Source organism: Saccopteryx bilineata, chromosome 6, assembly GCF_036850765.1.
Source record: "Saccopteryx bilineata isolate mSacBil1 chromosome 6, mSacBil1_pri_phased_curated, whole genome shotgun sequence".
Taxonomy (NCBI): Eukaryota; Metazoa; Chordata; class Mammalia; order Chiroptera; family Emballonuridae; genus Saccopteryx; species Saccopteryx bilineata.
This window is the reverse complement of record NC_089495.1, coordinates 194,067,867-194,195,380: the sequence shown is the minus strand read 5'-3', so window position 1 is coordinate 194,195,380 and position 127,514 is coordinate 194,067,867. Positions and strand designations below refer to the sequence as shown.

General features: G+C 46.8%; 3 protein-coding genes across 4 annotated transcripts; all 3 read right to left on the bottom strand.

The window, feature by feature from the left end:
* Positions 1-39,399: 39,399 nt before the first annotated feature.
* Positions 39,400-44,309, bottom strand: OCSTAMP (osteoclast stimulatory transmembrane protein). Its single transcript, XM_066238043.1, has 3 exons — positions 44,266-44,309; positions 41,451-42,441; positions 39,400-39,756 (listed from the first exon to the last, which is right to left on the bottom strand). Exons 1-3 carry the CDS (start codon positions 44,307-44,309, stop codon positions 39,400-39,402), a joined length of 1,392 nt encoding a protein of 463 aa, XP_066094140.1.
* Positions 44,310-49,695: 5,386 nt separating this feature from the next.
* Positions 49,696-108,498, bottom strand: SLC13A3 (solute carrier family 13 member 3). Of its 2 annotated transcripts, XM_066235922.1 has the most exons (15): positions 108,333-108,498; positions 86,427-86,692; positions 83,811-83,974; positions 80,954-81,001; positions 76,383-76,449; positions 74,249-74,314; positions 73,072-73,257; positions 70,796-70,921; positions 68,039-68,137; positions 66,974-67,078; positions 64,535-64,632; positions 62,136-62,248; positions 55,733-55,894; positions 53,218-53,355; positions 49,696-51,497 (listed from the first exon to the last, which is right to left on the bottom strand). In XM_066235922.1, the coding sequence occupies exons 1-15, from the start codon at positions 108,441-108,443 to the stop codon at positions 51,318-51,320; spliced, it is 1,929 nt and encodes a 642-aa protein (XP_066092019.1). In that variant the 5' UTR covers positions 108,444-108,498; the 3' UTR covers positions 49,696-51,317. The 2 variants fall into 2 exon arrangements, with proteins under 2 accessions (XP_066092019.1, XP_066092020.1); XM_066235923.1 differs by lacking the exon at positions 80,954-81,001.
* Positions 108,499-121,587: 13,089 nt separating this feature from the next.
* TP53RK (TP53 regulating kinase) lies at positions 121,588-125,001 on the bottom strand. Its single transcript, XM_066236920.1, has 2 exons — positions 124,627-125,001; positions 121,588-122,690 (listed from the first exon to the last, which is right to left on the bottom strand). The coding sequence occupies exons 1-2, from the start codon at positions 124,877-124,879 to the stop codon at positions 122,212-122,214; spliced, it is 732 nt and encodes a 243-aa protein (XP_066093017.1). The 5' UTR covers positions 124,880-125,001; the 3' UTR covers positions 121,588-122,211.
* Positions 125,002-127,514: the final 2,513 nt, after the last annotated feature.

The window sequence follows — 127,514 nt, the reverse complement described above, 5'->3', positions numbered from 1 at the left end:
AACACCTGACTCATAGGAATCCCAGGACCTCCTGCGGGAGAGGCTGCACCTGCCCACATGAGTGTTCCTTGGGCTCACTGCTGTGGAACTCAGAAAGCTGAGTGGGCATGAACAAATGTATTGAATCCCCTCTTCCCTAGAAAATGCCAGCTGAGGAGAAGAGAGCAGAGGGAGTCCTTCTGGAACCAATGACTTACCAGCTAGAGTGCCGCTGATCCAGAAGCATGAAGACAGCTGGGCTGTCCCTTACTCAGCAAAGGGACTCTGCTGTAGGTCCCCAGCAGCTGAGCGTGAGTCCAGAGATCCAGTAGAGAAAATGCCGGGTGCCCAAGGGGACCCAGAAGTGAGAAGAGAAATAACTGGCATATCCCAGAGAACAGCAAGTACAAACCTATTGGAGGAGAGAGAGGTCAGCCTGAGCGGAAATCGATGACGAAAACTACACCTAAGGAGCTCCAAGCACGGTGTGCACACTCACTCACTACCACACACACATTCCGGATTGAAGGAAAATCTCACGTTCAGGCTAAAATACTCAGGAGATGGAGGGAGAGGATGGTCATTGTTGAAACCTGACCTGGAATACCAAATGGAGAGATACAGCAAGACACAAATAAAAAATTCAGAGATGGAGGCCCTGGCTAGGTGGCTCAATCGATGGAGCATTGTCCTGGGGCACCAAGGTGGCAGGTTCAATCCCCGGTCAGGGCACATACAAAAGCAACCACTGAACACACAACGAAGTGGAACAATGAACTGCTGTTTCTCTCTCTCTCTCAAATCAATGGGAAAACATTTTTTAAATTCAAAGAGATGGAAATTATGAGAAGTGAAATAAAAGAGGTTCAAGGGAATGATGCAGGTGACCAAATCCTTGTATATTTGAATTACTCAGTATTGGAGTTTTTATTATTACTATTACTACAATGATGGAAATTCATGAAATGGAGAAACTGTAAGTCAAGCAAAAATTAAACAAAATAGTGGAGCCCTCGCCAGTTTGCTCAGTGGTAGAGCATCGGCCTGGCGTGCAGGAGTCCTGGGTTCGATTCCCTGCCAGGGCACACAGGAGAAGCGCCCATCTGTTTCTCCACCCCTCCCTCTCTCCTTCCTCTCTGTCTCTCTCTTCCCCTCCCGCAGCCGAGGCTCCATTGGAGCAAAGTTGGCCCAGGCGCTGAGGATGGCTCCATGGCCTCTGCTTCAGGCGCTAGAATGGCTCTGGCTGCAACAGAGCCACACCCCAGATGGGCAGAGCATCGCCCCCTGGTGGGCATGCTGGGTGGATCCCAGTCAGGCACATGTGGGAGTCTGTCTGACTGCCTCCCCGCTTCTCACTTCGGTAAAATACAAAAAAAAAAAAAAAAAATAGTGCAGGAAATTTTCCCTGAAATTTTTTCAGTAAAGTCTCAATCTGAAGATCTGAAGGGTTCACTGAGTTTCAAACAGCAGTTACAAACTATAATACTCACCTTTAGGCATGTTCTGTAAAAAAGGACTGAACTCTAAGTGTAAATATAAATAGTATAAATATAAATCAGCTATTTTTCCATGTATAAGACAGACTTTTCTTCCGAAAAATGTGGGGTCTAAAAACTGGATGCGTCTTATACAGTGGTTGTGGAAGTGTGGCGTTTCAAACGCCATAAATGGAACTGAGGACGAGGTGATATATGAAGACAGTGATGAGGAGTTGTATGAATTTTATGATGACTAGAACTTGAGTTCAATAACTTTATGCAATACAATTTTTTTTTCAAATTTCAGGCCCCAAAATTAAGGTGTGTCTTACATGTGGGAGCATCTTATTCATGGGGAAATACGGTATATATAGTTAGAGACCTCCGTCAGCTTCCAGAGAGGGGAAAATAAGGCACTTATAAAGACAAACAGTGCGGCTGGCCTTGGACTACTTCTCTGTGACACTGGGAGCAAACACGGATTTTCCATCTGCAGCACAGGAAGCAAACGATGATGTGAGAACTACACACATCAGGTACTACAGACTTCTGAGAGAAAAGGAGAGAAATCTTGGGGGAAAGGCTGATAATATGGGACTCTAAGTACTGAAGGCTCTCAGTCTGGCACTCGGGGAGATGGGGAATAAAAGCATTTAAATCTTTGTGGGGGTTGGGAACGCAGAGATGTAAAAGTATTATAAATGGATCATCTTAATATGGAGAAGTAGATGGTATTTTTATATAATGGGAGATGATATCATTGTGATTATGTATTTTATTCTGCATATTAAAAAGGAAAGGTAAATGCTATTCTATAGAACACCCAGATCTGAAAGAAAAAGAAAGAGGTAATAAAGGACTGTGTATCAAGCCAGCCAAAAGAAAAAGAAAAAGAAAGAAAAAAGGAGAAATAACAAAGAAAAGGAAATCGTAAGCCTGGACTACAATGGAAGGAATAAAATAGAGTGTATCCATTTTATACTAATCTCAGATGGGCTGAATTGTCTTTTTAAAACCCAAAGTCTGTTAAACAGGATTAAAGAACGAAACCCAGGCATCTGCTGTCGTTAGGAATACTGTACTGGATTAGTAAGAATTGCCTGCCACAGAAACCTGAATCACAGAGGTTTGGACACAGGAAATATATTTCTCCTTGTGTGACAAGAGGTAAGTAGGTAGGTGGCACAGAACTGGGCAGCTGCCCAGAAAAGCTCTCTCTACTGTCCCTCCTAGAGTCTCTTCCCCCTTAGCACCTCCTGGGCACAGGGGCTTTCTTTGTGGTTGACCCCAACCCTCCTTCCCGAGGGATCTGAGCCCTCCCTGGTACCATGCCATTCTCAGTATGAGGTCACGATGGACACCCATGTCCACTTATCATCAAAACCAGGCAACACATCCTTATACCACGCTCAGGCTTCGTCCCCCTCGGTCGACTGGTCACGAGGGGCCCCTCTTCCCCCGCATTCAGCCAATGGTGTAAGCCAGGGGTCCCCAAACTTTTTTCACAGGGGGCCAGTTCACTGTCCCTCAGACCATTGGAGGGCCAGACTATAAAAAAAACTATGAACAAATCCCTATGCACACTGCATACATCTTATTTTAAAGTAAAAAAACAAAACGGGAACAAATACAATATTTAAAATAAAGAACAAGTAAGTTTAAGTCAACAAACTGACCAGTATTTCAATGGGAACTATGCTCCTCTCGCTGACCACCAATGAAAGAAGTGCCCCTTCCGAAGTGCGGCGGGGGCCAGATAAATGGCCTCAGGGGGCCGCATGCAGCCCACAGGCCATAGTTTGGGGACCCCTGGTGTACGCAGAGGGAGAGGCAACAAGAAGTGGATGGAATGGGGTCTGGATGCTTGTTTATGCCGCGTCCTGACATCCGGTCCTCCGCTGCTCAGTCCCGGATGTACCACTTCCATCCTGGCACGCTGCTGGGTCCACGCGACTGATGCGTTGATTGATTTGACAGAATCCAACTCACGGTGGATAGTTCAGGCTGCATGGCTATTCGTTCTCCTGTGGTCAGGTGCTCCATGCCTACCCGGGCCAAGCAGCACACACTTTACAGAAAGGTGTGTGATTCTCTGCAGCAGAGGACACACCCTGGCTCTAGAACCCACTGAGACTCGACCTAAACAACACGGAGCATCTTACCTCTAGCCCACGGGGCCGCTCAGTCATACGGCCCAGGCTTGGGGGCCATGTGCACTGCAGCTCAGACCAGCTGCTGCGCCCTCTCCTGCTCTGGGCCCCTCTCAAAGATGGAAGCCTTCATTCCACCCCGGAGTTAGATCGCCATGCTATTCCCAGGTCTGAAACCTGCTGCCTCCAGGATCCAGAGACGTCTCCCCAGCATGGTGGTCCCTTCCGCGTGGCGGGAGACGGACGATGAAACAGTCCCCCCTCCGCTGGAGGCGATGGCCCAGCAAGCTTCTGGGAAATGTCACTTCCTTGGCAGATTCTTCAGCTCACCCTCTGGACCACTTGTGTCTTACCAAGGCCTTGGTGTTCTGGCCACTTCACCCAGGCTGGTCAGCATAGGTCGTCAGCAGAGGGGGCCCGTGTGACGTTCTGTGGATGCCAGCCGGTCCCGCCGTCCTCAGGCCACTATCACAGAGGAGGCCGGAGTCCACACAGTCCTGGGCCGAGACTGCCGCGTGTGACTGCCCAGTCCCCGAGCGAGGGCTGCTTCGGGTCCTTCCCTGCCTGGCACGGGTGGACCAGGACAGTTAGCCAGACCGGGGGCTCCGTGACTGCCGATCGGCTCGTGCACAGACACCAGGATCGGCTCGTGCACAGACACCAGGATCGGCTCGTGCACAGACACCACGTCTGACCCGGCGGCCGTGTGGAGGCCACTGTTTGGTTGTTCATGCTGGTTCATGGTCATCCTCCGAGTACGTCTGGGTTTTGCAGTGGGCAGGCTATAAATTAAGTGAGATGTGATGGGGACTCCCACCCAGCATCACTTAGGGTTTTAAGGGTGGCACTAGTTTCTGCCATGCCTCCTGGGGTGTGATATTATCCTTACTTTTACTCTTGGCTGGATGGAGGAGAAGTGCTGTTTCAGAGGTTCCCACTGGCCTTCCTCCATCTGCTAGCTCCAAACCCGCAGGTCAAGGAATCAATGCGGGAGCCGCACCAGTTACCACTGTGACTATCCTAGCTGGGACTGGAGAAGTGGCCACGGGGTTGGCTGACGGGCCCAGTGGACCCAACTGCAAGCCAGACTGAAGCCAGGACTTTCCTGACACTCATATGTCCTCAATAGGGCGGCCATGATGATGCTCTGGGTCTCTGGGTGTCCCTGCCAGCGTGGGTCCCGTGCCCATAGTTCTTAAAAAGCCTGTGCGGTTTCCTGTCCCCAGCGTAGGTTATCTGTCATGGCCTTCCAGGGTCCTGGGGAGCCAGCCTCTTCTTCATTCGGTGTGTCTGTAATCCCAAAACTGGCTCAGACCTGGAAACCGAGTAAGGGGTTGTGACTTTCTGAGGGATGACCGTCCACCTGACCGGGAACGTTGAATTGTGGGAAACACGTAGTGTAGGAGAGACGCAGGGTCACATTGCTACGTGAGTATGCACAGAAAAAGATGAGAAGGAAACGCAGACGATGTGAGGCATCCTTGCCTCTAGGCGGTAAGTACGGCAGTTTTGGGGGTGGCTTTAACGTTCTTCTCGGTACTGTTCCGTGTTCTCCGCATTTCTTTACCACAGCAGGTGTGCTCTTCCACGCAGAGGTGAGGTGCGTGTGCATGTGTGTGTGTGCTTCCTCTGGAGGGAGGGTGCGGAAAATCCTGTTGGCATAGTTGGATGTGGTTGTCAATTCCTTACTCTCCAGAGGGCGGGTGGGGGTAGCCGGCATCACTTCAGAAGTCTCCCCTGCGGGCTCCTTTTGAACCAAGGTGGCCCCTCCCAGACACACGGGAGAGGGGTCCCATTGCCTGGGGAAACGGACTTTAACCAGCTCCTTTGTTATAAAGAGGAACACAGGACCCAGTCATTTTATTCCCAGGTATTTACTCGAGAGAAATGAAAACATGTCCGTTCAAAAACCTGGACGTGAATATACATAGTGGCTTTATTCATGATAACCTCAAACTGAACACAACCCACACATCCATTAACAAGTGAATAAATGGACACACTGTGGTATGTCCTTACACAGGAATACTACTCAGCCGCAGAAAGGAATAGACTGTGGAAACACCTAACATCCTGGATGAATCTAAAAATAACTGCACTGAGCGAAGGAAGCCAGAAATGAGAGCACAGAGCGTTAGATTCCAATTCTGTGACAGTCTCTAGAAAATGCACACTGATCCTCAGTGACACAGGGCAGTCCAGTGGTTGCTTAGGGACGAAGAGGAGGGAAATGGGATGGAGTCAGTATGAAGGTGCACAGGAAGCCCTGGCCGGTTGGCTCAGCGGTAGAGCATCGGCCAGGCGTGCGGGGGACCCAGGTTCGATTCCCGGCCAGGGCACACAGGAGAAGCGCCCATTTGCTTCTCCACCCCCACCCCCTCCTTCCTCTCTGTCTCTCTCTTCCCCTCCCGCAGCCAAGGCTCCATTGGAGCAAAGATGGCCCAGGCGCTGGGGATGGCTCCTTGGCCTCTGCCCCAGGCTCTAGAGTGGCTCTGGTTGCCGCGGAGCAACGCCCCGGAGGGACAGAGCATCCCCCCCTGGTGGGCAGAGCGTCGCCCCTGGTGGGCGTGCCGGGTGGATCCCGGTCGGGCGCATGCGGGAGTCTGTCTGACTGTCTCTTCTCGTTTCTAGCTTCAGAAAAATACAAAAAAAATACAAAAAAAAGAAAAAGCGTTTTAAAAATAAACAACAACAAAAAAAGAAGGTGCACAGGAAACTTGTGGGGATGATTAGAGGGAAACACTGGATTTTAGGTTTAAGTTAAAGCAACACCCTGCTTGCGGGGAGACTTTCTAAATACTTTTTCCTAATTGCTTCCCTCCCCATAACATTTTAATACCATAGGTATACTGTATATCTGTTTATGTACTGTGGTACTTTGAGGGCCATAAAACACTGTAATATCTAAGTTTTTTTTGGGGGGGGGCCCACTACCAATTTTCACCCTCTTAGATCCAATATTGCCCCTATTGAGAATGCATGCCTGTTCCATAAGAAAAAAAATTAAAGCAGGCAAGGAAATAGTGGTATTATAATTAACATGATCTGATCTGACTCTTTGACGGAAACATAATAACACACATAACTATGAAAAATGTTTGACCAGCACTGTGCATTACTGTGGATTAATGGAGATGGGTGGCTGAAATGAGAAGGGCGTTTTTGGAAGGCAGGAAGCTTTCAGAGCAAAGTGGTGGAGTTTTTCATAGGCAACTAGTGCCCTCTGCTGGCCATTTTGGGAAACTACCTCAATAAGTTAAACGTAGCCCATTCATTGACCTATCTCTCCTGCATCTGTAATGTGCGTTGATGAGCACTAGGCTTGGGTTTGAGGCTCAGCAAGGTTTAATAACCGAGTCAAAACCACACAGTGATAAATGGCAAAGCTGGCATTCAAAGTCAGATTTGTCCAAATCCAAATCTTATTTTCTTCCCTCTAGAGATCAAGGTTCATTTACTTATCTATAGATGTCAGTTGCTCCAGCATCATTTATTGAAACATATTCTTCCTTCATTATGCTTTTGTACTTTTGTAAAAAAAAAAAAAAAAAAATCAGTTGGTAATATTTGTGTGGGTCTTTTTCTGGGTTCTCTAGTATGTTCCACTGATCGTGTGTCTATCTACCCATTAATACCACACAGTCTTGATTATTGCAGTTTTATAATAAACCTTCAAATCAGCAAATTGACCCACTTTATTCTTTGTTTTCAAAATTGGTTAGGCTCTTCTAGTCTCTTTCTCTTTCCATATAAACTTTAGAATTATCTTGCCTATATTTACAAAAAAAGGATCCTGCATGAACTTGATAGGAATTGCATTAAATCTAGATACCAATAATACAGGCAGAACTGACATCTTTATTGTTTTGAGTTTTCCAATCCAGGAACAGGGTGTGTTGATCTATTTTTTTTTTTTAGATCTTATTTGATCAGCATTGTGTGGTTTTCAGCATGCAAGTTCCGTACAGGTTTTGTTAGATTTCCATCTAATTATATAATTTTTGAGCCACTTAAAATGCTATTGTATTTTAAATATTGGTACTCATTTGTTCATTGCTGGTATACAGAAATAGAATTGAATTTTGTATGTTTACCTAGTATCTTTAGATCTTGTTGAACTCACTTGTTAATTCTAGGAGGAGGTTTCTCTTTCTGTTTTTTATTTTCTTTTTGTAGATTATATGGAATTTTTCTACTCAATCATCACGTCACTTACAAATAGGACAGTTTTATTCCTTCTTTTCTGATGCATATGCTTTTATTTTGTTTACTTGCCTTATCGCACTGGTCAGAACTTCCAGCACTGTGCTGGATATGAGAGGTGACATCCCATATCCTTGCCTTGTTCCCGATCTTAGGGGAGAAGCACTCTGTCTTTCACCATTTAGAATAATGTTAGCTGTAGGATTTTATAGACATTCTTTATCAAGTTCCCCTCTATTCCTATTTTTCTGAAAGTTTTTTTTTCATGAATTGCAAATAACTCTGGTCAATTTACTTTTTTTCATTGGTTGATATGATTATGGGATAGCAACCAAAGATCATTTCTTTTTCAGCTTGAATTCAAATACTGAACCAGCCTCACATCCTTGCAGTGACTGACCCCCATGATATATACTTCTTTTTATACATTCATGTCTTTTCTTATAACAAGTAATTCTATTTGCTAATTTTTTTGTTAAGTATTAGTATGTCTATAGTCATGAAAAATATTTATATATTCTTTACACTATTTAAAAATATTTTTGGTTTTGGTATCATTGCATACTAGCTTTATAATATTGGGAAGTGTTTGTTTTCTTGTTTTTCTGGGAGAAAGCAGGTAGAACTGGTGTTATTTCTCCTTTAAACATTTGTTAGAATTCTGAAGTGAAATCTGGGCCTGCAGATTTCCTTTTGTGGGAATTTTACGTTAGTATACTGTGATAAGTTTTGAAAATACAACACTTATTAAAAAGCTATACAGAGAGATACATTCAAAAACACTACATGTAAATAAAATGGAATTCTAAAACTGTTCAACTAATCCACAGGAAGGCAGGATAAAGAAAACAGAAATTTAGAAAACAATAACCAACAGAAACTAACAAAAAATAAAGTGGCAGACTTAAAATCCACATTAAATATAAATGGTCTAAAAACACCCATTAAAAGACAGAGATTGACATTGTGCATTTAAAAACATGACCCGACTATATGTTGTTAATAAGAAACTCATTTTGAATAAAAATTATACAGGCAGGTTCAAAGTAAAAGAGTGGGAAAAGATATAATGGAAAATATAAATCAGAAGAAAGCAGTAGTGAAATCAAATCGGAAAAGTGGGTTAAAAATGACCTCTGCAGAACTAACGATGGAGCCGGAGAGATCTGGTTTCAATGCCAGCGTCTGCTACTTGGCTTCCCTGGTAACTATAGTAATTTCAAGAAACATCGATAAGCCTTGTTTTCCTCATCTTTAAAATGGACATGGAAAGAGAACTTACCTCATAGGCCTGTTTTAAAGAGTAAATGTGATCTGGCATAAAGATCCACCTTTACATCAGTGCTTGTCGTATTAACAAAATCCTATTAGAAGCCATTACTACAACAACAGCTGCTACTGCTACTGCTACAAAAGGCACTTTGTTAGGTTCTCTTAATTAAATAGATCAATGAGCCCTGGTATCTTCTGCAAGGTCAGTATCATTGCCTTATTTAAAAAACAACAAAATAATTTTAATAAATAGAAAAGAACTCAGAATATAATGCTCAGAAAAGTGAAATAAGTCCTCCAACATCAAAAAGTATCTGTAAGTTCTGGGATTAAATCCCAGACCTACTTCCCCTCAAATTTCATGCTTTTCTAATATATCACACTATCTAAAACCTAGGTGCATACTTTTAGCGACTTTGAATTCCTCAGTTTTCAGCCCGATGAAATGCCCTTCCTGACCCCAGGAAGTAAACAGTGAATTAAAATGGACTCCTGCTTTCTAGGCCTGGGACTTTTGGTGTCTCTTTGGAGTTTGAGGCCAAGCTGCATTCCTGCAGCTCTAGGATGGCTCGTGGACTCTCCAGCCTGTTCTTGTTTTTAGGGACCCTGGTTTGACCAGAACCGGGTTGGAGATTCCGGGACCAGTGGGTGCCATGAGAGACAGAGACTGGTTACCAGGGTGAAGGTTCCATCCTTAGATGTGCTTGGGACCCAGATACCAGCTCCACCTGAATACAATGGTTTTTACGCATTAGAAGGAAATTTCAGGAATAAAAATCCAAAAGGAGGGCACACACTGAAATGAGATGACTTACCGGTGCTCTGGGAAAAGGCAGGGAGCAAGGCTGGAAGCAATTCTTATTTATTTATTCATTTTAGAGGAGAGAGAGAGAGAGAGAGAGAGAAGAGGGGAGGAGCAGGAAGCTTCAACTCCCATATGTGCCTTGACCGGGCAAGCCCAGGGTTTTGAACCGACAACCTCAGCATTCCAGGTCAACGCTTTATCCACTGCGCCACCACAGGTCAGGCACGGAAGCAATTCTTGATCCTCCTGTTGAGTGTGCAAAACTTGCAGCATTAACCTCTGCAGAGATAGTCAGGACTGTGGGATGGTAGGAGGTTTGGGGGCAACTGAGCCGAGGGGGCTGGAAGTGGATAGAATCCATAGGAGAAGTCCTACTTCAGGGTGTCTGCAAGGAAGGGCACAGTCTAAGCAGAGGGGTGTCATCGGGTCCAGGTGAGAAAATTCAATCTCTTAAAGATACACACTGTGCTTTTTCTTTTATTCGCCACTTTTTCTTTTCCAGATCATCACCTTTGGCCTCTAAGGACGGACCGACTGCCTTGTACATTGACATACAAAGTTCAGACTGATAATACTGGAAAACATTATAGTTGTGATGAACTGACTCTTCCTCCACAATTCATGTTGAAATTCTAAATCTCAATGTGATAGTATTAGGCGGTGGGGCTTTTGGGAGGCCCTTAGCTCATGAGGGTGGAGTTCTCGTGAATAGGATTAGTGCTCTATTACTCTCTCTCTGAAGGTAAGCCCCTTCTGGCTCTGGCTGGGTAGCTAAGTTGGTTGCAGCATCATCCCAATACTCCAAGGTTGGGAGCTCAAGCCGCAGTGAGGGCACATACAAAAATCAACCAATGAACACATAAATAAATGGAACAAAAGCAATGTTTCTCTCTGTCTCTCCCTTCCTCTCTAAAATCAATCATAAAAAATAAATGTAAACCCCTTCTTCTTCCACAGATGTAATTGCTATCCTAAATTGTCATTAATTCTCCACTTGTTTCTTTTTCTTTGTAGTTTTACTTCTTATACACATACCCCTAAACAATACACTGCTGAATTCTTTGTTCTTGAACTTTATATAAATGTAATGACATGGTATCTATATTTTCAATCTTGATGTGTTTAGCTGGGATTAACTCATTTTCACTGGTGTATATTATTCCCACCATATCTCCATACTGACATTTTATTTACCAAGGCTATCATTAAGGACATTTATTGCTTTCTGTCTTTTTATTTTTTTTTAATTATTACAAAAATGCCTGTAACGTTGCAATGAAAATTTTGGCGATGTGTGTGGTGGCAGATGTACAAGACTCTCTGGGGTGGCGCTTCTCTGTGATGGAGCCAGGAGACTTATGGGAAACGGAGTCCTGAATCTGATGGATTCCCGGGAGCAGAGCACCGAGACCTGGTCCTTCGCAGCTCCTTCTGCGCATGTGCAGTTCTTCCTCATTGTTCGCCGGCTCCCGTGTTAGCCTCGCCCGCAGACAAACGTGGAGCATCCCCGTGGACGCGTCGCTCAGTGACCGGATCCTGCACGAAGGATGTGCGCTACAGGTGAGAACTTAGGTTTGGAGGGTCGTTTTGTCAGGTTTGGGGTACGTTTGTGCCCATGGTTGATGGAAGCAAAATCCTGTGCCAATTCCACGCTGACTGAGACCCCACACTTGTCCCCCAGCCCGCTCCGCATTTGCCCCTAAAGAAAGCCAAGCGACAGAGCCGGCTGCTCACCAGCAGATTCCACGAAGGGGATAAACCAGAGGCTTCCCGGTCAGAATCCAGGGCGCTAAGAAAAGGCATCCAAATGTTAAAGGGCTGTTTCCAGAAGCTCCTCGAATTTGCATATGCCCTGGCCAACCCGTTCATTAGCGAGTCAAATCCACCACCCCAGAGAAGAGGACTCCTGTAACAGTCGTTACATGCCTGCCGTCTAAGGGCAGGCGTGGGTCTGCCGGTGCAGCAGGCTGATTGAAGAGGACGAGTTTGAATTAAGATGGATGGGTTCAAGTTCTACCTCTGCCACTGAGTCTCCATTGACAGAATGAGGAGCCTCCAACACTCAGTTTCTCCACCAGCAAAATGAAGTTATTTCTAAGGTTGTGTCTCAAGGTTGATCTGGGCATTGAATATGGTAGGTAGCACCTGTAAAGCACTCAGTGCAGGTCCTGACATTCACCAAGGACCTGGGAAATGCTCATTGCCGTTCTTACTGTTCTTCTCATTAAGTATATTATTTGTTCTTAAAGACCTCCTGTAAAATCGGTGTTAATAATCCCGTTTAACCAAGAAGTAAGCCAAGACCCTGGAGGCCAGTAATTGAAAGAGCTGGGTGCAAACCTCAAACAGTTTTATTTGCAAGGCCCGTGAGGGTTTTGTTCAGCAGCACACCCTTCTCAGCACCCAGCAGAGTGGCATGTCCCTAAGAGGCACAACAGGGAACCTGGAATGTATTGTATGAGCACTGAGTCCTCTCTGGAAGCCCGTGGAGATTTCTTGGTATCTGTTCAGAACCCTTGGGTTACTGCATAATTGAGGCTTCTAGACTCTTCCTTCATTGTCCATCTGCCCCGAGCCCTCAGCAGTACAGACCCATAAGTCCCCTTTTCTGACACTGGCTCTCTGGCATGCATCAGAGCCACCTGGAGAGCTTGTTAAAACCCAGCAGCTGCCTGCCCCCCTCCCCAGAGTTTCTGGTTCAGCAGGCCTGGGGAGGGGCCCGAGAATTTGCATTTCTATCAAGTTCCCTGGTGCTGCGGATGCCACTGGCCTGGGGACCAACCTTGCAGTGATAACTGTTGTAGGGGGTGGTGAATTCCAAGAGACAATGGACCTGGGCTGAAGACTACAGTTATTTGAATTTACCCCTCCAGCCAGGCCCATCCCTGACCACCCGTCTTGTGAGGAAAGAAGGTGGGTGCACCATGGGCAGGACTCCCACCGGGGAGACCCCCACTCTCCCCAGGAACACCTACTTCCGCTGCAAGGCAGAGATCTGAGACACAAGCAGGCTCCGTGTTTGCTTGCTCAAAAGCAATTCCTGATCCTTCTGCCCTGAGTAACATGACCGCGCCCGCTGGCCAGAGGCTGTGAAGAACTGTCGGTCAGTGAAGGTGAGGGTCAGCTTTCAAAAGAGAGAGTAAGCTGGACTGCGCATGGTCGGCACTTGCAGGCTTCCTGGGAAGAGGAAATCCTGAGGGAGTCATCAGCATAGGGTTAAGTACAAGGTTTCTGAGACAGAGTGCCAGGGTTCAAAGCCTGGCTCTACTGTATTACTTTAACTTTCTCCCCCTCAACTCCCTTTGTAAAATAGGAGCAATAATAATACCTACATCTTTATTTTTAAGAATAAATGGGGTTAATGTATGAAAAGTACTTAGAATAATACCATTACAGAGTAAGCACTGTACAACTTTTGTCAGTATCATTAACCTTATTATACCTGGATTATTATCTCAAGGAGCACCAGGGTCCCCTGACTCTGGATCCCAAGCCACTGTTAGGTCCACCGTGTCCAAGTTAAGTTAAAACAAGTTACTTAATAAAAGGTCCTTTGGAGACACTGAAACCAAAAGAGAACAAATCCCTTTCCTTAAAAAAAAAAAAGGGTTTCATTAAAGGACAGCTATTCCGGTTGTCAGAAGTTCCTACGAGTTCTTGAACCTCAAGGAGTTAAAAATATAAGTAGAAAAGTGAGTGAGCAGATCTCCATCAGATTTTTGTTGTTGGATCACCTTTTACATTTTTTTTTTTTTTTTTTTGCATTTTTCTGAAGCTGGAAACAGGGAGAGACAGTCAGACAGACTCCCGCATGCGCCCGACCGGGATCCACCCGGCACGCCCACCAGGGGCGACGCTCTGCCCACCAGGGGGCGATGCTCTGCCCATCCTGGGCATCGCCATGTTGCGACCCTCCTGGGTGTCGCCATGTTGCGACCAGAGCCACTCTAGAGCCTGGGGCAGAGGCCACAGAGCCATCCCCAGCGCCCGGGCCATCTCTGCTCCAGTGGAGCCTTGGCTGCGGGAGGGGACGAGAGAGACAGAGAGGAAAGCGCGGCGGAGGGGTGGAGAAGCAAATGGGCGCTTCTCCTATGTGCCCTGGCCGGGAATCGAACCCGGGTCCTCCGCACGCTAGGCCGACGCTCTACCGCTGAGCCAACCGGCCAGGGCACCTTTTACATTTTTTTTTTTTTTTTTTTTTTTTTTTTTTTTTTTTTTTTTTTTTTCATTTTTTCTGAAGCTGGAAACAGGGAGAGACAGTCAGACAGACTCCCGCATGCGCCCGACCGGGATCCACCCGGCCCGCCCACCAGGGGCGGTGCTCTGCCCCCCAGGGGGCGATGCTCTGCCCATCCTGGGCGTCGCCATATTGCGACCAGAGCCACTCTAGTGCCTGAGGCAGAGGCCACAGAGCCATGCCCAGCACCCGGGCCATCTCTGCTCCAATGGAGCCTTGGCTGCGGGAGGGGAAGAGAGAGACAGAGAGGAAAGCGCGGCGGAGGGGTGGAGAAGCAAATGGGCGCTTCTCCTGTGTGCCCTGGCCGGGAATCGAACCCGGGTCCTCCGCACGCTAGGCCGACGCTCTACCGCTGAGCCAACCGGCCAGGGCACCTTTTACATTTTTAATGGAAATATTCAAAACTTACAAAAGTAAAAAAATAATTTTCATAAACTTGTCACAGCTTCAGCAGTTTCAATATATGGACCGTTTTATTTCATCTGTACTCTTGCCCCAATGTGTGTGTGTGTGTGCGCACGCACGCACACACACACACACACCTCCCTGTCTACCTTCCCCTACTGGATTATTTTAAAGTAAATTCCAGACATCAAAACATTCAGAATGTAATATGTAATAATGGATCGAAGGTGTGGTGTGTTGTCCTTGCTCTGCTATGATTGGTTTAATTGGGTCTTTCTTCGTTGGACTTTGCCTTGTTTTATATTTGTCTGCTACTGAATCGAAGGACCAACAAGAAAAATATTTATCCAATGAAAAGCTTGCTTCTCTTCGCCCCTCATGGTCAGGTCGGGGTTATCAGAGTCCCCTGGGCATACCTGCCCTTTCTGAGGGGTTGGAGACATTCTCCCACGGTACGGCTCTTTGTCAGCTAATATGTGTGGACTTCTAGGCAAGTGCCATGAGGACCTTCAAGAGAGACTATCGTTCTCACGATATCTTTTCTCCTTTTCTTTCTCCAGTTCTGCCTTCACGGTTCTCTAAACTAGCGGCCCCGCCCTACTTTTGGTGAATTAGCTGATCGGGTGCCCAAAATCATCTCTACTTATGTTGGGAGCCCTTGATTCCTCCCATAACCCCCAGGATCTGAACCTGGCTCCACATACAACCAGTGTCACTTTAGAGTCAAAGCTACCTTGAGAAGGACAGATGTATATCAACTGCACCTATGAAAACATAAACATTTAACTAAATTACCAGGAAATACAGACCAGCAATACAGTGAAATACTAATAATACCCCCACTAGCAGCAAATTTTCTCCCAGGAACGCAAACATCTCCAAACGGGATTTCAAACGTGATACACTAAAACTGTAGGTATAACAGATATAACGGCAAATACGCATGGAACAAAGAAAGATTTGATCTAAGGAGAGCGCGCATAAGCTCCTCTCCCAGGAATGACCATATTCTGTGATACTTTTATCAAAACGGGACCCTAAAAGTTCAATGTGTTGCTTTGCTCTTTACATGACTCATGTGGTTAATCACCTTCTTACTCCTTTTACCTTTCCGTTCTGAAAATGTTCAAATTCCAGGAATGATTCATTCTGAATGAACAACTAGAAACGGTTTACTAGACTTGCCAGTCGTTAATATTTTGCCACCTTTGTACTCTCTGTTCCCCTCTCTCTCACTCCCTCTCTCCCCCTCCCTTCTCCCTCATCATTGGAGAGTAGATTGCACACATGAACTGTCACCCCTAAAATTAGCATCTATTTCCTAAGAACAAGAGTACTCTTTCACATAACCACAACACAATGATCAAATTCAAGAAATTGAACACGGAGAAAATATTATCAATTATATAGACTGTATTCAAATTTCAACCATATCCACAATAATATCGCTTATAACATTTTTTTTTCTGGTCTAGGATCCAATTCAGAGTCATTCATTACACCTTATTGTCCTATCATTTAGACCTCCTTAATATAGTTCCTCAGCCACTGTTCTTTTTTTATTTTTTACGATATTGGTAATTTTAAAGAGGACAGACTGATTATTTTAAAGAATATTCCTTCATTTGGGTTAATCTGGTGGTTTCCTCACAGTTAGATTCAGGTTACATATTTATTGGCATAATATAAGGGATATTATGTTCTCAGTAGATCACACCAGGTCAGTTTCATATACATGGTGTCACTATATCAACTGTTTCCCTTATGCCAATGATAGTAACAAGAAATTAGTTCCATTCACAGTAGCATTCAGTATCTAGAACTAGGTTAACAAAAACTGGGCAGAACTCACACAAAAGAAACTACTACACTCTACTGTGTGACATTAAAGATGTGAATGGAGACAGGTACTGTTTTCCTAAACAGCAAGGCTCAACATTCTTTAAGAAAATTCCAATCAAAATCTCAATAAGTTCAGTGATGTGACTTCTTTCTTTATTTTTTGTTTTATTTTATTTTACTTAATGGAACATATCTAAATTTCATCTGGAAGAACAAAAAACCATAGGATAACAGCCAGGACTTAAAAATCAAAATACTTCCTATAAGACATGAATATGGCCTGACCAGGCGGTGGCGCAGTGGATAGAACGTTGGACTGGGATGTGGAAGGACCCAGGTTCGAGACCCTGAGGTCGCCAGCTTGAGTGTGGGCTCATCTGGCTTGAGCAAAAAGCTCACCAGCTTGGACCCAGGGTCCTTGGCTCCAGCAAGGGGTTACTCAGTCTGCTGAAGGCCCACGGTCAAGGCACATATGAGAAAGCAATCAATGAACAACTAAGAAGTCGCAACGCGCAATGAAAAATTAATGATTGATGCTTCTCATCTCTCCATTCCTGTCTGTCTGTCCCTGTCTATCCCTCTCTCTGTCTCTGTAGAAAAAAAAAAAAGACATGAATATGTATAATGTTAATATAATATTCAAAAGATTGCATCTGGCTCCTTAGAAAAGCAGGTACAAACCCAAGAATTCATAAGAATGTAGAGTATGATGAAGAGAAAATTTCCAAGTGGGGTGAGGGGAGAAATCATGTTAGGAAACTAGAGGCCGTGGGTGGAAAGGGGAAGAGTATATCTCTCGTTCCTACACGTTATAACACAGAAATTTCATGTAGATTCTTGATTTAACATTTTACCAGTAAACCACCAAGTACCTAGATAAAACATAAAAATAATTTTCTCATTTGGTCTCCACGTAGGGACGGGAAGCTGTCAAACCATAAAAGAAGTGACTGCCAAACTGTACTCTAGAAAAATTTTAAATCTTGCTTTCAGGGAAAAAAATCCAGTGAAAAACACGTGGAAATCTATTGGTTAAGTATATGAAAGAAATGGTTTATTGACCTCATTTAATTATCTCTTACACATTTATAAGAAGATCACACTACCATAAAAATAATCTATGGATATGAAGGGGAAAGTAATAAAAGAAAAAATGCAAATGAGGAATAAATATGTGAGAGCAACCCGTAAGCTACGCATAAAAAATGCAAATGTTTTTTGGCCTTTACCATTGGCAAAAAATTATAAAGAAAAATGGTATCCAGGGTGGGCATAAGTTTGGGAAGTGTTCATTCTCATAAATTTCTATTTGGAATATAATTTAGAAGACAATTTGCAGGCCACTCTGCCAAGATTTAAAAGGAGAATGCACTGGAATGTAGCAATTCTATTATTAGAAATATGACCTAAGAAAATAATGGTCCAAAGATACATATACAAGTACATTTCTTACAGTTTATATTAACAACACATTGTCAAAAATATAAATGTAAAAGGAAAAAGAAAAATATAGCTTGTAGAAATCCAAAAGGTGGAGTATTAAGTAACCATTAATAATTATAATGCAGACATATATCAATTAACATAGTGGGGAGTTCGCAATATATTTTCATATAAAATGCTCTTTACACAAGAATGGAAGGCATCGTTATTTTTTGTAAAAAATCATACATGTCTCCTAAGGGTATGAAAACAAATGTAAAAACCAAATGCAAGAACAAAACTGAATCAAAAAAATTTAAAATTACTTTGTTTTCATATATAACGATAGCACAGTCTATGCAAAGACTTTGTTTGTAAAGACCTGGAAGAATTCAAAACCTGCATCATTCACTGCTAATATCCCCATAAAAATGGACGTATCATAGGCCAGGTACATTCTTGGAGAGCATAAACTACATCTATTGTGGAATGTATCTGCTCTAATGCTGCCTTTCTTATTTCCTCAGCTTCAGCTCTGATGTTGTATTGAGCACTTCTCCACTAAATTAGCTGCATCGTGCATTATGGTGCGTGTTTCCGTGTCTTTGTGATATATTATAACATCTCATTTCTACTTCAAAGTAATTGGTCTTCATGAATTTTTAAGTCCCCTAAGAGCACTACTATTTAATAAATATTTGGATGAGACTGGCATAGTAATTAAAATATATTAAAATTTAGTAACAGTTAATATTAAAATAGCTGCCCAAGTTCCAAAGTCATTCAAAATATTCTAAAGCATTAGTAACAGTGCTTAGTCAAGAACACTAACAATCCTGGGCTTGACTTTCAGATGGGCACATATTAGCTCATCTGCTAAAGTAATATAGCCAAACCTTGATAACACACACACAAAGGTCACAGTAAGTGCACTCTTGACTACTCTAAGTTCCGTGGTTCCTTACAATTTTTGGAAATTTCAGAAAACTTGTAGTACTTCGAAATTTGCACCTAAGACACTTAACACTAACAATATATGTGATCCTAGACAAGTCATTTACTCATTCTACCCTAATTTCATTGCTATTTCAACCAAGGAGTAAGACTTAGGTAACTTGCAAAGTGCACTCTAGTACTGCCTTTCAGTTCTTCTATAGCTAAGAGGAAAACCTCTTTTTCACCCTGGCCAGAGATATGGGGGAAATATCAGTCCAGCATGGTGATATATGGGACCAGCCCAGAATCTGGAAAGCAGCAGCAGAAAATAGAATTGGTGTGTAGTTTAGGGAAGAGTTGGTGAGGTTGGTGAGCTATTCTTCCAACACCAAATTTTCAAACACCCTACAATGAAGTCCATTGCCCTGCAGAACCTGCCCCACACCTGCCCGCTTTGCCTCGGCTCACCTCTCCCTGCTCAGGGTTTGCCTACAGCTTCTACTGTCACACAGTTTTTGATGGTTCGTGGATGGTTCGCTTTGTTCACTATAAGCTGGAGAGTCAAGAACTGCTTCAGGCCAAGCTGCCTAGGGCGTAGTTCTTCCACGGATTCTTTTACTCTGCTGTAAAAGGTCTCAGGTTAGGGAGGGCGCCCTCTAAGGTACTCTGAGAACTACGTATTCTCCTTCCTTCTCTTGAGCTTGTATTCTCCTTCCTTCTCTTGAGCTTGTGTCCCTGTGAATCTGGGACCTGGGCCTGGGAGTCAGATGAACTTAATGTAGAACTTCTAACTTGAGTCCCAAACTAAACCTCAGACTGGGCTATGAACTCTAAACAGCTGCTGAGGACAGAGCCAGGCTAGCGAGGTAAGGAGAGGCTCAGAATCCTCACTGCCTGGCCTTGGAAAGGCAATCACCACAAAGAAAGGTTCATTCAATATTTTCTCCACAACTATTTGGCACAGGGGTTACATCTATGTTAAGGATAAAATGATGCAGGTACATTTTTATTTTAGGCATAATCATATATTAAAAAGATAAAATTTGTAGTAAAGTATGTTTGAATCTCAGCAATTCCATCCATTAGCTATATGACCTTCACTTCACCTCTATGGGCCTTACTTTACTTATTTATTAAAATAAGGATTTTTTTTTTTCTGAAGCCGGAAACGGGGAGAGACAGTCAGACAGACTCCCGCATGCGCCCGACTGGGATCCACCCGGCACGCCCACCAGGGGGCGACGCTCTGCCCACCAGGGGGCGATGCTCTGCCCATCCAGGGCGTCGCTCTGTTGCGACCAGAGCCACTCTAGCACCTGCGGCAGAGGTCGAGGAGCCATTCCCAGCACCCGGGCCATCTTTGCTCCAATGGAGCCTCTGCTGCGAGAGGGGAAGAGAGAAAAAGAGAGGAAGGAGAGGGGGAGGAGTGGAGAAGCAGATGGGCGCTTCTCCTGTGTACCCTGGCCGGGAATCAAACCCGGCACTCGAACCCGGGACTTCTGCACGCCAGGCCGACGCTCTACCACTGAGCCAACCGGCCAGGGCCAAAATAAGGATTTAAGCCCTAACTTGTGAAAGCTGAAATGCCTAAACAAAGAGGCTTGTAACGAGAATACTAGCATTGATTGGATGCTCATATGCCTTTTAAGTATGTGGCAATGTGCATGGAATTACCTGGGAACCCTGTTGAAAGGCAGGGTGTTTTTAAATTCAGCTAATGTGGGTGGGGCCCAACATTCTGCATTTTTAGAAATTCCTGGTGATGCCCATACTGCTGGTCCCCCATCACATTTTGAGCAGCAAGGTTCTAACGCTCTTCCTTCTTACCAGTTAATCCTCAGAACAGCACCTTCATGTTTTGAAAGAGTAAACTGAGAATTATACACATTAAATATCTCATTCAAGGTAAGATCCACCTCAGAGGCAGATCTGGGATTTGAAGCCAAGCATCTTTGTTTTGTTTCCATAAACCACACAGCACTGATCATCATTATCCTGGTCCTTAACAGGGAAACTTAGAAAAATTTTAAAAATCAGTAAAAATGGAAGTTATGAAAACTGAGAATTCTGAACTTGCAAAGTACTATTACTGAAGGAAGTATTTCATTAGAAAAGTTCAATATCTCATATAAACAAAATCCAAAATGAAAGAGGAGAAATCGCCACGGACACCGTAGATATACAAAGAATTATTGTAGAATACTATGAAAAACTTTATGCCACTAAATTCAACAACGTAGAAGAAATGGATAAATTCCTAGAACAATACAACCTTCTTAGACTGAGTCAAGAAAAAGCAGAAAGCCTAAGCAGACCTATAGTAGAGAAGATCTTAATGAATCCATAAGTGACTTTGGATAGAGCTTATGCTTGAATGTACAACAAAGACTTTAAACCGTAAGGCAAAGCCATGTGATGGTTGTAGGATGGCATTCAGTCACATCTCACACTTATCTTGGAATGAGAAAACTCACACAGTTGAGAAACCATACAAACATGATAGGTATGCAAAGGCCTTTAGGCATTCGTTATCATTTACTATTCCCCAAAACATTCATGCATTAGAGCAGCTCACTGGATGTAATGAGTGTGGAAATACTTTCACCAGAACTTCAAAGTTCATGCAACGTCAGAAAAAACACACAGGTGCACAACTACACAGATGTGATACATGGCACAAGGCCTTTAATTTTTACTCATTCTTTATTAGACACCAACGAGTTCATGCTGGAGAGAAACCCGTTCAATGTGATGAATGTGGAAAGGCCTTTAGCCGAGAGGCGAGCCTGAGATGACACAACAGAATTCAGACTCCAGGGAAACGATACCTTTGACAGTGTTTCAAAGCTTACTGGACACTGAAGAACTCATACTGAACCAACAGTATACAAATGAGCTAAATGTGAAAAATGCGTTAGGCTGCCCTAACAATTTAGTAAACATCAGAGAACTCATACTGAAGAGAAATCCTTCGAATGTGATCTACGTGGAATGGTCTTTAGCCAAAAAGAAATCCTGAAATAGCATTAAAAACTCACACCAGAGAGAAAGTTTTCATTGTCCCGTGTGTGGACATGATTTTAGCAGTAACTATGATGTTGTCCAGCATTAAAAAACTCAGACTGGGCCCTGGCCAGTTGGCTCAGTGGTAGAGCATCAGCCTGGTGTGCAGGGGACCCGGGTTTGATTCCCGGCCAGGGCACACAGGAGAAGCGCCCATTTGCTTCTCCACCCCCCCCCCTCCTTCCTCTCTGTCTCTCTCTTCCCCTCCCGCAGCCAGGGCTCCATTGGAGCAAAGATGGCCCGGGTGCTGGGGATGGTTCCTTGGCCTCTCTGCCCCAGGTGCTAGAGTGGCTCTGGTCACGGCAGAGCGACGCCCCCGGAGGGGCAGAGCATCGCCCCCTGGTGGGCAGAGCATCGCCCCTGGTGGGCGTGCCGGGTGGATCCCGGTCGGGCGCATGCGGGAGTCTGTCTGACTGTCTCTCCCAGTTTCCAGCTTCAGAAAAATACAAAAAAAAAAAAAAAAAAAAAAAACCCACAAGAAAAAAAGAAAAGAAAAAAAAAACCTCAGACTGGAGAAAAGCCATATGGCTGGACCTGGGATGACAGCATCTAATCTTAGCTGTCATAAAAGGACCCATTCAGAAGGGAAACCCTTTGTAATCACTGTAAATAAAAAAATTAAAAAATAACTTTTAAAAGAAGGTCATAACTTGTTCAATATCAGAAAACTCAAAGAAAGGGAACTTTTGAAGCTAATGGCAATAAGGGACAGGTCTCTGGGTATCACCTCTTCTTCACTAAACACCAGAAAATTCATCCAGAGGGACCCTGTCTATAGCTAAATGTCTCCCCATAATGATTATAACATTCAGTTTTTCTTCATCAAAATTCATAACGTATGAAAAAATTAAAATAAAACCAATGCATAAAATTTCAGAACTTAGTTGGCAAGGAACCAGGATGATATGATGACGGGTCTGTGTTCTACTTCCCTTTGTGTGTGTCCATGATCTTGGAGCAATCCACCAAAACAGGAATGTTCAGCCTAGGATCTGACATAAACCAAGCCTTGCCTTTATGATACTGAGAGTAGAAAGCTAAGAAGAAGAATGAAATAAAAATATTTTATTTTACTTAGATTCATTATTTATTGGACTAGATATATCATAAATTAGATCATAAATAAACTTTTTAAAACAAATAAAGGCAATATGTTAAACGTTGAAAAGATTCTGTGTGGAAAACTGTACCTGCAATAACAGGTAGACATAAATCAGTGATGTGAACTCTGTAATTCTGAAATTAAAACTACTGAAGAAAAGTCCTATGTGGAGTCAAAAAAAGGTGATTGATTTGCTCCTTAATTTTGAAACAAATACTTAAAGAGTGATTGGTGATGGGTATTGACATATATAATATAAATGAACATGTTGGGAGTTACAAAAATGCTTCTGCGTTTTTGTTTTTGTTTTTTTTTGTCTGGGTGGCTATAACATCTGTGACATCTGGCCTCATGGAATTACCATTAGTTTTCTTAGATACATTCAGAGAAAAATCATGATGTTGACCTATTGCAACATCGCGTTGTTAGAACTCCATTCAAAACATGGCAATGTTTTACTTAAAAGTCTCAATACTTCTTAATGGCTTAATAAATACAGTAAATACAAATCTTTCTAGTATCTGCTACCTAGAAGATTTCCAATACAAAGTCAGAACCTATCACACGTTACTGGGTAAAGTATTTCAATCACCAGTGACAAAGTTCCTCTGTCCAGCTCAAGTTTAACAAGTTTCTTGGGTCTGATCCCAATGCATAGACGATTTTGGGACTATGACTCTTAATCACTCTTTCTTATCTGTCACTCTTCTCTCAGATATTATGAAGTGTTTTACAAAGAAAATTTGTTTTTTTTTATTCCCAGATGAGCCTCACATGTAATTTGCTCGTATCCTAAAGAGTACATATGTTTCTCCAAGTTCAAGTTGATGCAGATGTTCAGTTCCTCTGCTTATACCAGACCCATTCCACTTTGATTGAATCCAAGTGGCAGGAGCTGAAACTGTGACTTCACTTGGCTGAAAAATAACTGGAATTATATTTGAGAAATAGCTGAGAAAATAGAAATGAGATCATAAACACGGTCATGAAAATAGAGACATTGCTGGCCTCAGGGAGCTCATAAATTCCTAAGTTAATGAGACAAAGGAAAGATTTAAAACTCACAATGCATCAAACCTCCTTCACCATCTCTCTTTGGGTCCCAACACCCAAGGCTAACGCAAATTTAATGGCATATATGTAATGATGGTCCAAGATGACTCCCACCAGTCCATCACTCCAATACTTGACTCCAAATGACAGAAAAGAAAATGGAAAAAGTACAAAAAACTGAATACAAGACTAAAGAAACTTTTTCTGAAAAGCTGGCATTCCAAATAGGCCATCACTAGACTTGTTAGAATAAAAGGTCCCTCATTTTAAAAAGCCAAAACTAATATTCTTCTTCCATCCATACATAGTGCCATGTTCACTTGGGGCTTTCACAAGCTGTAAGCCAATCACTGGTTCTGGATTAACTTTTGCATTTAATTGTTTAAGAAGTAAAGAAACAAAAAGGCATCCATTGTGAAATTTTGGCCCTTTAAACACATCTTGATCAAAGAACTCCAGGTAAATTCATTTTATGTTAGATTTTTCAAATTTTTAATATATGCCTTTATAACTAATTTGTTACATCTAATTACAGTACAATCAAATGACAGGCATGAATGATTTTTTATATTTATCTTGGAACATCTGAATATTATAGCATTATACACATATGCAATTTCCTTTAAACTTTTTTGTCCTTAAATCCTTTAAACTAGATACCCATGGTCACCTTTTTGAGGAGCTATTAAGCTATTATCCAATAAAATTGTTCTAGTGGGAAAAGTTGGCCCAAGATTTTGGAAGAATGGATTTCAGATTCTAGTTTCAGTACAAAGAATTGGGGACCTGCACCATGTCACCTAACCTGTCTGTCCCAACACTTCATCTACAAGTAACATCACATAGTAGTGTTCTTCCTTCCAAGCCACAGGACCAAGAGCATATTATGAGATTTGAAAAAACCTATAGAGAAATAGCCCTCCAGGTTGCTGGGAGAATTCTCAGAATCAACTTCAACTTTTCCTTGTTCTCCAACTCGGGCATCTGGCCCATCGCTGTAACTCCTTAAGTCAGAGTTTACAACATTGGTTTGATCATCTCCATTCCCACTGCCTCTGCCCTAGTCCCTGCCCCGTCCTCTACATCCTGGACATTTGTAAGAATCACAGCCTTCACACTTTATCTAAGCAGTTCCTGCATTTCATTCTCTCCAATTCCCTTCAGGAGCTGTTATAACCTTTAGCATAGTTCACACACTACTTTCACCTGGGCTGTTTCCTCTTCTTTTGCAGAAACTCAGATCGCAAACTCAGGCAGCCCCACACGATCTATCGGGGTCTTCGACCCTGCATTTTCAACCTCATCTCCACCTTCACTGTCTCTTTAAGTCTTCCATGAGAGAAAGACTTTTCCTCTCGTTTCCTTTTGGAATATGTACACATCTCACACTGATAAACAGAGTTACGAGGAACATGCATTTACTTGTGACATGAGCTCCCATTTTACCTACTGTAGTAAAATGCAGTTCGATCACTTCCGGGGACAATGCCATCCAACTCAGGAGCCGCTGGTCTAGAAGAGACTCCTGACATTGTCAGGTGGTTGAGAAATTAAACTCCCAGATTTCAAATTTCACATGTGCTCTCCGGCAGCCCTCTCCTCTCACGTGCTGGCTCCCCATCCTCCCATTCGGCCTCAGAATGGAGTGTTCCCTTCATGAAGCCTAAGCAAGATGCGAAGGCACAGGGGACGGTGACTCAGGCCCGGGCGGGCGCTGTCCACTGGGTCCGGCTGGCCTCTGCCTGGGCAGCTCACCCGGCGTGGGCTTGGGCTTTGGCGCCTGTCCTGCTACAGCATCAGGTCACCCTGGCCCTTTGGGCACTGGCGAACCTCTGGCCCTGCCATCCCTCCTTCGTGGCTCTGGTCCTGACATCCACGTCCTATGTGTCCACCTCACGCTAACCCCGGCCGGTCCCAGTCTCGGCACCCGCTCCCCACATTCCCACACGCGGAGTGGCTTAAACCAGAACAAATGTATCGCCTTCCAGGCTGGAGGTAAGGATTCCAACATGCGTTTGGAGGGGCTAAAAACCGACGGCAGGGCTGAATGCCTCCCGGAGGCGCCAGGGAGAACCTGTCCCTGGCCTTTTCCAGCTTCCCTTCCTCGGCCTTGCGCCCCTTTTCACCACCTGAGGCCTGGCCTCCCTCTTAGAGGGACCCTTTTGATGACATCAGGCCCACCCGGACAATTCAGGACAAACACCCCCCCACCCCCGTCTCAGGATCCTTCACTTACATCTGCAAAGGCCCTTTTGTCATGTAAAGTAACAGAGTCACAGGTTCTGGGGATTAGGACACGGGCCTCTTTGGGGGGTCATTATTCTGCAGGCCACACATTTCCATCATTCCAGCCCCTTGAGCTGAGCCCCAGGTGCTGGGTCCTCCCACGTCACTGATGAGCCGAGCTGTGGAAAAGTGCGGGTGCTCTTTTACACCATCGCCCGGCCCAGAGCACCAAACTGCCTCGCCTCCACGCAGCTGCTCGTGTGGCTGAGGGCACCACGTGAGACCTCACTGCAAGGACTCGGTAGTGCAGGATGCCACCACTCTCTGGGCCTGTATCATATGACCTCAGGAATAAAGGGCGCTCAGGAATTTTCAGGGCAGTCCCGGATTCCCTAATCCTTCCTGCTCCCAGCGTGCTCGGGACCCCAGGGCCCAGAGCCTGCAGGCAGGAACTGGCTTGATTGGGAAACGAGCAGATCCTGCGTGCGATGAGCGGGGCTCCACATAAGCAGGCTGGGCTGCGCGCTGGGCTCGCTGGCAAGCTGGGGCTGAGCTCCACGAGGGTGAGTTCCTGCTCTGTTCCGCCGGGGAGAGGAGGCGATGGTTTTCAGGGCAGATCCGGGAAGCAGAGTCGCACACCTCGGCCTGTGGGGGGAGGTTCCCTGTACTGGAGATCCCAACTGCTGCAACAACGCCTCTGGGCTCCCTGCCGGCTCCGGAGAAGAGGGGAGCCTGCAGGGGAGGCTGGGAGGCTGCTGCGTGTCCCTGGTTTCTCCTGTGTGTGTGCTGGAGGGGGTGGTGACGTGACGTGACGTGGGGTGGGGGTGGAAGGTCGGGGCGCCTTGTCTCAGGTGCTTCTGCCCTCAATTTTAAGGTGTGACTTCTGAAAGTCGGCTTTCTTCTGAGAACAGAAGCAGGAGGAGGAGAAAATGGCTCTTTCGTTTCTAAGGGTGATGGCGCAGGTGAATCACTTACTTATGATTTTCTGCCTAAAGTACTAATTTACAGGGTTTAAAAATGGTTTCCTCTTTTGGGCTGTACAGGAGAGTCTGACCCAGGCCTCTGTCCTGGCTCCTGGGGTTTGCTGGCACACTGTGGCAGTCTGTAGAAGTGTCACCCTATCCCTGCCTCATCTTCACATGGCTTCTCCTCATATAGCTGTCCCTCTAAGCTGTCTATTTTATGTCTCAATTGCCCCTTTAATAAGTTATATAGGATTAAGGCCCACCTTAATAACCTCATTTTAACTTGGTTACTTCTATAAGAAAAAAGAAAACCCTATTTTCAAGTAGGGGCACATTCTGAGATACTGGGGGTTAGAAATTTAATGTACCTTTCTTTCAGGGACTATTCAATACAAATTTATCAAAACATGTTATTTCTTCCGAAAGAGGGAAGGCACTGGTCATTGCATTTTTTTTTTCAGGTCTAAATTGGTAAGTTTATCTCTGCCTTCGTTTGTGAAGGATTTCTGCTGTGGGTGTAGAACTCTAGGTTTGTGGCCTCAGCTGAATGCCCCGTCATCCCACTTGCCCCGCTGGCTGGGCTGGAGTCCTGCTTTCTCACCAGCCCTACATGACCTCCAAAAACCGTGTTTGACTAGGTATGCCAACAGCTGACCCCCCAAGTCGGGCCCTACGCAGGCACAGTTCCCATGTCAGCCACGGACCCGAGGGAATTTCTCATACAGATGTTTAGGGCTCTTCTGTAGCCCCCTGCCTCCAAATCCCAGCTGTGTTGGAAGGATGCTCCAAACTCCAACATCCTCTCCCTCCATACAGCAGGACTACTGCTCTCTGTTGGGTCCCACACCCCCACGCTGTGTCTCTAGAAATGCCATCCAGGATGACGTGTACTTCTATTTTGTCAAGGGTCACAGCCCAAACCAGGCTGCTTCCCAGTGCATAAATACAGCGACTACTATGTTCATCTAGCTTTTTTAGTGCTTTCACAGTGAGAGGGTAACTCAGAGCAATTTCTCCATTATCGCTGGAACCAAAGGTGGCTGTCCCTTCATTGGAGGTACAGTTCAAATGTACTTAATTTTTGAAGGCATCCCTTGATGCTGCAGCCTATGTAGTCCCAGTCTTTATCAACCGACACTGTATGGAAGTTAACAAGTGATTGTATTAATTGGGGTTCTCCAGAGAAACAGCATACACACACACGTACACGATTTATTGTAAGAAATTGACTCACATAATTATGGAGGCTGAGAAATCCCAAGATCTGTCATCAACAAGCTAGAGACCCAGGAGAGATGAGGGTGCAGTTCTAGCCCAAGTCGGAAAGGCTAAGAGCCAATGGTGTAAGTTCCGGTCTGAAGCCTGGCGGGCTTGAGACTCAAGAAGAGTGATGTTTCATTTCCAGTCTGAAGGCAGGACAAGGCTGATGGCCCAGCCCAAGCAGCCAGGCAGGAGGAGTTCCCTTGTCATTTCACGAGTTTAGAGGCCTTCAGTCATAAGCCCACGGATAATGGTAGCTTCAGCCCCATAATGCTTCAGCCAAGCACATACACTGAATGTGTGTTTCTTTAGCTGTTACATTGTTTATGAGGATAGGTAACTTTGCCTCCCCAAAGTCTATGAGGACAAAGTATATTTTTTTACAGTTTCCTCTTTCCATTATAGCTTCTGGCAACACATTCTAACATATCCTTATATTCCATTTCCCTCCCAATTATGCCCAACTTGAGACGTAGCTAGGAAGCAGGCACACATATAAAGTATAAACTGTTATTTCAGGAGTCAGTGAAACTTAGAGATGTGGCTGTGGTCTTTTCCCCGGACCAGTGGGCCCATCTGAGCCCCGAAGAGAGAGAACTGTACAAGGATGTGATGCTGGATAACTGTGATTACCTCGTGTCTCTGGGTAAGGAGCTCTTTCCCAGTTAGTGTCCCAGGACCCGTGCTGGAATTCCTCCTTCGGGGTGAATGATCTGCCAAGCCCCTGAGAATGCCTACCTGAGTTCCAACTCAGTACTCCTCGGGAAAGGACTGGAGCTGTGGGATGTCAGGAAAGGGCGCTTTTGTCTTGTGATGACTCTAGGTTTATATTTCCTGTCTTCCAAACCATCACTCCTTCCTTCAGAACGGTACATCTCAGGCCACTGTGTGTCTAAGAAACACTGGGGAACCGTTACAGTGTAGATGGTCTTTCTTTTTTTTTTTTTTAAACCAAAAACAGTGCTTTGGAGGTTCCTGAGAGATTTTGAGGTGAGAGTCATTATCTCCAAAAGTGTGGGTCTAACTTCTGTAAGAACCACAGCATGGCCAAGCTCACTTATTTTCCCTAGGACACTGGACGTACAAGGCAGAAGTGATATCCTCCTGGAAGCAAGGGAAATCGCTCAGCCTGTTGGAGAGAGAGGTGACAAGGCCTCCGTGCCCAGGTAACTGACAAGCGCCAAGCACAGCTCCCACGCCCGCTGGTCGGAGTAACCAACCTCCTGGACCCCTGAGGTGACAGGAGAGGTGCCCCCCCAATAGGCCTATAAAAAAAATCTTATTTTTACCCTGCATTCATCCCTCTCCCTCTCCCCCTTTTGTTATGCCTCCCATCTGAGGACACTAAATAATATGCTGGTAAATTTTTAGAATTTATATTAACCACATGAAGGGACAGAAGTATGCATAGCAAAATCGGTCAGATAATTTATCAGTGATTAGAATGAATGAGCAGGTTAGCTCAGAAAAGTGGCATGAAAACCCTTTTTTTTTTTTACCCCCCCAAGAAAGAGTTACGACATTTTTCACTGGCTACGTGTTGATCACTTAACTATTCTTATACACAATTTGGAGAACATTTCTCTCTCCTTCCTCACCCCCACAAACTCCTGCTTCTCATACTGCCCCTCTAGTGTCCCCAGGCACTGAACTCTTCTCTCCTCTCACCATAAATTGATGTTTGTTGTTTGATGTCTAGTTTTAATTTTATTTTTCTCGTATTGTTTTCCTATTAGCATGCCAGCCAGTACTGGCGAATTACCATGCCCTTAGTGACTCTGTGAATACCTTCAGGCAAAGCTCTCACCATGCCAAGGATCCAAAACTTCGAACTTCTGCCCAGCCTCACGAATGCGATGAATGCGGCATAGCTTTCAGTGACATCTCACAGCTTATAGGACATCAGAGAATTCACAGGGTAGTGAAAACTCACAGAGGTGATGGACACACAAAGGCCTTTAGGCATCGCTCATCCTTTACAACACTCCAAAGAATTTATATTCTAGATCAACCCTTTGAATGTAACCAATGTGGCAAAACCTTTCACAGAGCCTCAAAGTTTGTTCAACATCAGACCATGCACAATGAACCGAAACCATACAGATGTGATGTGTGTCAGAAGGCCTTTAGGTTTCTCTCATCCTTTAATACACATCAAAAGTTTCATGTCGGCAAGAAACCCAACTTGACTCGGCATCAAGAAATTCACACTCAAAAGAAGGCCTTTGCCTGTAAATTTTGTGCTAGGGTCTTTCCCGGTTTCTCAGAAAGAAATCAACACCAAAAGAGTCATATTAGAAAGAGATACTACACATGTCATTACTGCAAAAAGGACTTCAATCCATACTCAAGACTCATCATACATCAACGAGTTCATACTGAAGAGAGACCCTACAAATGTGGTGATTGTGAAAAATCCTTTAAAAGTATCTCAAATCTTAATAAACATCAAAAAATCCATACTGGAGAGAAGTCCTTTTCATGTAATGAATGTAAAAAAACCTTCCACCAGCTCATAGATCTTAATCGCCATCAACAAATCCATACCGGAGAGAAACTTTATATATGTAGTAATTGTAAAAAGACCTTTGTCCGTTTCTCAGATCTAACTCGACACCAAAGAACTCATACGGGAGAAAGGCCTTACCACTGTAATGTTTGTGAAAAAGCCTTCAGACATCATTCAAACCTTATTAAACATCGAAAACTTCATTCTGAAGAGAGGCCCTTTAAATGTAATGAATGTGAAAAGGCCTTTCGCTATTGCTCAGAGCTTAATAGACATAAAAAAATTCATACTAAAGAAAAACCCTATAAATGTAATGAATGTCAAAAGGTTTTTAACAATGATTCAAATCTCAATAGACACAAGAAAATCCATACTGGAGAGAAACCCTTTGTATGTAATCAATGTGGAAAAGCTTTCAGCATAAAGTCAAAACTTGCTCGACATCAAAAAACTCATGATAAAAAGAAACCCTAAAAATATACAGAAGACAGAAAAGGGCATTTATAAATCACTAAAAAAAAAATTCCCCTTTTACTAGAAATTGGGAACTTAAATCAGAGGTCGATGTGGAAATGTTTCTAATCAAATCCCAATTCTTCTGCATGAATTCATCCTATATGGAAAATTTTAGAAATATAAGTACATACATGTTGAAGAAACAGAGATGTGTGATCAGAAATGTACTTTCTACATTGTATTGACTTGATTCTTTGAGCAAAAGTGGCTAAACATATTCAACCAAAACTTGAAATTGGATAAGGCAGTTCCTATTATGAGAAGTAGGTTAAGAGGCAGCTGGACGGGGGTAGTGAAAAGAATGTGTTCATTTTGTGGTCTGTTCATAATCTCTTTTTATGAATAAAATCACACTTTTAATAGAGGTAGCTCTCTAAAGTTGTAAACTTGCATAGGGGAAGGATGCAACCCTAATCTAAGCATAAGTCAGGAAAACAGCTATCTCTTTGGAATTAGAAAGAATTAGAACAATTAGAAGAAACTTTGCCAGTGAATAATGAAAAATAAAAAAGATGTCTGTGATCCAAAAAATCTAAAGTATAAAGAGTTAAGAGGGTAGACAAGAGAAATCCAAAGGTCAGGGGGTTGGTGGGTGATAAGATGGTTTCTACGGACTTTTCTCTCCAAATAGCACCATTCTTAGATGTATCTGGAGAATCAAGAGTTGGGAAACTATAATTCTAGGACTTAGATTCAAGACATGGAGACTTTATTACTTGTAGTGTTGTCTTTTTTGTAATAAATTGATTTCCTGCATGTTTTAATTTTTCTTTTATTTTTTGAGAGGAGAGAGAGAGAGAGAGAGGGAGAGAGAGGAGATAGAGAAGGGGGGAGGAGCAGGAAGCATCAACTCCCATATGTGCCTTGACCAGGCAAGCCCAGGGTTTTGAACCGGCGACCTCAGCATTTCCAGGTTGACGCTTTATCCACTGTGCCACCACAGGTCAGGCCTGTATGTTTTAATAAATGCTAAATGTTCCAGTAGATGCTATCACTAGTGTATAGTATTGAATACACTCAGGCCTCATGTCAGAAACCTAATCCCACTTTCCTGAATCTGTTCCCATAATCACGGGGGGCAGCTTAGCCCTGTTTAGGCAAGTAGGATGGCCATAGTCTTAAGGACTTTTAAGTCTTAAATTTCTTTAGAAAAAAAAAAATTTCTTTAGGATTGGCCACAATCCATAGAACGTGACTGAAAAACAATATTCAGTTTCTTCTTGGAGTGTGTGTGTGTGTGTGGGGGGGGGGTTATTCTCATCTTTCTGCTTTCTCTGTTTCCCCAGCTATTCCAGTGGCTGCCACAGAGCTAAATTGTTGTACAATCCCCAGATGTGGCCCCTCGTTTGCTTTCATCTTTAAGACAAGGTGTATATATGGCTCCCTTTTTGTAAATAATAGATACATTATATGTTTCAAATTATACATAAGTTGAAAATGGCAACTGAAGTTAAGTTTAAAAATGAGTACAAAAAATGTTATCAATACAACTATGGACATGGAAATGGTTATTGGGATAAAAAAATAAAATTATGCACTAGATATCTTACTCCTAATTTTGGTCCTTAAAATACTGGGTGGGTGAGGAGAAAATTTAAAAGAAACTGTTTCATGGCCCTGGCCAGTTGGCTCAGTGGTAGAGCATCGGCCCGGTGTGTGGATGTCCCAGGTTCGATTCCTGGCCAGGGCACACAGGAGAAGCGCCCATCGGCTTCTTTACCCCTCCCCCTCTCATTTCCCTCTTTTTCTCTCTTCTCCTCGCTTCTTGCAGCCATGGCTCAATTGGAGTGCATTGGCCCCAGACACTGAGGATGACTCTATGGCCTCCACTTCAGGTGCTAAAAATAATTGGCTCTGGTTGCAACGGAGCAAGGGCCCCAGATGGGCAGAGCATCACCCCCTAGTGGGCTTGCCGGGTGGATCCCAGTTGGAGCGCATGTGAGAGTCTGTCTCTGCCTCCCTTCCTCTCACTAAATAAAAAAAAAAAAAAGGAAAGAAACTGTTTCATGTGTTTCAAATGTATTAAGACTTTCCGCTATGGCTCCTATAAGGGTCAAACTGCTAATTCTAAAGTCTATATTATAAGGAAACAAGAAAAGAAAGCTTAATAGAACAGTCTAGTATTCCAAAGTTAACACCAGCAGACTCAATAGAAAATTATATCCCAATAAAAGACTCCTAACATATATTCCTTTTTCTTTATCTGTTGCCATGTTTCCTAGGGGCTATCACTAATTCTAAGCAAGTGAGGTTTCTAAATGTGCTCCAGTACAGGTGGTAATACCGACCTCACAGCCTGGTTAAGAGGACTGAGATCTCTAAAAACCTTGGCAACCTTGATAGCAGGGGATACTTATCAAAGGTGTATTATATTCTGGGCTTGATCTTCACAGGTGCCATCTCATTCTTCAGAACAACCCTATGAAGCACATATTATTCCTATGCTCCTCTGACAGATAAGGAAACAGGATTAGTCTAAATGCGCCCAGGGATGCTGTGCAACCGTTTTGTGGCAGGTGCTAATTTGAACCCAAACATGAAGCTCTTAAAACTTCATCAATGCTGCACACACTTCCCACCCTCAAATCCTTCACTAAAATCTTTTCCAGTCCGACCTACACCCTGGCTGTTCCCTTCCATTTCAGCTCACATCTTTCTTCTAATAAAGACTTAGTATAAGATAACTAATATAATGAGGATATTTAACTCTCATAATACATATTTGTTCCCTTCCCTGCTGCTCTCCAGTACTTTTCAAATCAGCCCACAGGCTGCATGCAGATCCATGTGCATCCGTACAACTTCTGGAATCAGATGTTAGCTATGTGGCTGTACAAACCTTTCACCTTCACAGAGCACCCCGTTCAAGCAAAGAAAGAGCACAGAGCAAGTGCCACAAGGGATGCGTGGGGAGCCCGTGCCCATCCTCTGCGGACAGAGGCCAGCTCCGTCCAGCCCCACCCTTCCCTGCGACCCCGAGGGCGCAAAGCTCCCCGCAAGCCCTTCCTCTAATTTGTGGGAGCACCCGCTTCGAATTCACTTCGCACCAGGTGACGTGACGGTGAAGTGAGGGTGTCACCGGGCTGCAGTACCCACCCCGGCGAGAGCTTAGAGAGAGGAAAGGTGCGCCCAGGTAGAGAACCAAAGTGCGCACGCGCAGACGAGGCTTCCCAGCGCTCTTCCCAAGAGTCCCCAAAACGCGCTGGATGCCTCTCCCGACTACATTGCCCATAAGGCACCTCGGCGGCGCCCCTTGCTGAGGGATTCTTAGTAGAGCTTCTGCTTTAATTGTGGGATTTGGTTGATTGCTATGAACCATTAATACAAAAAGAAAAGTTGCCTATTAACTTCACCGAAGTCTATAGAGGAGAAACGAAGATTACAGACTAGTAAATGTCCACCAAAATGCTAATGATCCCCCAAATCTTGGTCGATGCTCTATCCACTGTGCCACCTAAGGCTGGATTGATCCCCCAAATCTTTACGTTTCTCCGAAACCTAGCTTAGACACTTTAGGCATTTTTACATAACATGATAGGATGGCATGGTATATTGTGTCCTGCCTTCTCCTCCTTGCATTTTTTTTTTCAGCCAGAAAGGGAAGAGAATGAAAATCTAAATAGAAAATTATAGAACTGAAGTTATTATAGTTCCTTTGCGTTGAATGAAAAGTACAGAGTTAATATATACGTCTTTGCATTCTCATTACTAAATAGATCGCGGTCCTTGATTGTAGTTCTCTTATCATCTAAGAGTATCTTACTTTTAAAAAACATGGCTTCTGCTGACATTTTATTAACTGGCAGCTTCTTTCGAAAGAAATTTAAAGAGTAGTAGAACACTAACTTTAAAAATATATACATTTCTCAATATGTGCTTCTCAACATACCAGTTACATTCACATACTTTTATAAGAATGTTCATTGAAGCATGATTTACAATAGAAAAAGAGGAAACAACCTAAATCAACGCACATTGGTCGGGAATAACTAGGTAAGTTGTGGTGCGTGCACGCAAAGGAATGCTGTGCAGGCACTGAGAATGAATAAGGTTGTTTATATGTTATAATAGAAATGCCCATGATATACTCCTACATGAAATAATATGAAAGGCAAACAAATGTATAAAGCATAATTCTGTCTTTTCCATATACATGATTAGATAAAGATAGGCACATTTAAATACAAATGACCACATAAATTTGGATAAAATTTAGAAACATATGCTCCCAAATTATGTAGGAGGAAGAAACACTTCTGTTTGCGCAGCTATATAATTTTCTTTCTATAAAGAGGTGAAATGTATGGTTTTTCCATTTTGTGTATGAAAGATATACAGAATGAAAGAGGACTAGAAAATCATTCTAAGCCTATTAATTGAATTTGAATTTCAAATGTGCGTCTGTAAAGAGATAGATTAGAATAAACACACACACAGATCTTCCCTGAGATAAGCACAGAAGAAAAGATTAAAATTTAAAAATATTAAATATTTATTACTTACAGGTATGGCTTTATAGGAAAATTTTATCTCTAATGTTACGCATTTTTCTTTTAAAACATTTTCTTAGTGTTTCAGTAACTTCTATCTCTGCTCAAATCATCCCTTCGGCTCTCTTGCCATAAGCATTCATTTGCTAGGGTTGCGCAGAAAAGGTACCAGACACGGGGTGGGCTTAAACAACAGAAATGTATTGTCTCACAGTTCTGGAGGCCAGAAGCCTGAAGTCAGGGTGTCAGCAAGGTTGGTTGTTTCTAAGTCTTATTAAGGAACTCTGTTCCAAACCTCTCTTCTAGCTTCTTGGAGCCTCAGGAGTTCCTTGGCTTAAAGATGGCATTCTTCCACAGTGCCTTCCTTTTTTATGTGTCTGTTTCTGTGTCCAAATTCTTCCATCCTCTTTGCTTGGGGGGACACAACCATATAAGATTAAGGTCCACCCAAAGGACCTCATCTTAACTTGGTCATCTGCAAAGATCTTTTAGGAGGACATAACACTATTGAAGAATTTTACTGACAGCTCTATTAGAATAAAACTATGACCTCATGTTTGCTTTGCTATGTGTACGGACAGCTCTCTTCAGAGTTATATGGGCCAGAGGACATCAGCGGGTCTTGGAAGAGGAGAAATCCTTGCACCAAATCTGTGGCCGACTGAGTGGCTTCATGCTGATTCCAGTATATAGGTGGCTCTCCAATAAACATTTGTTGAAAGAATAGTTTAAGAAGCAAAGGGCAATACACACAAGAATGAGTAGGAAAACAGGGAAAGTGACACAGGGGGGATGGGGTCTGAGTTCTATAGCTTTCCGGAGCTGCCACTTCCATGGCTCAATCCTGTCCAGCACAGAGCTCAGGGACTGGTCCCCAGGGATGATGAATTAGTCAGGATAGTGTAGGGGAGGAAGTGGGCGGAAAGGAGAGGGACAGGGGAGAGGAGAAGAGAGGAGAAAAGGCAGGATGGAGGGGAGGCTGGGAAAGAGGAAGAAAAGAACCTATCAAGGCAGTCCAGCAGATACTGAGTCATGCAGTTTCCACTGTGGCCAATAGATGACAGTATTAGCAGTCGGGTGAGTGAATGGTATTGCCCAGGGTGAACTTTGGTGCCTGGGGATAAGGCTCTGGGTCAGCTTATCTGTGGTGGACATCTGTTGTTGGTTTTGTATTATGTTGTTTTTTTCCCTGATAACAGCATTTCAGTTTTCCTTTGGGGAACAAGCCCACATATACCTGCATAGACTGAGTTGCATAGCTCCAGAGGACCCATCCATTTAGACTGCTGAGTGGTGCCCACTACAACTGAGCAGTGCCCAACCTATACAGCTGCCAATGTCAGCCATTGAGTGATGGTCCTATACGTTCTCCATCCTACTTCTGGCCTAGGTGCTGCTGATCCTTCCTGACATGGGTGCTACGAAGCAACAGCCCATTAATTCCTGCTACGTGGAGGCTGTTATGCCTCAGAACCCAGTGGGGACTGTGACCATGGGAAAGGGGCCAGCGACCAGGCTGGGGCTATGGCTGCAGATAATGGAATGTGACCTCTGCCTAATAACGGCCCAGAACAAATATCCTGACCTCTCTCTCCCCTCCCACTTTGGACAGCCTGTCAGTGCCTCCCATTGACTGAGTCCAGCCAACAGTCAGAGGGCAAGGGAGCTGTTGGGGACCGAAAAGCCAACAGGGTTTTTGCAGTTTAGATTTTGAGGGGACAGAGGTGTGGGGAACTGGCTGTAAGCTGACAGTCTGCCCAACCCCCCACCTCACTTGTTCTGTGTAGTTACGAAAGGCTGTTAAGCTGTGGTGCTGGATTGTTTACACTACCCACCCCCCCATGTTCCCCGGAAAGACTGGAGGCAAGTTTCTTCTATCCTTTGTTTTGTGTGAAGTTAAGATGTTATGTATGGTGGGGGTTTTCTGCGCTTTGTAAAAATTCTTGGGTTGCCTTGGAAATGTGATCAGAGATCTCTGATCTAATGCTAATGGCCTCACTTTGCCCTACAAATAAAGCAAGAAATAGGTGTGGAGCACGATCTGTTTTTGCCAGCAGCAATTGCAGAGCCCTCTCGACCCCGTCCTTTCTTTCTTTCTTTTTTTTCTTTCTTTTTTTTTCTTTTTTACAGAGACAGAGAGAGAGTCAGAGGGATAGACAGGGACAGACAGACAGGAATGGAGACAGATGAGAAGCATCAATCATTAGTTTTTCATTTGCGTGTTGCGGCTTCTTAGTTGTTCATTGATTGCTTTCTCATATGTGCCTTGACTGCAGGCCTTCAGCAAACTGAGTAACCCCTTGCTGGAGCCAGTGACCCTGGGTCCAAGCTGGTGAGTTTTTGCTCAAGCCAGATGAGGCCGCGCTCAAGCTGGCGACCTTGGGGTCTTGAACCTAGGTCCTTCCACATCCCAGTCCAACGCTCTATCCACTGCGCCACTGCCTGGTCAGGCCCATCCTTTATTTCTTTACACTTGTTTTCTTAATTCTGTGCCATTCTCACTCAGGACCTGGAATTACTAGCTGTGCTGGTTTGTGGCAGGGAGCCAGGGTGTTACAATCCACAGACACACAGAGGTCAGACCTCTATGAGAGAGAGCAGGAGGAAGAAGGGAAGTGAATGATCTGGAGGGAAAAACAGGGGGTGCGAAGCCCACAGAGTAAGGATGAGATTTATAATAACTTCGATGCGAGAGAGTTGCCACAGGTTAACCAGTTCAATTTGAATTTCAGATAAACAAACCAATATGGGCATAGCCTAAATATATTTATTATAAGGACAGTGTGTCCCAAGGACATTCAACCCATCTTGGTTGTTTATCTAAAATTCAGATTGAACCTGGTGTCCTGTATTTCCATTTGCTAAACCTGACAACCTTAAATGGGAAGTCCCTAAAGGAACTGGAAGCAAAGGAATAACCTAATCTCATTTAGGATTTAATAAATACATTTATTTATAAAGTCAAGACAATTTTAGATTACTATCAATCAGTTCAGAGGATTCAGAGGCATATAAATAAGTTCTGGGAGCATTTAGACACATCCATGATGTGAAGTCTCCCCCTGGCGAGGGGAAGCAGTTGATGTCATGAGAGGCTTGGTGACCCCACCTGGCCCGGAGGGGCCCTGAGCCGTCTCTGCATCTCCTTGCTGTCCCCTTGGCATAGTCCTTTTTTGTTTATGGAGGCTTTCCATGCCCAATATTTCATTCTGTCCTTACCACATTGCCGTGTGGAACGTAGCTCACATCACTGTCATTATGCAGCTGTAGAAACTGAGGCTCAGAGAGGCGTAGCAACCTCCTCAAGGTGACACAGGGAGGCAGCAGAATGGCCAAGGTTACAGCTTGGGTCTGTGCGACTTCAAAGGTCTTCCCACCCCACCCCTCCACCGCCATCTCCAGGGCTTTCTGTTCTTCCAAGGGTCGGCTATGCAGTAGGCCTGTCTGTCCATGCTGGGTGCTTGCTGGCGGGTCCGTGTGTCGGGATCAGGAAGGAGTCCGCAGGGGCAGCTGCTGGCCTCGGTTCCTGTCGTATCTCCGCTGGAGCCGGGCCTGGAGGTGGCGGACCCTCCTCGCCTCCTGGGCCGTGAAGAAGGAAGCAGCGATGGTGTGCCGCAGCCTGCGGGCGTAGGTCTCCAGGAGGACCGTGGAACAAGCCACGAGCTGCAGGATGCCAGCGGCCAGGGGGGCGGCGGTGTGGGGGCGCTGGGCGGGCAGCAGCGGGCAGCGCGGGGAGGTGAAGCGGAGCTCCCACCGGACGGAGTTGTGGACCGAGAGGAAGGGACTCTCCAGCGGCGGCTGGTTGAAGAGGAAGGGGACAAAGCCCATGACGGTGTACGCAGCCTTCGTAAAGGAGAAAAAGGCCAAGTCAACCGATAGAACTCTAGCCACTCCCTGCCCCCTACCACTTGGGGCCTGCGGGGTAGGGTCAACTTTCTCTGCCCTTATCTGTAAAATGGGCACAGAAATAACCCTTGCCTTTTGGGGTTTGAGGAGGATGGTATGAGATCAAGAGTCTGAAACAGGCTTCTTTTTTTTTTTTTTTTTTTGCCAAATAAAAAGCACAGTACAAATGTTGTTTTTGTTACTCTTCAAAGAATATATTTTTTATTATTATTACTTTCATTTAGAGGAAAGTTATGGGGCAGTAACTCTTTGTTGAGCCCTTAGCGAATGAATTCTTGAGTTGTCTTTTCCATCAAATAAGCACAACTCTATGACGTCCACTCTAGCATGAGCCTCATTTAAAAGATCGGAAACCTAAGGCCATGCAGTTACATGTCCCAGGGGACAGTCCCAGCCAGGGTGGGTCCCCATATCCTGTTCATAAGCATCAAGCTCTACAATTTCCGTGAGTTAGATGGAGCGAGGGAGAATGGCATCTACAGAGGCAGAGAGGTCAGAGGTTAACCCTTTGAACTTGGGAAACAGATTTCTTGGGTTGGATCCTGGTTTTGCCCAGAGCCAATCTCTCCATTTGGTATAGTACTGGGTCCCGCAATACTTTTATGAAAATGTTTTATTTTCTTTTAAAAATCAGGATTTAAAAATGAACTTTTAAGTTGAATATGTTCCATTGTATAATATTAATATGTTTGTGTTTATCTCAAGGACATCATTAATATTTCAATGGAGGAAGGAGTTCACGAATGTGAACGTGCCTAGGGCCAGCAAAGGTCGCGATGCAACCCTGGTTCTGCCACTCATGGGTTGGATGAGTTTGGGCACGTTCCCTAACTTCTCTGAGCCTCTGTGTCTTCATCAGCAAAATGGCCAAAGAAGAGACTGAAAACCCCAAATCTTGATGAGACAGTAAATATCTAAGAGTAAATAGATAGCAAATATTTTAAATATAACTATTAAAATAACAAGTATTTTGGACTTCGCTGGCCATACAGTCTCTGCTGCCACTGTGCAAATCTGCCTTTTGGAGAGCAGCCACGAGCAATACATCAGCAAGTTGCACAGCTGTGTTCCAATAAAACCTAATTTACAGAAACTGGAAGCTGACAGGATTTGGCGTGTGGGTCGTAGCTGGTGGACTCCTGATTCTAGACCCTTCCCCTAGCCCTCCTCCAATCTGATATCCACAGATGTGAGCTATTCATAATAGCCAGTATTTATTAAACATCTTTTATCAGTCATGGTGCTTACTAGGTACTTCTAGACATTAGCATGTTTTAAAGCTCACAATAACCTTGACTGGGAAGAAGGTTATTGCCAGTTTGTATGAGTGAGGAAAAGGGGGTTGGGACATGCTGCCATGTGTGAAAAAAGTGGCCTTGGGGAAGGAAAATTATTTTAATATCTCTGGGTGTCAGTACCGTCACCATCAGTAGGAAGCGTAAACAGAACCCACTGTCCCGGGTTGTAGTGGGAACTAAGTAAGTTCACTGCGGATGCCCCAGGGTCCCCTAACCTATCCCAGGCTATGATTTGAAGGTTAAGTCAAATTCAGTTGCACCAAGAACTTAGCAGACCCTGCCCCTTCCCTCAAGGAAATGACACTCTGCCCATCTTGGAGTCACCACACTTACATCATACTTGACCATGAGCGTGATGGGCACAGCAGGCAGCTTCTGAGCCCAGTCCACAGCCGCCTGTGCCAGGAGGAAGGCCACGTAGTCTGTGGCCACTGCCACAGCTGTGGCCACCAGGAGCAGGGTGAGCAGCCCCAGCCTTAGTAGACAGCTCAGCAGCTCCCCCTGGGACAGCCTTGGCCAAGTCGCCCGGAGCAGCCAGGCTGGTGGGGAGGCCAGCAGGTATGTGGCTCGATCCTCCTCCAGCCGCTGAGCCAACTGCCGTGTAGCATAGATATTATCAAACTGCAGGTCAGTCAGGTAGCAATGGAGATACCGGGCTGAGTTCACCAGGAGGCCCAGCACAAAGAGCCCTGTAACCACCCTCTGGGCCCCCAGTGCTGCTGCCAGGGCCAGGGACTCCAAGCCAGAGAAGTCTTCCAGGACCTGCTGAGTGATCTTGAGCATGTGAAGCCGGAAGACAGAGCCATTGCCCTGGGCCTGGAGTGTCAGGCCTTGACCAGTGGAACTCAGAGCTCTGGACGCTGCGTGCAGCTGGTGGGTGGTGTTGAGCAAGCTCTCCAGGGAGCCCTCAGTGACACACCTCAGCACCTGTCCGGCTGCACCCACATTGGCCAAGACGTTGGGCACCACAGTGACAGCCAAGGTGGCAGTGCTCCAGGACAGAAGCAGGCGGCGGCCCTGCTCTGTGCCCAGGGTGGGCACACTGAGTGCAAACAGGCAGCGAGCTGGAGGCACCAATCCCAGGCCCAGGAAGACCAGGAGGCCGCAGATAGTGGCCACCATGGCTGAAGGTCCCAGAGGATACAGCAGCGAGGACACCAGCCAGTGGTGGGCCAGACCTGCAGCAGAGACAGCCAGGGAACCACACAGGAGGAGCTGGATCAACAGCTGGCCACAGTTGGCTGGGACAGGCTGAGAGAAGGCAACCCAGGCAGCCTGCAGGGGGACAAGGGCCTTGCAAAGCCCCAAGTGCCAGAATCTCCACCTGTACACAAGGAAATTGGGGAACCTCTGTCAGGAGGGTGGGGCTTGAATATCTGCCCAATGTCCTTACCCCATGGACCCTTCACCTGCTAACAAGCTCTACCCCATTAGCCACAGGAGTGGTCACTCTTCCCAGGTGAGCCAATCAGAGTAACCCACCTCAAACTCCACATGACCCAAGCTGAACCAATCAGAGCCTTCCCTGGGATTATTCTCACTGGAATTGTCAGGGAAGGGCTCAATTTCCATTCAGTTCCTGAGGATGCAAGGATAGATGTCTGGGCTGCTTGTCACAAAATTCCAATTTTGTGAGGGTAACTGTCTCAAGGGAATGAAAGAGGCATGAAAAGAGAAACAGATGAAAGGGAGATTTAGAGAGAAATAAAGACACTGTTTCACTGTTGGCTCACCATGTGACACTGAGCATTCCTTCTTTAATGGACCTCAGTGTCTCCGCTATAATTTGGGGTAATAAGGGAAGTGGAGAGTGGATAAGCTGACCTCTGAGAAACTTTTCTAGTCTATTTTCCTTGTATTTATTTATTCAACAAATATTGATTGAGGAACTACTATGTGCCAGTCATTGGAGAAACAGGAGTGAATAAATAGACAAGAATCCTTGTCCTTCCAGAGCTTACACTAAAGGGCGGAGGAATTGTAAGATGATTCTGGATACCTTTTGTTGGAAGAGCCAACAAGATTGACAGACTGACTGGCTGTGGGTGTGAAAGAAAATGACCATGAGGTTTGGTGGCCTGGGCAATTGGAGGCCATTTATTCTTAATAGCAGGTAGGAAGGCAGAGGAAATGGGTACACATGATGGTGAAGGAACAGGCAAAGTGTGGGCAATTATATAGAAATATCATCTGATAGACACATAACACAGCAATGGTTAAAGGCATGACTCGACTGCCTGTGTTCAAATTCCCACATCACCACTCCCCATCTGTGTGATCTTAGCCAGGCTTCTTAACCTCTCTGTGCCTCAGGTTTCTTATCTGTAAAATGGTGCAAAAAAGGGTAATATCTCAGAAGGTCATTTTGTGTCTGGCAAATTGTATCATGTCAGCTATTATCTGTTACTAGAGTAGCCACCTGTCAGAAACTTGGTCTCTTTTGATCACTGATATGTCCCAAGTGCCTAGAATAGTGTCTGGCATGTAGTAGGGGCCCTAAATATTTGTTGATTGGGACATGTTGGCCTCTACTTGCTCAAGAAGCAAGGTCAGCAGGATGGGGAGGACGCTGGGAAAGGCGATGAAAGCTTGAGATAAAGGAGAAGGTAGAGCACAGTTGCGCAGGAAAGTAGGAAACAAAATGGAGGAGGGAAATGAAAGACATGCCTGGTGGCATGGAGGACCCGCTTGAGGTTAAAGATAATGAACTATGTATGGCCTTCCAGCCCCTGGAGGCAGTTTCATTTGTGACTAAACCCCTCCTACTGTATAATTAGTATTCAAAGCCTGGTAGCTGTGAAAATACTATAAATAATATTGGAATGGAAAGCCAGTTCTAAGGCATATTGGGTGCCAAGGACGGTGGTAAGTGTAGTCAGTAAGGATTTTAGTTGCCATTTATTGACTGTCTACTCTGAGCCAAGCCCTAAGTGGGCATTTTCTCATTCCATTCTCACAGCAGTCTTGTAGACACTGTTATTGCTCTCATTTTACAGGTGGGGAAACTGAGGCTCAAAGAGGTGAGGATTTACCCAAAGTCATGCAGTCAGGGGGTAGCAGAGCTTGAAACCTAGACTCATCCCCAGGTGCCTAACCACTGACTGTTTTCTTGCCTGTGGCCCCCAGCGTCCAAGGTCTACAAACCTACCAGGTCCCGACGAGGTGCTCAGCTCTCCCCCAGAGGGTCCTCATGGCTCCTGAATAGCAGTGGAGCGGGCCCGGTGGCCCTTGGAAGCAGTGGAGCCAGCCCGGTGGCAGGTGGAGAGGAAGTGGGGGAAATTCCTCTAGGACTTGGGAAACCTTGGTACTTCTGCTTTTCTGCCCTTAGTTCAGTCTTCCTGGTCGCATTGTACCGCCCTGCCAGGACCCACCTCCCAGGGGATTGGACAAGCTCTTCGGGCAGACAGGAGTGGGTAGAAGGTGTGGGAGGAGAGAAAGAGCCTTTGCCAAGCAACATCTCTAGTCCTGATATCAGGAAAGTAGAATTAGTCCCATTTCACAGAGCAGGAAACTGAGGCTCAGGGAGGCCATTCAGCTCATCAGTGGTAGTGCAAAAACTAGGCCTCTGCTCAGCTTCCTCTTTCCCTCCTCCTCCTCCACAGTTATGTGTCCCAGAAGCAGCCTGATCCCACCTCTTAGAGGATGGGGACAACTGGACTCCAACCATCAGCAGCTCTGGTCTTTCTCTCTGGCTCCCTTCCTGTCTTTAGCTTGATGGGGACCTGGCTTCAAAGCACTGCTCTGTCCTTCCTTAGCTGTGTGACCTTGAGCGAGCGGTTGACATCTCTCTCAGTCTGTTTCCTCCTCTTAAAAGCAAGTCATGATGATAATAGTTAACACTTACTGAGCACTCGCTACGCATCAGACACACTTGTGAACAGTTTCTATTCGAATTCATTGAAACCCTTACACCCAACAACCCTTTGTGGTAGGGACTGTGATTGTTTCCATTCTTCAGTTCGGAACACTGAGACGCAGAGAGTTGAGCCCCATAACCAAGCCACCCCGCTAGTCAGACTTGGAGCCACGATTTATATCCAGTATTCCTGCTCCACAGTCAACTGCTCAGCCACTGCTCTCTGCTGGTGTGGAGGGAAGGAGTCACCAGACCCACGAGCACCTTCTGACACTTCTGACACTGCGAACAGCAGGCACCCAGTAAATGTGCCTTCCCTGTAAGCACTTGGCTGCAGTCATTATCCTACAGGTGCGCCTCCGGGCTGTTCCTTCCCAGCATCTCTGTGCCCCGTCTCCGCCTGTAGGCCTGCCTCCTCCGGGAGGCCTCAGTTGAGCCCCCAGGTCCCCACCCTGCAGGATGGGCCAGTTAGGGGACACTTAGGTAGCATTCTAAACTCCCTGTCATTATCCCTTATCAGGACATTTTACCTGGGTCACTTGCTCAGGCTTGAAGGAGGATGTCCTGCGGTCCAGAGAGGATAAGTGACACAATTGAATGAGACACCTGAGGCCCTCAGAGAACCTAATGCTCTTCCCAGGTCACAAGCCCCTCCAGGAAGGCAGGCTAGGTGCCCCGTGGGCCAGGAGCAGCGAATGCACGTGCCCGCGGGGCCGGCCAGCCAAGGTCAGGAGCACAGCCATCCGGATGGAAACAGCAGTGCCCAGCCACGTGTGGCCCCTTCACAGAGGGCAGCCTCTAGTCCGCTCCCGCTGAGGGTTGGAGCCCCCTGAAAATGAGGCCCCTTCACAGAGGGCAGCCTCTAGTCCGCTCCCGCTGAGGGTTGGAGCCCCCTGAAAATGAGGCCCCTTCACAGAGGGCAGCCTCTAGTCCGCTCCCGCTGAGGGTTGGAGCCCCCTGAAAATGAGGCCCCTTCACAGAGGGCAGCCTCTAGTCCGCTCCCGCTGAGGGTTGGAGCCCCCTGAAAATGAGGCCCCTTCACAGAGGGCAGCTTCTAGTCCGCTCCAGCTGAGGGTTGGAGACCCCTGAAAATGAGGCCTCTTCACAGAGGGCAGCTTTTAGTCCGCTCCCGCTGAGGGTTGGAGACCCTTGAAAATGAGACCCCTTCACAGAGGGCGCCTCTAGTCCGCTCCCGCTGAGGGTTGGAGCCCCTTGAAAATGAGGCCCCACATCACCAAATTTTCCATGCACTGTGTGTGCTGTAAAATCTTGGGCAACACCTTATCCCTCCCTGAACTTGCGTGGGCTCTGCTATAATAAGAATACTAGCACCTATTTGTTGGAGTCGCTTGAGGATTTGATGAAATAATGTAGGCAGAGTGCCCAGTGCACCATAAAGAAATGCTCCAGCCTGCTCCCTCTCACCTGGGCTGGTGGCTGTGCCTGAGTGTGCCCCCAGGTTGCTCAGACCTGATTGCACAGGCCTCTGATGCCCACAGGGCAAGACCCCTGACAAGTCCCATCACATAGGAAACTTCAGGGCACTGTGCTAGTCAGACAGGAGCAGTCCTGGAAGGCACCAGCCTTTGCCCAGTTTCTGCCCTGGCAGAAGGGAGCTGATTGGTTAAGGCCCATGTTGGCCATTTCCTGAAGGCCTCTGATGGCTGTGTGAGATTTGGGAGGATGGGGGTATAGCTAAGGGAGAGAGAATGAGTGGAAGATATTTTTGTCTTTTCTCAGCGTACGTAGGCAGTCACTTCTGCCTGTCTAAGGCTGGCTTGAGTCCAAGGCCCACCACATCCGGAAGGGGCTTCTGATTCACCAAAACAGAATCAACTTGATTGAGGGGAATTTCTGGGTAGAGGATTCAGAGCCATAAGACAGGACAGGAAGAGGAAGTGGTAAGCCCTCAGATCTAGAATCAGAATCAGAGGTGTCTACAACATGAGACTCACTGAATTCTACAGCCTGTGGGTGTAAATGTTGCTTCCCTGCAGTTGGTTTGAGAACATGGAGAGGTGGCTAAAATAAAACCTTCCCAAATAGACAGTGCTGTCCAATAGAAACAGAATGGAAGCCATCTATATATAATTTAAAATTTCCTAGCAGCCATTTAAAAAATGAAGTTGATTGTAACAAAATATTTTACTCAACCTAATATAGCCAAAACAGTACCCCTTAAACACTTCATCAATGTAAATTATTAACAGGATATGTTACTTTCACTTTTCTTGTTATTGAAATCTGGTGTGTGTTTTATAGTTATAGCCTACCTTGATTCTAACCAGCCACATTTCAGTCGCAAGTGGCTACTGTACTATCCAAGGCAGATGGTAGACCACTTTCATCACCTCAGAAAGTTCTATTGTGAGTGCTGCTCTAGGTCTTCAGAACCTGTGACCAGTGAAGCTAAAATGGACCTCCTTCCAGATCACGTTGCTCAGAAGTCATAGATTCAAATGCTTTCAGAAGCCAGGAAAATGACAGAGTCAAAGGAAGAAAGTCAGTGGGAGACATTAAAGAGTGGTGGGGACTGTGGCGCACAAGAGGTACCCCCTCCACTTTAAGTTTTCCCTTCCAACAGTTGTTGCCAAATACCAATGAGGTCCCATATTGCCAGATCTTCTGGTATTTTCTTTTCTAAGAGAAGCATAAATCCAGTTTTTAAGGTGAAATCTCCTGTATTAGACATTAATAATAAATTAATCTGGCCCTGGCCGGTTGGCTCAGTGGTAGAGCGTTGGCCTGGTGTGCGGAAGTCCCAGGTTCGATTCCCGGCCAGGGCACACAGGAGAGGCGCCCATCTGCTTCTCCACCCCTCCCCCTCTCCTTCCTCTCTGTCTTTCTCTTCCTCTCCCGTAGCTGAGGCTCCATTGGAGCAAAAGATAGCCCGGGCGCTGAGGATGGCTCCTTGGCCTCTGCCCCAGGCGCTAGAGTGGCTCTGGTCGCAACAGAGCGAAGCCCCGATGGGCAGAGCATCGCCCCCTGGTGGGCGTGCCGGGTGGATCCCGGTCGGGCGCATGCAGTAGTCTGTCTGACTGCCTCATACAAAAAAATAAAAAATAAAATAAATAAAAATAAAATAATAATAAATTAATCGTTCAAAACTCATGGAGGAGAAGGTGGGGAAACCTGTGTGTAGACTGAAAGCGGGCCTGGGTACCACTTGTTTGCAAGCTCTGATAGGGTCGAAACCCACCATGCTCCATTTTCTTGGTTTGCCCCTCCAGACCCAGTCCTCACGCTTCCCCTCCCTGCCTTGTGCCACCAGAGGTGGACCTGGGCGGGCTGCTGCGAAGGACTCCCTTGAATTATCGCTTTTGTTCGTTTTATCTGTCACTTTGATCAGGACCAGCTAGTTGGTCAAGCATGATTCTGGATGTTTCAGTGAGGGGGACTTTGACCAATAGACTATGTCAGAATTGATGTTCTTGGACTCCAAGCCCAGGCAGGAGCCTTGTCGCTTCTGCTTTTACCCTTCTAGAAGCCAGCTGCTGTGTAGAGAGGCCCAGATCAGACTCTTGGAGAAGCCACATGACCCTGGAGGGTCCACAGCCACAGTGGGTGTTCCAACTCCAGCCAAACTTCCAGCTGAGTGGCCCCGGCCACATCATGCAGAGCAGAGACTAACCCATCCACGGAGAGCTCTGTCCGAATGCAAAAATGTGGGCCAATAAATTGTCGCATTTCAAAGCCTTGATTTTGTGGGATGATCTGCTATGCAGCCACAGGGAACTAAGACAAATGTTTTTGTTTTATTGTCTCTTCTGACCTTTGAGTGCTCCTCATATAGTCCAGACATAAGTCCCTGGTATATTTCCAATGACTCTGCACCACCCTTGCTGTCCCCCATCCTCCCACACCACCATGAGCACATGGGTGACTCCTTCCGGTCTCATTCCAGTGCCACCTCCTCAGAGAAGTCCTCCCTAACTACTCAGAGTGAAGTTGCCTCTGAGCCCGTTAGTCACACCGGCCAGTTTCATTTTCTTCTTAAGCCTGTATCATGACTTAGAATCATTTTACTTGTTTACTTGCCTACTGCCGGTCTCCTGAGCTAGAATGTAAATTCCATGTGGGTGGGGCCAGTGCATGAGCACATACTATTGTTCAACGGATAAATAAAAGAATGAGTGAGCAAAGAAATGAACCAAACAGACCCCAGATCCAAGGGTGAAAGGGTGAGATTGCTTTCTCATAAATTCTGGTATAGATTCATGTAGCGAATGTTTCCTGAGCACCTACTATGTGCTCAGAAACTGTTCTAGGCGCTGGCGTAATTGCACTGAACAAAATAAAGTTTGCATTCTCACGAGTTTATATTTTAGAGAGAGAAATTTAACAAATAACAAAATAAATAATGCAATGTCCTGACTAAATAATAATAAAACTATCGCAGCATAAGGAGATGAAGAATAAGAGGATATTTTAGATCAGATGGTCAGAGGGGCTTCACTGAGGAGGTGACATTTGAGCAGAGACTTGAATAAAGTGAGGAAACAAGCATTTATTTGGGAGCAAAGTGTTCTAAGCAGAGGGAACAGCACATGCAAAGGCCCTGAGGCAGAAGAGTTTGCGTGTGTGGCTAGAGTAGAGAAGAGAAAGGAAGGCAGTAGGAAAGTGAGGTCAGGAAGGTCAGTTCTGTGGAATTCCCAGCTCAGGAATTTGGGGCTTTGAAGCTCTTTCATGTCCATATAGGCAAAAAATTCTCCGGAGCTAGTGTTGATTAACATTATTTATTTTATAGCATTTTCAATCAGAAGTGTTTGAAATCATGATTCATCTGGTTTTAAGTCCCATGGGTTTCTCTGTGAATGAATTTCTCTCCTCCACTATCCCACTGGAGCACATCCCCCCTTAACCCATTCCACCCCCCTGGGGCTGTAACTGTGACTAAGTACTGAAATTCTACTCAAATAGGAAGGAGGTGGGACTCATCCTCCAACTCAGAGAGCCTCTCCTCGCTCCTCCCCCTGCTTCCGGGGGACCATCCGTGACTCACTCCTGCTGTACTGAGGATGAGCCTGGTCTCTGGGAACTGCCTCCCCAGCTGCTGCTGCTGCTCAGGGCACCTCCTCCCTCAGAGGTGCAGGAGGGGAGAGGTGAGGCTTTGGGGCCTCCTGGGTGGGGCCTTTTCTGCTGCTATGCTAACCAACCCTGGGCCGCTTGCTTGTTTCACAGACCCTCCCTGAGCATCCGCTGGGCCCAGTGCTGTGCTGCTCACTGGAGATGCTCAGCTGCCTCTGCTCGAAACCAGGAGTGACCAAATCTCCTAGGAGAGTACCCGCCAGCCACTGGCTCACAGGAAGTCTCAGGGTGCCCGTCTGTGGAAGAGGTTTGTGACACTTTGCCTGCCTGGGACATTTTACCGTGGCCCTTTATAAGCCACAGGTTATCTTTTTACTTTTCTCTCGCCCCTGAAAAATAGGGCCTTGCTCATCAAACACACTTACCACGTGGGGCAGGGTTGGGAATGACAGTCAGTATGGAACAAGCAGTAGCTGTCAGCCACAGAGGCCTCTGTGGGCCACGGGAGGGAGGGTCCTGGCTGGAGGAACCATGAGTCACCTGATAGAGGGCCGGGCCCAGGCTTGGCCCAACTCTGGAATTATGGCCAAACCGAATCAGATTAAACAGGAGAATCCAAAAGGCTTGGGTAGAATGTCAGCAGGGGTTTCTAGAACTCCCCTGGCGTGCTTGGGAGCCCAGAGAAGCAGTCGGGGCCCTTTGCACAGTCTCCGTGCCCTCAGGAAGTCATCTGTCCCTCCCCCTATCATCAGGGATTGCAAACTCCCCTGGCTGCTGGGTATCAGCAGGGGAAATACTCAAACAACCGGTGCAGAACGGGCACCAACGGAACGGAACGTGCGCCAGCTGTGGACAGCTGGGACACACAGACTGGCACAGGGCCGCCCAACTGCCTCTGCAAGGAGGCGAGGTGGTCTTTCCAGAACGCACCCTAAAGCAGTCAGCGGGGAACGTTAGCCATGCCCGTAGGGATGGACAGCTCCCCATCCCAACTGTTCGAGACAAGTGCCATTCTAGACTTGCTTATTGCCGCTGAGATCGGGCTCTCGCCTCCTAGCCACGTTCCAGCTCAGAGAGAAAGGAGCTTGTTTCTCAGGTGGCCGATCTGGGGACTGTGTGGGCCCTGAACAGCATGAGAGAGGAGAAGGCGTCCTGGGTGATGAGCTGGTTGGCCCAAGCGGACCCCTGGATGTCACCCTTGCTCACAGCATACTGGATCACAGAGAATTGCTTGACCGTCCTGTCTGATCCTCACAGCAGGTGCTGGTAAAAGCCTTCTGAGCGGGCCCAACCCACAGAGAGCCCCTGAGGAGGACTCAGAGGGTCCGTAAGGTGTTGTTGGTGACCAATGTGGATGGCACTGCTGTGTTGTTGGCTGAGTGGCTGTGGGCCCAGTCCGGGAAGGTGCCCAGCTGGAAGATGGCCTTTGCCCAAGTATTGATGGCCAGGTTGAGCAGCAGGATGCCTATCAGGTTCATCAGGAAGCCTGTCCGCATCTGAAACAGAGCGCAGACGTGAGGTCCGTATATAGACAGAAAAACCACAAAGTCATTCACCCAAACCCGGCTCGGGCAGTGCCCAAGACCCTTCCATCTTTACACTACCCCAGGCTGTGCCTTGGAGAGTTGCAAACATCTTCATTCATTGAGTGACTTCTAGGCGCCAGTCACTGGGCCATGCAGCTGTTATAGGACCATCTAACCCTGACAACCACCCTCCAAGGGTATAGAAGAGGAAAATGAGGCTCAGAGAAGCTGGTTTAGCCAAGGCCACACAGCTTGAAAATAATCTGATCTGATCATTAAACAACCTCCCACATTAGCCTCCCCCCACCCCACCCCCCACCCCACACATGGTGCATGTCCAGTTAAGGCTATACTTGTTCATTGGGAAAATTTTTTCTTCCGGAAATTTTTACCCCTTTATATAGCCGGGAGGAGCTGAGCACGAGCCCCCTCCCAGGGCTGACCTCTCGTACTGTGCGGTCCAAACTTGGTGAGAAAGTTACTCCCTTTCCAATTGCTGTTTGAGTTACTCCCTCAAAGGGAAGGTCTGCCTGAGGTGCCGGGGTGCCCTTCACGCTTCGCTCCTCTCCCCAGTTTAGACTCACCTTCAGTGGTCTGCAATCTTGGTTTTTCATTTATACACATCTTGGTAACTTTTCTTCCTAAATACTCTTAAGTTGTTTGTTTTTTTTAAAATGTGAGTTGGTTTAGTAAAATTGTCAAATGAATATGACCACTATCTTCATGGAAAAGGTGTACACCGTGAAGGGAGGTGGCCACAAGGTAAGTTTGGGAACTGGCTTGTGCTGGCCTGCCTCTGTCCTAGGGGGCCTGAAAGCCCCTGGCAGGTTTGGAGGATTGGAAGGAGGCTGACCAAAGTTTTGGGGGAGCTGGGAGGAGGGCTAGGTCTTCCTTTGCCAGGGTCCTGGGAGCCTGGCTCAAAATGCCTGCTTAGTCCCTGCTTAGTTACTCAATTCCGTAGGTAACGAGCACCTGCGTGGCCCACTGTCTGCTCTGTGATCTCTTTCCACCTGTCACTGTGCTTCCCACCACTCATCCCGCTGGGTCCCTGAGCCTGGAAGCCAGCATCACGGACTGGTAAGCAGACCCCCCCCCCCCGGTTGTACCAGCTTGGGAAGAGTTATTTGCATTCTGAGTGTCCAGTATACAAAAGCCCCAGGCAGGTGTGGTGAGGGGGGGGGGGGGGGGGGAGAGGCAGCAGGAGGCGGAGGAAGGAGGGAAGGGGCGGGCTTAGCAGGGAGAGGGAACCCACTGCCCGATGGCTGAGCCCTGCTGAAAGCTGGGAGTCCCCCCCCACTGCCACAACCCTGGGCTCCTGTCTCACTCCCCAGCTGGCCGGGCACTAAGTCCCACCGTTCAGTCCCAGGGGACCGCTGCTCCTCTCTCCTAACGATTCTGTGCACAGAGCCGTAGGCCAGGCAAGCAATGAGAGAGAGCAGTGCTCGGAGAGAGGGGAAAGTCCCTTGTCCCTGAAGCGAACTTCAGAAAGTAGTCATTTAAGCGGTTTCCTGACAACGTCTGAGCATAGAGTGTTTGCTAGAATGTGTCTTCCTGGTCCCACTCGGGATGACCCATGCAGAAACTGGGTGGGGGTGGAGCCAGGGAGAGCAGGAGTCTTGCCTAAAGGCCTTGCCCGCCACCCAGTGTCCACCCGCCTCTCTGGGCTCTGCTAGAAAATGCCCAAACTCACCATGTCTTTGACCAGCAAGTGTCCGGAGGAGAAGGCAATCGAGTTGGGGGGCGTCGAGACTGGGAGCATGAAGGCGAAGGAGGAGCCCACCGTGGCGGGGACCATCAGATACAGGGGGTTCACTTTCAGGTGCAGGGACTGGGCCCAGGAGCGGGTGGCCAGACCGAGACAGAGAGACACGGAGAGAAACCACAAGAGGCAAAGACGGTTGGAGAGAGAGCGACAGGGAGACAGAGGGAGAGACAGAAAGAGCGACAAAGACACGTGGGCGGAGAAAGGAGCGGGAGAGCGAGCCATAGAAATGGGTGAGAAGGCAGATTGAGAGGCAAGGAGCCATGCAACCAGGAGCACAGATGCACAGGAGAGAGAGAATCGCACAGAAATAGAGAAGAGAGCCAGACCAAGGGGGAGATGAAGAGAGCATTCTCCAGGTTAGTGATGTTCCCGGGCCACACTGCAGGAGCTTCAGGGAGGAGGGGCTGGGGAAGTCTATCTAGGACACCCCTTCTTCAACTTGAGTGTGCGTGAGAATCACCTGGGGGCCTGTTAAAGCTCAGATGGCTGGTCCCCGGGGACTGCACCCAGACTTGCTGATTCACTGGGCCTGGGGTGGCCCTGAGAACCTGCATTTCTAGCAAGTTCCCAGGTGATGCAGAGGCTCTAAGATAATAGGCCCCCTGCCTGGTCCTTTTCTCAGGCAAACAGTCCAAACAGCTGGGCCCTGGGCACCTTTGGGGGGGGGAGGTGGCTCCCTGGATGTCAGGGACACGGGGAATTCCAGATAGCACATTTCCACATTTCTAAGATGGTGAATCAAACGTGCCTGTGGGTTAGCCTCAGTCAGCAGGCCACCGGTTTGTCACCTCTCTCCAGCGACATAGTCACCTGCAATTCACGCTGATTGCTTCTCCAGCATTTTAAGACAGGGCATTTGGGGCCCTTCTAGGGACTATTTTGCAACCCAGAACATATACATTTTCTCAGAATGCACTAAAATCACCCCTTTATGTTGTAAAATGCTTCAATTTCGATGATCAGCAGCATTTAGAAGACTGTGCCCTGTGCTGGTGCCTCCTCCAGCAAGAGCAGCCCCTGCAGAGTGGGCTGGCTCCGTGGTCCCTCCTCCACCCCACTCTGTCGCCCCTCCACCCCACCCTGTCGCCCCTCCATCTCTCTCAGTTGCCAGGTCCCTCAGATCCTGGGGCAGGGTGTGGTTAAACCCCATCACCTTTAGCAAGGGGAGGGGGCGAGGGTAAAAATGGCACACATTCACTTTGGAGGACAGTTTACCCGTATCTAACAAAACCGTAAATGTACAGGCTCTCGGACCCAGGGATCTCAATTCTGCGAGTATATCCAGCTGTCATCCAAGGTGCAGAGACAGGGAAAGTCTGCAGCTTCGCTGGATAAGAGCAAAGCCCAGAAACAGGGGGCTTAAACACATGGGTAACTATGGATTCATAATGGAATATTCTCCAGCCCTTGGAAAAAGAGTCCAGTGGATCTTTGTGTATGCAGAAAACAGCCTGATCTCTATTATAATTGATGCCCAAATAAGCAAACAAAAACAAAGTGTTTCTGTTGGTGTACAAAGCATCTACTTGTAACATTGATTTAACTCGATGGATTTTTAGATCGAATGGAAGTGATAAGATGGTTTGGTCTTCTTCAGTCTGTTCAAATGGAAAACTCCAGTTAATCAGTTTTGAAATTCTTCGTATAAGTAAAAACTCTTCTTGAATGGTTACGTGTAGTTCTTTGCCTATGATCCTGGATTCTTTTAGCTATTTGCATGTTTATTTACATGGGAGGTTGAGTTATGATATTTTCCCCCTCTTCTCCCCTTGTTCACTTTTGGTTTGGGGGTTTTTGCTAATCTTACACCTGGATCAGATGGCTTTCTCTAACATTCTGGGCTCTGAAACGTTTGAGTAAGTGGAGGACTATCTGTTCCTTGAAGGTTCTCACCCTCACCGAACCAGCTTTCCCGGGCGGGTGACCTAAAGCAATGGTTCTCAGCTCAGGTATGGGTTTGTCCCTCCAGGGGACATCTGGCAATGTCTGAACACATCCTGGATGGTCATGCTGTAGAGGGGGTGCTGCTGGTATCTTGTGGGTAGCGGTGAGGTGCTGGGACCAGTCCCCACCAGGGACCTCAAGTGTCCTGGCCTTACAGGGAGGCTAGAGCTGGGCTCCCGCTGGAATTTCTCCTGCGGTTATCTGGCTGCTCAGATTTTCTACTTCCGCTTAATCCAAATTTGGTCATTTATATTTTCCTAGAAAACTTTCCAATGGAGAGAATATGGTCACCTTTTAAATACTCCATTCATGCAATTTTTGAAGGAATGAAAACAGTATTTTTTTTAAAGTCGGGGTTCTGACACTTTCATGCATTTTGGAAGGGAGCCGTGACCAACAGAACTCCCGGAGGGAGTTCCCGCGAGCAGGGGAGAGATTTCTGACCTGTGTTGTTGAGGGGACAGGTGCACCCCCCCCCACCCCGAGGGACCCTCACCAGTTCTGACAGGACAGGCAGGAAGATGATGATTGTGGCCGTGTTGCTGGCAAACTCGGTGAAGAAGATGATGACCGTGGTGACGATCAGGATCGCCAGGGCGGGAGGCACATTTTCCAGGGGGTGCAGCTGGTCACTGATCCACCGAGACAGCCCCGACTGCTGCAGAGGGAGCAGGCAAGGGGCATCTCTTCACTCCGCAGCCCCGCCCAACAGCCCCCTCCCCCGAGGGCTGGGCCACGGTTGGGGTCAACCACAGCGAGGACAGTAATACCCCTTCATAGAGGGGGAGTCTGAGGTTCAGAGTGGGTAAGTGACATGCCCAAGGTCACATATTTGAGCCTGGACTTGAATCAGCTTCTCTGCTTCTTTTTTTTTTTTTTTTTTTTTTAAACTGGTGGGCCATAATTTTTTTTTTAATTTTTTTTTTATATTTTATTTATTAATTTTTAGAGAGAGAGGAGAGAGAGAGAGAGAAGGGGAGGGAGGAGCAGGAAGCATCAACTCCCATATGTGCCTTGACCGGGCAAGCCCAAGGTTTCGAACCGGCAACCTCAGTGTTCCAGGTCGACGCTTTATCCCACTGCGCCACCACAGGTCAGGTGAAAAAGCTTAGTTTTTATTTATTTATTCATTTTTATTCATTTTAGAGAGGAGAGGGAGAGACAGAGAGAGAGAGACAGGAGAGACAGAGAGAAGGGGGGAGGAGCTGGAAGCATCAACTTCCATATGTGCCTTGACCAGGCAAACCCAGGGTTTCGAACCGGCAACCTCAGCATTTCTAGGTCAATGCTTTATCCACTGCGCCACCACAGGTCAGGCCAGCTTCTCTGCTTCTTGAGCTCTTCTCTATTCATATGCTACAGCCCAGGGCTCAAAGCTTGAATCCTCAAATGATCCATTTGGTTCTCCAAATATCCCATTTGGTTCTAGCATCCCTAAGCTCTAACTTGAGTGGGAGAGGGGGATTGGACCCTCCATGATAAGTCTCCCCATTCCTCCAAGGACAGTTATTAATTAAAATGATATTAACACATGTATTGTACAAAACAATCTTATAATTATTATATATTAATATGCATCAGATGTATAATATATACAAGATAAACTCTATGTCATATATCATATAAAGCATGTATCAGGTATATATTAAATACAACACTTAATATGATTAGAAACAATAAAGATATGATCTGTAAAAAGGACGCTTATTACAACGATAACACAAATATTAACATGTTAACATTGCATTATTATTCATTATCATAACAATCACCATCACTGTGGCTCTCTAGGGTGACAGTCACCTCATTACCTCCCTGGGTCCTCAACTATCCCGTAAGGTAGATATTCGTCCCTGTTACAGAGGAGCAATCCGAGCCTGCCACAGTTTCTGTGGCACCCACAGTCCCCAGAAGTAATGACCAAGATGTATTTCACACTTAGGGCCGTGTACTTCGGTAAGCTAATCTGCTTCTGCAGAACTCCCTGTCCCTTAGGTACCTTCCTTTGGATACACCAGTCTGACACTGCTCCTCTTACTGAAGAGCTGGCCAGAGCCCGACAGGACAGAAAGGACCTGTCCTCCCAGGCTCCAGGCTCCACCCTGCCGTCAATGCTGCAGAATTCTCTTCACGCTCTTTCCTCTGATTTTTCCAGGAGTTACTCTATTTACAAGGACGTATGTAATATGCATCCACTCCCCCAGCTACTCCCTCTTGCCTTCAAATTGTGTTCGATTCTGCCCCCTGGTGGTGCCATGCGGCAATAGCTCAAAAAATCCACAAGGTCTTGTCCTGCAGGTCATTTTTGTTTTGCTTTTTGGGTTTTTTTCTTAACAAAGCCTTAGACTTAGGTGTTGACTGAAGACAGAGTTGGGTTAGTCCCCTAACGTTTAGAATCAGGTGTATGTTTCCCAAAGCCCTTTTATCATCCCAGTATTATCTGGCACTAACACTTTGGTTTATCAAAGAAACTTTATACATTTCTTTTACGTTCAATAGAAAATTTACTGTTTATCCAGAACTTAAAATTCCATAATGGATTCCAGAACACGGCATACTATTTTTCAATAAATAAAAAAAAATACCCTTGTTACTATAATTTGACCTTAAAGTTACCTTCAATGAATAAATAATAAAAAAAAGGCCCTGGACGGTTGGCTCAGCGGTAGAGCGTCGGCCTGGTGTGCAGGGGACCCGGGTTTGATTCCCAGCCAGGGCACATAGGAGAAGTGCCCATTTGCTTCTCCACCCCCCTCCTTCCTCTCTGTCTCTCTCTTCCCCTCCCGCAGCCAAAGCTCCATTGGAGCAAAGATGGCCCGGGTGCTGGGGATGGCTCCTTGGCCTCTGCCCCAGGCGCTAGAGTGGCTCTGGTCATGGCAGAGCGACGCCCCAGAGGGGCAGAGCATCGACCCCTGGTGGGCAGAGCGTTGCCCCTGGTGGGCGTGCCGGGTGGATCCCGGTCGGGCGCATGCGGGAGTCTGTCTGACTGTCTCTCCCCGTTTCCAGCTTCAGAAAAATACAAAAAATAGAAAAAATAATAATAAATGCTTGAAGATATTTTTCCCTAGAAGAGATCTTGTAGAGTGAAGGGGTTTCTTTTACATCCGTACTAGATGTGTGTCTGATAGCCTAGAAATTACAACACGTGGCCGAGTCAAGGCTCCAGCACCCGCTGCCCCCTGCCCTGGCCCAGGGAACCCTTCAAGGAAAAAAATGGGGGCACTGGTTTTTTCCAGAGGGCACAGCTTTGGCAAAGGGACTGGCAGCCGTGTGGGCAATTAAACAGAGAGGCTGGGGAGAGGGAATATTAATGAATCGGATGAATGAGAAGCCAAAAACATCCCCGTAGCTGGACTTCTGGGTGACAGGCTGCCAGCCAATGTCCCAGCTGCCACTCGTGCCCCTGGCTCAACTTCCATGGCCACCGGGAGGTCTGGCGGCTTCGAGAGAGAGAGGAGAACCCCCAAATGCCTAGGGTTAGGGGACAATAAAGGGCTTCACCTGCCCACTCCCATTTTCTTAAGAATCATAAGCTCTGTTTCCCGGAAACACATAGCTCCACAGTGTCCCGGGAACTCTGAGATCAGCAATAGGTAAGGTCAGAGGCGGTATGGCCAGAGGGTGAGGAGGAAGGATGCTAGAGTCAGACTAAGCATGTTCTCCATCTTAGTCCTTTCTGGCTGGGTCATCCTGGTCAAGTAACTTAACCTCTCTGTGCTTTGATTTCCATATCTGTAAATGGGGATAACAGTACCTGCCCCAGATGGTTATTATTGGGAGAAAAAGAGCTCATCTCTCAAGCATTTAGTCAAGTTCTTGGACTCCTGGTACGTGCTTCGTAGCATCCAGTCATGAGATGCCAGAGGTGGCGGAATGCTCAGAATTCGCCCAGTGCGGTGGTTGTCAAATCGTGTTCCTTACAACCCTCGAAGGGGCCACGAGGTGCCTGAGGCCACGAGACAGGGTAGGAGAGGGAGGCTGAGCTGGAAGGATGACACTCCCTCAGCCTCCCCCTTCCCACTTCAGCCAGGCCCTCTTCTACATCGCTTTGGTCACAGCAAGGTCACATCTCACAAGGAGGGTGTTATGGTAGAAGTTAAATGTTGAAAGTTAAAATCTCAATAGAGAACACCCTTGCAAATCTCTTACAAGACTCATAAAACATCATATGATTTTATTATTATTATTATTGTTTACTCTGTGCTGGGCACTCTTTTAAGTATTTTGCTAATATTAACTTATTTAATCTTCATGACAACCCATGAGGTATGTAGTAGAACTCTCTCCATTTTACGGTTGAAGAAACGGGGGCACCAAGAAGTTGTGCTTTGTCTAATGAAGGGAGGTGACATGCTCCAGGATTGGAATTCTGTGTTACAGTCTGGTTCTTAATCATTCCTTTAGCTACTCTGCCACTTAAAATAACAACCACGATAATAGTAGATCTCAGATCTCCAGCAGGAAGGATGAGGAAGAAGACACACGTGCCTACTTGCCAGCAGGGTTTGCTCCACTGCAATTTAACACTGAGCTTCCATAACTTCACCGTATCCGTAGACAAGGTCGTTGCGGTGGCGATGAAAGGAGCAATGCACGAAGGTGCAGAATAAGGCCAGTTTTTTTATCCATGAGACAGTAAGATTGTCATAAGAACAAAGTAGTGAAGGCGATCATGGCCCCTGGTTTCAGCACCTGGCATGCATCAGCCCTCTGCTGGGCACTTTCCACCATCTATCTATTCTGTCATCAGTCCTCATAACAGCCATCCAGCAGGTCGTGCCCAGCTAGTATGGATGCAGTGAGCATAGGACACGATGGAAAAGACAGATAGGAGTCTTGCCTGCACAGAGCTTATGTTCTAGTAAGAGAGACGCCAGTAAATAAATGAACAGGATCATTTGAGGGGTAGGTGGAGGATGAACAGAATGAGAAGAGGAGAGTGACCGTGTAGGGGGGGAGGCATCTTTAGACTTGTTTCCTGGGGGGGTCCTTTCTGTATTGGTGACCTCGGAGCTGAGGCCTGAAGAGTTAGGACTCAGAGATCCCAGGAAAGGGCATTTGGCAGAGAAAAAGCAGTTCAAAGGTCCTGGGGTGCAAATGAATCTAGTGTGGCCGAGGAATGCTGAGGGGTCCGTGGGACTGGAGGGGAGCCCATGAGAGGAGAGAGATAGGAGCTGACGGGGCCTGTGTGCTAAGCCAGCGGAAGCCTGCAGACTAGAGTCTAACTATATGAGGAGCCATGGGCAGTTCCGAAGCAGGAGAGAACTGATGGGAACACTAAGAGTGTGTAAGCAAGTTGCCCAGGCTCAGACTAAGCCCTGGGATCTGATTCCAGCCCTTCGGAACCAGCACGTGGGAGTCCACACATTTAGACTCACCCTGGGCACCATCCCAGGACCTCTAAGCCCCAGGAGGCCACTGTGGCCTGGCAAGGGCTCTGGACAGGGCCTAGGAAGCAGGATGTGCCACAAGCATTCTGGCTTCTCTGGGACAGTCTGCGCTGCCTAGGGAAGGGATAGGACCAGCTGGCGCTGGGGGAAGGGGCAGCTGCCACACAAAGCTCTCGTTGAGCAGAAACCCCAGCCTGCTGCCCGGGGCTGGGCCAGGAGCCAGACTGGCCTCCCAGCATGCTCAGCGGTCCTGCAGCCCAGCCGCCACCGAGGGACAGGCTTTGCCCACCATGCTCTGAGCTCAGAGAAGCCTCTGGGGTGAGGGATCTCCCCTCCACCTCCTGCCTCAGGGTCAGGCTAGGTGCATCTCAGTAAAGCACCATTTCCACAGAGTTGCTCAGGGCCAGAGCTCTGTGTCATCCTTTGTTCTGAATTCCCCCCTGCCCCAACCCTGATACCCAATTATGTAAGCTATGCACTAAGTTCTCCACACATATGACTCATTCGTTAATTGAAACAACTCTACGAGATGGGGTCCATTAGTAGTCCTATTTTGCAGATGAGGAAACTGAGGCACACAGCTAACGAAGTAGAAGATCTGTGACTCCGACCCACGTGGCCTGGTTTCACAGCCCATATTTCCTACCGTTGTATTGATTGCATGGTCCTCCTAAGACCTGGACAACATGTCACTTCCTCTGGGAAGCCTTCCTGAATACACCTCCAGTAGGAGGTAGTCGTGAGAAGAATCAGACAGTCACTGGTTCAAATCCCAGCTCTGCTACCTATGAGCTGTGTTACCTAGAGTCAGTCACTTCACCTCTCTGGTCTTTGGGATTCTTAAAATGAAGACAACAGTACTTTTGCTCATCCATGCTTTCTTTGGCTTTTTCTGAAATCTGTACCATGGTAACTGTGCTATTTATTGGGGAAAAAATTAATACAATAAAAATATAGTTCACAAAAAAGAGCAGCTGTGTAGAGAACCTAAATGTGTCACCCAAATGGCCTTCCATGAAGGCCCTGTTGTCCCAGTACCGAGAGTGTGGGCAGCAGATGGCCTTCACTGTCAGCCCCTGATCCAAGGGTTGCCTTGTCCAAGGTCACGCCTGCTCCCGGAGTGGCTCACGTCCACAGACGGTGGAGGGTGCCGCGGTATGCAGACCTGACCCTCTTGGGCCAGCTGGGATGTGTCTGGAGGGCCATCTCAGCTCGGAGCTCTCTGTGGGGCTGCTGCAGGCTTTGCGGGGTCTGCCTCACAGCGAGCACAATATGGCGGTGGTGGTGTTCTTGCTCATAGAACCCTCGAGTCATGATGTTATTAGCACTAGTAATAGTAACGTGTTCGTCGCGAGCCCATGGAGGGTCCAGACCACACCTCATTCTCCCCTCTCTCTGCAGCCCCAGGCCCGGGGATGGGAACTGTGATGATCCCCACTGGCAAATGAGGCGGTGTCTGCTGGGCGGACCTGCCCACACTGCCCGGGCCTGCAGCCCCTGCCGTCTTACCTCACAGCCTTTGGCCATGGCGAAGCCCCCTCCCAGGAGAAGGATGGTGTTCCAGGGGATGGTGTCCTGGGCCTTCTTCCATGTCAGCAGGGGCTCTATCTCTGTGTTGGGAGCTGTGCAGAGAGAAGACATTCATCCTGAGGAGCAGACACCAGTCCCTGCAGCCCTGTCTAGCTGTGTGTGTGTGTGTGTGTGTGTGTGTGTGTGTGTGTGTGTGTGTGTGTGTGTGTGTGTGTATTTATATATATATATATATAAATAAAAGGAATAACCCAGACCAACCAGATTCTTACTCTCAGAAGCATCAGTGGGAAGTAAAGAGAACTGGGCAATCAGAAGCCACACCCAGTGTCTGATTTTAGAGCTTTAGGGAAAAAATCCACAGCATCAAGGTGTGGGGTGGGGCATCAGTTCTACTCAGAATGAAAGTAGCTTTCACGGCTCACCCCCTCTGCCCCCCTCCCCCCAGCCTGAGACACTCTAGGAAACAGCCCTCTTTATAGGCATTTGAATTTGCAAACCCCATCCTGCAGAACTAGTAAAGCCAGAGGCGAGGAGTGTCCAAGGGACTTGCTCATTTTTAAGAGGGAAAACAAGGCCCAGAGAATACAGGAACTCACCCCACAAAATAGTAACAGAGCTGGGGTATCAGGCACCTAGCTCAAGGTGCCCTTCCCACAGCCCCAGCGAGAGGAAGCTCTGGATCTCCTGAGCCCACTCCCAGGCGACAGAACCATGGAGGGGACCCAATGAGGAGCAGCCAGTCCACGGGCTGGCCAGGGTTCTTTGAGGCCGGGAGGGGGCCTGGTGGGGAAGAGCTGCCCAAGTAAGAACTGGAGGTACTGATGTACGTCACAACACGGCTTAAACACGCCTGTCGGTTAAAGCAGCCAGTGACAAAGGATCACATACATGACCATGGTTATATTTCTATAAGGCATCTAGAATAGACACCTCCATATAGAAAGCAGACTGGTGGTTGGCTGTCTGGGGGCTTGGCAGGAGGGGCATGAGCGACTGCTAATGAACCAGGGTGTCTTCATCGGGTGATGAAAATGTTCTAACTGATTGTGTTGATGACTGTACGACTCTGTGACTATACTGAAGACTGTTGAATTGTTAAATGGGTGATTTGTACAGTATATAAATTACAGCTCAATGCAACTGTTTATTTATATATATATATATATATATATATATATATATATATATATATATATATATATATAAAAGGAATAACCCAGACCAACCAGATTCTTACTCTCAGAAGCATCAGTGGGAAGTAAAGAGAACTGGGCAAACAGAAGTGATAATTGAAGGTGACAGAATGGACAGAGAGGCTGCATGACATAGGAGGGGCATTAGCGGCTGAGGTTCTGTGGGGAAACAGAGGCTGGGGAAGTGGAAATAGTAAGAAAGCAGAAATTATGAGAAAATAGACACTAGGAAGAACCCGAGGGCCAGCTGTGCTGCAGTAACTGTTGGGGGGATGATTTAAAACCCCTCTTGATCCTTACATTGGACTCCCCACATTCCAACCCCCATCCTCCAAAATTGGAACTATCTTTTGCAGTACTCCATTTTTTTTTTCAACAGTGGAAAATAGTTAGATGATGACCCCTATTTCCTGACCCCTGGTCCAGAGCTCACCCCACTCCCCAGACAGAGATGGGGCAGGCTCAGCCTGTCACAGGCTGGCTCCTGCTGGAAATCCAGTGGGGTCACAAATCGGCACCCTGAAGGTCAAGGCCAGCCTGAAGACAGTCTGGTCTGAAGGGCTCAGTGATTCTTTCACGCGGAGCGGCAATGCTTTCTGGCAGTCTCGCCTCCCTCCCCACCACTTCTCATTCACTGAAACTCAGCCTGGGACGTCCATGTCCGGCCCCTTAGGCAACTGAGTTGCAAGTCCAGGGGTGACAAAGTTTTTTCTGTCAAAGACCAGAAAGTAAACATTTTGGGCTTTGTGGGCCAAGAGACAAAATCGAGGCTATTGCGTAGTAGGTACTTACATAACTAAAGAAAATAAAGGTCCACAAACTTCTTATTGAAGAAATTAAGGACTTTATTTATGGACATTGAAATTTGAATTTCATGTGATATTCCTGTGCCATGACATATTTTTCTCTTGATTCTTTTCAACTACTTAAAAATATGAAAGCCGCTCCTAGCTCATGGGGACCATACGACACAGCCAGCCGGCTGGATTGGGCCCGTGGACTGTCGCTGCTGACCCCATCCTGGACAGTCACCCTGGCAGCCCAAAGGCCCAGGGAAAGGGGAAGCAGCAGGAAGGCTTGTGGCTCATACGATAGGGCTCTCGGGTCCCAGGCCACCGATTGCCATGCTACAGGCCCCAGAACCCACTGAGCTCACGGAGACCCCAGCTGTAACCACCTTACCTTTCAAATCACACCACCACTTGAGAGACGGTCTTTGGGATGGGAAGAAGAACAAGATGGTGACAACGGCCACGCCGGTGACAGCATCAGAAGTAAACCTACAATGAAAGACAAGGCCCCAAAGCATGTGACCCTGGGCATCTCAGCAGGCCAAGGTTTGGCGGGTTTACAAATGAGGATTTGTGGGAGGGCATCAGCTGTGCGAAGGGGCCTGCCTGGTCAGAGGCCTCTGGATTCTGTCTGGCGCTGAACTCAGCATGAATGCAACCGCCCATGGATGCAAAAGCCCTTTATCCGCAGCTCGCTGGGGCTTTGAGATTCTTGAAGCCAAATGACTATTTTTCCTCCCAACTCTAGGACCCTAAGCAAAGGGACTTGACTACAGAGGAAGAATTCTAGTTTGTGGAAGCTCCATGGAACACAATAGTGGGTGAGTTCTGGTAATAGCCTTGTATTTGTTCAGCTTCTGTTTGCATTCCTCCTGGGACGGGCAGCTTACTACATGCATATGGAGTTCATGCACATCAGCACAGCCCAGATGGAGGCAGCCTTATAGCCCCTCAAAACCTAAACACCACCTTTCAGGGATCCATTAGGTATCCCATAGAGATGTTAAGCTCACAGAAGCCTGGAGCAGGCATCTTCCATTTCAGATGAGGAATCCAAGGCTCAGAAGAGCAGAAGCAACTTACTCAAGGCCAGACCATGGTCCGTGGAAGAAACTGGCATTGAACCCAGATTCTTCCAGCTCCGACTTCAATGAGCCTCAGAGCCAACTACTAACAAAAGCATGTTTAGCCCACAGATTTGGGGAGAATAGTATTCAAATGGCCAAGGAACTGGAAAAGATGGTCAAGATGACTATATTAGAGAAATATAAGTCAAAGCACCAAGGGGGTAGCATTCTGTTTGTGCCTCTGCAAAAAGGCAGGCAAACTTGAAAAGGGCAGTAATATCGAATGAGGACCTTGGGAAACATAAGGGTGGTGGGAAAATAAGTATTTAACCTTCTAGAGGGCAGCAGGCAACAGGTTTCAATACTTGACATGTGAATACCCCTTGAACTCATTATTGTGCTTCTAGGAATTCATCCTCAGGAAATAACCGGACTCTTGTGCATGGGTTATATACAGGGATGTTCATTATTGGTGAGTGAAGAAAATAGACGTCATGCACGAAAGCAGCCATAGACCGCCCGTCAATGAGTAGGTGTGGCTCCAGTCCAGCAGAACTTTATTTGTAGACCCTGACATTTTAATTTCATGTAACTTTCATGTGCTACAGGACACAGTTTGGGGCAATATTATTTAGTTTACAGTTGTTCGTATGGAAAATAATAATTCATAAATAATAATACAAGAATAAACTCTGTGTTTCAGGTCCTCTTACAACTGTAAACTTACTTTTGCCCCACCCTGTATTGTCTTTTGATTTTCCCTAGCCATTATAAAGCGTAAAAACCATTCAAACACAAGGGGTGGGTAGATTTGACCCATGAGAACTAGTTTCCTGATCTTCATCTAGATGGTGTTATAGCTCTTACCTGTTCTCTCTAGCTGTATTCTTGCCCCCGCTCCATTCTCTAGTAAATGTAATTACTGTTTTACTGGGTTCTTCCCATGAGCAATTCTAATTGCCTGACCTGTGTTATCTCATCTGTCCTCAAGACAAGCCAGTGAGAAGCCCTATGCTGATACCGTTTACAGATGGGGACACTGAGGCACAGAGAGGTTTAAGTAACTTAAAACCCTCCAACAGCTTTCCATTGCTGTCATTAAAAAAGAACAAAATATATCCAACAAGCCCGCCACAATCCGGCTCTCCCCTTCCCTCCCATTTCCCCCCCTTTGGTCCACCAGGCCTTGGTCATACCAGGCTTCTGTCAATTCTTTAAATGTCCTAAGTTGGTCCCTACCTTAGGCTCCCAGTAGACAGCCCCAGGTGTCTCCAGGTACCTCCACTATTCCAAACCTTTGGTTCTTCCCAGAACCATCCAAAGTCAAGGTCTCCGGCTCCTTCCTTTTATAATTTCACTCCTTGCACTCATTACAACAAGTTACTTTGTAGTCTACTTGTTTCTGTCTGTGTCCTCAGCATCAACATAATGCTTAGCACACATTAGGCTCTTGATAAATGTTGATCGAATGAATGAACACATGGTGTGCTCAGAGCTGCCCAATTTGTAAGAGGCAGAGCTGCCATTGGAACCCAGTTTTGTCTGATTTCAAAGCCAAAGCTCTTAATACATGAGAACCCAAACGTCTTATCATCCAAACCTAAGTTCCTTTGAAGGTAAAAGGAGGAGCTGTTCATAATTTCCAGGGACAAGAGGTATGAACCCAGCCCAGGTCACCCCTACTGCACGGCCTCTCCAACTCCACGGAGCCCACCCCAGAATCTCCCTGTTTCACTCCAGCCCATGGGTCCCCAGAGGCTCACCCAGGGATGAAGAGACTGTCCCAGCCAGGGATGAACTTCGGGTCCCGGAAGAAGAGGAGAAGGGCGAACATGCAGAAAAGAGTGAAAACGGCCTGCTCGGCAAACCTGTAATGCAGATGTGCAGGCACGTGGGGACCGTGGGCTCGGGCGGACCGCACAGTGGGGAGGCCTTGCACAGGTGCCCAGGGGGTGGTTGGGCCCAGACCATGTCTCTGAGAACTGAAAAAAGTAATTCACTCCCAGGAAGCCCCCAGCGGGAGCAGAGGGGTGCCCCACGGGGTAAGTGGTGCCTGCCTGGGACTTCCACACTCACCACACTTTTTCTGAGTATCCAGAACCCTCTCCCCCCAAACTATTCGTATGGTTTCTACTGGGAATTTCCCACAGTCCTTTGCAGAATCCAGAGACAGAAAGAAAGAAACAGAGACAGAGTCAGAAAAGCAGAGAGAAAGGAGACAGGCAGAGAGGTAAGCAAAGAGAGAAGGGCAGTCACACACAGAGAGGCAGACAGACAGACAGAAACAGAGGGGGACAAACACAGAAAGGACAGACATGAAGAGAGGGATACAAAGAGGTGGAAAGAAAGAATCCTCAAATGTTGGGGCAAATATCTACCCAATGTGCCCATTTCATGGATTGGGGAACAGGGCCCAGAGAGGGTTAGTGCCTGGCCTCGGGTCACACAGGAAGTTAGTGGCAGCATCAGCCCTGGGTGGCAGGCCTGCTGACTCCTAGTTATTTTTACCACATGACGCACATACATTAAACAAGGTCCTGGAAGCCACCCAAGGCAATGTCGAGTGTCCCATGTACCAGGAGGGAGGCAGGTCCCAACCCACCGGGGGCTTTCTGGTCCTCAGCATATCTACGCCGGCACCAGGGCAAGAGGCTGACTATGGAAGCCGCCTCCCCACCCTCCATCTCCAGGATCCTGTTTCGGCCCCTTGGTCCTGATATTCCCCTTGGACCCAGCCCCAGGGACCCAGAGATCAGGGCCGGAGGTAGCTCTCCTCCGAGTCTAAGGCCCAGCTTTCTCCCCACCCCCAGGACCCCAGAGTCACGTACTTCATGGGCCCCAGTCTCTTTAGCTCCTCCCGAATCACGGCTTGAGCCCTATTTTCTGCATCATCATTTTTCACCCCAGATGTCTTCTTCCTCCAGCCCCTGAAACAGAAAGTGGGGAAGTTAAGAGTGGCCACCGCAGGGATGCTAATTTCTCCCCAGCCCACCGGGCTGGGTCTCATCAGCTCTGCTCTGGAGGCTGCAATGGCCTTTTGAGGGGCCTCCCTCTGTGCTCCCGTTCTAAAACCAGCTCTCCGTACCTATAGCTTGGATGGGCTTTAAAAAAATGTGAACCTGATTGTATGACTCCCGGGGGGGGGGGGCTCAAACAGAAATATGAATAAATAGACAAATCAAGAGAATAAAATAGAAAAGTCCAGAAACACACCTAAACAGGGAATTTAGTTTGTGATAAAGTTGGAATTGCAGATGGGTGTGCAAAAGATGGGCTATTCAGCCAATGGTGTTAGACACACAGTTCCATGGAGCAGGACTGAGAGTGCAGAAATAAATCCATATATCGATGGTCAATTGAGTTTTGACAGGGATGCCAAGACCACTCAAAGGGCCCAAAACAGTCTTTTAACAATTGGTGCTAGGACAACTGGACAGCCACATGCAAAAGAGTGAATGTGGATGAACCCTTACCTCCTACCAGATACAAAATTTCACTCCAAATGGATTGAAGACCTGATTATAAAAGTTAAAGCTATAAAATTCTTAGAAAACATAGGGGTAAATTTTCATGGCCTTGGACTAGTCACTGTTTCTTAGATATAACATCAAAAACTCAAGCAACCAAAGATAGATAAATTAGACATCATCAAAATGAAAAACTGTTGTGTGTCAATAAATGGTGTTGGGACAAATGGGTGGTTATCTGGAACAGAAAACAAAACAAAACAAAAAACCCCTGCACACAGCACCCTAAGGATAAACTACAACTCAATTAAAATTTTAACATACAGAATGTTAAAATAGCAGAAGAAAACATGTGATTACTTTTTTTAAAATAACTCCTTTAATGGGAAGGTCCTTTTAACTATAATGGAAAATTCATAAGCCACATGTGAAAAGATTGATAAACTCATATATATATAAAATTTTCTCAAAAATTCAACATGGAAGAAAACACTATAAACAAAATAAAAAACAAATCAGGAAAAATACCTGCAACGCATATTGCAGAATAATCACTAATCTTTCAAAATACAAAGAATGCTAGAAGTTAATAAGACCAACACCAATAGTCCTTTTGAAAAAATGTACAAAAGATATAAACACACAGTATAAATTCACGGGAAAGGAAATACCAATGGTTCCACATGAATATATAAAACTTTTTCATACTGACCTTCAACAGTAAAAGTTGCTCAAAAATACTCTCACTGGCCCTGGCTGGTTGGCTCAGCAGTAGAGCGTCGGCCTAGCGTGCGGAGGACCCGGGTTCGATTCCCGGCCAGGGCACATAGGAGAAGCGCCCATTTGCTTCTCCACCCCTCCGCCGTGCCTTCCTCTCTGTCTCTCTCTTCCCCTCCCGCAGCCAAGGCTCCATTGGAGCAAAGATGGCCCGGGCGCTGGGGATGGCTCCTTGGCCTCTGCCCCAGGCGCTAGAGTGGCTCTGGTCGCAACATGGCGACGCCCAGGATGGGCAGAGCATCGCCCCCTGGTGGACAGAGCGTCGCCCCATGGTGGGCGTGCCGGGTGGATCCCGGTCGGGCGCATGCGGGAGTCTGTCTGACTGTCTCTCCCTGTTTCCAGCTTCAGAAAAATGCAAAAAAAAAAAAAAAAAAAAATACTCTCACTAAAATAAATGTAAATTATTTTTCTCTTATCAGATTGGAAAAAATCCACTTTGCTATATGCGAACAGACACTTTCATACATGGTAAATGGGAGAACAAATTAGTACAATTCTTATGGAGAATGACTTGACAACATCTATTAAAATTAAAATAAAAATGTGTTTTTTTACTAGTATTGATGATGATGAGTGAATTAACTGTGGTCTAAAGCATAGCAGGCAGGTCATCTATCATTCATAATCCCCATATCCCTGGGAAGTAAGATCTACTACAATCACCATGTATGAAGAAAACATGAAACTATAAGGCAGGGGTCCCCAAACTATGGCCCGCGGGCCGCATGCGGCCCCCTGAGGCCATTTATCCGGCCCCCGCCACACTTCCGGAAGGGGCACCTCTTTCATTGGTGGTCAGTGAGAGGAGCACAGGATGTGACGTATCCTGGAGTACTGTATGTGGTGGCGCCGCAAAGTGCAGCGTTGCTCATGTACAGTACTACTTCTGGTGACGCAGGATGCACGGTCATGGCTCCAGAAGCACGTCATATCACTTGTTACGGCTAGCAGTGACAAATATGGAACTGGACATTGACCATCTCATTAGCCAAAAGCAGGCCCATAGTTCCCATTGAAATACTGGTCAGTTTGTTGATTTAAATTTACTTGTTTTTTATTTTAAATATTGTATTTGTTCCCGTTTTATTTTTTTACTTTAAAATAAGATATGTGCAGTGTGGATAGAGATTTGTTCATAGTTTTTTTTTATAGTCTGGCCCTCCAATGGTCTGAGGGACAGTGAACTGGCCCCCTGTGTAAAAAGTTTGGGGACCCCTGCTATAAGGACAAGCCTCAGTTTACACAGTAGACAGACTTAGGAAGCCCACTCCCCAGCGAGAAGGAACCTGGGTCAAACACAGTTCAGTCTGGCTCAAAGCTCGAGTTAAACATGAAGGGTACCTCAAGGTCATTGCCCCATACAGGAAGGAGATCCAGAGCCAGGCCAGCAGCAGGAACAGCAGCATGAGGGGGAAGGCGAAAATGAACCAGGAGCCGAAATTCACCACGTCACACCGCGGGAAGAAACTGGAGAAACGAGGGAGCCAGCCGAGTGCCAGACTTGGTCGTCAATCTTGTCGTTTTGTGAGTGTGTGTGTGTGTGTGTGTGTGTGTGTGTGCGCGCGCATGCATAGAAAAACTAAAAGTATGAAAATATGCTAAATATTAACAGTAGGATGAAAAGTATTTCAAATTTTTCATTTTTTTCTATATTTTCCAAAGGTTCCATAATATACCTAGTACATGTATGATCAGAATGCATTTGGGGAGCAAAGTCCAAGGAGAACACCCAGGGCAGTGATGACCCTGTCTCCCCAGGATCCTGGCTGGAGAATCGCTTAGCATTCCCTCTAAATCCCCTCCTCCCAGACCAGAAGGGCCAAGCCTGTGCAATTAAATGTTGCATATTATTTGCATGTAATTTGCATGCTATCTACTCCAAATCCTTCACGTTTGATATTTTTACCTACAGCTCTAGCATTCCCCCCACCCCATTTCTTCTAAGTTGGGACAAAGTTCTGCGCATGTCAGGGCGGACAAGCAGTCTTAAAACTCAGACCGCAACTGCCACGCATTACCCCCTCCCTCAACTCTGGGACCAGCCCAGGAGGCTCCCCAGAACCCATTATCTTTCCTGTCTGGCCCGTTCTGATTGAGGAGACTACAGGGCCGGTCCAGACGGTCCTCAATCTGAAACAGGACCATCTGGGTTTCCGGGGTTTCGGTTGCTATCACAAAAACCCAAAGCATAGCCAGGTCTTGCTCAAAGAAAGGAGATGAGAAGACACCCAAGATCTGCAGAGGGCTCAAACCAACTGGGAAAACACTGACACCTGACCCCTATCCCACACCTTCCGAATCTCTGCACCTGAGACCAAGTGGATTTTCCCACCTCCCCCAGTGACTCTCTAATAAGCACCCATTGGCTGAGAATCACCTGTTTCTACCAACGAATAGTAATATCAAGGAATTTAAGAACCCGAGAACATAGTAGAGGTTTCAGGTTTTGAAATCAGCTGGAGAGGCAAAACAGGGATGTACTTAAAATTTCTCATGAAAATCATTTTGGTAATCCACAAGTATAGTACCGATCTGGGTGTGCCAAACCCAGCCTCAGGGACACCAGCGCGAGCTTGCCCTCCACCCTCCTGATTAGTCCTCGATTTCTTGAGTGAGTAGCAGGTAAAGAAGTCGGCCAGCATGGGGGGGGGGCATGCTGAATATCAAAGACCTTTTACTGTTATTTGTTTGCCAAATGCTTACTTGTACTCAGATAGATTAAATAAATATATGCTGCATCTCTGCTGCCCAGGAATCTTAGAAACCCCACCTCCCAGAATCCTAGAATCTTAAAATCTTAGAATCTTGAGATACAGGAATTTTAAAAATCTTTGAACCATGAGGTTTGGAATGATGGAATTGACAAGTCATGCTGTCTGAGAAACCTTCTGAGTCTCATGATGGCCTCTGTTTGCACAGTTTCAGCGATGGGGAGACTTTACCTCCCGGTGGGACCCACTCCACTGCTGGCCCGTGTGCACGGTTGCAAAGCTTCTCTCTGGACACGACAGCCACAGACCAATGTCTCCAGTCGGGGTGTTTTTAAAGCAGACACCACTCTTCTGCTCACAGCTTTCTGCTGATTCCCCATGGGGTCCTTACGACGGTTGCCTTAGTCTGACTTCTTCTTCCCGCATCTCCTCCCACAATCCCCTTCACCTTCTACACTGCAGCCTCACTGGTCTGCATGCCGTTCACCTTTGCACAGGCTCTGCCCTGTCTGGAAGGCTCTTCCCGCCTGTGTCCAGGTAGCTCACCCTCCCACTTCTAGGTCTCTGCTCAAATAACACTTTATTAGAGAGGTCGACCATCCCTGACCAACCCATATAAAATAACACCCACTTCTGTCCCTTCCGCCCCCTTCTCCTGCTTTATTTTATTTCGCAACTTATCACACTGACGTATCCCATAGTCATTTGCTTTTTCCTTTATTGCTAGTCTCCCCACCAGAATAGAAGTCCCCCAGAGCAGAGCCTCTGCTGGGTTTTGGGATTTGCGGGATCCTCAGAGCCTGGCCAATAGAAGGCACTCAAGACACACATTCCCTGGATGTTAAATGAAGGATGGGGAAAAGGAGAAGGAAACTCCAGTGCCAAGTGAGGGGCACTTGCTTTTACCTCTTGAGTCCACCAATCAGGATGAGGTTGGGACCCGTGCCCGTGAGGGTGGCAATGCCCCCAATGCTGGCTGAGTAGGGGATGGAGAGGAGGAAGCCCTTCCAGATGTTTCTGCGATATTCTTCCTCATTCTTGGAGCTGGCTGGAAGAGCCAACGGAGTCTCTGCCTCCACAGGGAAGTCTTTGCTTTAAACAAACCCGGAGAGAAGCTGTTCAGAACACGCTCAGCATTCCCGGTCTCACGGGAAAACGGCTCACATGTTGCTTGCGTTCGGAGAGCTCAATGGCTTTTTGAGAAGGTAATTTGGCACAGGCATTAAAGACCTCTAAAAACCTGAAACCCTTCAGCTCAGGGATTCGATTATTCTAAAATTTTATCCTAAAAAAGTAATTGGGCAAATGGCTCAGGTGTGGGTACAAGAGCTCACCATAGTATTCAATATATAATTTAAATGGAAAACATCCTAAATCGCCATCAAAAAGGGATTGATTAAATAAGGACGACCCTTTTTCCAGATGGAACACCAATGCACCTGTTTACAGTGATGACTTAGGTGAGCGCATTAAGATGAAAGATGTCCATTACATAAAGTGAAAAGATAGGTAACAGCACTAGTTTTTTGTTTTTGTTTTTTTTAATATTCACATATTTTATGAATATTTGAGGATAAAAAAACTCTAGTAATAAGCAAAGTCATTTTGGGCCTTTCTTGGGGGTGGAACTAGGGATTTTTTTTTTCTATTTGTATTTTTTGGGTTGTTTTCTTTGCACAGTTCAAGAGTTTGGGGAAAGAATAAAATTCTAAATTGCTAATTATTTAGTTGAAAGATAAGGATGTTGACACAAATTTACTGAGGTGGAAAGATGTTCACCGCACTCCATTAACTGAGGTAACAGCTTCCGAAATTGCATATATAGAATTATCAATATTTTTATTTAAGAAAACATATTTATGTATACAGAGAAATATCAGAAATGATCTGCAATGGTATTCACTTAACTATTTTAATCTGTCTTTGGGAGTGAGATGTTGAACATATTTTTGTTGTTGTTGTTTAAGAGTATTATTTTTTTTTTGGCTTGTGCAATGATAAAATGTTTATAAGTGAACAAAATTAAGACGTGCCCCTGTGCAACAAATCACCCATTTTTAAAGAATAAAAGATCCTCGAATACCTTTTGGCCTTGATGGCTGCATGTGCGGCCCCTTCTCCAGTGACTAGTGAGGACACGACCTGGGGCCTGAAAGAAACACGAGAAAGTAGCTGGAGACTCATGTCATGCATATCCTAACTCAAGGGGTCGGGAACCTATGGTTCGCGAGCCAGATGTGGCTCTTTAAGATGATGGCTGCATCTGGCTTGCAGACAAATCTTTAATAAAAAATAATAATAACGTTAAAAAATATAAAACATTCTCATGTATTACAATCTATTCATTTCCTACCGCTCATGTTCATGGTTGCGGGTGGCTGGAGCCAATCACAGCTGTCCTCCGGGACAACACCAAATTTTTATTGGATAATGCGTAAGTACACGAGTCGTTGCATGGCTCTCATGGGAATTACATTTTAAAATATGTGGCGTTCATGGCTCTCTCAGCCAAAAAGGTTCCCGACCCCTGTCCTAACCTCTTAGGGTGAGCGGCCTGGTCAGGAAGTGTAGCCTCCCTCGGATCGGGGCACCCAACCGGACTGAGCCTCACAGTGAGAATGAGAGAGCAGGAAGGGCCCTATGGCTCATCTCCTACAACCCCTTCTTTGTTCGGATAGGGAGACTGAGGCCCAGAGAAGGTTTGGGGTTTGCATTTAACGGACGTGGAGTGTCTTTTCCAATAAACTCAGCACAAGCTCTGCACAGGCAGATGGTGAAAACTGATTCCCAGGTTGCATGGTAGTGAGGGGCAGGGCCATCGCAGAACCCACACCTTCGAGCTGGACTCAAAGCTCCCAAATGGTGCTGGGAGGGAACACAGGCCATGGGATAAGACAGTCAGGTGCAAGATCAGGTTCCTTCTCTCTGTCCCTCCCTTGGCTCCCATCTCATTCAAAGGTTACATCAATGGCCTACGAGGTCCTACGTGCTCTGACCCTCCACCACCTCCCTCTTGCCACACAGGCGGTCTCTCTGACGCTACCTCCTGCCACCCACTCACCCAACTCCAACCACACAGGACGCACACAGGCTTCCTGTCTGTCTTGGACTCTAAGAAACTTTGTACCTGCTGACCCCTCAGCTGAGAACACTCTACAGATCCCCTGTGACCCCTCACTTCCTGCAGGTGTCTGCTCATGCACGACCTTCTTGGAGAGCCATTTCCTGACCACCCATTTTAAAGCTTCCCTTTGCCACTGCCAGGCCCCCTCCCTAGCCCTCTTTCCTGCTTTGTTCTCCTGCACAACATTCACAACTATCTGATATACTATGGCTTTCACGTGTGTGTTTGTTCTTTGTCGCCGAGGCATAAATAAGATGGTCTGAGATATTTTGTCTGTTCACAGCACCCCTGGTAGTGCCAGGCTCATCCTAAGCTCTCTGTGAATATTTATAGAATGAATGAAACAGGCCTGATGGAGACCCAGCAATGCTGAGAGCAAGTCACTTTACTCCCCACTGTTTCATCACCATTATTAAATCAGGAGCACGATGTCATGAATAACAAGCGCTACCATCGTGCGTGTAGGGCCTAGCAACCTGCTTTGACAACCTTATTCCATTTAATCTCAAAACAGCCCTGTAGGGTGGGTTCCAATATCACGTCCAGTTGGTAGGTGAACCTAATCAAGGCTCAGAAAGGTTAAGTGACCTGTTTAAATGACACAGCAGGTAAGCAGTAGAGCCAGGGTTCAAAGTCAGGTCTGTGTGGCTCCAAACCCCAAAATCTTAGCCACATTGTCACAAAGGTCACCAAAGACCAAACACGCCATTGATGGGAAGGTGCTTCCTGACTCACGTAAGTGTGAAGGATTACCATTGTCTCGGAGGGTGTTTTTGTCCTTAGAGCCTCTTGGCTTGGTCTGCCCTCCTCCTTGACTATCATGTGGTTTGTGCTCTCCTCTTCTGGGCCTGCCCTGGAGACCCTCCCCTTACCAGAACTCTCGGGGTGTCATGTGCGCCCCTGCCCTGCCCACTTTGCATTTCTGAGGAGTCCCTGGAGGTCTATGCCTAAGCCAAAGGAAGGAAAGTTGGGCGTTTAGGTCACTGGAGACAGTTTCAGAGACAGGAGGGAGGTTGCTTGCAGCACTGAGTTGTCGTCCATGAGCTCCTGGGACCAAGCAGTGGCTGTGCTATGATTTCCACCAGGAACTCACTCTTCTATGCCGGCAAGAAATAGCACCTCCGTGGGCGTAGTGTACAGGCCTTTCGTCCGCACAGCAGCTAGGAGAGGAAAGCAGGGTGTCTTTAGTGTCGTGTGAATGGGACAGGAGGGCACCCATTCTTCTATAGGCAGCCAAGAGTGCTTCTTCAGGCTCCACCCTTTGCCGAGGATCCCATACTATTCATTCAACCAAATAAATAAATTAAATAAGTCACTCAACATTCCACCTTCCTGCCCTGCCCATCTCTCTTTGGAGATGACCCCAGACCTGCAAGCACGGAGTTAGTTGTAAGACTGCTCGACAGCCCGGAACTCAAGCCTAAGCTTCCCTGAGGAGCCGTTGCCAAGCAGCTGTGTGGGAAAGACTAGTTCTGAGTGGTAATGGCTCAGCAATGAGATGGGTGACCCAAATGTCTCATTCATCTATTTAAAAAGAATTTACTGAGCACCTACTATGTGCTATTGACTATGAGCTTGGGGTACAGAGAGAACATTATACAACAAGGTCCCTGTTCCCATGAAGTCTATGTTTTAGAAAGGGATCCAGACAATAAACATATAGAGAAGGTTTTTAATAGTAATGAATGTGATGGAGGACATGAAACTGGGCCAGGTAATGGAAAAATAATTGCAGGGTGGGGAGGGGGAGCAGGTGGTCTACTGGAATCAGGGCAGCAGAGGGGCACAATGAGCTGATGGCTTTTGATTTGAGACTTCAATGATAAAAATGAGTCAGTCACACAAAGAGCCTGGAGAAGAGAGTTCTGGGCAACAAGAACAGCAAGTGCAAAGGCCCTGGGGTAAGAAGCTTAGCAGAATTTAGGAACCATGAGAAAGCCAGTGTACTGAGTAAGTAGTGAGTAGGGAAGGCCAATGGGAGACGACAGGGAGTTGGAGTGGAGTAGGCAGAGGTCAATAAAAGTCAGAAATCAATGCAAGGATTTAGAGTCCAAGATGGATATCATGTGATTGACATTTTGCAAACATCTCTGAGCCTGATAGGGGAGAATGGACTGTAGAGGGGCAAAATGGAAGTTGGGAAACCAGCTCAGAATCTATTGCATTTTCCGGATAAGATGATGCAGACTGCACTAAGCTAGTGGCCACGGAGATGCTGAGAGTGAATAAGTTGCAAATGCGTTTCAGTTCTTAGACAAGAGCTTGGTAAAACTTGGAGCCCAGAACCAGAACTCAGTCATGTGAACCCTAGCCAGTCACTTCATCAATAATGTCACTGAGTGACAAGATATGAAAACCCATATCCTTGTAGGATTTATCTTCTGTTTAGGGAGACAGACCATAAACAAATAAGTATAATATACAGTATGTGAGATGGAAGTATATGTCAATGGAGCAAAATAAAGCATGCTATTCTGAGATGAGATGCATTTTTTTAAAGGATGGTCAAGGAAAGTCCGACTGACAAGGTAACATGAAATGGAGACCTGAAGAAGATGAGGGAGTGAGCCATGCAAACTTCTGGAGAAATGAAGAGCAGGTGCAAAGGCCCTGAGGTGATAGGGTGATGGTGTATCCAGAAGCAGAAAGGAGACCAGTTGGGCCAGAGGGACCTGAGGGAGTGGGAGAGGAGCAGGAGGTGAGTTGAGAGAAGCAGCAAGGGGTGGGGGTGGCAGGAAGTAATCTGGATCATACAGGGGTCTTGGGAATCACAGTAAAAACTTTGGCTTCTCTTCTGAGTCAGATGGGAGCAAAAGCAGAAGCGTGTTTGAGTAGAGAAGTCAGGACAGGATCTATTTTTCAAAGTATCCCTTGCTTGATAGGTCAGTCTTCCTATCAGCCTTTGATAGTGTTTTGAAGACAAGAAAAATTGAAGGGATTAAAAGATCCTGGAGATGCAAGCATCACCAAGGGCAACAGAACCCTCCATCCCTGGGTATTGGACAGCGACTGGTAGCTGAACACACGGGTTCTGGGTTCAAGCCATAGCTCCATCATTTACTAAGTGACCTTACTTAGATCAGTGGTTCCTGACAGGGCCCAATTCTCCCACCCACAAACTTAGACAAACTTTGGTTGTCACAACTGGAATGTGGGATATGCTACTGGCATCTAGTGGGTAGAGGCCAGGGGTGTTCCTAAATGTCCTATGATGCACAAGTCAGCACCCCATACAAAAAAAAAAATTATCCCACCCAGAATGTCAATAGTACTGAGATTGAGAAACACTGGTTTAGATAAATCACTTAATCTCTCTGTAACCTCAATTTTTTAATTCATAAAATGGAAGTTATAGTTCTCCTAGGGTTGTCAAGAAGATCAAGGAGTTGACCCATTTGCTATCAATTAAATGTTTGTATCCTCCCCAAAACGCATGCGTTGAAACCTAATCCCCAACGTGATGGTATTAGGAGGTGGGGCTTTGGAAGGTGGTTAGGTCACAAGGGTGAAACCCTCAGAAATGGGTTTAGTGTTCTTATATAAAAAAAAAAAAGACGCCACAGAGCCCTCTGGCCCCTTCAACCATGGGAGGTCACAGAATGAAGACAGCCGTCTATGAACCAGGAGGTGGGGTCTCACTAGACACCTAATCTGCTGGCTCTTTGATCTTGGACTTCCAACCTCTATAACTGTGAGAAATAAACAACTAACCTATGATATTTTTGTTATAGCAACCTAAATGGACGAAGGTATTATTTAAAACAGACCGACAAACTTCTTCTGTAAAGGCCAGATAGTAACTATTTTAGGTTTTGGAGGCCACATGGCTCCTGTTGTTAACGACTCAGCTCTGCCTCAATACCATGCAAGCAGCCAAAGACATATACATACATGAATAAGGGTGGCTCAACCTTTGTTTTGGGGGCACTGAAATTGGAATTTCATATCATTTTCACATATCACCAAAGAGCTTTCTTATTTGGCTTTCTTTCAAACAGCTTTAAAAAAATATGTAAACCCTCCTTAACTCACACACACACACACACACACACAAAATAGATGGTGGGTCCCAGTTTGCCAAACTGTGATTTAAAGAATTTTGCAGGAACCTGAACACTGGCAAGGTTTTAGTTAATGTGGGTTACTCCTGAGAAAGAATACCAAAGTGGCCCCTGATGTCTAGAAGTGGTCTGACCAGGATACACTAGGCTGTTCTCTTGTTGGTCCTAAAAAAACCTTTACACATCAGTGACCTGAGACCAAGTCACTCTGAGACTGATAAAACGAGTCAAAGCAGGGATGCTGAAGTTGTCTCAGCACCACGCCACTTGCCACCCACAGAACATGAAGCATCCCCGCTCCTGCTGAAGGAATGGCTGCTCCGTCCTTACCCAGTCATTGAGTTCTCCCTGATTTCTGACAGCACCCAATCTGGAGCAAACCTGCCTCCTTAGATCCCCTCCACCTGGCCCAGGAGCTAATCAAGCTTGCCCCGGGATGTGCTCTCCCTCCTCGCTTGCAGCTGCGGAAATAAACCCGACCTGTTCAACTACAGATGTGTTTCTGGGATCATCGGCCGTGTGGAGTGGGAAGGAGGGTCTAGACTCCAGCCTCTGCTCTTTCCCTGTCTCACCCAGGGACGTAGGGAAGTAAGTCCCTTCCTCTCTCCAGTCTGGGCTGCTCCCTTCCTGTTTGTACCACGAGGGAGCAGGATTATTTGCTAGCTGACCATGTTATTTTCACCGTTTCTGAGGTTGGCCCCATGGACCACCAGCCAAAGTCTGAAGGCCAAATGTAGACCAGTTCACCTGGGGCCAAGGGACGGGGGCCTCGGCATTCCAGTGATGAGAATACATGTCCACATGCAATGCGCAGGACCAGAGGCCAGGGCACTGAAGCAAGAAGTACCAATAGCGTTGTTAATAGGACACTGATGCTAGCAGGCAAAGTCCTCCCCAGCAGGTGGCTGGACAGGAAGAACTCTGACCTGGTGACCCCCCACCCCCAGGCCTCACCCATCTCTAGCTCACTCTTCTCTCCACAGCCCTGGGGAAACGGTAGCATTTCCGCCAACGGCCAGGTCCCGCCCAGGAGCCTCTGGTGTAGTTAGTGGTTCTGGGGCCTCAGCAATTTTCACAAGCTCTGCAGGTAATTCTCCTGGGCAGCCAGGGTTGAGAACGACTCCCCTGAAGTTACAGATGGGGAGACAGAAGCCTCCCGAGGCTGCCCACGTCCTCAGAGGGAGCACGTGGTCACCAGTGACCTCAGTCGCCCCTGGCCCCCATCATTCATCCACAGACCCTGGCTGCTGCCGGCATCTTGAGCTGGGGGGCCCAACCTAAGACTAGGTGTGCGAGAAGGTTTGGGCTTGTGTAAGGTCTTATTCAAATAATACCAATACCCGAGTTTGTTTGGGAGGGGGGTGCGAGGATGAGAGCTTTCCTGTCTGTAGTCTTACAGCAACCTCGGAACAGCCTGGGAGAGCTAGGCAGCGGGTTACCATCCTCTTTACCCCTGGGGGAACCATGGCCCAGAGAAGTGGATTAAGATGGGGATCAAGGTAACCCAAAAGGATCAGTGACAGAATCAGGCTTGTTCTAGGACTATTGATCCAGCCCTCACCTCCACCCGCCTGAATCTCATACCACCTCCAAAGGTACCCACCTGGCCCTTGGTAGATCTGACCTTGAGCAGTTGACTCGAGTCTCAACCCTGCAGGAAAAGAGTTCTTACATCAAATTAGATAAAGAGAGCCACAGCGAAAGCTAAAGGGGCCCAGGTTAGGCAGGTGTACATCCATCCATCCATTCATTCCACACTCACAACAACCTAGATGCCACGTGTAAATGTCCCCATTTTAGGTGTGAGGAAAGTGAGGCTTGGAACAGTTAAGTAACTGGTCTATTCATCCCTTAATTCCATACATTTTTTATTGAACACTTACTATATGCCAAACAGTGTTCTAGGGGAACAAGGCCACCGCAATGAAAGAGATTGACACAAACCCCCACGCAGCTTGGAGTCTATAAGGAGACAGATAATAAACAAATCCCTCTCAACCAGGAGGCACAGGGAACTTCAAATGTGAGTCACAGTGTGGGGTTTATTACTGGTTCCTCCCAATTCCTGGAAATCTTATCATGGTTTTTATACAACTGCCCCACAGTAACTAACCTATGTGCCCGATTCTCATTTCTCATGTGAGCCTCACAACAATATATATGACATGGGAGGTCCTGTCCTCGTTTTACAGATAAGAAAAGAGCCCGGCTCCTGACCTCATGAATGAAGAGCAAAGAAACAGGTTGAGGCTTAACCCAGACTGAAAAAAAGAATCAGTTTTCTGAATGATGGCCTCTGGGCCATATTCCTAAAGGAAAGACAGGGGAGGCAAGCTAGCTTTCAACGGGCTCAGAAATGCAGGGGGAAGAACAATTGCGTTTAGATTCAAAAGCCAGGTGGAGATAAAGCGTCGACCTGGAAATGCTGAGGTTGCCGGTTCGAAACCCTGGGCTTGCCTGGTCAAGGCACATATGGGAGTTGATGCTTCCAGCTCCTCCCCCCTTCTCTCTATCTGTCTCTCCTCTCTCTCTCTCTCTCTCTCTCTCTCTCTCTCTCTCTCTCTCTGTCTCTCCCTCTCCTCTCTAAAATGAATAAATAAATTAAAAAAAAAAAAAAAAAGCCAGGTGGGACCCTTACCGGCTGAGGGACATTGGGCAAATACTTCACCACTCTGAGCTTATGAAACGTGCATCATGGAGGGCCACCCATGCAGGGGTGTAGTGGAGGATCTAATGAGACCGCTCAGGTAGGATGCTGAAGAAGCCCCTCCACCCCACCCCTCTGTCCCCCAGGCAGTGCTAGGAGCAGAGCTGGGTGAAGGAACTGACAAGAAGCCGCAGGCTGCCCTCCAAGGCTGAGGACCTTGGGGTCTTGTCCAGCGAGCCCCACCCTGCCTGGCTCTGTCTCGCTCTGGCATGGTGCTCAGGAGAACAGACTCCAGATTCGGAAAGAACTCAGCAACTACTCACCACACTACCGTGGGTGAGTCATTTTGCCTCTGAACCCCAGTCTCCTCATCTCTAAAGTGGGGATCATCTGCCTCATAGTACTACTGTTAGGAAGATTAAATGAGCTAATTGGTACGAGAAATTTAGCACTGAGTCTGGCATACGGTGGGTCTTCAGAAAATGGAAGCGCACATTATCACTGTTGCTATGGCTGTCCCTCATGGACGCAAAGCTCCTGAGAGCCTCCTCGCCCCTGTCCTGACCCGCCAACAGAGCCTCTGCTCCCTCCGCCACTGTCCTCACCTCACCTCGCAGAGACCAGAAACTGGGTAAAAGGGAGCATCTCTTTTTGTACTGAAATGAGCTTTGTTTCAGGTCTTAGGATTGATCATTAACCCAGTCTCGCTGTCTGATCTCACTGCCCGCAAAAGCAGTGTCTGCCCCAAGCCCAGGGTCTCCTCCCTCCTGACACCCTGCAGCATCAGAGAGAAGACTTGGGTTCTACTTTGTGCCCAGCAATGGCATGTGACCTTGGGCAAGTCCCTTCCCCTTCCTGGGTCTCAGATATTTCATCTTTATAATAAGAGACTTGGCTTTCAAACATTTTTTTTTTTCTTTTTTGGCCACTAGACTTTTTTTGGGGAAAAAAATCTTGTGATGGAGGCAGAATAACAGAGATTAAGAGCACAGGGTCCGAAGTCAGCCAGTCTGAATTCAAACTACCAGAGCAGCTGATTTGAAAGCAGGCGACCTTGAAGCTGCTTTATCCTCTTTTATTCATTTCTTCCTCAATTTCCTCTGAATGGGGTCAGTGCTAGCTCCACGTCACTCAGGTGTAAGGCCCCAGGAGGGGTCCTTGCATAAAGTAAGTGCTCAGTAAACATCTATGATTGTTACTTGGAAGCTCAGTGTATAGAACAGGTAAGGTGGGGTGGCTGCAGTCAAAAGGAGAGGAGTAAAGTCTTTACATGCATGTGTAATCTGGTTAGATCTTTGCAGAGTGCCCCTAAGAAAGGCCGACCCAGTTCCCTCTCTCTCTAGCAGTGCATAGGGTTCCAATGGCCCCATTTCTGCCAGCACTTGGCATTCTCCAGCTTTCTGGTTTTCTTTCCAGTCTCATTGAAGTCAATCTCATTGTTGTTTCCATTTGCATTTCTCTGGGCGTTAGTGATTCTGAGCATTTCTTCAAATGCTTTCAAACAAGGTTTCATTCTCGTACCTACGTCACAAGACGGTTTTGAGAGGTGGAGATAATATATGGAAAGCGTTTCACTCTTTGCTTAATTCACGGTTAATTTTCAATAAATGCAACACTTTTTTTTAAAGTACCATGGTTTGTCTTAGTTCATTTCCAGTTATTATTATTATTATTATTATTATTAAAATACTGGGCACATAGTAGGCGCTCAATTAATGCATTCTGTTTGACTTCCCTGACACCCTTGGGACAACCCCATTCTCACTTTTGCACCCTGCTGGGGTTGGCCCCCAGTCCACATCCTCAGCCTCACCTGGGGTCTCTTCATTCTCACAGTTGAGGTCCCCCTGAGTCTCCTTCTGGCCAAAGAGACTCCTCAGGATGGCGGTGGCGATGGGCATCATCATGGCGGTGGAAGCAGTGTTGCTCAGCCACATGGACAGGAAGGAGGTGGTCAACATCAATCCAAGAATGAGCCTGGGAATGGAGGGAGTTAGAGGCAGATCTAGAACTGGCGCCCAGACCAGGAGGTGCCCTGGGCTGAGTGTGCCATCCCTGAGGCATCCAGCCCACTCGTTTTACAGATGGCCCCTGTTGCGAAAGAAAGTTGCCTTGGTTTGGTACCAACACCTTCCACCATTTCACCCCAAATAGCCTTCCCAGCCCCCTGCCACGCTCACCAGCACCCAAACAGGCCCTCCTTTCCATTGCTCGGTCCCTACCCCACCAGGAATTTAAGTTTCATGACCTCTATTCTTTACACTCAACTTTTGATCCACCTGGAATTCATCTAGATGTACGTATGATGTCAGCTAAAGTAGATCTTTTTTCAAAGGATAAACTAATCATCTCAACCCCCACCATTTATTGAGCAATCCCTTCCCTCACTGATTCAGATTTCTTCTGGATTATTTATTCTGTTGTTTTTTGTGTTTTTTTTTACATCTATTTCTGAACTAGTGTCGTACAGTTTCCATCGCTGGAATGCTAAAATATGTTTGCCAGCAGCCCCACCCATTCTTCCAGGTCAAATGTAAGCTCTTCTGTGATGTGACGTCACCCCTACCCCCATGTGGGCTCCTATGGCATGAGTGTCCCTTGGGTATCAAATTCTGTTATAGATGGACTCTCTCTCCGGGACGGACAGGTCCTCCATGAGGAAAGAGTTTCAGAACCTCATAGAGTGCTTGGCCCAGATCAAAGGCTAAAAACCTATGCGTTCTCCAGAACCTTCTTCTCCCTCACCCCCACCCATATACCCCCATCACAAAAAGAGCTCTCAAATTCTGTCCGGCTCCACCGCCACCACCCTAGTTCAAGCACCCAGTCTCCTAGCTGGGCTGCACCCAGCTTCTCATTGCTAGTCAGCCTGTTCTCTGAGGAGGTTTTTAAAAAAAAAAAAAAAAAAAAAATGCAAATCTCATCATCTCACTCTCCAGTTTACAATTCTTTGAAACAGAGTTTCCTAATCTGGGCGGGGCCCTGGATTTCATTCAAGATGGGAAAGAGGGAGAAAAATGTCTTTATTTTACTAACATCTCATAAAAATGATTTCTTTCCTCAGTAAACACAGGCTGCAAAGTTCAGTGATATCAGAAGCACCTGGGACGTGGCCATCAATGAAGGCCACAGATATTTTCATGCCGCATTACCGTATAACCGGCGCGGACATCTTGGAACGTCATTGACACTCAAAACTGCCTCAAAACTCTAAGTGCTGTTGGCCCTGGCCGGTTGGCTCAGCGGTAGAGCGTCAGCCTGGCGTGTGGGGGACCCGGGTTCGATTCCCGGCCAGGGCACATAGGAGAGGCGCCCATTTGCTTCTCCACCCCCCTCCTGCTTCCTCTCTGTCTCTCTCTTCCCCTCCCGCAGCCGAGGCTCCATTGGAGCAGAGATGGCCCAGGCGCTGGGGATGGCTCCTTGGCCTCTGCCCCAGGCGCTAGAGTGGCTCTGGTCGTGGCAGAGCGATGCCCCGGAGGGGCAGAGCATCGCCCCTGGTGGGCATGCTGGGTGGATCCCAGTCGGGCGCATGTGGGAGTCTGTCTGACTGTCTCTCCCCATTTCCAGTTCAGAAAAAAAAAAAAAAAACAAACCTCTAAGTGTTGTTAGGCCAGTCAATGACTGCAAAGGGGTACCTGTGGAACTCTAGCACAGATTTGTGACTTTAAAAGAATTATTTGGGTGACTGCATTTTGCTGTAATTGTTGTGGTCATTGTTGTCTTAAAGCCCCTATGCTTTGCTTTATGATTTAAAAACATTATTCCGTAATACTCTGGTTTCTCTTCAGATCGCATACATCTTTCGTCTTTTAAAAACATTATTTCGGGAAGATTCACCTTATTGCAAAAAGGAAAAGAGAAAAACAAGATGGAGAGAACAACAGTGACCCTATTTTAAAAGCCATTCAATTGTCTGAGAAAAGAAGTTCAAACCTAGCAAGAGTGGACTCTGCCTCCTCCTGTCTCTCTTAAGGCCATTTTGACCCATTCCCCACCCACCCGTCCCTTGGCAGGTAAACGGCAAACAAGGATGGTAACGGCCTGCATTCGCGGTGGGGGCCGAGGCTCTTCCATACTGTCGTTTTACAGGCAGAGAAAGGTCATTTCCCAGAACAAGCAAGATGGAATTCAGTCCTTTCTAAAACTACAGGACACGAATCCCTGGGGGAGGGGGGGGGGTGCCCAGGTGTAAGCACTTCAACCCATGTCCTAGTGATTCTTATACATTTTTGAGAATCCTTGCCCCAAGAGCCTAGAACTGTGTCTGGCATACAGAGAGGGCTCATTAAATATTTAAGGAATAATTAAGTACATGGAAAATGGGACCCAATGAGCTTCTTGGCCTGGATGAGTAACAAGGACTTTGGGCTCCAAGAGATGTGGTCCTTCTGCCTCCCACGTTCAGGCTGGACCCGTTACCTGGCCTTACCTGGCCGGCTTCACCCCGACGAGAGTCAGGATCTTGAGGGCGATTCTCCGATGCAGGTTCCACTCCTCAATGGCGCTGGCCATGATCAGACCGCTGAGGAAGAGGACGTTGGTATCCAGAAAGTACTGGGGGCAGACTATGCTGGACCGCAGGATACCCAGGAAGGGGAAGAGGGTGATGGGCAGCAGGGCCGTCACGGAGAGGGGTAGGGCCTCTGTGCACCAGTACACCGCCATGAGCAGGATGACAAACAGGCAGCGGCCTTCCTGCAGGGGGTGGGGGAGATGCAGGCTCAGGGGGGCAGCAGAGCTCAGGTGGCAGAGGGAGTAGAGGCCCCAGAGCAGGGTCCCTCAAGGCACATCACTTGAGGAGGCAGTGAAGAGGGTGAGTGCCAAGGCTTTGACCTCAAGCAGGTGGCATCACCTATCTGAGCATCTTTTTGCTCAACTATAAAATAGGGAAGCACCCTGGCCAGTTGGTTCAGTGGATAGAGTGTTGGCCCAGCATATGGACATCCCAGGTTCGATTCTTGATCAGGGCACAGAAGAGAAGCAACCATCTGCTTCTCTTCCTCTCCTTCTCCCCATTCTCTCTCTCTTCCCCTCCCACAGCCAGTGGCTAGATTGGTTCAAGCATAGGCCCTAGGCACTGAGGATAGTTTGGTTGGTCCGAGCATTGGCCTCAGGTTCTAAAAGTAGCTCAGTTGATTCAAGCATTGGCCCCACATGGGGGTTGCCAGGTGGATCCTGGTCGGGGTACATGCTAGAGTCTATCTCACTATCTTTCCTCCTTTAACTTAAAAAAAAATAAAGAAAGAAGCTGTATTGTCCCATTTATAGGACTGTCAGGATTATATGAAATGACCCATTGTTTTAGTAGTAGATCCTGAGACTAGCATTAGAGTAAAAACAGTTTACTTAATAGGGAGAGTTCTAGAAGGGCAGTGGGAAAGTGAAACAGAGAAGGAAGTCAATACAGAGTATTGATGAAGTTACCACTGTTGGCAGCTGGGTCAATCCTGATGGGGACCCTGGGAAATGGCATAGACCATGGCTCAGAGCTGTTCCCATCAGAGGCAAAGGAGCTGAGCTATTTATCTGCCAGTTCCCTGGTCATCACTGGCTGAGGGCTGTTCCTGGCTGCGCTGGCTGGCCGGCACTCCCAGCCTGTCCCGTGTGCAGCCAGAGAAGCTCAGGCTGAGCATTGCAGGAACCAGGAACGTGGGAAGCTATCGGCACATGTGAGTGGTGAGTGCCAGCGGGGATGTGGAGGGAGCACCAGCAAGTGCCAGTCCGATACCCAACATGCAGCACAATGCTCGACACATAGTGCACTCTGTACATAGTAATAATAATGACAAGTACTTTATTGTGCCCGGATGGTGGGAATAAAAATGGTATGGCAGTGCCTGACCTGTGGGTGGCGCAGTAGACAGAGCATCATTGGTTCAAAACCTCGGACTTGCCTGGTCAAGGTGCATAGAAGCAACTACTATGAGTTGATGCTTCCCGCTCCGCCTCCCCCACTTTCTCACTCTCTCTTCTCAAAAAAAAAAAAAAAAAAAGCTGAAGTCTTTTTAGCCTGACCAGTGGTGGCACAGTGGGTAGAGCATTGACCTGAGACTCTGAAGTCCAGGTTCAAAACCCTAAGGTCGTTGGCTTAAGCATGGGCTCATCTGGCTTGAGTGTTGGGTCACCAGCTTGAGCCCAAAGGTTGCTGGCTTGAGCCCAAAGGTTGTTGGTTTGAGCCCAAAGAACCCAAAATCACTGGCTTGAGCAAGGAGTCACTGGTTCGACTTGAGCAAGAGATCACTGGCTCGGCTGGAGTCCTTCCGTCAAGTATGAGAAGCAAATCAATGAACAACTAAAGTGATGCAACTACGAGTTGATGCTTCTCATCTTTCTTCCTTCCTGTCTGTCTGTCTGTTTCTTTCTAAGAAAGAAAAAAGTATAGCAGCTATGGAAAACAGTATGGTAGCTTCTCAAAAAAATTAAATTGAAATTACCATGTGACCCAGCATTTCCACTTCTGGGTATTATGCCCCAAAGATTGAAAGTAGGATATCAAAGACTGTTTGTACACCATGGTGGCTGAAAGCCATTTTATCTATCATACTCATACACACACACACACACACACACACACACACACTGGAATATTTATTATTCAGCCTTAAAATGGAGGAAGATTCTGACACGTGGTACTACACCATGGACGAACCTAGAGACATTATGTTAAGTAACATGACGTACCTAGAGTAGTCAAACTCATAGAGACAGAGCATAAATTAGGTAGAAGGCAGAGTCATGGGATCTCCGGACCTTGTTCCTTTGAATTTTAACTCATGGGGTTCAGAGATGGGGGAGGTGTCTGATCTTGCAGGCTCCCTTTCTGTGTCATCTCAGAGTCAGCACTTTGCTTCTGAGTCACTTTGTTCTGCCCAGAGGTTCCACTTACAGAAGGTGGCCCTGGGTAGGTGGAGCCCTGGCTCCTGATGAAACATCTCTCAACCCCCTCGGCCTTGTCCCTCAGCCATCAGAAGCTGGCATGACTCAGCTGAAACCTCCCAGGGCAGATGATCCTAAAAAAGACTGTACCAGAGAAGTCAGGAGCCAGGAGCAAGAAGCCTGGTCCCAATTCTACAGGCTGACCTCGAGGCCGGATTTGGGGAGGACTTGATGTGGGTGGGGTTTGGCGATGGCTGATGTAAACAGGAAAGGGTGCCAAGGAAATCTCTAGAGCTGAACCGTCCAAATTAGTAGCTTCAGGCCACCTGGGGCTATTTACATTTAAATTCATTCCACTTAAATGAAATTTAGAATTCTAGTTTTACAGTCACATCAGCCACAGTTCAAGTGCTTAGTAGTCACGTGAGACTAGTGTCTACCATTCTGGACAGCGCATAGGAGGCATTTCCATCACCTCAGAAAGTTCTGTTGCACAGACTGCTCGGGAGAATTCGGGCCTCAGGGCCAGGAAGCCTGGGCATAGTGGTCTTGCTACTGAATTTTTGTGGGACATCGCTGAGCCCTGGGAGACTGCATTTGTTTGTCCTCAAATTGGGAACAGTAATCTGGAGGTGTCTACATCACAGGGGGTCCCACTGAAATGATTTTTTTGATATTTTACAGAGAAATAGCTCTTGAGTAGTTTCTCCAGCTTCGTAACACAACTCTTCAGTAGTGATTGTTTACTTGTTATTTGATGTCTGCTTCCTTCTCACTTCTCACACTGTCGTTTCGTGGGTCCCCTGCTGGCTGTTCATCGCAGGTTGGGTCCACTCTTTCAGAGGAGTTCTTTGTTACAGGGAGTGCAGGGAGAGGGGCTGGGAGGAAGCTAAGAGCAGCAGGTGTCTGAGCATCAGCGCCGATGTCTAGCTCAGAATCCATGGTCACCAGTGCTGCCACTCTCAGGGTTAGGCTTACTATGGAGAATAAGTGTGAAGACCCAAGAATGTCACAGTTCCTTGGTGTCTCTCTGAACTTTTTTGTCTCTCTGACTGAGAGAGAAAATTAGGACCATTGCGATGACATAGCTGACCGTCCATCCTCTGTCTCCTTGCCTTCTATCCACCTGCTTCTTGCCAAGGGTCCCTCCAGCCTCTGTATCCAGGTCACCTGAACTTTGTACTGTCACGTGCACCTCAGCAACTCTCCGTCCCCCCACCCCCCCGCCCCGGGTATTTTCCAGGCTTTGCCAGGATTAGGAAGAGCTCACAGAGCCGAAAAAGACTTCTAGAGAGGTCCTGCCTGGGAGCTGCAGGGACATATACGGCTCTTGGTTCCCTTCTGCCATGTGGTCCAAATCTCATTGCCATTGTCACCTCTTCACACACTGGGGAGGGGACTGAGGTCTGCCCTTCTCATCCAAGGTGACATTTTCTTCTTCCCTTGTTACTTTTGATTGCTGTTTTCAGACTGCTTCAGAAAGGTGGAAGAAATAAGAAAGTCCGGAGCCCACCACCCTAAACAACAAGTGCCTTCTACCTAGTAGCTTTGTCCTCAGGAAGCACTATATTTCCCTTTGCTCATCTGCACTTTTGAAGCTTTCTATGATTAATGTGCACAGTAGAAACAGCATGGGCTTTGGAATCAGACAAGCCTTCCACACTAGCTGTGTGATCCTGGGCCAGGCAATGCCCTCACCTTCAGTGGCCTTACTTGCTGTAGGCACATAATAATACTCACCTCGGAGAGTGATTTAGTTCATAGAAGATAACCAGCAACCCAGTGACGGACACATGGGAATGAATACTCAATCAATGTGAGCTATTGTTATGTTGGATAAATTATTAATAATCATATATTAATGTTACTTTATTACTCATTCAAGTTCAATTTCTTAAAGTTGGGCTTTAGAAATACTCTGCTTAAATCTTAAAATATGACAGTTGGAAATAGTCTGAGACCATTTAATCCAGTGGTTCTCAACAGGGGGTGATTCTGTCCCCTGGGGCAGTGGTCCCCAACCGGTTTTGGGCCACGGACCAGTTTAATGTCAGAAAATATTTTCATGGACCGGCCTTTAGGGTGGGACGAATAAATGTATCATGTGACCGAGACAAGCGTCAAGAGTGAGTCTTAGACAAATGTAACAGAGAGAATCTGGTCATTTTTAAAAAATAGGCCCTGGCCGGTTGGCTCAGTAGTAGAGCGTCGGTCTGGCGTGCAGGAGTCCTGGGTTCGATTCCCAGCTAGGGCACACAGGAGAAGCGCCTATCTGCTTCTCCACCCCTCCCCTTCTCCTTCCTCTCTGTCTCTCTCTTCCCCTCCCGCAGCCAAGGCTCCATTGGAACAAAGTTGGCCCCGGGCGCTGAGGATGGCTCCGTGGCCTCTGCCTCAGGTGCTAGAATGGATCTGGTTGCAACAGAGCGACACCCCAGATGGGCAGAGCATCACCCCCTGGTGGGCATGCCGAGTGGATCCCGGTTGGGCGCATGCGGGAGTTTGTCTGACTGCCTCCCTGTTTCCAGCTTCAGAAAAAAAAAAATAATAATAAATAAAAATAAATAAATAAATAAATAAATAAACAAAACATTGTTCAGACTTAAATATAAATAAAACGGAAATAATATAAGTATTTATTCTTTTTCTGCAGACCGGTACCAAATGGCCCACGGATCAGTACTGGTCCACGGCCCGGGGGTTGGGGACCACTGCTCTGGGGGACATGTGTGTCTAGGGGTACTTTTGGTTGTCACAATTAGAGGGGAGAAATCTAGTGGTAGAGGCCAGGGATGCCACTGCACCTCTTGCAGTGACCAGGACAGCCCCACAACAGAGGATTATTTGTTTCCAATAGTGTTAATGTCAACAGTGTCGAGGTTGAGAAATCCTGGTCTAATCTCACCCCCGGTACAATGGTTACCAAGGGAAGGGAAGTGGCTTGCCTGACGTCACACGGCAAGTCCGAGGTTAGGACTTGTTTTACCTTATTTCCTTGTGTTGGGCAAATGAGTTTGTGAAATTTGTATTTTTTGAGTTTGCTCACTTTTAGTGTTAAAAAAATGGTGCTGGGCAGTGCCAGGTATGTGGTTTGTGAAACTACAAATTACCTTCCTGCTTGGAAAGGGCCATTGTTTTGCTAATGTTTGCTGGAGGAGAGGTTTTCGCACCAGAAAGTTTTGCAAAGGAGAGAAGAAGAAGAAGGGGCAAGAAGAGAAGCCCTGTTTGCTGAGCGAGAGAGGAGAGAATGCAGGGTGCTGAAGAAGAAACGAGTTTGTGCAGAGAGAGAGAAGGTGTGCAGATGGGGAACCAGAGATGAGGGGCTTTTGTGAGCTCCGCTGAGACTGGTGGGGTCTTTGATTCTAGGAGAAACCGGAGAATGTGTCAGTGGCTTGGGGAGCCCTGTTTATTCGCTCATCAGCCGATGTCAGACTTTAATAAAAAGAAAGGCCCACCATTTTTTGGCTCCACTGTTTCTTTATGGTCTGTCTGAATCTAATGAGAACCTGCATGCGCATGGTTGCAACGGCCGCAACGGCTGGCCACATACCTGGAAAGATCACTGTGCCCTGAGCTTTATCCGGCAGCAGGAATTGAGAGAGAGCAGGGCTGGGACTGGGGTAAGGCAGGCGCACAACCCAGGCAGTGCGCCCAGCTGGAACTTTGCTCCCTGGATGCCTGGTCTGGCTTACCCTAGTATGGCTCTGGCAAGGAAGGAAGGTCCCCACAGTCCCTACACAGCCCTGTACATGCCAACCTAAGCCTGACAGTTCTTACAGGAAGACTTACAGTCCGCCCACCCCCACCCCTGCCAAAGAATCCCAGTTTCTCAGGTTTAGCCAATCGATTGCCACAGGGATTAAAGTCTGCAGGCAAAACATACAGAGGTGAAGCGGGGAGAAAGAAGAAAACGTTATTTCAGGAGGTTAATTTTTGAACTTGGGAATGGCTTCCAGGCAGACACAGGCAACTTTTCTCCCACTGAGCCAAACCTGCCCCCTCACTCACTCAGGATGGAAAGAGAACTAACTGGTCTGCCCTCTGAGCCCTGAGCTGGAACCACTATCCACAACCTCCCACCCCCCGCCCTGTTCCCTCCCCTCCCCCACAGCTCCCTGGTCAGTAGCAGCAGGCATTTTTTTTTTCAGGGCACTGGGCTGTGCCCAGGCTCTTGGCAGGCACCAGTGGCTCCGTGCCAGGCCCTTAGGGGAGCAGGACTGTGGCCAGCTGTTCCCCAGGAGTGTCCAGGGCCAGGGTGGTGGGAAGCCCTGAACTTTGAGATCCAGTAAGGCAGAAACCATGCCTTAGACCTCTCAGTATAACCCTCATCACTCAGCCCAGGGCCAGTATCGCGCTGGGGTCAGAGCCTCCGGAATCGCCCTGGGTTTGAAGTATCATGGCGCAGGCACCCATTACTGGTGTAAGTGACCTTGAACAGATGGCTTCCTTGTTTAGAGCCTCAGTTTGCTCATAGACAGCCAAGAAATGATGGCATCACAGAGTCACCATGATGGTACAACATCAGGAACATGACCAGTGCTGCAGAAGCAGGAGCCGTTGGGATGGGTGAACAGGGCACTGGGAGACGGGCGCTGAAATCTGGACCCAATGCCAAGAAGCCAGGAGCCTGTGAGTTGCAAGCTTGGCAGCCAGCGCCAGAGTGCCTGGGTTCAAATCCTGCCTCTATCGCTTCCTAGAGCAAATGACTTAATTCTATGCCTCAGTTTCCTCATCTGTAAAATGGGCATGGTGATAATGATGATACAAATTTCAACCCCATAGAGCAAGGATGAAATAAGCTAATGTAGGTGAAGTGCTGGGAGCCATTGCATGGGAGACTGTTTAAAATGCTACCTCCGACTGACAGGTTCTGTTACTCTGAGCACATGGCTTGAGCTCTTTACATGAGAAGTTTCACTGCAATGATCCGTAAGGCACTTTGGGCCTGCCACGTGGGACGACGGTGATGATTCTAGATGGCACACAGACATGAACCCCAAAGGAAGAGGGGTCCAGAGCGCACACACAGCAGACTCAGGCAAAAGATCGGGCCTGGCAAGACGAGGCGACCCAAAAGAACCTGTCTCTTCTGAGGCATGAGGCCTCCACTTGCAAAAAGGGAGTTCAACGAGGCCAGCTGAGTGCGAGGCGCTAGGTGTCACACAGCCCTGGGTGCAAACCCCAGTTGACCATGCACAAGCTGCAAGCTTTGAACTGACAGGTGCCCTTTCTGAGCCTCTGTGTCCTCATTCTTAAAACAGGGGGCATATGGCACCATCTTGAGAGAGCTGGAGGGAGATCAAAGGGAACATGGACATGGCCGTTCTTTAAAAGCCCTGCGAGCCTGACCAGGAGGAGGCGCAGTGGATAGAGCGTTGGACTGGGATGCAGAGGACCCAGGTTCGAGACCCCGAGGTCACCAGCTTGAGCAGGGCTCATCTGGTTTGAGCAAAAGCTCACCAGCTTGGACCCAAGGTCCCTGGCTCGAGCAAGGGGTTACTCGGTCTGCTGAAAGCTCGCAGTCAAGGCACATATGAGAAAGCAATCAATGAACAACTAAGGTCACACAACAAAAAACTGATAATTGATGCTTCTCATCTCTCTCCGTTCCTGTCTGTCTGTCCCTGTCCATCCCTCTCTCTGACTCTCTCTCTGTCCCTGTAAAAAAAAATTTTTTTTTTTAATTTAAAAGCCCTGCGATTCTTAGAGCATCTCTCCACCAATCTCTCAAGCAAACCCCCCTCCTTGCCTCTGAGCGATACCATTGCTATTTGAGATGGCTGCATGCATTGAGCACTTTCTTATTCTCTGCCAGGCATGGTTCCCATGGATTCCCTTGTTAAACTCCACCCACAGCCCTGGGAGGCAGCTATGACTACTGTCCCCAGTTTACAAATGGCTTAGTTACTGTCACACTGCTCCACTATGAATGGCAGATGAGAATAAGAAAGCTCCCCTTTATTGAGGGCTTACACCGACCAGGCACTAAGCCTCTGACACTCATTATCTCACCTAGTCCTCACATCACCCTGTTTAGAAAAGAGAAACCGAGACACAGAGAGGATCAGCAACTTCTTCCTCCACGTGCATTTCTATCCAGTGATAGAGCCGTGATTCCCAGCAGGGTGGTCTGAGCCTGGGGCCCTGGTTCCAGGCCTATGGACCCCAGTCCCGGGCTCAGTGATGATGGCAGTGTTGGTCACAGCCCGCATTTCCTGAGCCCTGACTACATGCAGGTGCAGCTAAGCCCTCTATGCGCATTGTGCCTTCTGCTCCTCACCCACGCCCCCGGCAGGTTCTATTAAAGGAGATGAAAGGGCAGATGCTCGGCAGAGAAGCACCTTCCTGGCCCTTTCACGTGCCCTCTGGCTCTGTTTAGTTTTATGGATAAGCAGCCCTGATTTTAGTGTGCCCACTTTCTGGAGGAGGAGACTGAGGCCTGGGGGGGGGGGTGGTAAGCCACTAACCCAGGGTGACTCAGAAGGAAATGACAGAGGCAACCCAGAAGTCTGGTCTCTGGTTTCCAACCAGGGCTCCCCTCTACCCTGAACACACCCAGAGAAAGTGGTCAGAGGCCACCTGTCTCCACTTGGGCCTAAGACTCAAGGGGGGAAGGAGGAGAAAGGAGAGAGGGCGCCTGGCTCCGGGAGACCTCTGAGGCCGGTCACCCCTGTCTTCACCTTTCCGCTGGACTCTGTCCAAGTCCCCTGGACTCATTAGCAGAGGACAGACAACTTCAAGTTCTCGGAGCCATTCATTAAAAGTGTTCCTGGGGTGACTTACATGCCACAGCTGCCCAGGCTCCACGACTCATTCCTGAGTCAAACAGGTGGGTGGGGGTGGGTAGGAGCTGGCTCAGCCCCAGCAGGACGGAATGAGTTATTCAGAAAAAGAAGCCAACTCACTCCATGACCTTGGACAGCTCCTTCCCCTCTCTGGGCCTCGGGGTACCTGTCCAAAGGGTCTTTCAGTTCCCAGCATGGGGTAGGAGGGAGGTGCACTTAGAGCCCCACTCAGAGCTTCTTCACAACCCGCCCCCTGCTCCTGACAGTCCCTCCCACACCTTCTGAGGCCTTTCTCTGGTTGAAGCGAAAGCCGGCCTGAAGGCACAGGGATGAGACCTGCCTCTGTGGTCAGCAGGCCAGTGGCCATCTCCTGGAGGGGCTGTCCTGAGGACCCTGGAAGATCTTTGATGTTTCTTGAACACCTGCCACATTCCCACCTCAGGATCTTTGAACTTGCTAAGTGCCCTGCCCAAATGCTTTTCCTGTATATATGCCCAGGGGCTCATTCCATGACCTCCTTCAGGTCAAATGTCATCCCCTTCAGCTATTTGTTCAAAAGTTCCCTTCCCATGAACTCTTCTGACTCTTAAACTTTACTACCCCACCCCTGACTCCCCTTCCTCATCTCTGTGTGCATTCTCCCTGGCATTTATCATCATCTGACATAAAATAGGTCTTATTTATTCATCTGTTTGTTTGTTTTTAATGTCTCCTCCCTAGAATGTCAGCTACATGAGTATCAAGACTTGTGACTATTCGGTTCACTGTCATGTCCCCCGAGAATAGTAAAGGAAGTGTCATGGGTGCTCAATTAATACTTTTTTGACTGCATGTGCTCACCACTTGTGGACAGTGCCTACAGCAAACATGGAAGGGAATTTGATTCTGTGCAAAGGGCTTGGTTTCCCCGGTAGGCAGGCCCGTGAGGCAGATAAGGAGACTGAGGCTGGCAAGGTAAGTGCCTTTTCTCCCACTCACAGAGCAGGTTCTTGGCCAGGCCCAATCTATCCTGGGTAGGCTGAGACTACATCCTGGTTGCCCACCACCCGGACTAACTTCTCTCGGGCTGGGGGTCTGCCCTGCCCCTGACATTTTCAATTCTCTACACTATACCATCATCCCACCCCACCTCTGGCTCAGCTGGCTCTGCTGCAGGCATGCTGGGAGCTGATTGGGTCGGTGTGTGACAGGGAACTGGGCACCTGCTCCTGAGGTCTGACCTGTGGAGTTTCCAAGTCCCATGACCTTCTAATGCCCACAATCCCTCAGTCTTCAGACCCCAGGGACTCCAGGCTTCATGCCAAGAATAGGAATGGCAAGAGAGCTTTCACTGAGGTTTTTCTCTGGATAAACACTATCTCATTTAATCTTCCTAGCAGCTCTTAGGAATGACCTTAATTCCATTTTATAGGAGAGGAACAGGAGGCTCAGAGAACCCGAGAACCCATTCAGTGAGAAAAAGGAGGGAGTCAGGAGGATTCAGAGACAAGGCTCATCACCTTTAATGTTCTTGTAATGTAAATAACAATATTACCACTACTATTAACAACACCAACAACAGCAAACATTTACCATGTCTCTTATATATATACCAGGCACAGGCCAAAGTATTTTAGGTATATGAGCCAATCTCCACACCACCCCTATGAGGTAGGTCCTATCAGTGTTCTCATAGTATAGAGGAGGAAACTGAGGATCAGAGACGTTAAGTAATTTCCCTAAGGTCACACAGCCAGAAAGTGAAAAGCAAGACTGGAATCCAGGAAGCCCGGTAATAGAGTTCATACACTCACGATGCTGCTCCCTCCCCCCCTCAGAAAGTTTTTCTGGGCAGACCCTTCTTCCAGGAGCAGAGAAACAAAGCCAGGGCTCCCAGAGTGAGGGCCAGTTTAGCAGAGGTGAGATAGTCCTATCAGAACAAGCCTCAGTCTCCCCTAAACCCCCCCAACCAGAGGTGGGAGCTGGGCTGCGGGCCCACACGGGAACTGGGGACTACCAGCTGTGCTACCCGCATCAGCCCCTGCCAGGCTCCCCCAGGCCTGGCCGCCCTCTGACCTCATCCCAGGTGTCAGCACAGAAGACCACCTTCCCAAGACTCATGTCTCAGTAAAGTGCCTACACTTTGGGGTTTTGGCCTCTGCCATGAATGCCCTCCTTGAACCCCACAGGCTTTGCTGCCTGAATCCCAGCCCTTCCCAGAGAAGTCCAAGGGGCAACAGGAAGGGGCAGGAAATGGTTAAAAGGAGCAGGAAGAATTTTCCTTCCCCCTGTTCCTCACCCGCAGACCTCCAGAGTCAGCTCGTCATGAGAGAAAGGTGCTAGGGAGCCCATGTGGAAGCCAGGGGACAGTCAGGGCTGTGGGTGGCAAGGCATGAGGGCTTCTCTTGTTACTTCTCCCAACCAAGGGACAGGTGCCGTTCCCGCCCCCAGAGAGCAGAGGGGTCATCAGCTCTGTCCCGTGGAGCTTGAAGCTGGAGCTGAGCTGGGAGGCCAGGGGTGGTTTTCTTGCCTAGAATGCCCTCCAAATCCAAATAGTCTTCACCCTGCGAGGCCTTCTGCCAGGCTGTGTGCCCAGAGGCAAGCATGTCCTTGCCCTGGCCTCAGTTTCCTTGACAGAAAATGGGACTTGACCATGCCTGCTTCACAGCCTTGTAGGGTGCCCAAAGGACCGAATGCATTTAGGACAGGGGTTCTCACCCTCGGCACCACTGGCTTTGGGGCCTGAGAATTCTTGGTTGTGGGGCTGTCTGTCCTGCTTATTGTAGGATTTTTATCAGCAACTCTGGCCTCTACCCACTACTAGATGCCAATAGAACCTACCCTTGCCAATGGTGACAATCAAAAATGTCCCCAGATATTACCAAATATCACCCGGGGAGCAAAATGCTTGAGAACCATGGATTTAAAGCATTTCCCAGAGCCTAGCACATAGCAGGTGATTTGTCCACGAAGGCAGCCAACATCTGTTCAGCCCTTTACAAGCATCATCAATTATTATCATATCCATCTACAGAGGAGGAAACTGAGGCACAGAAAGGTTAAGTAACTGGCCCAAGGTCACAGAGCATATTCATCCAAGCAGCCAAACCCAAGCTCTTATCCATCATGCTTAACCACCCATGTTTGTTCCTGTCTTCAGAGAGCTCCCCAAGACCTCCAAACAGTGTCAGGAATGACATGTCTCTCCTCTGAGAAGCCTTCCGTGATGTCCCCCACCACATGCAGCCTCCACTGAATGGTAGCATGTGGTCTCAGCAAGACAGACCTAGGCTCGAATGCCAGCCTCATTACTCATTCAATGGCTATGAGGTGCTAGGCAAGTGGCTCTGCCTCCTTGAGCCTCGCCTGTAACATGGGTCCATCACACCTGTGTCACACAGCACGGCTAAGAGCACGAACTCTGGAGCTAGAATGCCGGGATTTGAATCCCAGCTCTGCCACCTTCGAGCTTGGGAGCTTGGGCAAGTCACTAAAGCACTCAGTGCCTCGCTTTCCTCACCTGTAAATGTGGGTGGTAATAGCCCTTGCCCCGCAGAGCCGTGGTGAGCATAAATGAGCTAGCAAGCAAATCCAAGGTGCTCTGAACCATGCCTGACACTTGGTAAGTGCTAGAGAGGTGGTGACTACAGCTTTTAGGAGGGCCTCTTGGGGGACAGAGGAAAGGGCATGAATAAGGCATGTGGCCCAGGACATCAACAAATTCAGTTCACTTTCTGCAGCCTCCCAGGGACCAGCACATTCCTGCAGGAGAGCTTAATACTGGTGAAATCAAATTCCCTTCTTAGCCCAGACTGCTGCTGAGGACTCCACGGGAGATAGAGGACAAGGGACTGGCCAGGGGGACTGGTGGGCTGGCTGGCAGGGGCATGTTGCGGCGCCCTCCCGCCCCTCACCCCCGCCCACCCCGCCAGCCCATCTCTAATGTCTTTAGCCAGCTGGGATCACTGTTTTATTTTGTGCATCAGTACCCAGACTCCCTCTGGCACGGGGTTATTCCCATTGGCTGCCCTTCTCCCTGTGAATTTCATGGACAAGCAGACAGAGCCAAGAGCCTGGTACCCCTATTTTGCCAATAATAGCAATAGCTGCAATTTTTTATTGAGTATTGACTATGCATCAGGCACTGTCAAGTCTTCCTAGCAGGTAGATTTCATTATGCCCACTTTGCAGATGAGGAAGTCAAGGCTGGGAGAGGGGCCATGACTTGCCAGGAGGTAGTGTGGCCTTGTGTGTCTCTGCTGATGGATCTCAACTGGAGAGAATGGTTCGGGCACGCGTGTGTGACTTGTTGCAGGCTCCGGCCAGGTCAAGCCTAGCTAGAGTGCTGATTTTGTGTCTTCAATGTCTGAGTGTGCCAGAAAATACTACTCATCAGTCCAGAGGGCACTGTCCTATTGAGTTGGGTCAGGAAACACGATCTTGGTCGCCGCCGCATTGGGGGGAATCACGCTGACCTGTTTACACACCTGGCAGGAGCTCTGAGGAAGTGGAAAGTTGGCAGTGCCTCAGAGGGGCCGTTCTGAGGCCGAGGGGTCTGTGTGAGCAAGGGGTCACATCTAGCAGGGAGAGCCTGGATGGGGTACGGGTGAGGATTCTGGGACCACCGGGCTGGGGGAGGCTGGAAAGTCCCTCTACGCCCTCTCTGGACATTAGTTTTCCCAGCTGAAAAATGAAAGGGCTGGAAACGTGGGTTCAAGTTCAGATTTATTCATTCACTTGTTTACTGAATACCTATTCTGTGTCAAGTGCTGTACTAGGCACTGGGGATGCTGCAGGGAAGAAGACAGACAAGGGCGCTGCCCTTAAGTGGCCTACAGCCCAATGGGAGGGGCAGACAATGAACAGATAATGATCACTTCAGATTGGGATGAACGTCATGAAGGAAATAAAACAGGAGGCTGTTTTAAAGAGTTTTGTGGGGGAAAGAGGGCAAGTGTTCTTGAGAAGGGAAGATTCCTCAGAGGAAGTGCCTTTAGAGCTAAAACCTGAATAACCAGAAGGATTCTGCTGTGGAAGATCAGGGGTAATACCAGTCCAGGCAGAGAGCAAGTGCAAAGGCCCTGTGGCAGGAACAAGCTTGGCCAGTTTGAAGACCGAAAAGAACTCAAAGCTGTTCTCTTACAGTTTTACAAACCAGAGGTCTGAAATTATTCTCATGGGGCTAAAATCCAGGTGTCCTTAAGGTTGGTTCCTTCTAGAGGCTCTAGAAGAGACCCATTCCTTGCCTTCTGGTGTCTAGAGGTTATCTACATTCCTTGGTTATAGGCCCATATCACATTACTTTTTGACTCTGACCTTCATGCCTCCATCTTGTACAAACCATGTGATTACGCTGGGTCCACCCAGATAATCAGAATAATCTCCTCATCTCAGGATCCTTATCTTGATCAGATGTGCAATGTTGCCTTTCCCATGTAAGGTAACATGGACACGTTCAGGAGAGTAGGACACAGACATCTTTGGTGGGTCACTGTTCAGTCAACCACATGCCAGGAGGTTTCCTTTACTTGTCAGCCACCAAGTAGCATAGTGGTAAGGTCCTCCAGGTAGCCCCCTCCTTTTACAGCTGAGGAAACAGGAATGGGGGCTGACAGCCCACCTCATGAATCTCCAAATAAGGCATAAGCGTGCGCGCGCGCGCACACACACACACGCGCAGGCTGTACGTCAGTATCTCTTGCAGTGAAAGGAGTCAACTCTGAAAAACTCTGGACCAATCATAGAAGGGCAGTAAAGAATACCAAGGTTAGGCCTGGCTGGTTGGCTCAGTGGTAGAGCGTCGGCCTGGCGTGCTGGAGTCCCAGGTTCAATTCCCAGCCAGGGCACACAGGAGAAGCGCCCATCTGCTTCTCCACCCCTCCCCCTCTCCTTCCTCTCTGTCTCTCTCTTCCCCTCCCACAGCCAAGGCTCCATTGGAGCAAAGTTGGCCCGGGCACTGAGGATTGCTCTGTGCCTCTGCCTCAGGTGCTAGAATGGCTCTGGTCGCAACAGAGCGATGCCCCAGATGGGCAGAGCATCGCCCCTGGTGGGCGTGCCGGGTGGATCCCGGTTGAATGCATGCAGGAGTCTGTCTGACTGCCTCCTCGTCTCCACCTTCAGAAAAATACAAAAAAAAAAGAATACCAAGGTTACTCTTTTACTGAGTCTTTCTTCCATTTTCCTCCAAAACAAAACCTCAATTTGGTACTAACTTGTCTATATCACTTCCTTCCTTTTATAACAAATAAAGGGCATGTCTCAGGCCCTCAGCTTCAAGCAAGCTATACGTAGCTGTATGTAGCCAGAATTAACCAACACTGGGTAATTATTCATGTTGTGCTAGTTTTCTTCTATTGTCATTCATGATTCTGATTTTCTATACATGGTCCCGACATAAAAATTTTTTTCTAAGTTATTTTTTTTTGCAAGGAGGGGCAGTAAGCCATTAATGTAAAAAAAAAAAAAAAATGGATGAATTATAGGAATGTGTATTTAAATAGTAAGGGGACCTGGCAAAAATGTCATGGGTGGTATGTGGATGCTGGAAACCAAATCAGACCCCATGCCATTTTGGGGGTACATGTGGACAGAGTCCCTCCCCGAGACCTTTGGGGTTCAAGAAGATGATACAAGTTAAAAACACCAGGCAGCATCTGGCCACAGAAGGTGTTCAGTCTACAAGGATGAGGACTTGTTTTGTTTTTCCAGGGAAACCCCCTACTAGGGGAAGACTCAAGGGCCTCTCAGACTCAGGGCTGGCCACCCTGTCTGCCAAGACCCAGGATCAAGAGAAAAAGAGAAGTGATTGAAGCAATATTTAGTAGCTGTGTGACCTTGGGAATGTTACCTAACTTCTCTGTGCCTTACTTTCCTCATCTGTGAAAATGAGGACAGTCATTATTCCTGCTTCTTATGGCTTATGTAAAGAGTAAATGAACTAAGATGTGAAAGACAAGTAAAATAGCATAAAATAAGTAGAAAACATTAGAAGTTATTGTTATTATAAACTCCCACTTATGTTTGGCACTGCACTAGCCAACCTCTGTACCATCCCTTAGTTGGCTCATAATAGCCCTTTGGGAGGGTGTGAGTCCTCCCCACTTCACCAATGAGGAAACTGAGGCTCAAAAATGCAAGGTCTCCAGCCTGGGCCTCCCCCGTCTCATAGTTCAGGGCCAAAACCCACACCTGGGTCTTTCCAACTCAACCCCACGCAGTTTTTGTCACTTAATTTCTGAGTCTCAGTTGCCCCATCTGCAGAATGGGAGAGTTAAAACTTACCTTGATCATTGAATAAAAAAGTGAGAAGTTACGGTACAGGCACAATATATGATTTCACTGGGCCCAAATAATAAGCAGGGAGAAAGGTAACACAATGACCATGTTACAGATAAGAAACTGAGGCCCAGAGAAGTAAAATGACTTACCTAAGGTCACAGAACAAGTATGTAGACTGAGAATCCAGTTCTGATGCCAAAGACTCAAAACTGGGAATGAAATGACCATTTTCCTGGTCACTCTCCACAAACGCTCCCACCCAAGAATTAAGCAAATGCAAAATAAGTGGGCCTCTGACCTTACAGGTGTACTACCATCCCCCAAAACGACTCACCACCCCGGAACAAGGCTGCCACTAGCCAGACGTGACACCTTTGTACAAATTAGGAAGGGGGGCTCTTTCTTGGCTGCACAGCTTGGCATGCGAGTGTAGGTTGGTTTATTCTCGTTTTCCTCCTCGGGGCCCCTTGGGCAGTGCACAACCTGCACCGCACTCCGTAGCAGGTCTGCCTAGAGCACCCCCAAACTCCTCCTCCTCAGAGCATCCTTAGAACGAGTTGCCTGCCGAGCAGTCCCCGCTGTAAGAACTGTCCAGATAGTCCGGCTAAGTTTGCTTGCAGTGGGTGGAAGGTGGGAAAGGGGGCGAGACTTCTCTGCAAACACACGGGGCTGGCACTTATTTGCAAACCTGCTTTACTAGTCCGTCCCCCAGTAGCTGCCCAAGGCCAGTCCTCAAACCTCCAACTGCTTGGATGGCCTTTTTTGGAAAGCTGAGGTGGCCCCTCCAGCAGCGTCTTGACTTCCTAAGTCTCCAGCAGCCTCTGTAGCAAGAGCCGGATCCCCCGTGGCGCTGGAAATTGCAAGCACTGCATTCCAGAAGTGCATCCCACTCCTTCCCAAGCCAGGAAGATATAATGTAAGAATTGTTCTTCCCGCCACCCATCTGCCCTTCAGATTAACCCCAGCCTCCCGAAGACCAGCTCACCAGTCCCCAGGGGACAGGTGCATGAGAACCAACTCATTGGACCAATCAGATTCCTAGGGCCTCAGAGTAACAGGGGTCTGGAGACCTCATCAGGCTGAAGACTCAAGATGCAAATAGCGGCCAAGGGCAAATGCCCAGACATCTCACACTTCTTTCCTGATCGGATATCTTCAGTTTGGCAAAAGTTTTGGGGAGCCCCTATGTCCAATACAACCTGGATTGGTGCTTCCAGAATTTCTAAGCAAGAGAGGCTTAGAAGTGGCAGTCTGATGTTGGGGGTGGGCATTGAGGACACTTGTCTTGAAGTTCCATTTGCACAGCCAGCATATTTTTGTCAAACCATCAGACTTTGTTTGGAGAAGTTATCACAGGGTTAAAAGTCATTATGATTACACAGATAATCTTAAAGCTGTGTTTGCCCAGCAAACCCACTCTGTTTTAAGTGTATGCCACAGATCAATACAAACAGCAACGTTCTCTGTTCAGTGCTAAGGATACTTTTATTCACACTGTCCTTTATATTGAGAAGCATGTCAGATATTAACATCCAAAAATATAATATAATATAATATAATATAATATAATATAATATAATATAATATAATATAATATAATATAATATAATATAATATAATATAATATATGGGCGGGGGCTTCAAATATGCTGGTAGAGCTTCTGAAGGAGGTTGAGATCTCCCAAGAAGCCAGACTTGACTCCTTGTAAGTTTGTCTGCCATGTAAAAAGGCAGTGACATCTAAGGAACCAGGAGAGGTTTTCATTCAATTCTAATTAAGGGAAGTGTATAAAGTGCAATGATTAGAAGTACAGACACTGTATTTTGGCCTTGAACAGGCTATATGACCTTGGGCAGGTCACCTACCCTTGCTGAGCTTCTGTTTGCTCACCTGTTCAACAAGGATGCTAATAGCAGCTGCCTTCCTGGTTATGTGGACAATGATATAAGACCACGCCTGTGAAGCTCAGATTCTGGGTTCTGACAGGCTGGGGACCGAACCCCCACTTAGCTGCTCGCTGTGTGATTCTGAAAAAGTCACTTCACCTCTCTGAGCCTCACTTTTCTTCTCTGGAAAGTGGAGTAAATAATCCTCCCCTGTGAGGAACACTGAAAAGGGAAAAGGATTACAAAGTACAAACTGGTAGTTACAGAAGAGTCATGGGATATAAAGTACAGCACAGGGAATATAGTCAATAATACTGCAATAACTAGGTATGGTGTCAAATGGATACCAGATTTATTGGGGTGACTGCTTCATAAGTTATATAAATGTCTAGTCACTGGGATGTACACCTGAAACTAATATTGTATGTCAACTGTAACTGGAAAATAATAAAAGAAAGGATTAAACGAGGTGGAGTACGTTAGGCAAAGCCGAGCCCGGCACTTTGCTCCTAGTTAGTGTCGGTTAAACTTGGCTGTCCCCATCATGCAGGGCACCTAGATTAAGACCCACCAGTGCATTATTGGGCACAGCCTGTATACCAGGCTCAGTTCAGTTCTAAGAGATTTACATATAACATCGTGTACTACCTAATGGCGGGGCTACGTTCTGAGAAATGTGTCTTCAGGCAATTTCATCATCATGTGAACATTATAGAGTACGCTTACACAAACCAAAATGGTATAGCCTACTACACACTGAGGCTACAAGGTCTAACTCAGGGGTCCCCAAACTACGGCCCGCGGGCCACATGTGGCCCCCTGAGGCCATTTATCCGGCCCCCACTGCACTTCTGGAAGGGGCACCTCTTTCATTGGTGGTCAGTGAGAGGAGCATAGTTCCCATTGAAATACTGGTCAGTTTGTTGATTTAAATTTACTTGTTCTTTATTTTAAATATTGTATTTGTTCCCATTTTGTTTTTTTACTTAAAAATAAGATATGTGCAGTGTGCATAGGGATTTGTTCATAGTTTTTTTTATACTCCGGCCCTCCAACGGTCTGAGGGACAGAGAACTGGCCCCCTATGTAAAAAGTTTGGGGACCCCTGGTCTAACCTATTGTTCCTAGGTTACAAGCTTGTAGAGCAGGTCACTGTACCAATTACACCAATTAAATCAAGCATGTGAAAATGTGATACAATAAACAGATCAGACATACGAGATGTATGAAACTCCTGCGGCGTAATGCACTTTACTGTTTATGACAAACTTTATAAGTAGAAAGAGTACACTCTAAAATAGTTAAAAAGTGTAGTACAGTGTGGCCGAACAAGGGGCCACATACTAAAGCTGACAAGTTCAGGGGAGGCCTGCATGGTGACTTTAGAAGACTCAGAGAACGAAAGTAACTACATACGATCGTCTCTGAACATAAAAATTCCTAACTAAAAGCAAGTCATGGCGGGTCGACAGGTCCTGGGCCTGTAGCTTCCTTGGCAAAGGTCAGTATTTACCTCAAATGAGCCTGTGTATCCTCTTTTTTTGCCTCTAAGATAACATACTTTAGAAATATCAGAAGAATCTCCTTTTCCAGACCCTCCGGGTATATAACCACCGTCCCAGAGCACAGGACCACAGACCCTGCATGTTATCTTGTTCCCTGAATACCATCTCTATGTGCAGTAAATGCTCACTGTTGACTACCCCATAGCCACCAATGTGAAAGCAGTATGTGCCTCTCCATTTTACTCTTTATCCAATCTCAGAGATTTCCCTGCTTTGCTCTCTCCCACCTCTGTAATCTACCACCAATGAATTTCAGGTACACCCCCTCATGCCTCCTCCTTTGATTCTAATCTGTAAAATGAACTGTAAAACTACCAATATCCAGAGCATTTTCTCAACCTGTTGAGATTCTTCTTCCCGGCAATTGTCCTCAGTTTGGCTCAGATAAACTCATAAACATTCTCTACAGGTTTGGACCTTTCTTACATTGATAACAGTAATTGCATAAACCAGTACCATTGTGGTTTATTATCAAGGATTACATACTATACATAATTGCATGCACTGAACTTTTTATAGGACTGAAGAGAGGTTCATTTACACCAGCATCACCACAAATGCATGAGAGTGGGTACCAGATTTATCGGGGTGATCACATCATCGATTATATAAACATCTAATCACTGGGTTTTACACCTGAAACTAATATAATATTGTATGTCAACTGTAATTGAAAAATTAAGAAATATTTTAATAAAAGATAGGATTAAATGAGATGCAGTACGCAAGGTGAAGCCTAGCACTGCATCTTGCTTCTAGTGTTTGTTAAGTCAGGATGGCTACATGTTACTTAGGCAATAGAAATTATTCAGCTCCATTATAATCTTTTGGGACCACCATCATACATGCCATCAAAACATCATTATTCTTATCCAGTGCATAACTGGGTTGCCTCTTTTAATATTCACTACAACCCTTATTTCACTTAGCATATTAATCTCCAGGTCTATCCATGCTGTTGCAAAAGGTAATAAGGTTTTCTTTTTGTTTTTGACTAAGTAGTATTCCATTGTGCAAATGTACCACAGCTTTTTTATCCACTCAGTGACTGAGGGGCACTTGGGCTGCTTCCAGATCTTGGCTGTGGTAAATAACAATAGAATGAACATAGGGGTGCGTATATTCTTTTGAATAAGCCAGTCAGAGAAAGACAAGTACCATATGATTTCACTTATATACGGAATCAAATGAATAAAATAAACTAATGAACACAATAGAAATAGACTCAAAGATACAGAGAACAGACTGACACCTGTCAGTGGGGGTGGGAGGTTGGGAGCAGAGTGAAACAAGTGAAGGGATTAAACTAAAACAAACAAAACCTCATAGACACAGACAACATTATGCTGATTCCCAGAGGGAAAGGGGGGTGGAGGAGGTAGAAGAAGGTAAAGGGAGGATATATACAGTGATGGAAGGAGACTTGAGTGGAAGTGGTGAACACAAACACACAGATGATATATTATAGAATTGTACACCTGAAACCTATATGATTTTATTAATCAGTGTCACCCCGTTAAATACAATTAAAAAATAAATTGAAATGTATTGAAAAAAATATTCACTACAACCCTATGGCTTGGCACTATCAATTCCCCCAGAGAGGTTAACTCCAGAGAGGTTAAGTGACTTGCCCTAGGTCACACAGCTTGGCACTCATTGTTCATTGTGATTACCTAGTGATATGCACAACACAGCACCAAGCCTGTAGTTAGTGCTCAATAAAGAGAAGTCATTCTGATAGAAATGAGAAGATCCAGAAAGCCGGGAGGGACTGGGCTCCAAGGAGCAGCTGGGAAAGGGGTAAAGGAGTTCGAGGCATTCACAGCAGCAGATAAAGGGGATAGGAGGATCAGGTGAAGTCTGTCTAGAGTAGCGATCCCATGCCTCGGAGGCGTAGGAGAGCGTCCCGCTTGCGGAGCTGCCCAGGAGGCGGGACTGGGGGCTGCCAGGCAGAGGAGGCGTTACCTTGCCCGGGAGAATGAAGACCACCGGCAGCAGCACGAGTGGCGTGAACAGCAGCACCAGCAGCCGCCGCCTACTCCACAGCTTCTTGGCAACTGCCACCAACGCCGCCATCTGTGCGATCGCGGGAAGGGGGGGAGCGGGCGAGCCCGGACTGCAGGCTGCTGGCCCACGCGCCCACTTAAAGCCTGGGGGAGGGTCCGGGGAGGGGACTGAGCTTTGGGACCCGCCCCCTCCCTACTCCGCTAAGAAGGAAAGGGTGGTGCCTCCCCGCCCACCCCCCAACCCGGGACTGGGTCAAAGAAGCAGGGAAAAGTTAGGCACAATAACTAAAGAACCGGAGTCCAGCCCCGAAGGCTGCTTGGCCTCGGCTTTAAGCCTGACAGACTTTCCAGTTATGTGACCTGGGGCAACTGGCTTAATCTTCCCTCACCACTGTTTACTCCTGTGCGAAGTGTGCGATAATGATAGTGTGCGGACTGAAGCACTTACGAGTATTATCAGGGTTCAGATACTTGCTCTGCCACAATGCTAGCTGCATAACGACCTCTGAGCCTCAGTTTACTCCGGCAATTAATGGGAATAATAATAATAAGAGTCACTATCAGACAAGAGGTCTGTGAGGAAGTTTAAATGAGATAATGCGATAATGCACTTAATGTCCTCAGCACAGTGCCTGGCACGGAGCAAGCCCTTGGTGGGAAGTACTGTTACTGCAACTGCTGTCAATATTGTTATTCTTATTTTCTCCCAGGGTGGGCGAGTCATCTGTAGTTAGGAGATTGGAGGAGCCCCTTCCTTCCTCTTGGATAAATGCACAAGAGTACAATCTCTAGGTCAAATGGTAGTTGCGTCTTCAGTTTTTTTTAAGAAATTGCCAAACTGTTTTCCAAAGTGTGTGCACCATTGTATATTTCCAGCAGAGATCCAGTTTCTCCACGTGCTTGCCAGCATTTGGTGTTGTCACTAGTTTTATTTCAGCCATTCTGCTAGAGGTGTAGAGCTATTGTATTGCAGTTTTAATTTGTATTTGCCTATTGGCGAATTGGTGTCCCTATTTGCCATCTGCATATCCTCTTTGGTGAATTATCTCTTCCTGTCGTTTGCCCATTTTCTAATTGGACTGTTTGTTTTCTGTTGTTGCATTTTGAGAGTACATATTCTAGAATCAGTCCTTTGCCGGTTAGATTGTTTGCAAATATTTGTTCCCAGTCTTTTCCTCCTTTTAATAGCCATTCACAGAGCAAACATTTGTAATTTTGGTGGAATCAAATTTGTCCAAAAAAAAATTATTTTATCACATTTTTGATGTCAAACTCTTTGCATAGCCCTGGAACCTGAAGATTTTCTCACACTTTTTTCTAGAAGTTTGATAATTTATCATTTTGTTTTATATTTAAGTTCATATGTTAATCTTTACATAAAGGTGTGAGAATTAGGTTGAGGTTTTATTTTTCTTTTTTCCTATCATTGGCCAATTGCTGCAGCATCATTTGTTCAAAAAATGTTCTTTATTCAATTGAATTAATTGCTTTTACACTTTGTCAAAAATCAATCAGACATATGTACTAGATCTATATCTTGATTTTCTATTCTATTCCATTAATCTAATTGTCGACCCCTCTACCAATACCATGCAGTCTTCATGACTGTAAATATTTTATATATAATTTCTTAATTTTTAACAAATTTTTATTTGATTTTAGAGAGAGGAAAGAAGAGAAAAAATATATTGATCTGTTGCTCCACTTATTATTTAATTTATATTAAGAATGTTGTTCCACACATATTCTTGTATGTGCTCTCACCAGGGATCAAACCCACAACCTTGGTATATCAGAACTACACTCTAACCAAACAAGCTACCCACCAGCACTAATTTGGGGAGACTATTTCTCACATTTTATTATTTAAAAAATTATTTTAGCTGTTGTAGTTCCTGTGAATTTTCATTTAAATCTTTAGAATAATTTTGTCTATATCTACAAAAATTATTGTTGGTATTTTGGTAGGAATTACATTAAACATATATCAATTTGGAAAGAATTTACATCTTTACTATGTTGACTTTTCTAATCCATGAGCATGGTATGTCTCTCAATTTATTTAGATCTTTGATTTCTTTGATCAGCATTTTGCAGTTTTAGCCTAAAATTCCTATGAATCTTTTGTTAAGATTTACATGTGTTACATTTTTTGAGCAATGTAAATGGTATTCTATTTTTTTCGTGTCCATATGTTCACTGCTAGTATACAGAAGCAAAATTGAATTTTGTATGTTTATCTTATATCTTGCAACCTTGCTCAATTTGCTTATTAGTTCTAGGAGGGTTTTATTTTCAAATCCTTGGGATTTTCTATGTAGTCAATCATCATGTCATCTGCAATAAGGACAGTTTTATTTCTTCCTTTTTTAAAAATCTGTATGTACTTTATTTACTTTTCTTGCCTTATTGTATTTGCTAGAACTTCAAGCATTATCATTGAATAAGAGTGTGAGAATGGACTTCTTGTATGGTTCACAATCTTAGGTAGAAAGCGTTCAGCCTTTCACTATTAAGTAAAACCACATTAGCCATATTTTGTAAATGTTCTTTATGATGATTATTCTAGTGAATGTGCTTTTCATTTAAAAGAACCCTTAGGCTGAGATGATGGTAATTAAAGCCAGAGTAGTAGTGGAAAACATAGTAAGAAATTATTTAAGTCCTGATATATTTTAGCAGTAGAACTGGCAGGTCTTACTGATAGTCTGATGAGGCTAGGAGAGAAAGAAGCCGTTGCTGGGATATATTTCTCATGGTGGGAGAAGCATACCGGTGAGAAAACACAAACTATTTTATGTTGTACCACATGACATTTAAATAATAACATTTACTCCCATAGAGTGAAAATTATTCTTGTGCCAGTTTTCTTTAACTCTTCATTATACCATGGAGAGAGTCTCAGTTGGGGGTTAGTATCCCTTTAACACCTCAGCATTTGGTCAGCTCTCTTCGTAACAGCCAGAAAAGGCTGTAGTTGAGAACCACAGACTTCGGACAACATTAAACAGTAATGATTGATTTTTATTTTATTTATTCTTATAATTACTTTTGACTTAGAGCAAGGGATTTGGCTTTTTATGACTTATTTTAAAAATCCTCATTTTAAGTTAAAGCTAGGTTTACAGCATGAAGCAACTGTAAGAAAAATATAAGTAGCGCATAAAAAGTACAGGGTCATAGCAAAATTCCCAAAATCGGATGCAGAGATCTGAAATTTGGGAAGCTGAGAGGTGGCAAGAGGAAGACCCAGGAGAAAGTGCAGTGTTTGCTTCCTTACTAGGTTATGCTTCCATGATTCCAGGAACACCTAGGGCAAGTTATTTCCCAATGGACTCTGCAGGTTATGATGAAACTTTCTCCTGTGTCCGGTCAGACTGGGGACCTGACCTTGAGCCAGACCAATAACTGGTTTCATCAAAGGTTTGTCAGGTTAGCAACAGACAACACTGGATGGAGGGAGAGGTCCTGCAGGGAGCACTTTGGACACTTGAGGTCTGAGAGCGGGAGGATGGGGTACTCCAAACTGGAAAAACTATTCCTGGCGGTTTGGTCCAGCTGACATCATAGAAATGCCGGTCCACTCCTCAAGTGCAGTGGCTGGGACCAGATTATACTGCACCCAGGGCCTGTGCACTGGCTCCCTTGTTCCAGAACCAGCAAAGAGATAAAGAGTACAATACTTTGTATTAGAGCAGAGGTTTCAATTTGGTGGCTCAATAATAATAATAATAATAATAACATTATTAATAATAGCAAGAACATATACTGCACTAATTATCTGCCAGGCACTGTTTCAGCACTTTATGCGTGTGACCTCATCTAATCCTTCCAATAATCATCTTGCCTTAGACAAAGCTTATTCAAGTTCTGGTCATACCACTTGTTTGTCGTGCAACCCCAGGCAAGGTTTAACTCTAATGGGCTGCAGTTTCTCTCTGAAATGGGATGGAGAATAGAATGTAACTGATAGAGATGTTGGCAGAATTAACAGGCAAGAGGGTAGCACAGTACCTGCACATAGGAAGTGTTCAACAATTGACAATTATTATTCTGCTTGTGATAAGATTTTACCTTCCAAGGATAACACCAGTGTATGTCTTCCATCCTAGATATGCATCTCGTGTGTTCTCCTCACAGTGTGATTAACACTCTTCCCACTCAGGATGGTGGGGGCAGGGGTCGTTTGTCTTTATCTCTTAAAATTGGGTGGGGCTTGTGATGAGCCAACTAATAGAACATGGCAGATGGATGCTAGAGATTTCCAAGGCTGGGCTACAAAGAGGGTGTAGCTTCTGCCTAGTTCTCTCACACTCAGGACTCTCGCCCTTGAAACAGCCACTATATCTGACATTCAAACTAAACCAGGAAGAAAAACCACACAGAGAGAAACCAAGGCTCCCGACAAGCAGCCAGTCATGTTGAACCAGGGTATGAATGACTCAGCCTTCAGATGATTCCAGTGCCCCCCCCCACCTCATCCCCATCTTTGAGCCTTTCAGCCGAGGCCTCAGACGTGGATGATCAGGGATATGACCTCCCCAGGCTGCCCTGTCCAAACTTCTGACCCACGTAATCTGTGAGCATAACAAGTAATTGTTTTTTACACCATTAAGATCTGGAGCGATTTGTTACAGAGCAGTAGTTAACTTACTTTTTTCAACTGAGGAAGAGCTTCTTAGAGGAAGGAGAGTCCACAAGATATGAGTTGCCTAGCTGGATGGCTTATACTCAGGAGGAAAGGTGGCCCCCAGGCTGTCCCCATCAACTTCCTTCCTTTGTTTCTTTCCCCTTTCCATTGACAAGGAAGTAGAATGTAGGGTCGAATTCTTTTTTTTTTTTTTTTTTTTTTTTTTTTCTGAAGCTGGAAACGGGGAGAGACAGACAGACTCCCACATGCGCCCGACCGGGATCCACCCGGCACGCCCACCAGGGGCGATGCTCTGCCCACCAGGGGGCGATGCTCTGCCCCTCCAGGGGCGTCTCTCTGCCGCGACCAGAGCCACTCTAGCGCCTGGGGCAGAGGCCAAGGAGTCATCCCCAGCGCCCGGGCCATCTTTGCTCCAATGCAGCCTTGGCTGCGGGAGGGGAAGAGAGACAGAGAGGAAGGAGGGGGGGGGGTGGAGAAGCAAATGGGCGCTTCTCCTATGTGCCCTGGCCGGGAATCGAACCCGGGTCCCCCGCATGCCAGCCCGACGCTCTACCGCTTAGCCAACCGGCCAGGGCCTAGGGTCGAATTCTTAAAGAACTTCCACAGTTGATGGATGATTTGACTATTTATTTTCATTCCCTACTAGATATGCCCATTGGACAGATGAGGAAACCAAGGCTCAGAGAGATTAAGATGTTTGTCCAAGGTCACACAGTTAGTGCATGGTAGAGCTGAAATTCCAATGATGCACACTGCTATTTCCCCACAGCCGATTTTTAATAAGCAAATAACAAGCTATGTAAATTACTGTATTTTTCGCTCCATAAGATGCACTTTTCCCCCCCAAAAGTGGAGGGGAAAATGCCCGTGCGTCTTATGGAGTGAAAAATACAGTATTTTATTAAATATTTTAACATACCATTTAGCTCAGAATATATTTTTTCTTATTCCTTAAAACCCTAGGTGTCTTATGGTCAGGTGCGTCTTATGGAGCGAAAAATACAATATGTATTATATATTGATTGTAGTCATCGGCCCAGCTACTAAGGGCTTGCTATATGCCAAGCACTGTGCTGGGCACTTACATAAATGATCAAGAACTGCCCAGTTCTTCGACCCCATGTCTTGCCTGCTGTCCCCTCAACCCCATGTGCCACTCTCTCTGTGACCTTTATTCTGCTTTTTCTTTTCCTTTCTTTTTTTCCCCCCTGCTCTTTGAATAAGTCAAGTTCTTTGCATTGACTGTCCCCTCTGCCTGGATCTCTCTTCCTCCCACCTTCCCCACTTTCCTATCTTGGTGGCTTATTCCTTCTCACTTAGGTCTCAACTCAAACATTATCTCCTCAGAGAGGCCTCTGAGATCACCTAATCTGGTGAAATGTAGCCTTCCTCATTGCTATACAGCAGCGGTCCCCAACCTTTTTTTGGGCTACGGACCAGTTTAATGTCAGAAAATATTTTCACGGACCGGCCTTTAGGGTGGGACGGATAAATGTATCACGTGACCGAGACAAGCGTCAAGACTGAGTCCCAGCTGGATGTAACAGAGGGAATCTGGTCATTTTTTAAAAATAAAACATCGTTCAGACTTAAATATAAATAAAACGGAAATAACGTAAGTTATTTATTCTTCCTCTGTGGACCGGTACCAAATGGCCCACTGGTCCGCAGCCCGGGGGTTGGGGACCACTGCTATACAGTATCACTGTTCTGTGTAAAACGCCCCTGAGTCATTTCCTTCACAACATGGTTCGTCATTTGCAATCATTCCCCACTGGCTGAAACCCCATGAGAATAAGGAGCCCAGGTTGTTGCTGGCCATATTTCCAGTGCCTGGGACAGAACCTGAGACATAGCAGAGGTTCAAGAAAAACTGAATAATTGAACCTACTTTAAATCATTGTATTTTTGTTCCAATGGATGTCAATCAAAATTCTAAATATCATTCATTTAACAAATATTAATTGAGCACCTACTATATATCAGGCATCATTTTGGGTCCTGGCCTATAGCAATGATCAAATAAGACAGAAGCCTCTACTCTTATAAGACGCTTAATTTTAGTAGCTTTATTATAAGATAAATGAGTGACATATACAGCAAACCACGTAGTGCTTGATGCTATGAAAGAAAATAGAGCAGGGAGAGGGGAAAGAGCGTGAGGTGCTGACACCAGCTTTGCCCTTTCCCTCCCAAGGAGGACTCTCAGTGCCCCTCCACCACCACCACTGGGCCCTGTACCACTGCCAGCATTTTTCCATGTGACATTTGGGGGGAGGCCTCTGCAGCTCCAAGAACAACATTGCCTTTGAAGCAGGTGGTCCTCAGGCTGAGGTTGGGATGTCACCCCTTGAGATGCCCTGGGGGTGGTCCAGCACCTTGACCTTACAGGGTCTTTTCTTACTCTGGGAAAAAGGACAGGCCCCAGACTCCCCTGGCCTGGAGCTGCGACCGCCTCTGGGGTCTGGGCCATCCTCTTACCCCCTCTACTCCAGGCACAGAGCGAAGGTTTACACACACGAGGAGGCCTTTGATCAGAACCAAACCCCCAAGGTTCTGACTGTTTTTTGTTCCAAGCTCCTCCGCTTTGAACTCCAGCGGGGAAGACTGAGGATAGGTCGTGTGTGCGCGTGTGTGTGTGCACGCGCGCCTGCGGTTGCGGTAGTGGGAGGAAGGCTCACGTGGCTCCTTGATTTTCTTTCTGACAACCAGGTTGGGCTTGTATGAGAGAATTCATTTCAATTCGATAACTGTTTACAGAGCACCCACTACTACCCACGACTTTCCAGGTACCATTATAGAAATTAGGGCTGGAGCAGCAGGGCCAAAAAGGTCCCCAGCCCACGGAGCAGACAGGAAGCCACTGTACACATAAAAATATAAAAGATAGCAGGTTCTCATGAACGGGACGGTGCTAAAGCTGGAAATGGGGGTTACCTTCCACACAGGGTGCTCGTGGAAGACAAAGTCATGTTCAGCCGAGACCCAAGGGAAGTGAGCGAGGCGTTTGGAAATCTGTGGGGAACAGTATTGCAGGCAAAGGGAACAGCAAGTACAAAAGCCCCGAGACAGGAGCTTGACTGCTGGAAGGATTGTGGGGCTGACCCAGCATGACAAGCAGGGGTCAGAAAGGGGAGCAGAGGCGATGAGTGGATCTATTGACCTTGAATGAGGTGGGAACAGTGAAGTGTTTTGAACAGGAATGGCATGATCTGAACACAGAACAGGATGCTCCGGGCTGCGGTGTGGGGAACAGACTGCGGGAATGAGGCAGAAACAGGGCATCGCGTGAGAAGACCTTCGCAATGGTTCAGACAAAAGATCACGTGGTCTCAGGGGTAAGGTGAGAGAAGGGAGTCAAAGAGGGGTTCCCAGGTTTGAGCTGAAGCATTGGATTTGTAGAGCTGAAGGCTGGGTGTAGAGACCAAGGGGTGGAGCTTGTTTCTGAACACGCTGAGTTTGAGATGCCTATGTTATGCCTGAAGAGACATAGACCATCTTATCTGGGAGTTGCAAATTCAAGTGCCTACAGGGAGCAGTAGCAGGAGAGTGAAGGGGTCTGGGGGCAAGAAGTATCTCACTTTCCTCTTAACTCTCTAATGAGAAGAGCAGCAGGACAAGCTGGATGATAAATGTCAACTAGCAGCTGACCTCAGAGTCAAGGGGCAATAGGGAAGAGTGGGGATTAGGGTGAATTGGTGAGTACAAGCCCTGCCCCCCAAAAGGGGAGATATTAGAACAAGGGTCCACTGTGGCCAGCACTCCTGACAATGTGTCCCGTGAAGTCAGATATCTGGATTTTTATATGAAATCTAAAAATCATTTAACATTGGCAACCAAAAAACAAATACTGTATGGACCCAACGAAAATATCTATGGGTACAGCAACATGTCTGATCCAGATCAAATTCTCCATTTCACAGATGAGGAAACTGAAGCCCAGAAAAGTCTGGGGTTTTCCCCAAACTCAAAGAGGAAGTTGGTGGCTGAGATTGGCCAGGTCTTGAAAAGGCTGAATCTCAGTCCAGGGTTCTTGCCTCGCGGTCCCTGGAGAGAAGTGTTGGAATCCATGTCATTCCTTCTTCACTTTGATCAAAATAGAGACCCCTGCTGCCCAATATGCCCAGCCTGACCTAGAGAGGCACGGGTGCCAGGGATCCAGAATCTGTATCTCTTGGTTAGAAATTTTGGCTTAAAATGATAGAAAACCTTATCAAAACGGCATTGGCTTTAAAGATGTTTGCTTATGCATGCAGTCAGTCAAGGAAAAGAGATTTGAGGTCTGATGTCACTAAGGATGGAGTCACACTTTGCCCATCTCTCTACTCCATGGTCTTCTTCTCATTGACTCTTGACCTTCAGGAGTGGCCTCATGGTGTCAAGATAGCTGCTAAACCTCCAATTATTACCATTACATTTAAAGGCAAGAATTGCTGATGAGCATGTGTTGGGAGTCTGGGCATGGAGAGAATTCTCACAACTCTTTTGTCATCTACAAGAGGCAAAATATCCCCCAAAGCCACCGTACTATTCTTTCCTTTGTCTTATTGACCAGATAAAGGTCACAGGCCCACCCCTATAATCTAGGCCCAATCTGAGATTTCCCTGAGGTAAAACCTTCTTCTGCTATTGAATTCCTGAACAAGCTGAGGCTCTGTCCGAAAGGAATGGGGAGGTGGGTGGGGCTTTTTACAGGCAACAGACAATAGCTGACATAATCTCTACAATTTACAGGATGACGACTGGGAAAGCTGCTCGGCAGCTCTGAGCCCCAGCTTCCTCTTCTGTGAAATGGGCGCAGTAAATAACTCCTGTTTCTGCCCTCCCTGCATCCATTTCCTGTTTGCATGGAACACCTTGATTTTCTTTAGGGCAGGGTTTCTCAGAACAGCAAGCTCAGCATCATCTGAGAACTTGTTAGAAATGCAAATTCTTAGCCCAAGCCTAGACCTTTTGATTCAGAATACACTGGGGGTAGTGCCTGGCTGTGCAGAAACTGCACCTGTACACCCTTGGCTTGTAAGTGGAGAGCAGATATTACTGTATGAAAACGGCTTGTTTGTTGGTCTCTAAAAAATAGCAGCAATATGAATTATGTAGTAGTAACAATAGCTAGTTGTTACCATGTGCCAGGCACTGTGGCAGCATTTCACGGTTGCATTATGTCATCGATGGGTGGACATGGAAGGAAGGACTGATGGCCTCAGATGCAGGAATGGCCAGCAGGCAGCTTCCAGCTATCGCCTCTTCAGGGATCAAGTCACAGGCAGAGAGTGGCATCACGGCCAAGTTCATATCCTCCCAGGGGTGGCCTGCCAATGACTGAGTGATGTGAGATTACAAAGGCCGGGTCTTCTCGGCCCAATTTAGGACATCTCTGCAGGCCACTGTGGCTGCAAAGCTCCCGTGGGTTTGGCTCAGGCACCATTGTGAGTCCACTTTGCAGATGAGGACACGGAGGCTCTGAGAGGTGCAGTAAGGGGGTCTCACGCCATGCGGCTAGTAAGCAAGGAGATACGAGTTGGAAGCCGTCAAACTTCTGAACAGAGTGGTGGCATAAACTGGCTGTAGCGGTGCCTCTGGCTGCCGCGTGAGGGCGAATGTCGGAGCTAGGGCAGAAGCAGGGAGCAGAGGAGAAATGACTACAGCAGTGTGGGGCCAGGCGAGGGGCCAGGGTCCAGCTCCGAGTTACACACAGTCCAGGCGAGCAATACACACCAGTGAGCGAATGAGTGAAGAAGTGAGAATAGATGACAGTTAAGACAGGAGGGAAGGAGGCATCCCCTGGTCTGATTTGCTCACTCTATCCGTGGTTAGCACGGTGCCAGCCGCATACAGAGGCTCAGCTAAAGTGTTAAGTAAACTAACAACTTAAAGAGAGGGAGATGGGGAGAAGAGGGAAGAAGGAAAAGGAAGGAGAGGGAGGAAAGGAAGAGAGAGGAAGAATAGAAGAAAACAAAGGGGAGAAGCAACTGAAAGAAGGAAGATTCTTATTTACCTCTTCGGACCCAGAATGACAGTAACTTGCGACCTCTGGTGGCAGAAGAGAGTCACGCCTCTGGGCTCGGGAAAGGGGAAGTCCGTGCTCTGGAGTGCACTGCCCTAAATTCAGGACCCGAGTGGAGATTCCCAGTTCCCTGTGAGGTGTGGGCATGCCCTTATAAGAACATGGGTTATAGCAGTCAGGGGCAGCCCGGTGAGGACCGGGACCAGGTGAATGAGGCTCTTACTAGGGCACAAACCTAAGGGGGCACCTAAAAACTCGGTAATCAAGACATATTTTAATGTAATATTTAAGAATCAAATTGGCAACTACGGCCCACAAGCCAGCTGCGTGGTTTTGTAAATAAAATTGCACTGGAACCAGGATCAGGAGCAGGGTTTACTTTCTGTTTCAGCAGAGATTATACCCCACATGCTTCGTTTCCGTAGGTGTCCCCAAAGCCCCTCGGCCAGCACGTGGTGCTCGCGTGCTCAGCTCATCTAACTCAACAAGAGCACGCCTGTACAGGGCACTCACCATGCCAGGTTTGGGCAAATCCATTCTTTGGTCCACAGACTGCCCACAAGGCTCTTAAATATTCCTGTGTCCTTTTCAGTGTTGGACACATCTTGGCATCACATCACATTTTTCTGACTGTGCCACTCACTAGGTGAATGACCTTGTCAATATTTAGTATCTCTCTGCCTCAGTTGCCTCCTCTGTGAAATGGGTTCATGCATGCAAAAAACTTAAGACTTCTCTACAAACGATTGCTGTTGTTAAACATGTGGGTTTGAACCCCAGCGCTGCCCCTTATTGTGACTTTAGGATATGGTCTTTCGTACTAAGAGTGTTTCCTCATCTATAAAGTGGGGGGTTATGACTCCTGTCTGGGTGGGCTCTGGTGGGAATTTACAGAGCTGCTTGTGCCATTGGCTCGTCACTGTAAAGCATGGGCTGTCCCCAAGTGGACTCTGAGGGATCTGGAATTGCAGAGGACGTCTCAGCTTGAGACACTGAACTAGGGAAGGAATCCACCACCTGTTCAGGAATGTTTGTTCCCCTTGTTTCCCATCATGGCACAGACCAAGTACTCAGCATTAATGAAGTTTCTCCAGCCTGCTCTCTCCCTCTCCCTCAGTGCCTGTAAAGATCACTCTCGCCTCCCCCACACAGCTGGCTGCCACGTCACTCGCACCAGTGGTATCAAGCGGCTCCCAGCATGCTCTCCCACACCTCCGCCCCAGGCTACTGTCATTGCTGGCCCATCCAGCTGTGTCGCCTTCTCACTCTTCTTGAGTCCACACTTGTCCAGTTTCGTCCTTTTTCTTCCAATGTAATCCTTCCAAAACATCTCCATTACGAATAAAAGCCTACCTTGTTACAAGGCCCTTACCCACCTCGGACTTCACTTCCTGTTCCTCCCGGGCTTGCTGCAGGCCAGCCGCACTGGCCTTGCTGTCCCTGGGGGGTGTTCCTCCTCACCAACTCTGTATCTGACAGCCCTCCCGCCTGGAACAGACTCCCCCGTCTCCTGGCTTTCCTGCACACCTTAGCTCCCACGTCCTTTCATCAGAGGTTTTCCCTGACCACTCCTCCCACCTCCCCTCAAGGTCACTCAGGACCTGACCCTTTACAGCGCACTTCACCATCTGAAACTGTCTTGGGTCCTTAGTTTAAGCTTCCCAGGGGAGTAAGGACGGCCTTGGTGTTCCCTCTGCAACTCCAGCACCTGGTCCACAGTGAATGCTAGGTATTTGTCGACTTAACGCCTGCACATGTGGATCAACCAGTCATTTTCCAGAGGTACGCATTAGCCTCATTCAACCTTATGGCATATATGAGGACGCCGGGGAATGAGCACTCTCTTGTTGCGAATACTCATTGACAAAAACTGTCAGCTTCTGTAGCCCTTGGAGATCTTCGACAATGTCATAATATATACTGCTAATACATAAGATGAAGATGTCATATGCAGCTTATCATTTCTTCCAGGATCAGTGGAAAGAATATGAGCTTTGGAGGCAGGTAAAAGTGCCCCTTCCTACCTGTGACATCCTGGATAGGTCCCCTCCAGTTTGAGCCTGTTTATCCCTCTACAAAATGGGGACGATACCTAATGTAGAGTTGTCACCACTGCCCAGGATGGGACCACATGCAGGGTGCTAGCTGTGAAGGAAACAGCACTTGTCAGTCTTGGTCCCACCCGAATGTTCCCTCCACAAGAGCAGGTGCTGTGTCCATCTTGCTCACCGTGTACCCAGTACCCACTACAGTGCCAGGCACACAAAGGCCCTCAAATACCCACTTGCTAGTTGGCGCTTACAATGAGGAAAGGTTATCATACTATATCTTCTATGCACACCTTCTTTGGGGCAAGAAACTGAGGCTGGGCAAGGTCAAGAGTGGCACTTTGCATCTTAATGCAGCTTTCCTCTACCTTCCCTTAAACCAGGCTTTATCAAACTTTGGTCATTGCTAAGGCACGTCTGTACCTATATAAACTAAAAAGAACTTTATATTAATCACCTGTCCTAATTAGAAGATAACCATAAAATTACAAAGCATCAAATATAAAAATGTTATATAAAAACTTTTAGAAAAGAAATTGAAGTTAAGCAACATTTTCCATTCTTTTTTCCTCCCACCATAACCCTCAGAAATATATTTTACATCAAAACCCAGTACATATTCTTGTCTGTATATACACATGTATAAACAAGTCTTATAAAACAGTGTTTATAATATATGTCCTAGTCTCTGCTTCTACTTCATTTAAAAAATGCTGGCTGTACCCCACTAAAATGGTTTCAAGAGGAAAGTAATGAACACAACAAAAACACAACACTGGTTCAAGGGCTGGTAAAGACACCCTGTCACTGAGACTTTGTTCTTGTCTCAGCAGGAAGGAAAAGAGAATAATCTTCTCATTATGTGGTTCAATGTTTTTTAATGCCGTGCTCGTGTAGCTGAGGCAGAAGCCTGTCCCAGATTTTATACTCAGTTCTGCTTAGAACGTGGCTTAGGTATATAACAAGCTCTTGAGAACAGTCGACTGCAGGTAGTAACGACACGTAACAAGCGTGATCACAGACGGCACTTAAAATATCTCAACACTTTCTTAGGTCTAACCCGTCCTCGTGTCATTCCTTCAGATTTACATGAAGTAAATGGCTTCCCTGCCCGTGGCTGTTGCGCATTTCTTTACCCGACCATGGACCTCTTTCGTCCTCTCAGGCGCACTTCATCTAGTTTTTTGAGCACGGGCCTGGCTTTTCTGGAGGAGGTGGAGTAGCTCTTCAGAAAGGCTTCAAACACACTCTCCGTGTTGGGATGGGTGCTGAGGAAGGCTTTCTCCAGCACGTAGAGGTCAACTCCCTTGTCTTCTGGAAGTGCCGAAACGAAACTCAGCCCGAAGTCTATGAGCACAATGTCCAGTTGTTCCAGGGGCGGTTTCAGGAGCATGTTCGAGGTCGTGAGGTCACCGTGAATGAGGTCCTCGTCGTGCATTCGAGCCAAAACCTGCCCGACAGTCTTGGCTAAGCCGAAGAGACTTTCGGGAGTTTTTTCAGTCTCCATAGTGGACTCAATATAATCTCGAACAGTCACTGAGCCTTCAATTTCTTCCATGAATAAGCAGTTGGAAGCATAATCCACAAAAAAGACAACAGGGGCAGATATCCCTGCAATCAATACATAACCAGTTATTGAATTAGACTTTTTTAATGGTAAACTTAACTTTCAAAAACTGATCCCATCTTTTTATAGTGTTTATCTGCTTATTTCAGGAAAAAGATTTATCAGCGCTGCAGAACGGTACAACTTAACTGATCTGAGTTTCCCTTGCTTAGGCTCCACGTGCCTGTGCCTTAAACCACCCCACGACTTAGTAGTGTCAAAGTTCCCTCCAACTTTCCACTCTTTATGACTAAACTTCGTTCATACTTATTTCCTAAAAAAACTAAAAACAAAAAGCCAGAAGGGTAAGTATAGCTCAGGTAAAGCTCTATCTATCTGACAAGGACACAACAGGGGCCAAGCAGTATATTGCCCTAGAGATTCATCTTCAAAGTCAGAAAGGATGAATGCAAATCCCAGCTCCCTTGCTAATTAGCTATGAAAAAATAAAGATGAAATCAGTATAACTAAGCTGACTTAAAATGGAGTCTGTATGGTCAAGCGGACCAAAAGTGGTTGAGATCAAATGGGTTGAAGCCATAAGTAACAGATTTTACCTTAATTTAACTAGCCCAAAGGCTTAAACTTTTGAACTTTTCAGTTGTATATCAATGCCTGGAGAGATGTAGAGATACTATAGGTAACCCCCTGAAGAACTTAGGAAAGAATATTCACTGATCCAGACTGCCTCACATTCCTTACGGAGACCGTCACTCACCTAGAGCAATGGTCCCCAACCTTTTTTGGGCCACGGTCTGGTTTAATGTCAGAAAATATTTCCACGGACCAGCCTTTAGGGTGGGACGGATAAACGCACAAAATAAAATTATGCGACCAGCATAAAAACTGTGGGGTTTTTAAATATAATTGTCGAACTTACAAGACAAGCATCAAGAATGAGTCTTAGATGGATGTAACAGAGGGAATCTGGTCATTTTTAAAAAATAAAACATCGTTCAGACTTAAATATAAATAAAATGGAAATAATTTAAGTTATTTATTCTTTCTCTGTGGACCGGTACCAAATGGCCCACGGACCAGTACCGGTCTGCAGCCTGGGGGTTGGGACCACTGATCTAGAGGATTTCGTCTGGTAACCTCAGACAGAAACAAAGGCTAAGGATATAGGGCTCGGTCTTCTCGAGAACATACTTTTTAATATAAAAACTCTCAACTTTTCTCTTTTCTTCGAACACTCTGGGTGTTGTTACCTGGTAGTGTTTCCAATTTGAAAATTCTAAGACCCGTGAATAAAACTTTGTTCTTTTCAATTTTAGCAAAGCCTCTTGATTCATTTACACCCCATCGACACCTGTATAAACCTTCAAGTCACGTAACCTTGGCGCACAACGGTGTTTTAATGAAAAAATAATTGACTGAATGACATCTAACTTTATTAAACGCTACGTGCCAGTCATACATTCAAATGTAATGCACGGCATACATACTTGATCTAGTGGTCCCCACAGCCCTATGAGATTAATACTGTAACTGATTTCCCTTTACAGGTGAGGACATAGGCTGAGAGGTTAAATAAAGTATTGAAAGGCTGCAGCGATGTCGGCATTTGAAAACAGAAATCCACGCTCCAGGGCAAGTGCTTGTACTTGTATCTGCTTTTTAGAAATGATGAAGAGACAAGGATCGAACATTGAGACAGCACAAGCGGGGAAACTGAGGCTGAGGGCGGTTCAACAACGTGCTTAATTAACGTTGAGCGACAGCGGCAGGGAACTGAACCAGGTTGCATGGCTCCGGGACACATGCTCGTCGCTGCAAGTCCAAGAATGAGTGACGAGAGGGATGAAAGGATGATATTTCTTAAATACTCAAGGCCACACCGAAGGCGGGTGGGGGCGGGGGGCAAGGGAGTCCCGCACCCGCCTGGCCCGGGCCCCGGGGCCTCGGGCCTCCCCACGACCGCCAGCCGAGCCGCCTCACCTGCGCGGCGGCAGCGAAGCAGCGCCCGGGCCTCCTGCACGGTCCGCCGCCGGCCGAGCCGCGCCTCCAGCGCCGGGTGCCGGTAGCCCTTGGGAAAGCGGTGCTTGACCATGGCCGCGCGGCCCTGGAAGCGGCCGCGGTACACACGCGCCTCGGCGCCCTGCTTCACCAGCTCCAGGCCACTCAAAAAGCAGCGGATCCGCTCCCGGGCCGCAGCCAGCGCATCGGCCTCCGGTTCCGGTTCCTCGCTCATCTCCGCCGCAACTTCACGCGTAACCGCCAAGACTGGGCCTCAAAGCCCCTCGACTCTGTCCCGGGGCTGTCGGAGATACTTCGACTCACTCCGGAAACCCTCGGCTCCCTTCGGCCAATCGAACGCCGACACTTCCGCCCTGTGGACGTGGTTCCGCCTCCCAACCTTTCGGCTCTTTCCGAAGCCCCTCGGAAAGACGCTTGAGGCTCCGCCTCCCAGCTCTTCGGTTCTTTCCGGAAAACTACGGATCCTTTCGCGAAAAATTTGTCCTCAGAACCTGAGGTCTTTTCTGGAGTTCGGCCTTGCCATTAAGGAGGCGACCACAAGTGCCTACACAATGTGTAATGTGGCAAAAAACGTATCTCTGAGTTTCAGCTTTGTCATCTACAGTACGAAGATATCCAGTTTTACTTTGGCAATGGCCTATTAATAAAGTTAAATAAGATGTTGCTTGTGAAGGTGCCTAGTGGATAGCACATACACTCTTCATATGCTCGTTTTCCTTACCCTATTGTGGGGACTCTGTTTGAAACACTGTACTGAAAAAAGACCCTTTGGTCCTAGGGTTGCTGTGATGCCAACTCGCAGCCCCGCAATTTCATTCATCAGAGGGCGGGTCACCTTTTCAAACATCAGACCCTTTGTGATGGTATACTGTGGTTTCCAGCACCTTCCATCAGCCCAGACTGCACATGGCTTACCATGAACCAACTGGATGTATAACGCCCAGTTTCCCAAGTATTTGGCTTCATTACCATAATTGTTAGTATCCACATAACCTCTATGGTTACCAAATCTGTCTGAACCCCGCCTTTGGAAAATTCACTGTGCAAACATTTACAAGTCCCAGGCTTACTATGGTCAGACTGATTCTTACATCTCTTTAAGGAAACCTAGTTTAAAACCTTTCAATGACCACACACGCACACGCATGCACACGCACACTGTGCTTAGGATAAAGACCCACCAGGTCCTGCAGGGGACCATTATGTCTGATTTCCAGATTCATCTCCCACTAAACTCCCCTTTGCCCTCGGATGTTCAAACACAATTGTCTTCTCTCAGTCTTTCGTTCTTGCCAAGTTCCCTCTTGACACAGAGCCTTTGCACCTGCTATTTCCCACTGCTCTTCCCTCCTTTTGTTGCCTAGACCCATCTAGATATCCTTTCATTCTTAGCTTCAATGTCACTTCCTCTGGGAAGCCCTCCTGACTTCTTAGAAGAGGGAAAGTGCAACTTTTATAAATTCTGGTGTCCCTGTGAACCTCTTTTGCATTGCCACAAATTGTCTTTTTTTTTGTCTGTTTGTATGACTATCTGATCAGTGGCAAGATTTCTATCTTCATGGGCCTTAGTTCCTTACTGGCCATTGCCTGGAGGTCCCTTTCACTTCTTAACATGTGGGCCTCTCCACTGGGCAGCTTATGTCGTGGCAGGTGGCTCGTCAAAGTAAATGAGTGAGAGATCGGGAGAGAATGAGCAATATGATGTCACTGTCTTTTATAAACTAATCTCTAACATGACATCCTCACTTTTTCTGTATTCTGTTTGTTAGAAATAGTCACTAGGTCCTGCTCATCCTCAATGAAGCCATTTTTGAAGATGCTACTGAAATGCTTGATTAGAAGAACTTCCCCTTTCTCATTTGGGAAAACAAACAAAGAGGGATTTTCTATGCTCTCTGGGAGAGAAAGAACATGACAGCAAGCATGCAAACATCCTCATGACTTAAAGCAAGTCACAGAGATTAAAGACTATCTGGGGGCTTCATGCTCTGTTTTACCATATAACTTCTTTACCTAACAAGAATGGAACACTTGCAGTACCAGGTCTCCTGGTGACAATTACAAACACAGATAAAGGAAGAACTGTCACATGGCAATGGCCAAGAGGCCTCCCTGGGCTCCTCTCCATGCCAGAAAGGCAGCAGAGCATGATGGATTAGTGCCCGATTTCCCCATGACTGGGCTTGGCTCCCGGCTCAGTGCTATTCCCGTTTAAGTCCTTGAACTCTATTTTACTCACTCATTTATTATGCAAGCAAGTTACTTTACCTCCCTTTGCTTCAGTTTCCTCATTCATAAGACGGGGGTGAATTGTAATAGTTCTTATCTCATTAGGTAGTTGTGAGGGTTAATAGTGATCTAATATATTAAGTGCTTAAATCAAAGTATATAATTATTGCTCAATAGTTTAAGTACATAATTATCTCTCAATAGTTTAAGCTATTGTTCCATTTACTGTTGCTGCATAACAATCTACTCCAAAACTTTGCACCTTAAATCAAAGTACATAATTATCTCTCAATAGTTTAAGCTACTGTTCCAGTTACTCTTGCTGCATAACAATTTACTCCAAAACCTTGCACCTTAAAACAACCACTTAATTATACTCATAAAAGGTGTGGGTTATGAATCCAGACTGGGAACAGTAGGGATGGCTTGTTTCTGCTCTACAAGGCCCAGGGTCTGAGCTGGAAAGATTTGATACTGGGAGCTGGGATCATCTGAAGGCTCATTCTGGAACCAGTGCTGGGATGATTCAAAACCTAGGACTAACCAATGGAGCACCCCCACATAGCCTTGGGCTTCCTCACAGCATGGCGGCCTCGGGGGAGCCAGACTTCCTAGAGGCG

What these genes read in the sequence shown, in the direction of transcription:
- OCSTAMP (XM_066238043.1), bottom strand. Translation starts at nt 44,309, where the DNA reads ATGAGGACCCTCTGGGGGAGAGCTGAGCACCTCGTCGGGACCTG. An exon ending in GAGCACCTCGTCGGGACCTG is followed by an intron (nt 42,442 to 44,265) that starts GTAGGTTTGTAG and finishes CCTTGTGTACAG; the next exon opens with GTGGAGATTCTGGCACTTGG. An exon ending in CGCTCATGGTCAAGTATGAT is followed by an intron (nt 39,757 to 41,450) that starts GTAAGTGTGGTG and finishes TCCTTTACGAAG; the next exon opens with GCTGCGTACACCGTCATGGG.
- SLC13A3 (XM_066235922.1), bottom strand. Translation starts at nt 108,443, where the DNA reads ATGGCGGCGTTGGTGGCAGTTGCCAAGAAGCTGTGGAGTAGGCGGCGG. An exon ending in TCTTCATTCTCCCGGGCAAG is followed by an intron (nt 86,693 to 108,332) that starts GTAACGCCTCCT and finishes CACCCCCTGCAG; the next exon opens with GAAGGCCGCTGCCTGTTTGT. An exon ending in CCATGGCCAAAGGCTGTGAG is followed by an intron (nt 55,895 to 62,135) that starts GTAAGACGGCAG and finishes CTCCCTCTGCAG; the next exon opens with CAGTCGGGGCTGTCTCGGTG.
- TP53RK (XM_066236920.1), bottom strand. Translation starts at nt 124,879, where the DNA reads ATGAGCGAGGAACCGGAACCGGAGGCCGATGCGCTGGCTGCGGCCCGG. An exon ending in GCTTCGCTGCCGCCGCGCAG is followed by an intron (nt 122,691 to 124,626) that starts GTGAGGCGGCTC and finishes TATTGATTGCAG; the next exon opens with GGATATCTGCCCCTGTTGTC.